The sequence below is a fragment of the Homo sapiens genome, chromosome 11, assembly GCF_000001405.40.
Source record: "Homo sapiens chromosome 11, GRCh38.p14 Primary Assembly".
NCBI lineage: Eukaryota > Metazoa > Chordata > Mammalia > Primates > Hominidae > Homo > Homo sapiens.
In genome coordinates this window covers 91,793,546-91,937,724 of record NC_000011.10, presented here as the reverse complement: position 1 = coordinate 91,937,724, position 144,179 = coordinate 91,793,546, and the positions used below count along the sequence as shown (strand labels likewise).

Sequence of the window (144,179 nt, the reverse complement as noted above, 5' to 3'; positions counted from 1 at the left end):
TGTGAAATGATGGCAAACTGTTTTTAACATATAAGAGAGGCAAAAGATTAGTGTCCTTATTACATGGCAAAGTATTTACAAATATTTGACGTGAAGAAAAATACTTTTAGAATAATGAGCAAAAGACATAAATAAGTCAAGTCACAAAATGCAAAAATGTTTAGGCTCACTAGTAATAAAAGCTGCAAATCAAGATATAGATGTTTACCTCCGAATCTGGAAATACTTTGAAATGATTTTTGGGAGGCTGTGTTAGGGGGAAATTAGAAATCACACACATAGCCAATGGGAAATAAAACTGGGAAAATTCTAGGAGATAATTTGGTAAGATGTATCAAAAGTCCTAAAAAGCTGCTTACCTTTTGACCCAAGAATTTTGCTTTTAGGAATCTATCCTGAAGGGTGTGTGTGTGTGTGTGTGTGAGTGTGTGTGTCTGCATCTGTGTTTATTTATTATGTATCTTTGTATCTATTATCTATCTATCTATCTATCTATCTATCTATCTATCTATCTATCTAATCTCCCTTTTTCCCACTAGAGTATAAGCTCCACAAGGTCAGTGACTCTATCCATTTGATTTACTATGTACTTACCTGAGCATAGAAAATTGCCTTTCCTGAAGAAGATGATCAATAAATGTTTACTGAATTATTATGGTTGTTATTTTTTAATATTTACAAAATATCTTGGAATCGTATAGCATATCTGGCAAAGAATGACTAGGATGTTGAAGGAATTTGAAATTACATCATGAAGAAGCAAGAGAAAAGAAGCACTGCTGGAGGAGTAGAAAGCAGAGGATCAGACAGTGGGCTTCAAACATTGGAAGGGTTATTACGTGGAAGAGAGGTTTGCTCATTCTGTATCACATTTAAGTGAAGAAGTAGATCAATGAATAGAATTTATAGAGGCAATGTGGGCCTCCACTTGATAAGGTACTTTCAAACAATTAGAGATGTCCAATATTGAATCCATTATCTTGAGAGGAAGTGATTTACTATCCCTAAAAATATTCAAGTATAAGTACTTACACAGAAAAGTAATATACCAGAATAAGACTTTTACTAGATAACTAGAAATTTCTTCTACTTAAAAGACTCACCTCCTTTTCCATTCTAACATCATCTTCTATTCCCTCTCTTTTTAAAACTAGTTATTTCTATTCACTCTTCAGATCTCAGCCTAAATATTACCTCTCTGAAACCTTGGCCCGAATACTCCAATAAATCTTCTTTGTTTAGATCTTTTACAGTCACCTCTCTTTTGGCCTGACTGTTCTGCACTAGATTATGAACTCCATGGAGACAGGAACTTGTCCCTTTTTTCTATCTTATTCACCTTTTTATATCTGGTGTGTCATGCCTGGCACATAATAAAATGAAATTAATCTTAATGAAGTATGTATACACGTTGAAATAATTTTATATTTCATTTGTTTGATAGCCAAGAGTCATTAAATTAGGGAGGCTTATCTACCTTTTCCCTTTTTTTCATTCAGTTTTCAATTCCTCATGGTTCTGTTCACCTTGCTGGTATACTGTCCTATTTATACACCTTAGAAGATATGAAGCAAGGACATATCACGCCTTCCTCCCTCCCTCGCTGCTCCTGCATACTCCAGTTGTCCGAGATGCATCTTCTTAGTCATCACATGCAGATTTAGCTCTAGCTATTGGTCTAGATATTTTATTAGGGAGATTATATAAAGCTTGGTAAATTTTTTGGAGGTTCAGCATGCTCAGCTTTGATGCAAGCCTTTCTCAGATGTTAAACTCAAGGTCTGGAAGGTGGATCTTTCATTTTTACCAAATTGGAATTTATTTATTTTTATTATTATAAATGTCAAATACAGTTATAAAAATTTTATTAAAACAGAAAAATATAAAGGATAAAGGAAAATAGAAAAATCATCCATAATATACCTGAAGATAAATTTTATTAACATTTAGTGTATATCTTTCTAGACTTTAAATAAAGCATTTTATGACAAAATGCTATCATAATATAGAAACTGTTTTATAATATACTTTTCCACTTGATATATTGAGAAGTCCCTTCCAAGTCAATAAATATGTATTTATGATATCACTTTATCATGTCTGAATGCAACTGATGTATTTGACCACTTTGATGCTCTATGAGTTATTAAGGTAATAAAGTTCCCTTCAACCTACGTGATAAGAAACAAAAAAAATTGATACAGCCCTGAGACAAGATAGCAAATATGTACTGCTGTCCCTGCTAGGTAAAGGCAAATTTTTTTCTAATTTAAAAAAATACTGATAGGAATAGGGGAAAAGCATTTGCTGGGTTATAAAAGTTGCATATCAAAAGCCAAGGACTGTGTGGATTTATTCGATAAAAATTCCACATTCCAAAGCATACCTGTAATTGGCATTGCCTCATGATTAAAGTATCCAGCGTTCCCTTAGTTGAATAGACCCAGGTACATGAATTGACTTACGTAGTTCTGGAAGTTGTGTTAAAGGCTGTAAATTCTCATGACTGATATTTGAATTAGGTTTTTGTCCACTAGACCTTTAAGTTGTATCTTAGTGGGCTGCATATCTATTTTCCTATTTTCTAGGAAACTTGTGATCAATTAACCATTGTCATGGATCTCTATGGGTCAAAACACTCTGATTTCCACTCTTTCATGTCTCATTGTGGTAATTGCACCTACCTATACTCTGAGAGTTAAGTGCCACAAACTAGCCCAATAGTCCAGCATCCCATTATTCCCCTTGAAGTCAAGGGCCAGCTAATATAGCGATCTCAACCAAACTATATAGGACAGCTGCATAGAGCTCTTCAAGAAAACTGCCATTCTCCCTCAGCCACCACTCCAATATCCTTTGTAATAGGAAAGAAGTATTTTCTGGTTCCTCCAGTGAAACATAGTTTGTGGATGAATGGACACACAATTGATTCATTTCATTGCTCCTCTTTCTTCAATACTTGGGTCTTTATTCTAAAATGTACCCAGGATTTTGTTTTAATTCAGTATGGCAAAATGACAGATATGGAAACAACTGCTTTGAAAAAAGAATTTTTATCCACAATTCCCAAAAGAAGGGAAATGCCATTCTATGCAAAACTATATGGGGAAAGTACTCAGGTCGTCCAGGAGGCAGAAGCAGAGAAGGGACAGAAGCAGGGGCCCAAGTCTTTATTGTGGATTTCATCAGGGGAAATGAGCAAGGTAGAGAAGGTACATTGAGTAAGTTTAGGATTAAGTGGTCTGAATAATTCAAGGGGCACTGAGAAATAGGGGTGGTCCCAGGTTGTCAGATACCTAGCCCTGGGGTGATTTACAGCAGGGGGAATATTGGCTGGGTGTGTGAGTTTGATAAATAAAATGATTGGGAGTATGGGCTCTAAATTGGGTGGTTTGCATATCAAAGGTGTGCTCATAGGCAAGTTATTTGCTATCTCTAGAAATGAACTAACCTTGGGAGGTGCAATTCCTCCTTGGGTCTGCAAGGCATTAAGATGTCAAAGCATCATAAAATATAGAAAATTAAAAAAAACACAATTAATATCATTTTTCTCTATGGCATGCTAGAAAAGTTCTGGAATTTTGATCTTATTAGCTGTAAGACCACTTAGTAGTTAATTAATGCCAATCTCATACATTTGAGCCAAATTAGGTGAATAAATTCATCTCAATGAATTTGGGCTAATCATGACCTTAATCTGTCTTCCATTTTTTGAACTTAGAACTCACTCTCACAACATAAATTCCAGGGTTATGGTGATACAGAATGGAATGGTTCTATAAATCTTTCTGTATATAGGTTATCTTGTCTCATATAAGGCTGTGCATTCCTCAGTTTGAACTCTATTAAATTTAACTCTAAAGTATGGACCTAGAGGTATTAACAGATGTTGTGTTGGGACTTTCAGAAAAATTGGGATCAGTGGTGAAGCATGTCCTAGCTTTAAGTCATTGAACAACTTTCAAGGAGGGAAAATCTGGTTCCTTCATGGTGGGATGGGCCTCTTTGGCCAATAAAATTGTTCAAGCAGATTTAGGATCTGTCTCAGGGTCTTATTTTTTCCCTGTCAGTGCATAAGAGATATGGTAGACTTCAGCTCTAAATTGAAATGTTATTCTGCTCTCCTTATGATCAAGCCCTGAGATAGCAGAATAGCTATTCTGTGACTACCTACAGGAGATGAAAGAATCCTGCTATGGTGCTATAAGGCTTTATGATTTTTCTCACTGTACTCTAGATTGCATAGCTTTCAATTTCTTGTTTTCTATGTTTATTCTTTTGGTTCTCTATGGCCATAAAAGGAAGTTACATAATGCCATAATCTCTATGACCACTATAGCAACTAAGGGCCATAATCCATTTGATGTCCCAAAGGTACTTTCATCTATGGCACCATTGGAGATAATTTGAGTTATATTGTTGCCGCAAATTTTGTGGATTACTCAAGTCCAAGTTGCCACCAACTGGAGATTATCTATGTGCTCCTCAATGATGTAGGCAATCCAATCTCCAAATATCATACTTTGCATCTGTTTCCTAAAATCCTGATGCCAATTACCATACCAGTTAGGATTCTAACAGGAAATAAGTGGCAGCCTAAAACTGAATAGTTTGAAGAGATTTTGATCAAGAAACTATTAACAAAGATGAGGCAGAATGTGGGGAAAGGCACTCACTTGTCCGATGGAGCCACCCTCCAGATTCCACCTTTTCCTTATCTGGTTGATTCTGGTTAGCAGGATATAAACTAATATTGTTTGCATTTCCAGCTGATATTTTTGTATATTTTTCATTTACTTTGTAGCTAAAGTTTGGTTGTATTTCATTGGTTATTTGAAATTGACTTGGACTTGTTGCTTGTAGCTTTAAGCCATTAAAAAGTTTAATTGGAGATTCAGGAATGGAATCCATTTAGTTCTCCAGATTTATTAGCCCGTGAGTCACACAGAGGAGAAACCGGATTGGTGGAGCACTCTCTTCCAGATTTTGAGTTACTTCATTGTGGTTTCAAAATAGAGAAGGCAAAGTTTAGGGCTTTTTGCTCCAGGTTTAAACTCTTGACATACAGAGCTCTGGATTCCTTCCAAAAGTTCTAACACTTTAAACAAGTTGTGTACTTTTGTTTTATCGTGGTGAGAAAGGATTTTCATGCATGTAACAACCTTCCCTTAGCTCTTCACCTATCAGTCTTTCTGACCAAGCGAGCATTTAAGCGCATAGAGGTTAACTTGAGAGTGGCCACAGGGCAAGGCTGGAGTAACTGGACCATGCAGAATTGTGCTGAAGAGCTGAGCTTTGTTTTTACCTTGTTAATTGCACTGGACAGAATCGTGAGTCTGCCTGAAGCGAGCTCTAAAACAGAACTGCTCACCACGCGTCTGGTCTAGTATCTGTCTGCCCCTCATTAGGCAGGATGTGAAAACCGGCAGCAGTGGCTGCAAACCCAAGCCTCCTGGAGGGCATCCAGTGCAGCTGGAGGAGGGCACAGCATTGCAGGGAGGATCTGCTGGGTTTCTCTCAAGATCCCAAGTGAGGGTTATGGCTTCACAAAACTCTGCCCATGATGGAGAACGCAGGAAGGTGGCAGAGGGGAGGTGGCCCTCCTTGGGGCCCAGAATAGTCACATGCACTCATCTGAGCTTCCGAGGTCCGAGGTTGGGCAGAATTACAAATTACAGAGTCCCTGATGGAGAAATAGGAAATCAGAATTCCAGTCCTAGCTCTGCCTTTAATTGCTATGTAAGTGAGGTCAAATCACTCAGACTTTTCTGGGAGTTGGTTTCCTTATCTGTAAAGTAAGAATAATTAGTCCTGCCCTATCTCTCTCAAAGAGATGATGAGTACTAAATGAGAACATTAATGAGTGTGAAAGCACTTTGAAAATAGTATGAAGCGCAAGAGAAAGACATTGTTATCACTGGTGCTAATAAAATCTACTGAATCACTAACACCACAATGCTTTCTATTTCAAACACCAACTCTTCACCCAGACTTCAAGTCCTTCTCTCAACTGCACTCTATCTTTGTGAGAAAGGATTATGTATACCTTACCTGGTCTTTGGTTCAGTTAAGCTATTCTGATGATTCTTCTTTCCACATCACATTTTCCTCATTCCTACTTTTCTGCACTCTTCATGTTTTCCATAGTTTATTTCTGGTTTTCCAAACAACTCTATTTTTCAGTTTTCTTCACAGCCCCCTTTATGTCTCTTAAAGCTAGTTCCCTCAAGTGGCTCCATTTAGTCCTCTTCTCACCCAAAACACTCCTTGGAAGGCTCCATCCACTGCCATGGCATCTATATGCTGGTAAGTTAAGTTCTTCCCATTTCACAGTTAATGGCAATGCCATCCTCCCAGTCACTCAAACAAAAAACCTGTAAGTTAGACAGGACATATTCATTTCCCCCTCTTTCATCCTTTCCTTCCTGCTCCACATTTCCTTAGCCATTAAGTCCTGTGGTGTTTATCTCCCACATCTGTATATCATTGCCATGACTTTACTTTGGGTCCAAATCTCTGATAACTTGGATTACTGTCACAGTTTTCAGATTAGATTCTCTGTTTCCAGTCTGTTTTCTTGCCAGTACATTTTCCACCCTTCTGCCAAGCTGATGTTTCTAAAACACAAATCTGATCATGCCATTTCTCTGCTTCAAATGCTTCAGTGGCTTTCATGCTTTTCAGAATTAAATTCAAAATTGGCACACTGGCACCCAAGCCTCATCAGGGTCTGCCCATCTTTCCCTCTCCTCACTGTACGTTGTCCCTTTTTAGTTCTTGAGCTCATTTAAGCATCATAGAAAACAGAAAAATGGGTAAGGAAAGATTTGCAAATAAATTACCATTTGCTCCTGGATCCCATCTCTGCCACACTTACAGAGCACCATGTTTGTGGTCCCTGTTCCGACCTCTCTCCACATAGACACTTGGCTGCAGACAGGTAGAGGTTTTTGGAGTTCCCCAGTGATAAGTGGATTTTCCTGCTTGTGCCTTCATAGTTTATGTCTGCTGGTAATTCCCTTCTTACCTTCCTGGCCCAGCTAAAGAGCACTTGTCTTTCAGAACCTAGTCCCAGACATTATCACCTCAGGAAGTCTTCTCTGATCCCATGTGTCATTTACCTATCCCTGCTTTACAGTTCCAGAATACCCTGAATAGTCTTTCATCCCACGTCCTTCTAATGGAATTTCATCCATAGTGTATTCACTTGCTAGATTATTTAAAGGTTCAGTTCTTGTCTTAACTGGCTATGTATTTCTAGCTCCCAGCATAGTATGTGGCATAGAATAAGTGCACAATAAAATGCTTGCTGAATAGAATTGAATTGATTTCATCTGGAATAATTTTTCTTTCTCTTTCACCAGTAGACACTTATAGGTCTCTTAAGGTTGATCACAAAGACAATCATTCTCTTTATGTAATCTTGCTTCATTATCCCACATCATTTAATGATCTTCTATTTGAATTTCTCTGTTGCTAGATGTGTGGCTTTTGGCCTTGTATATTTAGAGGTTGCTTTAAAATATATCATCCCTAAACATCACTATTCTTTAAGCATGTGATATAATGGAGTGTAAAGTGTCTTATGCAAGGCATCAGAAGACTTAGTTCTAGTTTATCTGTGCTGTGAAATATGTGACCTTGGACAAAGCGTTAATTTTTCTCTCCTTGGTTTAAGTTTCCTCATTCTTAAAATGAGCTATTTGGGCAATTTCTAAGACACCTGCCTGTTAAAAGACTATACACTACTAATTAGTCTTGAACTCTTTCATATGTCCTTGCAGTCATACCGGGTTTTTCTTTTTTAAACAGCTCTGTGTTTATCCAGCACAGGTGCTCCCCATCTCCTCTTTCATCTTAGCTTTTGAAAATCAGCAGCAGCGTACCTCTGCCATGGCCATATATATATAAAGGACTGAACCTTAGGTTACAGATATTAAAAGAGTTGTAGCCGAAACAGTTGTAGCTGAAGCAATTCCACATACCCACGAATATGGGGCCCTAAACTCCAAACACTGTCTCCTAAAGAATAAATTCAGTTTTTCCTTGACTAATTCAGATTGGATCTGTGGCTAAATCTGCAAGTCATTAAATAGTTAATCCACCTCCATCAGCTGTTTCTTTTCTGTTGGTCAATTTAGGTGGGCAATAGTCTAATTTTCGTAAGATTGGCAATCAGAATTACTTGATTACTTTTATATCTCCACCAACAGTGTACCCAGTATATTTGACACCCAGAGCAGATTAAATTTTAACTCTCCCCTTCTTTATGCAACAAACTTATTTTCTGTAATGATTATTATTTCCTTTAACACTTGTTGCAATACATTATGAATTCCCTGAAGTCAGAGACCATGTCTTACTTATTTTTGAAACTTTAGGGGCTGGTATTTCCCTTGATTTTTAGTAGGTATGAAAGAAATGCCCATGAGTTGAATAAACAAAGAAATGAATGGATTATTATCTCTAGCATGGCCAAGATTGCTTCCTTAGTGACTTTTAATATGTTACAGATCATACACAATTAATTAAGCAGAGGTTTGCATTTTCCTTGGTATGCTTAGAAAATGCCTACAAAATTCTATAAAGGACTTACACGGTTCTATCAGTGGAAAACCTATGGACTTGACAATAGATTCATGTATTCCAATGTCAAGTCTGATCTCTTCAATTCAACTCTTTCAAGACCATAGCTCCTGGCATTTCAAATGCTTCAGCCATAGGCCCAAAGTGGGTCAGATGCCTGAACTGCCATAGCTAATTTCCCTTACTATTGAAACTTTGTTCTGGATGTCAGAAATTATACAATTGTGTCTCTTACCCTCTAATTGCTACTTAATTTTTATTTTTCACACTCATTTTGAAAGCATTGAAGTGCAAATTAAATAGCAATTAGAGGGCAAAAATATACAACACTGAGATTCTGCAGTCTTCTGCACAATACCAGTTGCTATGTAGAAATTCTCAAAAAAATATGCGAAATCAAGCACCACCATTTAAAGAACTTTGGTGCTCTGCTACTCTGGGGATGATCCATTTTCAAATAACCTTTCTGTTAGGACTTCGTTTATTTGTGGCTATAAAGGCAAGCAAGTAAACAAGAATGCAAATTATGTTTTAATATGTTACTCCTTTGCCAGTTTTACAATTTCAGCCTGAAAAAATAGGCAATTCATATAAATGACTAAGAGCTCAATTTGCTTCCCAAACTATAGAGACTTATTTTCCAGCCTCAAAGTGTGACAACATATTCATTTGTTTGATTCAGTAATATTTTGAAGAATATCAGGCCTTAGGAGGCAGATGTGTATTGTCTTACAGCACACTTTGGATAGTCTTTCAAGTAGTCTAATCTTCAAGATGGGACCAGGCTAGTGTAAGAGAACATGGGATGGGGCTTTGGGAAGGCCATTCCCCCTCTTGATTAGTGTCCTGGCAGTTCAGAAGGTTGCATTTGTGCCAGAAGAAATTCCAGTGGTCTAGATTAGTTCTTTCTCTCTCTCTCTCTTTTTTTTTTTTTTTGCTTTTAACATTTGCTAGATTTCACTATTTGTATTTGCCTGACACTATTCTAGCCATCCTTGCATAAGTTATATAATTGACTTTAATTTTTTCAATAATTCTGTGAGATGGCTTTTGATTTCTCTTCCTTTACACATGAAGCAACTAAAGTTTTCAGGTAATTAGCAAGTATTTAAAACTTGGGTTTCTTATTTCATGTGCAGTATTCTTTTTATGATACAATAGCAAGGACAGTGGGAAGGAGATCATTGAGTTACTTTCTCCTTTCTAGTCTTTCCCACGCTACCCCCCACCCCCCCGCCATCTTTCTTCAAACACAAGTTTTAACTAAACTGACCATTTTTCAGTGTGAAACTTGTCAGGCATTCTCTCTTACCTCCTGACTTTTCAGAGCTATTCTTGAGGATCACTATTTCCTTTCTCTCTGCTTGACAAAACTCTGCCTTCTGGAGCCCTCATAAAGGATTTTACCACCTCTGGGCAGTCTGCGATTTCCCTTAGCACCTGGCACTTGTACAATTACAGCACTGTGTTCTAACGCCCTGCTTACTGTTTTCCCCTTAGCTATAAACCTTGTGAAGCAGGAAGGGGCCTAGCAGAAGCACCTATCATAGTACCCAGAGGATAGGAGGTACTCAATGTGTAACTGTTGGTTGACTGTTGCTGTGTCTCATTATAATTTCTCTGGTTCCTCTTTAAACCTTTAGTCTAGAATATAGAAAGAACACTAACAGTGATTGTCTCTGGACTGTGTGGCTAGGACGTAAGTGGGAGAGGAGCACACTTTTCTCTATACAGGCTTTGGTATAGATAATTTATCATATGCATGAATTAACATGTAATAAAATAAATATGTATTAAAAACACAAAGTCTGGCAATATGGTTTTGAAAGACTGTACTTTTCTCCATGTAGTCTTTCTCTAAACTTTATGTACTGGCAAACCAACAGCTCTCATCAGAATAACCAATCGACCACATAAGGCTGAGGTCCATGTAAGGCTAAGAGCAGGAGTCTGCCAGGAAGCTCCTAAGTAACCCTTCCTGGCTGTGAGCCACACTGCTGCTTCTGGATGTAGCATAGAAAGCCAAAACTAGGCAGAAACAATTTGGACATGCTGGCCTTATGAAATAATCATGCCAAATATTTTTGTTTTTGAGACAGAGTTTACATAGAAAACTTTAATTTTCCCAAATATACAATATACACCATAAATCATTTGGAGCTTGAAGAAAACAAGATATTTTGGCTGAAATGTAATAGGACATTCTCTTTTGATAAGAAAACAATATAAATGCCCTTGAGATGAATCAGGCCCAATAAATAATCAAAGGGATTTTTAAGGTAGAAAAAAAAGTTTTTCGAGGCTATAAATCTATCGGGAAATAGACTTCTAAAGAATAGATTGAACCAACTAGGAAGCAAACTCCATTAAGGGAAAAGTAAATTAAAAGCACTGAATGACTTCAAAGTGCCCTTGTTTCTAGGGAAAATATGGGGACTCCCAAGTGGAAAAGGAATGTATTGTATTTGATTATAAATATAACCTGTTTATGAAGGAACACAAATTAATTTTAATTCAATAAATAGCTATTAAGTGTCCACTCCGGGAAAAGAGCACTCTCTTAGGTACTGGAAGGGGTATAAGGACGTAAGGCTGAGTCCTTTCCTAGAGGAAATTTACAATCTAAATGGTGGATATGATAAGACAAGTATTCAAATAACCACAATAACCAGAAATTCAGAATTATCACCCACCCAAGGGGACACACAACATCCTATAAAAGTGAAAGAGGGGCCCGGGCACGGTGGCTCACGCCTGTTATCCCAGCACTTTGGGAGGCCGAGGTGGGCGGATCACGAGGTCGGGAGATCGAGACCATCCTGGCTAACATGGTGAAACGCCGTCTCTACTAAAAATACAAAAAATTAGCTGAGCGTGGTGGTGGGTGCCTGTAGTCACAGTTACTCGGGTGGCTGAGGCAGGAGAATGGCGTGAACCCGGGAGGCGGAGCTTGCAGTGAGCCAGGATCGCGCATCTGCCCTCCAGCCTGGAGGGCTGGAGCAAGACTCTATCTCAAAAAAAAAAAAAAAAAGTGAAAGAGGGGACCCTCACACATTAGAGAGTCCAGAAGAGACCACATTCATGGCAAGTGGGATTTGGGATTGGTAGTAGAGCAGGGGACATGCTAGCAAGAAGGAATAAGCAGGAGCACAGAGGTATGGGGAGGTATGGAGAGGGGAATAGCAGAGTCTATTCTGGCAGCAGCAGAGGCTACATGTAGGGAACTGGTGGGAATAAAGCCTGAAAACCTATATTTGAGGTCTATTTGGACGCCAATGGGTACCCGGGAGACACTGGAGGTCTTAAAGAAAGCAAAGCGCTCAGAAGAATGGAGCTAAAAGTAAAAGTAAAAGGCATTATTCCCATTCAATCAGATCTCAGCTTGAGAAACTAAATTGCGCTGTTTATCTAGAATTCAGTGTGTGTTCTCACCATATTTTGATTTCTGAAATTTATTTCCATGAGCTCCTAAAGATTTTCTTGGAAACAAACATGTTCTAAAGGAAAAAAAAAAAAAGAGTTGAGAAATTAATGGTAGTATGTGTAATGGATAAAACTCCGAAATCAGACGTGGAATTGAATCCTGACTTTCTTAGCTCTTACGCTATGCAACTTCTCTAAGTGATTGAGATAATGATCGGCATAATGTATAGTTAGTACTTAATAGAGAACCTGAAAAATCTCACATGTTAAATAAATTATGACTATTATTATTACTTTTAGGATTATCATTTTTATGCTTGGTTTAAGGACATTGGGCCAGGGTAAGGGTGAAAAAATACGGATCAATTGTATTTTCTGGTAATACGATCCCAAAGATAAATGCCTGAGACCAGAGAACGATGTGACAGAAGAGAAAATTCACAAGGTGTGGTGAGCACAACGGACCAACCACAACATTGTGGATCATGGGAGAGACTGACAGGGAACATGGCCATGAAGGCTATTGAAGCCCATTGGATATGGCACCCAGTGGTCAGAGCCACTGATTACAGACATCACATTTGGAACAAAGAAAATGACATGATACTTTAGCATCTTTGTCATGGACATAGGTAGGTCCTGCAGCAGGCATCATTGCAGTAAACATTTATCAAATGGTCATGCCTAAAAGGGGAGGAAAACGGTAGAAGGCAGCAGGCTGAAGGGAGAACGTAAAAGCACACGTACGTCAACTCTGAGGACTTTTGGAAACTTTAGGGAGGAATTTAAGGAAGCTGGGGTAGAAGGCAGTGTTCTACTATTTAGTCATTGTTTCTTGTCCCTTTTGTCCCTGCTCCTCCTGCCCTCACTCCCTGAACTGGTGTGATGTGGGACACCAATGCTTGCATTGAAATGATGATGACCAGAACTATGCATAGGAAGATGGTAGGGTGCAGGGAAAGGTCTAGGGAGGAGCTGGAACAGAGAGATTTGTCCAATAGTACAGGCTGTGCTCTCCACCCCACAGGGTGGGCAAGACAATTTATTATAAGAAAAAAAAATTAGAATGGCTGTATCTATTTAACGAAAACAAGAGAAAATAAACTCATCTAACATTTAAGGTTCTATTTGTCACTGGCTTCTGATTTTGTTTCTCCTATCGAAGGGTAAGAGTCCTAATTAAGGCTGATCACAGCAAATTTTAATCACTTTTAATTGGGCCTGGATAATATAATCTTGTAGTTCAATAGATGGGTCTTCAGTTTGTTAAACTTTATGACATTTAGGGTTTTGGGCAACTTGTTTTTGAGCTTCTAAGTAATGTCTTGCTATATTAATATTTGCTTTAATATTAACAGTATATGCTCTTGTTGCCCATGTAGTATTATCCCAATGTACCTCTTGATTCCCTGCCCCTCCCCCATTTTCCTGAGGTAGTTATAGAGTGGGTTTTTCATTTCAACCTGCAGGTGACTTTGAAGACATATTGCCATATGGTGCTAAAAACATTATAATACATCACCACTTGTTTGCCAGATGTTGTTCTACTCTGCTAGGCAGTGATTCAGATGCTCTGTGATGATTTTGCAAAATGAATCTTGCTAAATTGGAGAGTTTTAGTTGTCATATCCCATCTCATTATTATTGTCTGAGTATTTCAAACATACAAGAAAAACTAACAGTTGGAAATGAATCCACTAGATAATGCAAATAGCAGTGATTTCTCCCTCCTCAGTGGCTGCCATTCTTGCATGTGACGGCATCCCCATTTCGCCAAGTGAGAAATGGAGTCATGAGACACTGACTCCATGGGGGGGATTTGAACATAAATGGGTATTAATAAGAGTTCATTTCAGGCACTGGGATTTCAGTGTAGCTGTTTTCTACATTGTGAAAGCAGAGAGAGGCCCAACTTTTCTCTAGACTGAATAGCCAGCTACGTAAGTGGTGTGATTTGAGGACCAGGAAGGGCCCCAATTGTCTATGCAGCACTGCCTACATGTCTGCCATTACTAACTTAACATTTGAAGTAAGGAGGTTTTCTCCAAACTTTCTCTTTTCAAAAGTCATATATTAGAGGGGTGGAGCAGAGTTTGTACTGTGTAGAGGTTAAACTTAGTCATCCATGGTCTTCTTTATTCTAAATTTGTCATCAATCTGATCTGGTATCCTTAGTGCCTCCTAAGCACTTACTAAATATTCATTGAGTGAATAAATGAATGAATGAATGCATGCATGAACAAAAGAACATTGCTGCCCTCTCTGGAAGACAGCTGGTGAGGAATGCTCATCTTAGCATGTGTTGTAGTGGAGAGAAGCTGAGGATGGGAGGAGAGTAAAATGGTAAGTCAATTCATTACTGAAAGTCCCTTGGAGGGACAGGATGTGTTGGGTGGGAAGATGTTCCCCCTAGAGGTCATCTCCAGGGGGTGACTGGCTGTAGTTTTTGGGGATGGTGTGTGAACTCCCAGTGCTCTGCCCAGCACAGCTGCTTCCCTACTGGGATGCACCTTTCTCAGGTGCATTCTGTGCTTGTCATGATATACAGCCCTAGTTTTTTTTATCCTGTCCAGTGTCAAGTTCCAATCTGTCTAGTACCACTGTCAATGACAGAGCTGCCAGTCTGGCAGCCGACAGTCTCATCACTGGTTTTCAGTCTGATGTCTGCTGTCATGTGTTTTGGCATCTGGACCACAGACCTTCTCCTGGCAAGATACCAGACTCTTACAAAAATGCCTTTAACAGGGATAACCCTGTAACCTGGAATGCATTTGAAATCATTACAGCAGGACATGGATTCATAGTCAGACTTAGGTATTCACCACCACAAAGGAAAAAGTCAGACACTGATGGATTTATGATAGTACAGAATGAAAACTTAATTCAGATGGGACAAAAAGGCAGAGCTAAGAGAAAGACGATTCCTCTGGAGGTGATGGCTTTAGTGAATAGCAAGTGGATTTCAGGACAAAATTCACATTTTCACAGTGTGAATTCAGACTGTGGTGAGAAAATGCTGACATATTATAGAGGCTGGAAATAAAGGTTTGAAATTGGTGATGGGCTAAACAAGTAATTCAACTTCTTTAACTTCACCTTGGAAAGAAATGGGCAACATTTCGTATCAACAAGTATTTAATGCATACTTTCTATGATAGAAACTACCTTTACTGAATGTTAACTATGCACTAAGCATAATGCTAAATATATTTTAGGTGTCATTTCTCTTGATCCTTGTCATATTCCTATGAAGCAGGTATTATTATGCCCATTTTACAGCTAAGGAAACAGGATTAGGGATAATAAGTGGCATAGGTCACACAGCTAATCTGTGACAGATAGTAGACTTCAGAATTGACTTAAGTTCTAAAACTGGCTCTACTCTGTGTCCTGCGACCCCTGCCACTGTGCTCATCTACTTTGCTAGGTGCTGTGACACCTGCCCACATTCCTTTATAGGCCTGCATGCCCTGCACCTAGCTGCTGTGTTAGTCACCAGTGGCTTGCAGCTGCCCTGACCCCTTTTCCTGGCTGCCTTCCCTAAGAAGTTACTCATTCCTCTACCACCATTGTGGCTCATGACCTATTGATGCTTAAGCCTGGCAACTCTGTGGAATGGCTTATGCTTTTGAGAGCCTTACCCTTTTATATGGGGCCAAGAATGTACTTGACTGGGACCACTTCTTTATCTGATCTTTCCACTTTCCTATCTCTCTCTTCTTTTGTAAGTTTATCCTTAAGAACCCTCTGTGAATAAATAATGTCCATCTAAATCCTCATCTCAAACTTCGTTCCTAGACAACCTAACCTAAGATAGGGGTATTGCCAAGGAACAGCTTCCTTGTCTAAGAAGCATATAGTCTTAATGCAAGAAAGAACGTTCAAAATGCCCAGTGCTATTCAAAGAGAACAAACTGGGTCAATACTGAGTTCCCTCTCCCAGGAAATATGCAATATAGGCTGGGAACAAAGATCAAAGATATTGTATGGTGGCCAGGCATGGTGGCTCACGCCTGTAATCCCAGCACTTTGGGAGGCTAAGGAGGGCAGATCACGAGGTCAGGAGATCGAGACCATCCTGGCTAACACAGTGAAACCCTGCCTCTACTAAAAATACAAAACATTAGCCGGGCGCGGTGGCGGGTGTCTGTAGTCCCAGCTGCTCGGGAGGCTGAGGCAGGAGAATGGCGTGAACCTGGAAGGCGGAGCTTGCAGTAAGCCAAGATCGTGCCACTGCCCTCCAGCCTGGGGGACAGAGCAAGACTCTGTTTCAAAAAAAAAAAAAAAAAAAAAAAAGATATTTTATGGAAACTTCAGGCATAAACTAGAAGGTAGTACTAGATGAGCTCTCATCCCTAAGATTCAAAGATTCCAGGAACTGACACTTGTTAATAATCGTTTTTATATGCATATTGTGCCTTATATTTCCTAAAGAAATAATATTGCACGGTGGCTCATGCCTGTAATCCCAGCACTTTGGGAGGCCGAGGTGGGAGGATAATCTGAAGTCAGGAGTTCAAGACTGCCTAACCAACCTGGTGAAACCCCATCTGTACTAAAAATACAAAAGTTAGCCAGGTGTGGTGGCGGGCGCCTGTAATCCCAGCTGATTGGGAGGCTGAGGCATAAGAATCGCTTGAACCTGGGAGGCAGAGGTTGCAGTGAGCTGAGATCGTGCCACTGCACTCCAGCCTGGGGTAGATAGAGTGAGATTCTGTCCAGAAAAAAAAAAAAAAGAAAGAAAGAAAAAGAAAGAAAGAGAGAAGGAAAGAAAGAAAGAAAGAAAGGAAGAAAGAAAGAAAGAAGAGAAAAGAAACAATATTGCCTAGTTAAATATAGCAATACTATAGCTTGACTTCCTGATTCAAATCCTAGCTTTGTTATTTATGTCTAATACAACCTTGGACAAGTTTCTTTACCACTGTACACATCAGTTTTCTTATCTGGAAAATGGAGGCAATAATAGTACCTAACTCAAGGGCTCTTTATAAGGACAAAGTGAGTTTCTAACCTGTAAAATACTTAGAACAATACTTGGCATGCAACAAATGTTCAATAAATATTAACGATTATTTCATATCTCTCTGTATGTATGATACAACTCACCAATGCTTAATTATATTGAACAAAAAATGTTTTGCATTGCAAGCAGCGGTAATAGTGCAAGTAGCAATTTTTTCTCTTTTCTTCTTATTTTGTTGTAAACTCCTTGATTAGAAGGAACCCTGACTTTTTTAAAAATTGGGAAATAACTCACATATCATAAAATGTACCCTTTTAATATGGACACTTTCGTGTGTTCAGCAGGCTGTGCAAACATTATCACTGCCTAATTCCAGACCATTTTCACTACCACGAAAAACAATCCATGCCCATTAATAGTCACTCTTCATTTCCACTTCCCTCTACCTAGCAACTGCTATTCCTACTTTCTATCCCTATGGATTTGACTATCTTGGACAATGCATAGAAATGAAATTATACAATATTTGGCTTTTTGTGACTGGCTTCTTTCACTTAGTATAATATTGTCAAGTTTTATCCATATTGTAATATGTGTTACTGTTTCATTCCTTTTAATGGCTGGATATGTTTTCATATTTATCTGTTCATAAATTGATGAGCATTTATTTTTCCCATGTTTTGTCTATTATGAATAATGCTACTAAGAACATTCATGTAAACACTTCTGTGTGAATATATGTTTTCAGTTCTATTGAGTATATACCCAGGAATGGAATGGCTGAATCATATGATAACTCTATATTTAACTTTATAAGAAACGACCAAACTGTTTTCCAAAGTGGCCACACTATCTTTACATTACCACGAGCAACGTATGAGGGCTCTAATTTCTCTATGCTATGGTTTGAATGTTTGTGTCCCTCCAAAAATTATATCTTGAAACCTAATCACAAATGTGATGGTATTAGAAGGTGGGCAGGACCTTTGGGAGGTGATGAGGAGCAGACCCTTCATGAATGGAATTAGTACCCTTATATAAATGTAAGAGTCCCCAGAGATCTTTCTTGCTTTTTTATGAGGTCAGAGTGAGAAGCTGGCATCTATGAAAAAGCTGGCTCTCACCAGACACTGAATCTGCTGGTGCTTTGATCTTGGACTTCCTAGCCTCCAGAGCCATGAGAAATAAACTTCTGATGTTTATAAACTACCTGATCTATGGTGTTTTGTTACAGCAGGCCACAAAGAATAAAGCAAAAATTGGTACCGAGAGTGGGTTTGCTGTTATAATAAATACCTAAAAATGTGGTAGTGCTTTTGGAACTGGGTAATGGGTAGGGGCCAAAAAGTTTGGAGGTTCATGCTAGAAAAAGCCTATATTGATATTCATGGACCATTAATGGCCATTTTTGTGCGGACTCAGAAAAGGAGAGCTGTAGGGAAAATTTCAATCTTCTTAAAGAATATCTAAGTGGTTGTAAACAGATTGTAGAAATATAGATGGTAAATGCCATTCTGATGCCATATCAGCTGGAAATAAAGAACATGTTATTGGAAACTGGAGGAAAAGCAGTTCTTGTTATAAAAGTAGCAAAGAACTTGACTGAATTGTGTTCATGTCCTAGTATTTTCTGGAAAGTAGAACTTGTGAACAGGATATTTGGTGGAATAAATTTCTAACAAAGTGCTGAAGGTACAGTATGGCTTCTGTTGAATGCTTATAAGATGAGAAAATCTATTTAAACATACATTTTTTTCTGTCATACTTTAAGTTTTAGGGTACATGTGTACAATGTGCAGGTTAGTTACATATGTATACATGTGCCATGTTGGTGTGCTGCACCTAGAAACTCGTCATTAAACATTAGGTATATCTCCAAATGCTATCCCTTCCTCCTCCCCCCAACCCCACAACAGGCCCTGGTGTGTGATGTTCCCCTTCCTGTGTCCATGTGTTCTCATTGTTCAATTCCCACCTATGAGTGAGAACATGCGGTGTTTGTTGTTTTGTCCTTGCAATAGTTTGCTGAGAATGATGGTTTCCAGCTTCATCCATGTCCCTACAAAGAACATGAACTCATCATTTTTTATGGCTGCATAGTATTCCATGGTGTATATGTGCCACATTTTCTTAATCCAGTCTATCATTGATGGACATTTGGGTTGGTTCCAAGTCTTTGCTATTGTGAATAGTGCCACAGTAAACATACATGTGCGTGTGTCTTTATAGCAGCATGATTTATAATCCTTTGTATACATACCCAGTAATGGGATGGCTGGGTCAAATGATATTTCTAGTTCTAGATCCCTGAGGAATCGCCACACTGACTTCCATGATGGTTGAACTAGTTTACAGTCCCACCAACAGTGTAAAAGTGTTCCTATTTCTCCACATCCTCTCCAGCTCCTGTTGTTTCCTGACTTTTTAATGATTGCCATTCTAACTGGTGTGAGATGGTATCTCATTGTGGTTTTGATTTGCATTTCTCTGGCCAGTGATGATGAGCATTTTTTCATGTGTCTTTTGGCTGCATAAATGTCTTCTTTTGAGAAGTGTCTGTTCATATCCTTCGCCCGCTTGTTGATGGGGTTGTTTGTTTTTTTCTTGTAAATTTGTTTGAGTTCATTGTAGATTCTGGATATTAGCCCTTCGTCAGATGAGTAGATTGCAAAAATTTTCTCCCATTCTGTAGGTTGCCAGTTCACTCTGATGGTAGTTTCTTTTGCTGTGCAGAAGCTCTTTAGTTTAATTAGATCCCATTTGTCAATTTTGGCTTTTGTTGCCATGCTTTTGGTGTTTTAGACATGAAGTCCTTGCCCATGCCTATGTCCTGAATGGTATTGCCTAGGTTTCCTTCTAGGGTTTTTATGGTTTTAGGTCTAACATTTAAGTCTTTAATCCATCTTGAATTAATGTTTGTATAAGATGTAAGGAAGGGATCCAGTTTCAGCTTTCTACATATGGCTAGCCAGTTTTCCCAGCACCATTTATTAAATAGGCAATCGTTTCCTGATTTCTTGTTTTTGTCAGGTTTGTCAAAGATCAGATCGTTGTAGATATGCGGCATTATTTCTGAGGGCTCTGTTCTGTTCCATTGGTCTATATCTCTGCTTTGGTACCAGTACCATGCTGTTTTGGTTACTGTAGCCTTGTAGTATAGTTTGAAGTCAGGTAGCATGATGCCTCCAGCTTTGTTCTTTTGGCTTAGGATTGACATGGCAATGTGGGCTCTTTTTTGGTTCCATATGAACTTTAAAGTAGTTTTTTCCAATTCTGTGAAGAAAGTCATTGGTAGCTTGATGGGGATGGCATTGAATCTATAAATTACCTTGGGCTGTATGGCCATTTTCACGATATTGATTCTTCCTATCCATGAGCATGGAATTTTCTTGCATTTGTTTATACCCTCTTTTATTTCATTGAGCAGTGGTTTGTAGTTCTCCTTGAAGAGGTCCTTCACCTCCCTTGTAAGTTGGTTCCCTAGGTATTTTATTCTCTTTGGAGCAATTGTGAATGAGTGTTCACTCATGATTTGGCTCTCTGTTTGTCTGTTATTGGTGTATAAGAATGCTTGTGATTTTTGCACATTGATTTTGTATCCTGAGACTTTGCTGAAGTTGCCTATCAGCTTAAGGAGATTTTGGGCTGAGACAATGGGGTTTTCTAGATATACAATCATGCCATCTGCAAACAGGGACAATTTAACTTCCTCTTTTCCTAATTGAATATCCTTTATTTCCTTCTCCTGCCTGATTGCCCTGGCCAGAACTTCCAACACTATGTTGAGCAGGAGTGGTGAGAGAGGGTATCCCTGTCTTGTGCCAGTTTTCAAAGGGAATGCTTCCAGTTTTTGCCCATTCAGTATGATATTGGCTGTGGGTTTGTCATAGATAGCTCTTATTATTTTGAGATACATCCCCATCAATACCTAATTTATTGAGAGTTTTTAGCATGAAGTATTGTTGAATTTTGTCAAAGGCCTTTTCTGCATCTATTGAGATAATCATATGGTTTTTGCCATTGGTTCTGTTTATATGCTGGATTATGTTTATTGATTTTCATATGTTGAACCAGCCTTGCATCCCAGGGATGAAGCACACTTGATCATGGTGGATAAGCTTTTTGATGTGCTGCTGGATTTGGTTTGCCAGTATTTTATTGAGGATTTTTGCATCGATGTTCATCAAGGATATTGGTCTAAAATTCTCTTTCTTTTGTTGTGTCTCTGCCAGGCTTTGGTATCAGGATGATGCTGGCCTGATAAAATGAGTTAGGGAGGATTCCCTCTTTTTCTATTGATTGGAATAGTTTCAGAAGGAATGGTACCAGCTCCTCCTTGTACATCTGGTAGAATTCAGCTGTGAATCCATCTGGTCCTGGACTTTTTTTAGTTGGTAAGCTATTAATTATTGCCTCAATCTTTTAATCAAACAAGAAGCAGGATTTAAATATTTGGAAAATCTCAGTTTGCCCATCTTGTAAAAACTGAGAAACAGTGTTCTGGAAAGAACATCGATGGTGGGACCAAGAAACTCTTTGATAAGGAGATCAGTATGGACCAGCAAGGTGCTATTCACCAAGACAATGCAAGAGTGATCTCAAAAACATTTCAGAGATCATTTAGGCTATCCCTCTTATTACATGCCCAGAGTGCCAGAGCCTGAGGTGACAAACTGATTTCAAAGCTCTGCTCCCTGCAGTCTTGCACAGTGTTACTCCCCTGTCCCAGGTTCAGCTCCAGTGGGCCCAGGGGTGATGCAGGTCACAGTGGCTGCCCCTTTGGAAGTCTGAGGCAGTAAATATTGGCAACACCCTCAAGCTGATATCTCTGTTGGCTCTCAGAGTGCATGAGCTGTGGTAGTGTGGCTACTTCCATCTAGATTTTTTTTTTTTTTTTTTTTTTGAGACAAGGTCTCAGACTGTTGCCCAGGCTGGAGTGTAGCAGCTCAATCTCCGGTCACTGCAACCTCTGCCCCCCGGGTTCAACTGATTCTTGTGCCTCAGCCTCCGGAGTAGCTGGAAGTAGATGCGTTAACACCATGCCCAGCTAATTTTTGTATTTTTTAATGGAGGCGGAGTTCATCATGTTGGCCAGGCTGGTCTTGAACTCCTGACCTCAGGTGATCCGCCCACCTCGTCCTCCCAAAGTGCTGAAATTACAGGCATGAGCCACCATTCCTGGTCCTGCTTAGATTTTGAAGAATGGAGCCTCCTAGAACCTCAGACAGGTAACCCAGGAAGAGGGCCACCACAAGGGTAAGGCCTCTGCAGAGAGTTTCCACTAAGCCAATGCCTAGCAGAGCCTGGGGCAGAGCCACCCCAGAAACCCCAGACCAGTGGAGCCACTGACTTGCAATTTCAGCCCAGTATCGTTATTGACACCAGACTCCAATGCGTAAGAGACGTGGCTTACGGTGTACCCAGCAAAGCCATGATGATGGGGCCTCCTAAAGCCTTGGGAGCCCAATTTCTGTCCCACTATGTCTGGAAAGCAGGCTATCAAGTCAAAAAATGTTATTCTAGAGTGTGGAAATTTAATGTTGCTTGTCCTAATGGGTTTGGACTTACTTGGGACCTGTTACTCCTTTTTTCTTCCTTTTGGAATGGGAATGTCTATCCTATGCCTGTCTCACCAGTGTATTTTGGAAGCATGTAACTTGTTTGAGCTCACAGGCTCATGACTGGAGAGAACTGAGAAAAATTTACTTCAGAATGAGTCATGCCTTGTGTCTCACCATATGTGTTTTCGCTAACATTTAGATGAGACTCTGGACTTTAGACTTTTGAATTAATGCTGGAGCCAGTTAAGACTTTTAGGGCTACTGGGATGGGTTGAATGTATCTTGCATGCAAGAAGGACATGAATTTTGGAGGGGCAAGAGCAGAATGCTATGTTCTGAATGTTTACATCTCCCTAAAACTTATATGTTGACAGCAAATTATCCATGTGGCATTAGGAGGTGGGACTGCTGGAAGGTGATGAGGCAATGAGAGCAGAGTTGTCGTGAATGAGTGGGATTAGTGCCCTTATAAAAGAGTCCCCAGAGATCTAGCTTACCTCTTCCACCATATGACAACAGAGTGAAAAGGTACCATCTGTGAGAAAGTAAGTCCTCACCAGACACTGAATCTGCACGTGCCTTGATCTTGGACTTCCTAGCCTCCAAATTTGTAAGAAACAAATTTCTGATGTTTATAAATTATCCAGTCTATGGTCATTTGTCATAGCATCCCAAATGAATTAAGACACTCCAAATCCTTGCTAACAATTTTTATTGTCTGTCTTTTTTATTGTAGTCATCCTAGTGAATGCGAAGTGGTATCTCGCTGAAATTTTGACCAGCATTTCATTAATACCTAATAATATTAATAAATTTTTCATATGATTTTTGGCCATTTATTTATCTTGTATGGAGAAATATCTATTCAAATCCTTTGTCCGTTATAATGGGTTATTTGTCATTTTATTATTGAGTTATCAGAGTTAATTACATATTTGAATATTAGACCCTTATCAGATATATGGTTTGCAAACATTTTCTCCCACTCTTTCCATTGTCTTTTCATTTTTATGATAGAGTCATTTGAAAAACAAATGTTTTTAACTTCAATGAAGTCCACTTAATTTACCTTGTGCTTAGGTGTTATGTCTTATGCTTGTGCTTTAGGTGTTATATATAAGAAACCATTGCCAATCCAAGGTAATGAGGATTTATAGCTACGCTTTTTTCTAACTCTGTGTTATTTTTTTTTTTTGACTTAGGATCTCCAGTGAGAAGCACGGTGCCTAGAATTGAGTAGATTCTCAAAAAGTGTTGGTTGAATTAATGACTAGATGTATTCAATGCTTGGCTAGACTGTGTGGGCACAGATTGAAGTGTTTCATTATCTCTGCATTTCTACCTAGCATCTGACATTACATCTTCAGTGTAGGCAGTGCTTTGACATTTGATTGATACAATCAATAAGCCTTATGAAATTCTCATGACAAACTTAAGATTGAAGCAGGAAAGCTATTATTAGCTCCATTTGATAGATGATAAAACTGAGTACCAGGGATTAAATGAGTTGTCTGAGCAAGACCACACAACTTGTGGGAGAGCTCTAACTTCCTTTCAGGCCTTCCTCACTCAGCTTACATGCTGTGGTTTTTGTTTCTAGGTAAATCTGTCCCCAGTGGTTCCTGGCTGTTTTATCTTCAGTCACACTTTTATAACTATCTGTAGGACTTATAAATGTGTACCTAGTTCTGTGTGCACTGAGTTCACTGAAACTTAATAAATCTTCAAACAAATAATCCCCAAAGTAGTTTTAGTCCTTATTCTCATGCTCTCTTTGCCTTGGCAACATGTGCTTCATTCTTTTTTCGCAGTGGACAACCCTGCCTTAAGACCTACAAAACCTATTCTCTGAGTACCATCAGTATTCTATTTTCTGTGCTGTATAATTCACCATTCAATTTCTATATGTGATATTCTAGATTGTTCTTCAATTATGTGGAGTGCATAGTTCTTTTCTACTCAAATTAATTGTAAGATCCTTGAGCACAGGCAATATATCTTAGGTGTTTCTTACATCCTTCCACAGTAGGTGGAAAAATATTTTTATCCTTCTGAGGTTTCTGCTACTTTGTTTTATACGTCCATCCTGTTTATCTATGCATTAGCCGAACATCGTTCAGTTTATCTGCTACATTCTCCAGGAAGCCTTTCCTAAGCACTTCTTCTGAATGCACAGGACTCCTGGCTTGAATAGCTCAGGTGTCATTTATTCCACACTTCCCACTATCATGGGTATTTATGGTCATGCCTTATTTCTCCTACTATTCCTAGTAAATTCTAAGGTTCTTGAGAGAAGCCATTATTTATTATTCAATTTTATGCTTTTCTGTTCCCAAAACAAAATTGGTGACTTGCTCATACAAGAGCTCAAAACAAATATATGTTTCTTGAGGATCCTTCATATTGTAGAAAGTACACAGGGTTTAGATTCATAAGACCCAATGTGAAATTTCATCTCTGTCATTTACTGACTGCGTGATCCCTGGCAAGTCACTTCTTGTTAATGGGTCTACAATTCCTTATCTGTAGCAATCCCTAGCTCAAATAAGATTTGGAAGATTTAGATAATATAATGCATAGGAAAGCATAGTGCAAAATTTATTAATGATAATGGTAGTCATTTTTCTTGCCATTCTGAAACAACAGACAAGACTCGATTGCATCATCAATAAGTATATATTACGTTGGAGCATCTGGTCTCTAGAAGCCATCATCAGATGCTGAAAATCAGATAACAGAAAGAAACAAAACAAAATCCCCAAAACAACCTCACCAGGTTCCCAGGAATAGGTTCAGTGCTCAAACGTGTGATTTGTTGCTAGCCACTTTGCTTTTTCTTGAGAGTGCTTTCAGACTTAACCTGACCTGTGTCTTTGTATATAATTCAGATTGTGAGCCTCCTATTTGCTTAATTATTCCATTGTTGACCAGTATAGTGCAGCAACTGATAATAAGAACATGTCTATACGCAATACAGTTTCTACCTCACTGTTGGTGTTCAATGAATGTTGATATTAGATACTTAAAATAGAACAGCTTCTAGTGTAAGGAGAAAAAGCATTTAACAAAAGTCAGCTATTCTCTCTCCTTAACATACAGACACGATTATTAAAGAATCGCTACTAAAATGAGTTCATTGCATCAAATATTCTCAGTGAACAGAGAGCACACTTTAAAACCTCGGATGGCATATTTAGCAGGAATTGCAGTGATAATGTCTGGAGCCCATTTTCATTCAGTTCATCATCCACATTTAAGATAAAACTAACTGATAGGTTGCCAGAGCTCTCTGGGGTTCTGAAAGGGCAAGCTCATAACTGCTCTTCAATTGAGCACCTATATAAGAATGGAAAACCAGATTATTTTCATTATTATCATTTTTTTAAACCAGCAAATGAGAGAGTAGAATAGATTCAGGGTAAGTATCAGGCAGCCTCCACTCTGCCAGCCAGTGTATGCTCAGATGACTTTGTTATAGGGCTGTGCCTCCAGGAGGTTCTTTCTGTGGTCTTGTTGTGGGATCATTAGCTCCTTTTGTAGCTTCTTTGTACATTTCCATATCCAGAGTCTTTGCATAATAAGCAAGAGCCAGCTATCTAATAATCAGCAGTACATTGAAGATGCTTCCTTATAAGCACCAGGAAATTAAATGAATGCAATTACTTCTAGCATGGCAAAAAGTCTCAGATAATCTGTGGCAGACAAATTTGACAAAACATGATGAAATATTTATATGTCTCATGATATGTTAGGAATTAAGAAGCTGACTTCTTAGTGATTATTTTGAAAATTCTGCATCTTTCTCAGTCTATTCAGGCTGCTATAATGAAATACCATAGACTGAGTGGCTCATAAACAGCAACAATTTTCTTCTTAAAAGTTCTGGAGACTCAGAAATCCAAGATTAAGGTAGAGACAGATTTGATGCTTGGTGAGATCCCCTCTCCTCACAGATGGTTGACTTTTCACTGTAACCTCATCTGGTGGGAGAGGCAAGAGATCTCTCTGGGATCTCTTTTAGAAGAACACTAATCCCATTAACGGGTTTGACCTCTACCTCATGACCTCATCACCTCGCAAAGGCCTCACCTCCTAATACCATCACCTTGGGGGTTAGTATTTTCAACACATGAATTTTGGGGAGACATAGACATTCAGTTCATTGCTTTAACGCTACTTTAAAGTCCCAAAGTAGAATATTAAAGAACTACAAGAGGTGACTTAAAACTACTCAAGTAGTAGATGTTGACATTAATTCTTTCATTCACAAATTTTTCTAAATGACCTCCTAGTTACAGACATGATACTATCTTGTTCTTTATGAAAGTATTCACAGCCTATGGTTAATAAGCAAAAAAAAAAAAAAAAAAAAAAATGACCTCTACCCTCAAGAGATTTACAGTCTAGGAAAGAATATGAGTGAAAAAATATGAAAGAGAAAGAAGAACTAAGTGCTAAACTTTTGAGGCATGACTGAAAATGCAAACAAAATTTTTCTTAACCTTTTTGGATACAAAGATCTCACTGAGGTGCTAGTAAATTAAAAGGATAATTATATCCACTAGACAATTGTGCATGAACATTTACACATAAGAATTTGAATAGAATTTCAGGGAAATCCTTAAGTTTATTGATGGCACTAAGGTTAAGAGCCTATATAGTAGGTATTTAGATTTTTTTAAAAATTCAATATAAAACACTTTCTTCAAGGTAGGCTTCATGAATAACTTAGGATTTTAATGAAAGGAAGGCTAGAGAACACAAAATGTACACACACACACACACACACACACACACACACACATATATATGAAATTCTACAGGAGTATTACATTGCTAAAGCAAGAAGATTATTTAACAGGCTTGAGGGTTTGGAGACAGGAATTCTGGATGGTTCAACCTACTTGAACAAAAGTAGAGAGTTGAGGAATAAGCTTGGTGTAGCTTGGAATAGGAATTCATGCTGGAAAATATTAAGGTGCAAGGTTAGATGAATAGTGAAATATGAATTTGAGAGCCATTTTTGGCCTTTGAACAGAGACTCATTATAAAATTAAAAACCCCAAAAGTTGTAAGATGTATTTGAGCTGATTGATTCCAATCTCTTGGCATTACAATACCTCTGGCAAGCTGTCATTTAGCTCTGCATGAACACATTAGTGGGGGAGTCACAATATGATATGCCAGCTATCCCATTTTTGAATGGCTCTAATTGATAAAATTGTGTCTTCATATCAAAATTACTTTTTTTTTAAAAATCACACCTCCCCATGCCATATGGGTCATCATTATTTTGCTCTCTGGAAAGACAAAATAAAGCTAATCGTTCAAGTGCTAGAAAACAGCTAACATATCCCACTTAAATCTTCTCCTTAAAGGCTAAATATCTTCAGACTTCAATCTTTTGTGTTGAATGTGATATTTTAAGAAGGTTAGTTTGGCAAACATGGATGAGAGCAGGAAGAAAAAAATGCTAAATTTGGGGATACCCGTTGGAATGCTATTGCAACAATTATGGTTAGGGAGAAGTAGAAAGAAAATGAAGAATGAAATGAAATTTTACAGGAAGAATTGATAGTACAGGGTGACAAATAACTATAGGGGATGAAGAGATTTGAGTCAAAGATATTTTAAAGAGTTCTAGCTTGGGACCCTGGAAAAATTATTTTATTTATTTATTTATTTATTTTTTTGAGACGGAGTCTCGCTCTGTCGCCCAGGCTGGAGTGCAGTGGCGCTATCTCGGCCCACTGCAAACTCCATCTCCAGGGTTCATGCCATTCTCCTGGCTCAGCTCCCCGAGTAGCTGGGACTACAGTTGCCTGCCACCACACCCGGCTAATTTTTTTTGTATTTTTAGTAGAGACGGGATTTCACCGTGTTAGCCAGGATGGTCTCGATCTCCTGACCTCGTGACCCGCCCGCCTCGGCCTCCCAAAGTGCTGGGATTACAGGCGTGAGCCACAGCACCAGGCTGGAAAAATGATTTTATTATAGCCATCAATTTGTAGCATGGGAAAAAGTTCGGGTGTCTTTCTATTTAACTGCACTGGGAGGTGTTATGGTGTAGTGGTTACTAGTGTGAGCTGTAGCCACAGAATAAGTGGGGTGGTTTAAATTCTGAATTTATCACTTTTGTGACGTGGGAAAATCATTTGACATCCTCATATCTCAATTTTAAGATCTGGAAAATGTAAATATTATGATACATATAAAGATTTCAGCTTGTTGTCTGGCACAGAAGCAGCATTAAGTAACAATAATCTGTTAATACTCTGATGATTTAATTGAAGGTAGGTGAGGTCAGGAGGTAGAAGAGGTTTAATTGAAAGTAGGTGTTTTGAATTCAGAACAAACTATGTGGGAAGGGAGCCATCAGCTCATGATCAGCTCATCACAGAAACAGACAGCAGATGGAAATGAGGTTAGAGCACACAAAAGATCAGTGTCTCACCTAAGGCCAGAACAGATGCCTTGGAGGTCAGAGTGTGGAAAAGTAGGTAATGTACCTTTTTTTTTTTTCTCTTTTCAAGATACTTGGCAGAAACAGGGCAGGTTTGAAAAGGCACTTCTCCAGTCTAGGACAGTTAGCCTTACATCTTAAAAACTGGTCTTCCCAATACTGTTTTTCTCCACCTGACTCTTACTCAGGTTAATCCTTAAATGCGCAGATTACCTTTTTTTCTCCAGGGTGAGAAGGTTAAGAATCACCTAGTTAAGGACCAGGTGTGGTGGCTTATGCCTGTAATCCCAGCCCTTTGGGAGGCCGTGGTGAGTGGATCACCTGAGGTCAGGAGTTTCAGACCAGCCTGGCCAACATGGTGAAACCCCGTCTCTACTAAAAATACAAAAATTAGCTGGGCATGGTGGCAGATGCCTGTAATCCCAGCTATTGGGGAGCTGAGACAGGAGAATCACTTAAACCCAGGAGGCAGAGGTTGCAGTGAGCCGAGATCACTCCATTGCATACCAGCCTGAGCAACAAGAGCGAAACTCCGTCTCAAAAGACAAAAAAGAATATTACCTGGTTAAGGATGTCAAACTTCAGGAAATGGGCAAACATGCATACAGAGGTGTTTTATGAGCAGTTGGAACTCACCCAGAGGTGTACCTGGTGGTAAGTAAAGGTCCTTTTATAGGTGTTAGTGGATGCTTTGAGAATGGTTGCGCTTACTATATCTTAATGCATTCAGTTGTTGCATCCCTGTTATATCTCCCAGGGATGTGCCTGCTCTTTTGGTGTCTGCCTATCCTGAAAAAATCTCTTCCTATCCTTAGAAACTGTAAAATCATTTTCAAAAAAGTTGATAAAGTACATGCAATATATGACAAAGCAATACATGTGGTTTCAATCATGGACAAGTCAATTACTTTTCTGAGTTTGTTTCTTCATTTGTAAAATGAGAATAATAATAACACCTACTTTGTAGAATTACTGTAAGGATCACATGAAATAGGATTTATCCAGTTTCCTTGTGCAGCATCTGAAAATGCAGGTCAAAGTGAATGATCACTATCGTCAATTATCTATTGAAACCTATTCTGTAAAAAATATATATGAAGTATCCTATAGTAGAGAATCACTCTGTTGGGTTTAATTTACTCATTTTTTACAATGTATTTTTTACTTAATACGTCTAATTCTCACCTCAGAGTTTCCGGAAACCAGGTAAGTGTCACCAGAGTTTTTAACTGCCCTTCGCTCCAAATGCTTGGCCAGAAAAGTCATTCCATATGTTTATTCACCTAAAATGCTGAGTTTGCTGTATCCAATTTCCCTGTTTACTCTTGCCATGCTAACGTGGCTTAGCATATACAAATATCATTCTTTATCATTCCAGGTAGGTCTTGGGTTTAATTATGAATTAGGAGAAATGAGCTGAATGTTTGAGCACTTTGGAGCCTGGTGAGACAATTTGTTCAGAATGGTTCAAGGCACTTCATTTTTTTTTTTTTATTTTATTGAAAAAAAAAGTCTGTTTCCGCTCACTTGCAATACATGAAAGATGAAGTGTGGCTGAAGTCAATTGATGGGACACAGACCTCCCTCACTCCTCCACACGACAAATTGATTCATTAGGACCTGTGTCAACATCCCCCGAAAGGCACACATGCTCTCAGATGCTTAGAGGATAGAGAGGACATATGTGGCCTCCTGGGAGGAGAAGTCAGCATGGAGCACACTCCTCCAAGTCAGTTGAGGAGCAATGAAGGTTCGTGAGCTGATTAGCAGTCATTTCCTCACGTTTTCTTTCTGTGCACCTCAGAGGCTGTGCTTGTTAGGAGCATCTTTTCCCTACAGGGGGGTTATGGCACTGTGAAAAATTCGCACTTTGCAGATAATTAAAAGTAAATTGGTTTAAATGAATTTCTGGCCTCTTTCCTAAATAGGGGAACTGAGGCAAACTAAGGAGACAGAAAAAAAAGGAAATATTAAAAAACTGAATGTATGAATTAATTATTGGAATTCCCAATTTATAAAATAAGAGGTTAGGCATTTCAAATGGGGCAAATGGTACCTCTTATTAGAGCAAGTGAAAATTCAAATTTATTCATTCATTTATTCAATCTTTTATGCAACAAATATTTCTTGAGCCCTCATCTGTATTAGATACTGCACCAGCCACAGAGGATGAAATGATGAACAAGATATAGTCTTTGGAAGGCCTCAAAAGGCTCATAGTCTAATGTGGGTGACAGAATTGTAGACGAATGACATCAAAATAGGGTGAAGGGTGCTGTGACAGAAAGGAGCACTGAAAGCTTGGAATGCTGAAGAACAGAGGAGAGAAGTTAATTCACTCTGAGGAATAGTCCAGGGTGTCTTTCCCAAGGAAATGATACAGGAGCTAGGACTGGAAAGACAACGAGGAAATGGCCAGCTAAGAAGGGAGAGGAAGGCCTTTCAGATGCAGAGCACAGCCTGTGCAAGGGCTTAGGGATGTCACAACCACTAAAATGAGGGGAACTGCAGTGTGTCCAAATCAGACAGTGTGATGTGAGCATCTGTAAGAAATGGAGCTGGAGGAGACAACAGCTAGGTGGTTAGTTTGTACTTTTCCTTATAAAAGTCTTTGGGCAAAGATAGGTTTCTTTTCTGGTGCAAGTGGCTCTCAGAAACTTCCTTTAAACCGGCAAAACCAAGCACAAGGCATATAAAACTTACATGACTTTTGTAATAATTGAAAGTAAAGCTAGGTACTTTAAAATCCCAAAGTCCTCCTTTTTCTCTTAGTAATACATGTTTTTCTAGCTCAAGATCAATGCTTCATCTCATTCCCTTGAATAGTTACCTGCATACCAGGTACTCGATGATGGATGGGGGAAGATACAAAATCTTGGTGAGATGAAAAATGATCAAGTTCTCACTAAACGTGTAGAATGGCCTTGATTGGAAGCTGAAACTGATGCTTTTGTGCCTGCTTTTGGCCCTAACTTCTGAGACATGAGGTCACATTGTTCGCTCAGCACAAATAGAAATATAATGCTCAATGCTGAGGCACAGGCATAGCTTCTTCCTGGTTCATTGCAGTCCACGGCATTGCTACAAGCAGAGTGATTGTGAAAAGTGTCAGTTCCATGCTCATTGGAGATTAGCTCAAGGAAATACTGTAGATCAGATGATGAAATCCATAACTGACATATAAAGGTCACTGGCAGATGGAGATAAGTGAGATACTTCATTGTTTTGTTGGTAATTCCAGGAATATTCTGAGATAATGTTTTCCAGTTGGCTCTTTCTGTTAGGATGATTATTAACTTGAGAGTGGTGTGCTTTGGCTTGGTAGTTCAGGTAGGCCTAAAAAAGGCAAATATGATTTCCAACAAGGTGAAATTAGGGTATCCTCAGGCTGCAAACATTTCTACAATGTTTTTATTTACTTATTTTTACTTTTGCTTCATATATACTCAAATTTTACCATCTTTAATGTGTTTAGTGTAAAATGTCATGAGGCTTGCTACTTAAATTACATGGTTTATATATACAACTAAGCTTCATTATTTACAGATTCCGTATTTTCAAATTCACCTCTTCGCTAAAATTTATTTGTGACTGTAAGATCAATACCCATATTGCTTTCATAATCATTTGCAGCCGTGTTCAGAGTGGTGAAAAATTGGAGTCTTCTGATGTACACATTCCCAGCTGAGGTCAAATGAGGCCACACCCTGACTTCTTGTTTCAGCTCTCACACTGTAAACTAGTGTTCTTTTTGCAGTGTACGTGGTGCCACGTTTTTAGCATTCTTTTTTTGTATGTGTGCATTTTGTTGTTGATTTTGCTGCTTAAAATGGCCTCCAAGAGTAATGCTGCTGGTTCAGTCTAGTATTTCTAAGCACAAAAGGCTGTGTTGGGCCTTACAAAAAAAATACATACATTAGGTAAAGTTCATTTAGGCGTGAGTTATGGTGCTGTGTCTATGAGTTCAAGGTTAGTTAATTAACAATAATAATAAATAAAATGTCTTTAAATGGAAATACATATGAAACAAGGTTATATCTTGATTGGTTAATTAAAATATTTTGATGATAGGCTCTTAAGAAAAAAATCTTGTATTTTCCCTTGGATCAATGGCCTGATATTCTCCAGTTCACTGTTTGCAGTGATTTTATAGAACATAGCTACCTCAAGTAATGCAAACTGACTGTATATGCACCTACATGTACATATGTACACAAACACTCATATACAAACAGATAAAGCAAAAGCAAGTGAGCTCAAATGTAATCTTTGCAGTTGGTGAATCTAGGTACAAGATTTCTGACTGTTCACTGTACTATGCTTAGTTTTTTTTAGATAGAACACTTTTAAAATGTTGAGGAAAAATATGCAAGTTTGAGGATTTTATGATGTATGTAGGCTTTTTGTGATAATTAATTTCCCAGATTCAAAAAAGTACAGAAACTTACAGCTTGTGAGACCTTAGTGATCAGCTGTTTTAGCCCTTCTGTTTATTAGAAACCCAGGTTCTGGACTTATTGTTGCCTTTAAGTTCGCATATAATCTTGGGTAGGTCAACTGCCTCTCTAGGAGTTCTTCCTCAAAGAAATTAAGTTGCTGTAGGAATCTCTTCAAGCTCCACCTCTCTATCATTTTAAATGATCTTCAGACAGGTTAAAATATGAAAATAATTTAGATATTTAGTAGAGAGTTAGTCTTAGCCTCCAGTCCAATGCTAACTTTATGATGCTAAAGTATAAGAGTTTTTAAAAAGCACACAATTCCTAAAAAATGACAAATAAATAAAGTAATTCTTTTATACAAAAATCAGGACTATTTAAAAAGCAAACAAACTATACCTTCAAATTATATAGAAAGTTTCTAGTGACAAGATTACCTCCTTGGGCAGTTCCTATTTGTTTCTATTTCTATTTCAGTAAAAAATGACATAGAAAAATATTTATTTGGGAAAATTTGTCTTCTGCGTTCATAGCCTTTCCTTCAAGTGTCCTGTAGACACTATTTTGTCATAGAAAGAACACAGGGTTTAGAGTAAATCAAACTGAATTCTAATTTGTATTTCTCCAATGTTCTATTTGTGTGACCTTGGCTGAATTATGAATCTTCTCTGAGTTCCAGTTTCCTTATCTGTAAAAATGATGATGACAATATTTTCCCTGCAAGAAAAAAGATAATGAGATAATTTTGCAAAAATGTCTGGCAACAAGGGGTGTTCAAAAATGTTAGTTTTTTTTTTTCTGTCCATCATTTACTGTTATTTTCTATAAAGACTTACAATGTGCTTGTCAAGAACACACTCTTTGGAGCCACACTACCTGAGTTCAAATCCTTGCTCTGCCATTTACCAGCTGGGTGCTGAGAGCAAGTTATTTAACCTTTTTGTGCCTTAGTTTCTTGACTTGTAAAATTGGGATAATAAGACGAGTACCTAACTTATAGAGCTTCTGTATAGTGAATTATTAACAATTATAAGTTGCTTAGAACAGTGTTGAAAACCATTTTACTGTTTGTTATTATTTCTAAGAATTTCAAGAAATCTGTATATATTAATTAAGAAAGCAAAATTTTAGATTCATAGAGAGTCTTGAATTGTACAAGAGCTATGTATAAAGCTAACTCTAAACATTAGCCAGATTTTGTCCTTTTGGACAGCCTGTAGGAGGGAATAATCCTTAGTCACTAATTGCTTGATTAAATTTTACTATACTATAGCATAATGATTGTATTTTAAAACCTTCCCCTTGATTTCAAATCTTGGGATGCATCCCTAGTTCTTTCATATTATATCTTCTTCTAGTAAGTTGTTGAAATGCATACTTTTCATTAATAAAAATGGCTACTTTTTTTGAGCAATTCCTAGGTATCAAGTCTAAGAATTAACCCCACTAGTTAGGTGATAAGTTAGTCTGTTTTATGGACGCTGAGAAGAGACAAGATTCCTAAATCAGAGACAAAGAATATTTTATAACTCATAGTAGAGCAAGCATCATGAGCATCAACATGTGTGTCAGTTCTCCTTGGCCCCAAAATCTCACAGGGGTAATTGTGATAAGGACCCACATGGATGCTGTGCACATAACCAGATTTCACTGTAGCCAGGGAACACCAGAACTCAGGCACTCACCATTTTGTAGCAAACAGTAAATAAGTATGCTCTTAGTCCCAGAGGGAGACATTCCTTCATCTTTCAAGGTTGCTTGCTGCAGACACAACTCTGAGAATGGCCCTGACAAAGAGCCTTCAGGGCTTTGCATTGTTGGCACACCTAGCAACAAGTGCAAGGCTCAGGGCTCATGGCATATTGCCTCTTCCAACACTATCTTCCAGGAACAATGCCAAATACTTTAATAGGGGCATTTTTTAACTGATTTATCATGACGTAGCTTACATTGTATGTGCATTTTACTCCTTATAGCTTCTTAAGGTTTCATGGAGACATTAACAGGGTTATCTCTGGGCAGTATTACAAATTGGGTACCTTTTTGGTTTTGCACCCCATCTTCCCATGGACACCACTTTTCCTTAGGCAGTTCTCCACTTTCAAGCCTTAACCTGTAATGGCCCTAACTTGACTGCCCTTCTTCTTGGCCTGCTCCCCTGCCTCAGTCCAGCTACTTCCTTTTCCCTCTTTGCCTAGAAATAAGATTTCCCTGTTTTATGGTCATTCTCTTACAGCCCTTCTTTCTCATGAGTTAGTCACAGAGAGGCAAATCAACATTAAAACATGTTAAATCATAGAAGGGCGACTCACCAGAGAAAATAACATTTTATTTTAAGACAGAACATTTGAAGACATGCTGCTTTAACCAAGTAATAACCTGAATGGTGGAAATTTGGGATTTCAAAAATATACAATTCTATGTTTCCTCTGTGCACGATCAGCCTTGGTAAGGAATAAATGTAGTTTTGATTTTATATGAAGCATTGATTTTATGTTCTCTAAGAAGAAAAGATATTTTGAGTTATAGATTTAAATGCCATTTCCTTTTCACTCCCTATTGTCCAGGGGTTTGTGAGATGTAGTTTTTGATCTTAGTGAAAGCTAAGAGCGGTCGTGATTAACTCTTTATAAGCGTTCATAATATCAGGTGTTGCTCCCCTCGTAATAAGCAAATTATTACCAAAACCATACTTTTTAATTCCAGTGCTACCGAGAGAGTTGACTGCAACACATTTGAATGTAGAAAGTGGAGCTGTACATAGGCCACCGAGCAGCCGTTCCATGACCTAACGCTTCTATTGGCACCTGCATTTCGGGTCTGTAATGTTTTCCTAACTGTGTTTTCAAGACCCAAGTGATTTTAAATGAAACGACTGCATTCATAAAAATGGGAAACTGTAAACCAGCATAAATGTCAGTTTTTATGTTGATATTTACATTCATCCCATGGAGAGACTGAATTGTTTATTAATGTGATTTAATATTTGGGGGTCAAATATTTTGGTAACATTCACAGATCAATAAATTAGACACATTCCATCTTAAATGATCAGGAATAGCTTCGTTTCCCAATGTGAAGCCAACTTAAATTTTCCAGCAGGGAATGTTCCCTGCAGAATTCTTAATTGCACTGATGCTATAATAGTATTACATTTTAACTACAACTGTGTTAGATTTTCAAGCATCTCAGAGGTTATAAACTAGTCATTAAAATTCATTCCTGTTGGCAATTTGGTCTGCAGAGGCTTTACCCGGAAAAGCACAAGTCTAATATTTATGTGATTTCCATTTTAACACAACTATTCGAATTACTTGAAATACTGTAGCCTTTGTGCTCTGCTCCTTTTCTTATCCCCTCGCAGGAGTTCCCACTGTATTATCTGTTAACGGTGAGATTACCTACTTTAGAAAAGTGTTTTTTCTCCCCTGTAATTTCTCCTACAAAGGGCCCATGTGATGGAGGCATGTTGCTTAAGGTGATTGTGGGAATGCCATTTTTTATGCTATTCACATGAAGGAAATATGTGGAAGATATAAACTGTGTGAACCGCCTCAAAAATAGAGAGGTCTAGTACTATTTATTTCCACATCCTTACAAAATAATAGCCCAGGCAGTTATTAGGGAGCTGCCTTAAAGAGGTCAGCTTGCAGTTCTTAAGACATTCATTTGTCTCTTCTTTCTCGTCCTTTTTTTTGGTTTTCCTTCCTAGAGTGTTATTAGTACTCCAACCTTGTCTAATAGTCATCGCCTCATTCATTTCCCCTTAGAGTGGGTGGTACTTGACAGCATGTTCCTCCCTTTTCTTCCCAAGCACCTAACTCAGTGCCCTACAGTTAATAGACACACAAGGAAATGTAGGGAATGAATGTTCTTATAAATTTCTTTTATTTCATTTTAACTTGAGAGATTTGCTTTAGGCAGACCTTGACATACTTTAATTGCAGTCTATTTGATTATTTTGCACCCAAGTGAAAAAAAACTTACTGATTATTTATTTGGCAAAATTATTAAGTATCACCAGAAACTGAAAAGTGTGATGCAGTCTGTGTCCTTCAAAAATTCACAAATAATAGGGTGGGAAATAAGAATATTAAGAAAACTATGCTGTACTACCTAAAAGTTATAAATAAAAACCAATGAATCTAAAGGGTCATACCCAATTTATATGAAGTGAAACATATTCATGGAATATTTGATATATGGGTTTGAAAATGAGGTGGAAATTACTCAGGATGACTTGAGATAAAAAATTTTTGATCGGGGGGGTGACATACTGAGACATTAGGAAGATTAATTCAGTAGTGGTGTAAGGATAGATTTGAACAAGGGTGAATTAGAATGCAATATGACTAGAAGGCAGGAGAGGGGTTAGGAACCCATTGGATAGTTTAAGTGAAAGGTAGATGATGGTATCCTACACTTCATGTTACCACTGAGATGCTTGAAAGTGAACAAATTTGGGAGATGTTGTTGCAGCAGAATTAGCAGAACTTGGCAAGAAAGATGAGTTGAACATGACTCTAAGGTTTTGAGCCTGCATGATTCGGAAAAAAAGTTGGTGGTATGAGCAGAAATAGGAAAGGCAGCATGAGGAATGGCACAGGGAGGCAAGGGGGTAGGAAAGAGAGTGACATTGAATGTCTGTGTTTTTAGGTATTTGAGATGCTGGGAAACCTCTTGGGTCTAGTAAGGTAAAAAAACTGTCACGTAGGCAGATATGGCTAATAAAGAGGATGCCGTCAGTTTGATAGACAAGTAGTTCTGTTAGTTGCCAGCTCTATGACCTAGGGCAAGTTATTATCTGACCCCATCTGGTTTTAATTTTCCTTGTCAGTATAAGAGAGAACTGGCTTTAGTAAAATCTGGCTTAATAGATTGATGCACCCTTTGGCAGGTACGAAGTGGTTTGGAACCAGTTGCCAAAAGAATTTGTCCTAGATTTTCTACACGCTTTGGATCAACCCTGCTATCTCACTATGGTCTCTCTCAAAACTTAAAGAAGGTTTGCTGTTCCCGTGATCACCAAGATTGCCCAAGTTGATGTTCATAGATGCCCCCAGAACCTTTGCCTTCTGGACCATGTATACACATAGTGAAAAAGAGGCCTTTATAAGATATATGCTGTTAACTTCCCAAAAGCCTACTTCCACTAAAATAAAGGCACAATTGACTCCGTGTCTTTTTACTCCTTTTCCACCTTCTGAAAAAAAATGATAAAAAAAGACCTCATAATTTTAATGGAAAAAGATGAAAGAAATCCTGTATTAATTTCCTTGTTTTTATGGGAAATTCCTCATTGTAGGACTTGAGTCCACCTTTCCCTTTTTAAGCACCTACTTCATCCATCGACATTTGCCTGAACAGAGTGATGTTGCCAATGTTTAGTCAGTAGTGACCTCAAAATAGAGATAAAAAATGGTAAAAATGTTGCTCAGCTGATTCACCTGCATCTGATTAAAAAATTTGATGTTCTGTTTGGGATATTTTCTTGTATAATTGGAATGTAAAAGTTTGGTGTTTACAGCTGGGAATATTTCCCTGCTGGCTTTCAGTTCATTTTGTTTCTCATTAACCTTTATAAATATTCTAAACGGAAATACCCTTTTATTTAAGATGCAGTGCTTTCTTAGCTAAAGAATGAAAGAAAGCTTTAATATTGCTGTTATGTTCCTGTATCACCTCTCCTAGGAGAAACACAGGGAAAAGCAGTGTGGCATTCTTGGAAAAAGATTTTGGAGTTACAAAGACCTAGAATTCCACTTTGGCTCTGTGACCTGGTAGCTGCATGACCTAGAGCAAATTATTATTCAGTCTTTCTAGGTTTTACTTTCTTCATTGGTGTGATGGGGTTAATGCCTGTGTATTCCAACAGTTGTTAAGAGGATCCAGTGGTATAATGGTGGCATTTGTCTTTAAGCACAGGAGTTCTAGAGTTATACTCCATGGGACCAAATCCTGGTTATATTCTTGTGAAGATAATTTACTTGCCTAAGATCCTTTTCTCATCACGAAATGAAGATTATAATAGCACCTACCTTATAACCTTCTTGTGAAGATAAATAAGTGAAAACACACATTGACCAGCAAATATTAAATGTGCAGTAAATATTAGCGATATTGATTAGTATATACTAGGCACTCAATAAATAGAAACTTCTCTAATTTTCCTCCTTCATGTAGGCATCGTCAGGTTCTCTTCCATATTTTAAGCAAATAATCCTTCAGAGTGTCTCTTTCATATATTAAGCAAAGCAACTCTTAGGATATAGGAGAAAACAATTCTTACATCTTTGCTGCTCATCTACAAAACAGAGGATCATTTGCTGATTTTAGGTATTACCTTCTTTTGAATATAAGGCTTGGAAACTTGAAGACTGAAGGAAAGTGTCATTTCTTTAGAGCAGTTATAAATGTGTACAGTCTCCTAGTTATCGAAATTTCAAGCTACCCTGCCTACCCCAATTTATTCGTCCCAGCTTCCAACACATTTTGAAAAACCCTCTGGGTGCTATCTTTCTTTTTAGTTATCCCTAGCCTTATTTCTTTCTTCCTTATGAGAAAATTTCTCAGCCTCCTCAAGGCACTGGTTTCTCTTATGACAGCTTTGAAACTTGTAGTTTTATTTACATTTTATTTGGGTGAAAAAGCACTTTGGCTAGTAATGCAGCAGAATTTAAAGCCAAATAATTAGTAACCAGTTTTGCAGTTTACTCTCCCTAAACAAGAAATGATAATAATGTAGGAAATACAATGGTCTAGAATTTTCAAGAATTTAGGACATAAAAGAATAATCAGAGCCCCCAGCACAGCTTACAATGAGCAATTCCACATTTATCTGTTTGTTTACCCAATCTCTCACTATGCAGTCACTCAGTGCCTAATGTAGGCAGAATGTTTTAGCAGTAATATAAATACTAACAATAGTCATTAATATGGAATAAATTGTGTCCTCCTCCTTCAAATTCATATGTTGAAGCCCTAGATTTCAGTATCTCAGAATGCGATTATATGTGGAGATAGGGTCTTTAAGGAGGTCATGAAGTTGAAATGAGGCTGTAAGGAAGAGTCCTAGTCCTATCTGACTGGTGATCTTATAAGAAGAGGAAATTTGGACATAGAGAAACTAGAGATGCACATGCATAGAGGAAAGACCACATGAGGACACAGAGAGAAAGCAACATCTGCAAGTCAAAGAGAGAGGCCTCAGAAGAAACCAGCCCTCCCAATAGCTTGATTTTGGACATCCAGCCTTCAGAACTTTGAGAAAATAAATGTTCTGTTTTAAATGCCACCCTGTCTTTGATATTTCATTATGAGATACCCAGAACCTAATACAGTAATATTTTAAATTTGTATTACATTTATACTTCTGTAAAATTCATGTTGTCTTTAGTGGCCAAGGGTATTGACCTGGAGCCACACCTCCTGGGCTCTAATCTACCCTCTGTGTGACCTTAGGAAGTTTTCTAGCCTTTCTGTGCCTCAGTTTCTTCATCTGTAAAATGGAGTTGATTATAGTGTTATTTAACTAGGAGGCTTATTATCGGGATTAAATGAGCTAATGTTTATAAATCACTTTTTTTTTTTTTTTTTGAGATGGAGTCTTGCTCTGTCACCCAGGCTGGAGTGCAATGGTGCAATCTCGGCTCACTGCAAGTTCCGCCTCCTGGGTTCACGCCATTCTCCTGCCTCAGCCTCCCAAGTAGCTGGGATACAGGCGCCTGCCACAGCGCCCAGCTAATTTTTTGTATTTTTAGTAGAGACGGGGTTTCACCATGTTAGCCAGGATGGTCTCGATCTCCTGACCTCGTGATCCACCTGCCTCAGCCTCCCAAAGTGCTGGGATTACAGGTGTAAATAACTTTTAACAGTGCCTGGTACATAATAAGTACTAAAAAACAATTTCTTAAATTAATGAAAGTAAATACATTCTATAATCATTTTATTCTTCTTAAATTCTGTGAGCTGTGGGGAGAGAAAGGGATGTAATATTTACTGAGTCTATTATGTGGTAAAACAATGTGATGGCAATTCTACTCACATTTGCACTTGTGAGATTAAGTTTTCGGCCACATTTACGTACTGCAAGAAGTGGTGGCCTTGGGACACTCTCTCATCTTGAATCTAAATCTATAGTTCTTTGTTCTATTTGTCATTACTCTTCTCTACCAGGCACAGTGGTGAAGTCTAAATAAAATGAAAAGGATAGTAATCAAACTGGGCATGGTATCAACCAAAGTTCACCCAGAGAAACAGAACCAGCAAAACACACACATACACACACACCCTATACACATGTGTATGTATGTGTTTGTGTATTGCTGGTTCTGTTTCTCTGGGTGAACTTGGGTTGAAGTGTGTGTGTGTGTGTGTGTGTGTGTGTGTGTATTGCTGGTTCTGTTTCTCTGGGTGAACTTTGGTTTATATATGTGCATGTATGTAGGGTGTGTGTGTACATATTTACACACATTATCATCTATTTATGTGTCTATGTAGTATCTATTTATCTATCACATGCACCCATCTATGTAATGATACAGTGGCTTATGCAATTAGTTTTGGGGCAGACAATGAGTAGACAGAGACCCCATAGACACAAGCTGGAGCTTGTTATCCATAGGTGGAGTCTCTCTCTTAAAGACTAACTTGTCCTTTAAAAGGCTTCCAATAAATTGTCAGCTCTGCTGAGGATCATCCACTTAATTTAAAGGCTACTGATTAGAGACTTTAATTACATCACTAAAATACCTTCACAGTAGCATCTAGAGTTTGATTAAATAGCGGGATAAGGTACCTGCTTATTACAAACTGGCTGCTATTTCCTCTCCATCCTCCGTCTCCCAAAAGAAAAACAAATATCTTTCATAGCTTGCCTATCTTGAAACATGCCAGAAGGGGGATTCTGGGAGATGTAGGTTAGCTTGGTCAACCTGGCACACCATGAAGCCATTGCAGATATTAAAAGAAAATGAGGCTGTAATTTACTGTGCAAGCAACTGGGGCACATTTTAAATTGAGCTTCTTATTTAACTCTCATAATAACCCTTGAAATAATAGTACCATTTTATGAATGAAAAAACAGTGCCCCAAGTCACAAATCAAGATAGTATGAGAGCCAAAACTGGAATTCAGAGCTGACTCTGAAGTCTATCACATTTAAGAGTAATAGAAAATAACCCCAAACTACCTTTTAAATTATAAGTGAACTTTAGGAAAGAGGAGAAATCAATGTTGGTTGGGATATGATAGCCAACCTACATTTTGAGCAAGTAAGAAACATGAATTAGCAGATGAGAATCTACAATTTTTAGTGCCCTCACCAAATTCTGTGTATAAGCTCTTAAGATTTTCTTTTGGGGATAGTTGTGCATTTATAGGATATTAGGACATATCCTAATATGATATAAGAACATGTGTGTATGAGTGTGAGTGTGTGTGTGTGTGTATGTGTGTGTGTGTGTGTGTGTGTGTGTCTGATAACCTCCTCTAAGAATGGAATCTCTTTGTTTTATATTTTGGATAACTCCTTAGTGAACCAGACATTGCCTTTTCAGAGTTCTGTGATGGATTTTGTGATGCCTGAATTAATGTTATTTATGAAACAAAATTAAAATGCCCATATTTAAATATTTCTTAATGACTGGGCTGCCTATAAATTGGTAGGTAGAATCAGCACCATCATAATTATTACTATTTTGTATTTTAGTATATGTCAATAATTCTACTTAAAGCCTTTGCATACCACACTCTATTTAACCCCCTTAGTAACTTCTTGAAGTTTGTGGTACCCTCATTTCATGCATAAAGAAATAAAGGTTTAGAAAGAGTAAGCAACTTGCTCCAAGTTTATCACCTTGTGTATTGAAGAATCCAAGTGCAACCAAGGTCTCACTAACTCCAAAGCTCAAATATTCACTCACTGAGCAAACAACATCCCCTCCCCCCAGAATGTTTCAGTGATATTCAATTTATTAAAGTTATAAAACTGTCTTATCCCCTTTAAAAAACAGGGTACCAGGACTTTAAAAGATAATTTTAATGAAATTATTGTATTGATGTAAAATCAATATACTCAAGTAAACTATTACAAATGAGTGAATCTTAATCTTTTGAAATATTGTTTCAAACACCTGGATAAGTTATCTTTGTGAGTTTTTATTTTATTCCTTTTGATGAGAATAGTGAAGCCACAAAGCCAGCTTCATTAGACCTCTGACATACATTCTAGTCTCATTTTCTACTGATCTCTCATGATCAATTCTAATTCTGTAAGAATTTCTTTAAGTGCCCATTTGTTGACACACAATGGATTTTCAGAAAACAGTATTTTTATGAGTAAATATTCTACAGCTATATCATCATTTGACTGTAATTACAAATGTTAGTTACTTTGGAGACAATAATATGACTCTCATATACATTATCACAGAATGTAGGCTAGTATACAAACAGAGCCCATTTGGTAGAGTCCTGTTTTTAGTTCTGTAGTTAAAAAATAACATTGGTTAAAGTTAGTATAATCCTCTGCTTTTATAATGGCTGTTTAAAAATATATGAAAATTCTAACAGATATTGGTCTTCTTTGAGAAAATTAGGACTGTATAATGGGTTATGTGTGCTATGGAGTTTCAGCATATCACATCTCAGTGTAATGACTATAATCTATGACAAATTCAGTCCAAATTTCAAAATGGGGTTCTAGTTAACAATAGAAGTTTAAAGGTTACTGCAATTAATGAATGTGCTTGCAGTATGTTAAGTGTATTCATGTATGTTCAGACTTATGAGGCATTTAAATCATTTTAGACACACACTCAGAAACCACATCCATTGTATTTAATAGCTGAACACTAAATTTTTACCTGGGAAGTAGAATTTATATCAGAACTACTTGTTGTGTAGTTCACCACTAGTTCTTTGGATATTAACAGTTTGAACATATAGTTCCAAAACTCTAAATCCCTTAGAGAAAAGACACAATTTGGTTTCTAGATGAATAGGCCAACTTTAAGGAGTAATTAAAAAAAAAAGATAGAAAACTCAAGCTCACTAATCAATCAGAATGATCCTCAAGCTTAGTAACTTGTCCAGGTTTCTAGGCTTATATTTTCATGGAAATGTGAGTAGATTTTTTTTTCCTTTATCGGCCTATGTTTCCATCCACACGAAGTAATGTAAATCAAAGATCTCTTTCACAATGCAATTATTTTCCTCCTGTGGAAAAAGCATGGTACTAGAATAATGCTTTCCAAAGTAAGAAAGAATAAAAAAGGTAAATGTTCTCTCCATTAGTAACCTCATTAATGAAATGGATGCACATTTTGGTACATTTGGAAAGACACATGCACACACACAAATAACAACAACAACAACAACAACAAAAACCTCTTGCTAAAGGAATGAGACGACCACTGCACTTTGGCTCAGATATTACTTTTCTATGATGAGAACACAGCTAAAGTGTTTATTAACTCTTCCTAAAGCCTTTAATCATGGCAAACAAATTTTGACAAGAGACATACGGAGCAAGCACTTTGAATGAAATGGTGTTCTTGTGAGCAGAGAGACATTTAAGAATGACTTCGTTACTTCTGGGAGAGAGAGTAAAAGAGGAAAAAGGAGAGGGAGGAAGGAGGAGAGAAAAATAAAGGCTCACATCTTTATTTAAATTAGCATTTGCCTGTTGAAATAGAATTCTGACTTAGTCTTCACATAAGCATCATGAGATTATCTGGGAATCTGGTTTTAATTAATGGGCCTGGACACAGCTGAATTGAATGAAAGCAACCTTTTTTGTGAGCCATGTATTACCAAAGCTGTGCTGACCTGAAATGAGAGTGGTCAGAAAGGACCGGCCCAGCTAGAGATTTCTTGGGAAATCCAAGCTTCTAAAGCCCACCTTTCATTCTGATTATTCAAATGATAATATACAGACAGGGGAGGGAGGAAGCGGGTATCAAGGTGACCTTCATGCCTATAGCGAACTATCCAGTGAATGAACAAGATTCCCCATGAATCAGTCACATGATTTGTAAGGAGGAAGAATGAAATAAGGCAGATTAGAAAATGTGTCTCATTTTGGGATATCATCCTGAAATCTAGCTCCATCAAAATTCATTTGCCTCTCATCTTTAGCATCTTTGCTCAATATGCATACAAAGAAGGGAAGTAAAGCAACCAATAGAACTGGCTCCCTAAAAATCCATTTTCCACTTCCTCCTTCACTGCAATGTAAGCTCCACCTCAGTTTCAGTAGAACTAAAACATATTGAGGGTCTACTGTAGGCAAAGCACCATGCCACCTTCAGTGAAGTGTACAAAGATAATTGACACATCAGTCAGTACTATGGTTTAAATGTATCTCCCAGAGTTAATGTGGGAAACTTAATTCCCAATGCAACAGTGTTGACAGCTGGGACATGTAAGAGGTGATTAGGTCCTCTTAATGGATTAATGTCATATCTCAAGACTGGGTTAGTTATTATGGGAGTGGGTGTCTAATAAAAGGATATATTCAGCCCTCTTCCCTCCTGCTGTCTCTTGCTCTCTCTTACCCTTCTGTCTTCTGCCATGTGATGATGCAGCAAGAAGGCTCTCACTGGATGTTGGCCTCTTGATCACAGACTTCCATCCTCCAGAACTGCAAGAAATAAGGATTTGTTCTTTATAAATTACCTAGTCTTCAGTATTTTGTTATAGCAGCACAAAATAGATTTAGAAATTCAGGTTTTAGGAAAGTCATTCAGGATGAAATCAGAAGCCTGGGATTTAATTCCAGTCCTATTCCTAGCTCAATGATTTTGAATGAATTATTTGATTTCCCTGAGCCTCGAAGTCTTCATCTGTAAAATAGGGACACTAATAGTTGACACTGTCATCATCATTGTCATCTTTTCTTATAGGATACTAAGGATCCTGAAAGCAAATATATGTAAAAAGATTTATAAATTTAAAAGGACTGTTGTTGCTCACTGTTATTATTATTTTAAAACAACTTTGTCTCATAGAACGTGCCATTCTACAAGTTATTCCCCTATCAGTCTGCCTTTTCTGGAATTTCACAACCCTGTGGACAGATGGTAGTGACCTAGAAAAGAAAAACCTGAATATCTTTTTTGGAAGTCTCACTATCCTGCTAGATAATCAGCTCTCGCATCTGAATGACTACACACTGCTTATGACGATTGTCAGTTGGTGTTGCTTTGGGTTTAATAAGGGAAAGTATTGTGGTGAAAAGAACCCTCTTATGGGCAGCTGAATCTCAACTCCTGGGTTTAGTCTACTAAACAGTAGACTGAATGTACAGTCTTATAATTATGACTTCCTTAAATAAAAGCCCCATAGTGACTATGGAGAGTGAAGGTTATTCAGTAACCCACCACATAATACCAACCATATGAATTTAATGTTGGCTATGTTAAGTACTTATTACTTATTTTTTTCTCAGTAGTTAATAAGCTATAGAAAGCCAGCACAATCTTTTGAAATAATGCATACTCTAAAAACAGTTTTAATTTCCTTGCCTAGGAAACCCTTGTAGATTAATTACTGGACTGATAAGCATCTGTTCTGGCAGAGTTACTTTGGTGTTTTAACAAAAATAGGGCGTTATATGATTCAGCATAATGATTAAGAACCTGGATTTTGGGAGCAGACTGTCTTGGGTTCAAATCCAACCCAGCCACTTCATACATGTGTGACTACTCTTAGCCTCAATTTACTGTAATAGTATCATCATCAAGACTAGTTAAGAGGACAAAATGTGATAATGGGTAGAAAGGCATTGGCAAAGTTAATCATCAATAGTAAATTTTCTATTAGCTATCTACTACTGTATAACAAATTACCTCAAAATTTAGTGACTCAAAACAATAAACACTAATTATTGTACAGTTTCTGTAGGTCAAAAAGGAGCAGATATAGGTGGTTCTGGGTGGGTCTTTAATGAGGTTGCACTTAAGAAGTTGGCCAGGTTTGCAGGCATCTGAAGACTTGACTTGGGCTGGGAGATCCACTTCCAAGATGGTGTATTCACATAGCTATTGGCATGAGGCCTTAGTTCCCTGCTGGCTGTTGGCAGGAGGCCTCAGGTTCTTGCCACATGCACCTGTCCATAGAGTTGCTTGAGTGTCCTCACAACATGGCAGCTGCTTTCTGCCAGGGTAAGTTATAAAAACAAAAGCAAGATGTTAGTCACAAGATCTTTTATGACCAAGTCTTTGAAGTCACCCTCTACCATTTCCATGATATGCTATTGCCTACATATTAGCCATATTCAATGTGGAGGAGAGTGGCTACAGAAAGAGCATAAATATTATGAGGCAGGAATCATTGGAGATCATCTTGGAAACAGCTACCACAGGTGGTTAAGGTGAGAATCTATTTGTATATTGCATTCAGAAAGTCCCAAAGGTAAACTCTTAACCTCAAAGCACTGAAAGGAAGTAAAGCGCTGGTGTGTGTGATATGATGAAGAGGGATCCCAAAAAAAGATGGCAGACAAAAATAAAACCTTTCTCATGAGCACTGATAAAGTCAAATCTTTTCAATTCTTCTATTCTGGATTTAGCATTTAATCAAAAATCCCTATTTCTCTTTGTATAGCTAAGGTCATGATCTAAGTAATCAGGTTTTTCTGACCTGAAAAGAAACATTTCTTAAAATACCCAAAAGAAAAGATAATATGTTCTAGAAACCCTTACAGCTGTTAAAAAAGGGGGGGTTTATTACTTTTAAATACTTTTCTTGTCAGTTGAATATGTTTAATCATACTCTGTTGGAGATGAATCATACATGGTAAGGTCTAAGTTTATTTTCCAATTCTGTTGTACCCAGAGGTGTCTTGAAGTGTTTTTCTTATCAACTCTGCTTTTATTTTTCTCTCTTCTAATGTTGTCACAATTCTTTATACTATTTTATTCTGAGTGGTGATGGATGTGAAAGAGCTTAGTAAAGCAGGTCTCCTGTGACAAGAATGGGAAATGAAATGTACTGTAAATGGTGGTTTTCTGCTGTTAATGAAAATATTTACTAAAGGCCTATACATTGAGTATTCTATGGGTCAGGAGTAGTCATAAACCTGGAGGAGCACTTCAATGCAGGCATCATGTCACTCTGCCATCTTCTAGCTATGAGATCTTGAAACTGTGAGAGGTCCTAGGGTAAAATAATAAATAAAGAAATACACACACACAAACACACAGAGAGACATTTATATAAGGAGATTAAAATTCAGTAAGAAAGATAGGCATATCTATAAATAACTCTAAATTAGCATGCATATCACAGTTATATGGGCAAAATATCAGCTTACCTAAAATGCAATGGTTGTGTGTGATAGTAAGCAATCAGTTCCAAAACGAGACTGTTGGGATTTAAAACTAATCCATAAAAATGCATTTAAAGTAATCCATAAAAATGAGTTGGTTCAGGCAGACAGAAAAGGGAGGAAGGCACTCCAGTTGGGGCACAGCTAGAGAAAGGTGTGGAAGAGGTTATGGAGTGACAGATGCTCTTCAAATCCTGTTGCTTGTATTTTCTTCCCAGTTTCTAAAGGAAACCCAGGAATGAGTTTGTGCACCTCCTCTGTGCTTCCATCGCACTCCTAGCAATATAGGATAGAATTCAAGAGCTGAGACTCAGAAGTTAGATCTCTCCATGCCTCAGTTTTCTTACCTATAAAATGGGAGATTTTTGTAAGCTTAGCTGAATGAATATATTTAAAGCCCATTACAACAGTGCCAGAACGTATGCTCTGAAAGTGTTAGCTATTAAGTAATCATCACAATATACTATAATTGTGGGCTTGCTTATCTATATCCTCTGTTAAATTACAATCTGATTTATTTTGAATAATGTCTCAAAAACAATAATCACATCAGTAAAAACGTTGTAGGAGAGTGAATCTCAAGGTTCACTGCATGAAGGTCCATCATCACCCAAGAAGGAGAAGTACTTCCTGTCTTGGAAGTGGGCTGCAGTGATCAAGAGAGGAAGACAGGCTGACATGCTCTGAAAGCAAGGTCTGATGTTGGCCCGTGAGTTGCCGGGTCCACATGTCAAAAGCATCAGGTGTGATCAGGCAAGAAAGACTGTACTGGTTTAATCTCCTTAGGCCCCTGGCAAGAGAAAAGAGAGATTGGGCATAGGGTGTGGGAGAAAGCCTGGGAAATAAGGTTGCCGAGAAGGCAGGAAGAATACTGTAAACTTTGATTCACCTCACCGTTTCCCATCCAGCCACTTAATATGGCAGCAACAGATGTGTGTTGCCTTAAGGTACCACACTTTATAAGCCATTGAGGTGTTTGAGAATTATTGTTAGAATAATAGCTCTATGTATTCTAGATTCTCGGATGTCTGGGTCGAAGTAGCTCCTGAGAACTGTAGAGTATGTGAATATTATACCTTCTGGGAAAGGTTTAGTTATTTAGCACCAATCTCATCATTAGGTCCAGGGTCATCACAAAGCTGCATTTATATTTTGCCCTTTTATACCCAGCACTAACATTTAAATGAGGTCACTGTAGTCATTTGAGCACTATTAGTTTGGGTTTAAACATGGTCCTTCATTCTTACATTTCAATATGTGATCAGGAAGCTAAAGGGGAATATTCTTCACATTGTATCTGAAAGTGCTTATATCAAGCCCTTGTTTCTAGCTCTCTCTCCCTTTCACTCGCCTTATTGTTAAGATATTATTGTCTTAGCCATGGAATTTTTGTTTTTGACATTATTTGTAATGGTAAATTTAGGAAATACAGAAATAGAAAAAAAGAAACTTTAAAATTTTATCACAATTCAAAACTCAGAGATAACAAACACCAATTACCTTATTTCTAGTATTTTTTTTCTGCTATTACAGATGATGTTGCTAAGAACATTTTTGAATTTTCTCTGGTACACATGTGAAGGAAGTTCCCTAGAGTAGAGCAAAAAGTTGTTTGGAGCAGTATTGCTAGATCTCAGGATATTCACAACTTTACCTTTGGTAGATAATGTTGAATTCCACTGTGGCTGAAATTATTTGTACTCCACCAGCAATGTAAGGGTTCTATAGCTCTTAATTCTCATCTACACTTGACTTTTCAGGCTTATTAGATTGGTGAATAAGTAATTATGGTTTTGCCATTAAAGTGATTAAAAGTAATGGCAAAAACTACAATTACTTATGCATGAACTTAATACATATTAAATATTATTTGCTTTTAGAATTAGGAGTCAGTTTTTTCATGTTCATTTAATTTTTGTATGTCTTACTTGGTGATTTGACATTCACAGTCTTTGTGCATTTTGGGCAATTTTTTTTAAGTTGTAGTTGCTCTAAGTTAAGTGCTAGTGATTCAGCTTCCAAGTATTAATACACTTATGTAATCCTCTTCTACATTGTTTTCATGTTTTCCTGTGTGAATGGTAGAATATAACTGAAGTGATGGTATATGACCTTCAAGCCTAGGTCATAAAACACAATTTTGTGCTTTGTGGACTCTCTTAGATCACTCTCTTTATGGAAAGTTAGCTGCCACGTTGTGAGGACACTCTAGGAGCCCTAAGGAGGGCTTCCTGTCAATATCATGTGAATGAGCCCTCTTGGATGTGAATCCTACAGCCTGAGTCAAGGCTTAAAATGACTGCAGCCACAGCCAATATCTTGACTGTAACCTCATGAGATGCCCCTGTCAGGGCCACCCAACTAAGCTGCTCCTGAATTGCTGAACCACAAAAACATAAAGATAACAAATGCTTGTTGCTTAATTTTGAATGCTGCTAAGTTTTGAAATAATTTATGTACCAATAGAAAACTGATAGAATATTGATTTATAAAATCTTCTCATACACAAATATGAAAGTATAAAATACTGTTATTAATCATACATGTAAAAATTTTCTCATTTGTACTGCTTTCTTATACAAAATATATTTTGTCTTTCTAACTAAACATTTTCTAGAATTCTACTAGAGCTGATTTTGATATATTAAACCATTTTTTTTCTGTCTGTTTTTCTAATTGTTTTGATCAAAGCTTATAATTATAAAATTGTATTAATTTTTTATTGTTGCTAATTGCATATGATCATGTTGTTTGAAAACTGCATTCAGATTATTCAACTTATAATTAGGGTGTTTAACTTTTTTTTATCTATTTTGAGCAAATGTGTTTTATTTTATTTTACTTTTATATTTTTATTTTTTTTTGAGACTGAGTCTCGCTCTGTCACCCAGGATGTAGTGCAGTAGTGCGATCTCGGCTCACTGCAAGCTCCGCCTCCCGGGTTCACGCCATTCTCCTGCCTCAGCCTCCCAAGTAGCTGGGACTATAGGTGCCCGCCCCCACGCCCGGCTAATTTTTTGTATTTTTAGTAGAGACGGGGTTTCACCATGTTAGCCAGGATGGTCTTGATCTCCTGACCTCGTGACCCGCCCGCCTCGGCCTCCCAAAGTGCTGGGATTACAGGCGTGAGCCACCGCGTCCAGGCGTTTTATTTTATTTTTACATTTTTGTTTATTCTGTTTTTTGTGTGCTTTCTTGTTGATTCATTTCTTTTACTGAAGTGTGTTTTTGGACTGTGGATTCTACACATCCTTATTAAAACTATACTTTGAAGATGTGTTCGTAAAATAATATTTAAGCTAATCTATTTGTCAAGATTAAGAAAACGCAAAGACAAATTAACTAATTTTTAAAATGGTGGGCTACAATACAATAGTAGGTCATAAAACCAACTTAGAACAGTGTGTCTCAAGCCCTTTTTAGCTGTGGTGCACATTAAAAACTCATTTTACCTAACAATCAAGTATGTGTGTGTATATATATATACACACATATATGTGTGTGTGTGTGTGTGTGTGTGTGTATGAATACAAAATAAGATGTTTGATAAAAAAGATGTTTGTGCTGGATAGTAATACAAAATTAAAAAGGGTTTTTTATTATGAGTTATAGTCAGAATAATTTGAAGAATGTTGATTCTTTTCTCTAGAAAAATTGACAAAGTTAACATGTTCTGTTTTTGTCAATATTCCCCTGCCAACATCCTAATTTTTATTACTAGTAATAGGTGATTTTAGGTAGAATGAGTATTACTAACATATTATTTATATTAGATGCATATTTCAGTGTTGTCATCTGTATTATTTTTTGTGACAATATTAATATCAAATGTATATTCTTGTTTTATTTAATTGCTTTAAATGCTTACCACCAGTTCTTTGTAACCATAATAACCCTGTTATTGAATTTTTAAATTAGATTTTTCATCAGGTTGGGTATAGAATTTCTCTGAGTAATTTCTTGAGGAAGGTTTTATTATTTTAATATAATTAAGCCTAGGAACTGGAGAAGTATGAATTGAGCAACTGCTAAAATTCCTGAATATATACATACATATATGTATATATTTGTGTGTGTGTGTGTGTGTGTGTGTGTGTATTTGTAATCAATCTAAGATGTAAAAGTTTTGGGTCTTTCTAGCATGCATTTCAAAACTTAATAGACTGAAATGCTTTTTAAAATAACTCTCAGTTAACAAATATTTTAGAAATACCAATTATTTGCCAGAAATTATTGTAGGCTCTGGGAATGCAAAAAGAATATGACATCTGACTATAAATGGTTAACCAAAATATATGGGATGGAATTCATGTGCAGACCTTAATACAATAATAATGAAGAGGATTATATTAGTTAAATCTTTTCAAGCACTTAATGTATGCACCTCATGCTATTCTGAGTTCTCTAGGAGTATTAAAATCATTAAGGGGTTAAAGAAACTAAAATTCAGGTGCTAATATTATCCCCATTTTACATTGATGAAATGGAGGCACAGACAGTTAAGTAATTTACTCAAGTAGACAGTAGAAGAACTAGGACTTGATACCAGGTGGTTTACTTCCAGGCCTATATGTTAATTGATATTGAATATAATATAATAAGGTTGAGTTTTACAATTATTTTAGAATTTATTTCTACACATTTTTAATTAATAAAAAATTTTAGCAGGTGTCTTTTAATTCTAAATAGTGGATTGAGCTAACAGAGATGCCACCTACTACAAATATTTATAAATGCTGATTAAAACATGACCAAAAAGCAAAGCATGTAAGCTTAAAATGAAAAACAAGGATAAATTTTCACAAATTGGAAACACAGAGAAAATTTAAAACCAAACAAGTGCTAAAGTTGGAAGTGTGGTGACTCTGTGGGAGTGTTGCACAGAACATAACTGAAGCCCTGGAAAGGCTACCATTTTATGAAAACAAATGAGGGGAAAATCTCTTCCCATCAGTCAAAGTAAAGCTGTAGAGAGTGTGAGTTTTTGGCTCTGAACAAGAAAAAGACAGTAGTTGCCCATGAGAAACTGGTGTGGTGCAGGAATGACAGGAGGTGACATTAAGGTAAATCTGGTACTGAGCAAGAGAGTACCTAAGGGCTCCTTGCAGAAGCAAACACAAAATCCATGGTAGGCATGCTCCCAGGACAGGGAACACAGGGACTACACAGTGAAACACCCCACAGTGAAAATAGGCTCACAATAAATATTGCTAATCAAATACTACACCACAAACTGGAGGATTAGCAATCGAAGAATTTCAGATAATAAAACAATAGAAAGGGCTCTAAAAACTTATGTTTAAAATAATTCTGAAGATACAAAAAATATAAATCATAATAAAACTTACTATTTAAAAATCTCAGGGTAAAAAATGACAAAACTTTATGAAATAAAAATAAATATACACATTTTATTATCTATAAAATATTAATTGAGTACCTGTGATGTGTGCAGCATTTTTTAAGTGTACTGGGAAATATAACCGGGGGAAAGGTTTGATATTGAAGCAAACCCCTGAGAAGAGGGCAAGTGAGTGGTGCAGAGATCTTGGGAAAGAAAGAGATTTGTAGGCCAAAGGGAAGTATATGGGAGCAGAGTAGTTGGTGTGTTCATGGAACAACAAGTAAGTCTGTGGGCTCTGAGTGGACTGAGGGGCAGAGCAGTGGAATAAAAAGTCATAGAAGTAGCTGAGAGTGACAGTGGGGCATGGAGGTGTTTTAGGGCCTCTGAGACTGAATGGACCTTCAGTTTTACTTGAAGTGAAATGGGAAGCTATTGGAGGGTTTTGAGTAGGCATTACACGAGCTGAAAAGTATCTTTACCAGGATTATCGTGGCCACTGCTTGGAGAATAAACTGTAGGAAGAAAAATGTCAAAATAAATCAATGAGGAGCCTACTACAAATTCTTAGGAACTAAATGATGATGGTTTGAACCAGGGTGTAGCAGTGGAAGTAGAGAGAAATAACCAGGCTCTGTGTATATTTTTAAGGTATAGCCAGCATTTGCCCGTAGATTTGATGTAGGTGTTAGAGAAAGAGAGGGCAGGATGATTAAGCGTATGTAAATCTAATAAGAATCCTTGAAGAGGAGACTAGAAAACGTGGGGGAAGAAACAATATTCAGAACAATTTTAGCTAAGAGCTTTCCAGTATAAATAACAGAAATATCAGTCCTTAGGTTAAAGAAGCATACAAAGTCCTGAAGGGATATAAAAAACCAGGTAGTGACACTATAGAACATGAAAACAAAGAGATTACCATTTCAGCAATCAAAGAAGAAAGGCAATTAAATAACAAAGGATTGACAATTAAGCTGAGAACAGATTTCCAGGAGCAAAATAGATGCCTGACAATCATGGAATATTATCTTCATAGAGATTGAGTAACTGTCAATCTGGATTCAGTGCATGACCAAAGAAATAGAGTGAAATAAAGATATTTCTCAGACACAACTGATTGAGAAAATAATCCACTCAGTGAACTTCACTGAAACAAACTGCTGAAGAATATACTTCAGGAAAAAGGTCTAGAATATCAGAAGCCAGAACTTACTCAAAAATATGAGGTTAAAACTAAATAAGCTCTAACTGAAATAACACCAATAGCAAATAATGTGGGATAATTAAAAACAAGATATCATCTCGAGAAAATGCTTTAAGAAGCATAAACTAATCATTAAGTAGAAGAAAGGCAAAAAATGAAAATAAGAGAAAATATTCACATAAATATAAACATAATTAATGTAAATAGAAAACAAACATAATGAAGAGGATCAATAAGCCAAAGCTTGATTCTTGAAAGGATGAATAAATTTGATAAAATCTTGGCAAGAATTATCAATAAAGAGAGAAAAGGCCCAAATAACCAATATCGGGAATTAGCCATTTCTATAGACATAAGATCATGAGAGCTTATAATAAGTTGTGCCAAAATTTTTGAATGTGTAGATAAAATGGGTGAATTACTAGGAAAACTTAACCCTATTAAATTGATGAAAGAAGAAACACATAATTTGAATAGTCTAATAAGGATTAAAGAACTTGAATTCATAGTTAAAATATGTTCCACAAAACATTCCAGGTACAATGTAATTTTTCTGGTGAAATTTACCATACATTTAGGGAGGAAATAACATCAATCTTACACCAACTTTTTCAGAGAATAGAAAAGACTGGAATCTTACAGCTGCTGAAATATTAAAGGTAATAACTTGATCCTGGTTTTATCACATGTGAATTCTACAAGTTTCTACAAATATAAATGCTAAAATTCTACAATTGTCTATGATGTTGGCTTTAATGGATTGTAGAGTTATGAGAAAGTTTTTGTAAATTATAAATAATAAAAACAAATTCTAATCAGCCTTACCAGAGGAAAGCCTCTATCTTAGCAGTGAGAAATCTTATTAATATTTCAAAATCACTGTCACTTTAACAGGTGATCTAAGAGCATGCAGTTGAAAAAAAAGATAAAAGTACTATAGAGATGTGTGATAAAGCACTTAAGAAAAACTTTTGATATGTGATATGGTTTCGTTCTGTGTCCCCACCCAAATCTCACCTTCAATTGTAATAATTCCCACATGTCAAGGGCAGGACCAGGTGGAAATAATTGAGTCATGGGCGGCAGTTTCCCCCATGCTATTCTTGTGATACTGAGTAAGTTCTCAAGATATCTAATGGTTTTATAAGGGGCATCCCCCTTCGCTCGGCTCTCATTCTCTCTCCTGCCACCCTGTGAAGAGGTGCCTTCTGCCATGATTGTAAGTTTCCTGAGGCCTCCCCAGCTATGCAGAACTGTGAGTCAATTAAACCTTTTTTCTTTATAAATTACCCAGTCTCAGGTATTTCTTCATAGCAGCCTTAGAAAGAACCAAAACAGCATGTTTTCTAGATTTTTGTCATGTATTTGATATCAATTTTTCAAAATTGGTACCTTTTCGAGATTTATTTTCCCATTTGAAATACACATTTACTTTGCACCTAATATTGGATTTGTTATTTTTCATTCTCTTTCTTAAAGAGAATATGCTTCAGATGACACAAACCTGGATCCACTTCTGTTCATGGCATTTTTGACAGTTATTCAAGGATGTATGTAAAATATGAAGCATTTAGCCAGGCACTTTGAAAGCAATAAATAAATACTAATGTTCTTGTTGTTATAACATCCTTGGAAAGTGATTTCTCCAAACATTACAATCTGTGGAGTGGATTTTTATGTCATACTTACATGTTAGAAAAAAAAATGGCCCCTATTAAGAGATTGAATGGGCTACTTGTTCAACTGAGAGCTCCGGTGATCCAGCAGCACAGAAATTGCTTGGCTACTTGGAAGTAACAATATAGAAAGGTTTTTAGTTCAGATAGGAGGTTGAACTAACTTATCTTTCATGTCACTTTCAACACTATAATGTCATTGTGATGTGCTTATGACTGCACCTTCTTTTCTTGGTCCGAAGAAATCATTTCTGATAACAGGATTCTGAGCCTGAGGCCAGGATTTTGGAAATGATAAGAGAAGTCAGGTCTCGACCTCTGCGTGCAGGCCTGGAAGGACAGCTTTGGGATGGGCTTGAACTGTGTCATGAGAAGATTGAAATGCCTGATTCAAGATTTGTTTAAAATTCTGCGAAGTGCACATATCAATTCTAACTCTATCAGAACGGATTCAATCACTCCTTAAATAACACTCTGTGGCAGTATTTAATTTTTCCAGCTACATATATATCTAACAAATTATGGAGGCATTTTGCATATATTCATAAGTCACAAGCCCGTGAGACGTGCACAAGTCACCCTGAACCTGAGCCTCTCGTTTCCATGCAACTGTTCTTTTTCCTCCCCTAGGTACCTGACACCAAGATAAATGCTTTTTACAGGATAATGAATTTCTGTCATTCCACAGGCAGTTAGTTTGATCAGAAATTAAAGTTAAATATAGGTTCAAAGGGGAAAAAAAGGCAATATTTAACTTTGGAAGGATACATTTGCCTTTTAGCAATCTGGAAAATGGCAAAGGATTACTGCATCATTTCCTTTTGCAGAAAACAATTGCTCCTCAAAAGAAGGTTGGACATTGCTTTGTTTTTATAGGTTTGGGTCATTTATTTCCTTTCTTTGGCTTTTTCTGTGTTTCTTTGATTAACATACATTTGGTAAATCTCCTATCTGAATACAGAGCTGCGATGAAACGTGCATGTGTGTTTGATATTGTTTATACTGGAAAACTATGAGAGGCAAATATATAAGGGAGAAAAAAATGGAAATATCTCACTGTAGAAGTGAGACTCCTGGCAACCCAAAGGATATTTTCCATATACTCTAGTGGAAATAGGGCCTTTTATTCCCAGCATGTATTTCCCACATCATAAAAGTAAAAATTCCTTCTTTGTCAGGCTCACTTTATGGCTGGTCCTCTGACTGTGTCCACACAAATCTAGAACAGCTCATAGATTCATAGAGTCACTGAAAAGATCTGTCAAATTGCATAAAACATTCTGACTGGCAATTTGACAGAAACCTGATAGGATAACTTTGCATAGTGGGAAGCATTGTGGTTTGTCTTTATCATCCTCAGTTTCTTATATTTGTCATTTTTTAAGATAATATTCTCCCATTTGCCAAATTTACTAAGGCATTTTGGTGTCCTAATCACAGTGCTAGGCATGAGGAAAGATCTAAAGATGTAAAGGATTTAATTTCTTTTCTCAAGGTGTTCACCTCAGTGAGACAGAGGCACAAACAACTATTAAATACAATGTGAGGAAGGCAGGTGGGGCCAGGGTGCTAGGGGAGCATACTTCAAACTAGCTGAGACACATTGGACAGCATGGAAGGAAATCACATCGTGGATATATCTCTGGATCCAGAAAGTGTGAAAAATACAACTTAATTTTTTTCTATAACTTGAAAATTTCTTATTTCCGTTAGGGGCTGATGAAAAACTAATTGCAGTCAATCTGTGGATCACACTCTAACATTTTCCCCGAATCTCATTACATTTCAGGAAGTTTATTTATTATTTATTTATTTATTTATTTATTTATTTATTTATTTATTTATTTTTGAGACGGAGTCTCGCTCTGCTGCCCAAGCCAGAGTGCAGTGGCGCGATCTCAGCTCACTGCAAGCTCCGCCTCCCAGGTTCACACCGTTTTCCTGCCGCAGCCTCCCGAGTAGCTGGGACCACAGGCGCCCACCACCACGCCCGGCTAATTTTGTGTATTTTTTAGTAGAGACGGGGTTTCACCGTGTTAGCCAGGATGGTCTCTATCTCCTGACCTCGTGATCCGCCCACCTCAGCCTCCCAAAGTGCTGGGATTACAGGCATGAGCCACCGCGCCTGGCCAGGAAGTTTATTTTTTAACAACATATTAGGATGGAACCCATTGGGTCCTCTTTGTCAGTAATCATGCTAGCATCCTCTGAGACCCCTATTGTCCCATCCGTTGCTTTGTCAGTGTACACAGGAGTCCCTGGAGGCATCACTTGTTTCCATATTAGCTTTGCCGTATTCCAGTCATTCTTGGGGGCATGCATGTCATTCTCCTATACCTTAAGGGCCTGTGAGGTTCTCTAAGGCCCTTTCTATCTGTACGCATCTATGTATGATGGAGTGATTTCTCCTCTGGAGTTCTGCCTCATTCCTGAGGATGCACCCAGGAGGAGGGCCCAATGCCCCTCCATAGCACATGCTGCCTCCCAGAGTTCATTCTGGGCTTGTCCCTGTGACACACATAAAAACACCTCTGTGGCTGTCCTTTAGTCTCTGCCTTCCCTTTCAATGGCATACCCTTGAGGGTGAAAGCTAGGGCAGACCAAGTTGTTTTTATGATATTTTTGTCAGTTTGTTGTCTAAGCTGTATACCCTTTGTATTTTCCCAAGTGCCTGAACCTCTAATGCACAAAAATCAAGGGAGAGACTCTCTCTCCGTGTGAGACGTCACATTCATTTTCTAAATCCTTGAACACAGAAAGCCTGACTGCTGGAATGGGGAGAAACGCCAAATGGAAAGAAAAAAAAAAAGAAAATCTGGAAAAATATTTAATTATTGCTTTATGTTAGTATCTTACCTCAACATTTGTTTTGAGTAGAGTATAGTTTTAGACACACCAAGTTGGAAATCATTTCAAGAGATTAACTGTGAAAGCCTCCCACCACATGTAGGGATCATCTATCCACATGGACAAAGAGCTATCTAGGGAGTTCAAGGTGTTTTCTTGGCTGGTAAGTTTTAATGTTGGGATTCAGGCTTTCCTGTTCTTGAAGGTTTAGTGCAATACTGCACATTGCTGCCTGATTGAACTTTAAATAAATCTCTTCATATAATTCCTCTGCTCAAAAATGTTCCTTTGTCCTCATTTATTATGCCTTCTCAGGACCTCAGTATCTTACTTGGATGAGTACAAAAAGTTTGGAATTGATTCTCTGGTTTCTACTCTTTTCTTGTCTAGCCCATTGTAAACTCTGCTACTAGATTAAGCTGTCTACTTTTGTCCTGGCATTCAAGGCTTCCCATGGAGCCCACCATGGTTTAGTCCCTGTGCTGTGAAGGATGAACTAAGTGATCTGGGGTGTTGAAACCCCATTCATTCTAAAGAGAGAACTGACTCTTGATACCTCCTTGGAGATAACCAGTAAGACTTTGGAATATTTTGCCTGATGAGAGTGTCTTTATATACCTAAAGCCTTGAGATATGCCAGATAGTCTATGCTAACAATGTGATTTGTGGTGGCTGCCGTGGACCATGCTGTATCAGTTGCACACCTGGAGGGGCTGGAGACTAAGTAACTAAGTAGTCAGCCATGCAGATGCTCCATGCCTACCAGACTGACTCCCAATAAAAACCATGGACATGTAGGCTTGGGTGGGCTTCTCTGGCTGGCCATACTCTATACCTGTTGTCCCTCATTATTGCTGAGAAAATTAAGTGCTGTTGGTAGGAGTCCATTGGGAGTATACAACTGGAAGCTTGAATGTAGTCTCTACTGGACTGTGCCCCATGCACTTTTTACCTTTGTTGATTTTATTAGGTAACACTTTGTAATAAACTGAAATCATGAGTATGTCAACGAAAAGAGTCAAACTCTGTAAAATATTTGAAGAGATTTATTCTGAGCCAAATATGAGCAACCATGGCCGATGACACAGCCCTCAGGAGGTCCTGAGAACATGTGCCCAAGGTGGTTGGGATGCAGCTTGGTTTTAGGGAAGCATGAGACATCAATATATTGAGAAATATATTGTTTTGGACCAGAAAGGTGAGACAATTCTAAGCAGAGGAGCTTCCAGGCTGTAGGTAAATTTAAACGTTTTCTGGTTTACAATTTATTGAGTTTGTCTAAAGGCCTGGAATTAAGAGAAGGGAAATGTTCAAGTTAAGATAAAAGATTGTGGAAACCAAGGTTCTTTTGAAGTCTCATAATGGCTGCCCTTAGAGACATTAGATGACAGATGTTTCCTATTCAGACTTTAAAAGGTACTAGACTTTTAGTTAATCTCTTCAGGATTGGGAAGGCCTGAAAGAAAAAGATCTAGCTATTTAAATAGAGATTCTTTACAGATGCACATTTGCTCCCACAAAGGATGGCTTTGCAGGACCATTTCAAACTATGACAAAGAAACATGTTTTGGGGTAAAATATTTTGATTTTCTTCTTTGTCATGTTATGTTATGCCAGAGTCAGATTGGAAAATAAGTCATAATATAAAGATTTCAATAAAACCCATCTGATGAGAATTTATGGTTTGTAGGGCGTGACTCCCCAGACCCCTGAGATAGGAATTTGGGCAACATAAAAAAGTCAGAGCTTAGCAAATTTCTGAGTTACGTGAGTCCTTTTTGAAAACAAGAAAACCTGAGGGTGATTGGGTATGGCATGACTTTCACATCTTGCTCAATATACCAAACTTTTCATTCATATATAATGGTTTCCTTTTAGGCATGCTTGTTCTGGGCTTTCCTATGCCCAAGTATTTGTTTATCCTGTCTTTTCTCCATAGAAAGAAACAGTTGAATGAATGAAGGCAAAAGAATCACAAAATGGCTTATTTCAAATCCTCAGCTGCTCTACATACTTCGACTTTTGAAATATTATTTGTAATATTTTTGTAGAGATGGGAATCTCGCTACGTTCCCCAGGTTGCTCTCAAACTCCTGGTCTCAAGCAATCCTCCTGCTTCGGCCTCCCAAAATGTTGGGAATGTAGGTGTGAGCCACTGTGCCTGGCCTGAATTATTATTAAGATATACTCTCTTATGGACTTAATGTTCAGAGATCAGTTTAAATATTAATATAAGGTGTCCTGGCCATGCTCCCAAACCTCCAGCAACTTCTCTACAACTCTTTGAATCTAAAATATTTTCCTGATTTTATTTTTGTACAATTTATCACCTGAATCAGTTGTTTGTAACTTCCAGTTGTTTTGCCTTTCAGATTGGCAAACAGCATACTTCTGACCCCATGAGGAAGTTTTTCATCCTTATTTCAGATCCACACACATAACAACTGTTTCTAAATGCTAGAAGGTTGAGACAATTTGAAGAAGAGGGCTAAAGTCTCAGACCTAGCAACCTGTATGTCTATACAAATCTGAGGCCTGCATTTGTTATTCCTCTGGGCAACAAAATACACGCATACATCTCTGTATAGATACTTTCTGGTGAAGAGAATCTTAAGTATTCCCTATACAACTATGAATAATGGAGACTGAAAATGTTTATGCTTTATTAAAATGTATTTTCATAGGAAAGATGTATAATCTTCTCTTACAGGAAATCCCAATTGTTACAAACAAGATATAATAACAACAGATCAAATGCGAACGAGTAAATAATTTACATTTCTAAGTAGCAGAGCCTGGAAATATTCAGGTTTACATTAGAAATCCTTCAAGATCTCACATACGGAAACTGCATAAATTACCAGTGGCTTTGTAGAAGCGGATGCATGATGCCATGACAGCATTAAAGACAAAAGAGGAGTAAGTTGGCCTCTACTGCTGAGGTCTGGGTAGAACAGGAGTATTCTCCTGTGGGCACCTGCACTTTAGTTAATGTTGCAAGCAGCTTTCCATTGTTGTAGGCCAGCTTTTGTCTATACAGAGTAATCAGGGATCAGGTGAAAACTGGAAGCCATCAGGTGAAAATGCTTCTGGTTATAAATGACAATGCAGGCCGGGCGCAGTGGCTCACGCCTGTAATCCCAGCACTTTGGGAGGCTGAAGCGGCCAGATCACGAGGTCAGGAGATCGAGACCATCCTGGCTAACACGGTAAAACCCCATCTCTACTACAAAAAATACAAAAAAACTAGCCAGGCATGGAGGGCGCCTGTGGTCCCAGCTACTTGGGAGGCTGAGGCAGAATGGTGTGAACCTGGGAGGCAGAGCTTGCAGTGAGCCGAGATCGTGCCACTGCACTCCAGCCTGGGTGACAGAGCAAGACTCCATCTCAAAAAAAAAAAAAGGGCAATGTAAATCTCAGAGGCCTAACCTTGGAATTTAGAATAAGAAGTTTCTTAATATTCTCTCCCATGGAGTGCTATTTCTATGATATCAACTCTCCTTGCTAACTTACATTACCTGGAAAGAAGAGTTTTTCTTTTTTTTTTCTTTACAAAAATCCCATTTCTTTCCTCAACACTTGCCTAAAAGTTTGAAACCTGTGTGGTAGTTTTGGCTCCAGGAGTCAAGAGGTCTATTTTGGAGACTGAGTGCTGCCATCCAGATGGTAGATGGTACATCACGAGCTGGATGTGGCCTTAGGCAAGTAATTAAAATATTGAACCTCAGTGTCCTCATCAATAAAAGGGGGATAATAACTGCCCTGCCTGCTTCACAGAGATATTGTGAAAATCAGCTAGATGCATGAATATGAAATGCTCTGACCCTAAGCTACATAGAAACATAAGGTTTATCTTTTCTATTCTTTTATTCTTTTAAAAACCTCACCAAATATCTTCATCACCCGGTAAAAACAGCAGTGTATTCTTGAGCTACAATATGAAGATGCTTTTAATAAATTTGAGCCAGCTCTGCCCGTCTGCTGACCTACTATGCTTGTGCTGTTTGCAGACAGGAACTGTGCTTTCTTGGCAAAACCAGAGGTGTCCAGCCAAGACTGGCCTGCCTGAGGAAGGCAGAGAAGATCTCTCAGAGGAATTCCAGTTCACAGGATTCAAATAGCATTTAGCCTAGAGCCCTGAAAGTGGTTCCTCTTAGAGAGCATTTTGCTTTCATGGGCTTGACTCAACTATTGTGTTTTTCTATTTTTATATTCTTCTTCCAAATAACATTAATTTTGACAGACCAAAGCTGGAAAGAAATAACAGCTATGAGACCAAAGAGAAGACAATTTTTTTCTGATTGGAGGTAAAGTATATGTATGAGGTAATACAAAAAGGAAAAGACTTAGGACTTTCCTCAAGAAGTTAATGGTCTAGTTTTGAAAGAAATGTGCACCTAAACAAGAGGTGAAGTTAGGGGAAGAGGTAGGCAGAAGAAACACAAAGCAGGCTGTTGTATGGTGCTGGGGGAGAGACACTGGAAAGGCTTATGGACAAAGAAGACTGAACAAAGGAATACTGAAGATTATTCCAGAATGTCTAATATAAATGCAAAAGTCCAGAATTCCTCTATTCCTCTAGGGGGAAATTTCTACTCTATAGAAAACTTGGTGAAGTAAAGGCAATGGTTAAAAAAAAAAAAAAAAAAAGAAGAGAGAGAGACCTGAGTTTCTCTCTTGAATTGTGGAGAGGAAGCAAACAGACAAGGGCTTTCTAAAAACAGACTCCCTGGACGGGCACAGATAGAGACAGTGAGGGATGCGGGGCGGTCTCATTCCTGGGACCACTGCTAACAGTAAGCTTTGTTGTCTTGTTTTTATAAAGAACTGTTTCTGCTTTCTTATACAAATACCTCTTTTGATCACCTTGAGCTACACATGACTTTATCACTGAGAGCATCATGCGTGTATGAAGGTAAAGTGCATGTGTGTGTGCGTGCATATACATGTGCATGCTTAGGGTGGCACAGGAAGAGGTGGTTATTAAAAAATTCCATTTGCAAAACAATGTGCTATTCAGTATCAACAAATACCAAGCATAAATTGTGCACTAGATGTAGCAATAGGGTCTAGGGTACAGTAATGTTCAATTCAGATATGATCTGTATCTCCATTGAGTTTATAATCTAGATTATAGGAGGGGTAAATTCTAGGAGATATGGCTTTTTGGGGGCTATTTTATTCTTTTCATAGCATATTGGAAATTGTCTGGTGGCTAAGCTAAAATTACATTTTCATAAAAAATAATCCCCTTTCTTTGCAATGAGATAGAGCATTAAGAATTTAGGTGAAGTCATAAACGTGATCAGCACAGCAAGCTGCACCAAGGCGCATAGTGATTGAGGCCACAGGGAAAGCTTAAAATGCCATTGATTTATTGTGCACACAGGCATCCCAAGCCTCTGAAATGATAAGAAAGCAAAGTGGAGGCAGGCTGTAAGATGATGAGGCAAATCACATTCCATGGGAAACCAGGAGCTCCTCAGAGACTGTGATCTGAACTTCAACAGCTGCTTAGCGTTAGGGAGTTTGGTGAAATGTGGATTTGGATAAGGATGGGAATACAGGGGAGAGGGATAAGGGCCCAGAGAGACTCGTGAAAACTTTCTCCCACCAGCGGTTGCATGGAAGTCTGACATAGTAGATTTTCCAGCTCTGTGGTCAGGTGAGGTGGGTGTCTCTTGGTCAAATTGTCCCTTTATAGCATGGAGGTATGTGTTATCTAGGCTGGAGGGGAGCAGGTGCTTGGCTGATTTTATGTGTAATCACAGAGATGGAGAGAGAAAACTAAAACAAAATTCAGGTACCAGGGGGCCTTCCATTTAATACTCCCAGAGGGATTCAGGCACCATGGGCCCAGGGCCATGACAGTTAGAGCTGTGAGTTTTATAACTTCCTGTGTTAGTCATCTTGTGTTGTCCCCTTTACATTTCCTTCTAGTCATTGGCAATAAAACTCTTATAATGAAGAAGTGTATTTTTCTTCAGAGTCAACAGGATATTAAATCACCTCCGCAGCCATGGTTTTTTCCTCCTCCCTGTTGTGGGGGGAGAAAGAAATGAGAGAGTAGTGACTACTTTGAGAAGATGGGAAATTGGGTTGTATTCTCAGGTTTTTTGCATAGAAGAATTTGAACTGGGCACTGTCTCTGAGCTAAGCCTGTGTGAAAACCCTGAAGCTAGTCTTGCACTTGATTCCAAATGACATTTTCTTTTTTCTGTAATACTTTTGCATGCTTGTATACTTTTCATTTTCCATTTGCCTGTCCCTCCCAACTCACCCAGCTTCCTCCTCTGCTTTTCTCTGTCCTGTCCTATACGCTGAGTGGGCTGACACCTCAGACGATCATACCTCCTTTGCTGCCTGGATTCCAGTGAGGCTTAGCTTATGGAAGGCAGTCGTAAAAAATTGGAGGGTGGGACAAGGAAGAAGTATTCACTCCCCACTTCTTTTCTATGCTGGACACATTCTGTGGCAGAGCATGTCCCTCTGGGAATACGTCTCCTGCCGGGCAGCCCTTCTCCAAGATTCCCATGTTCACTGGGCTTTGTTAGTACTATTTCCTTGCCTTGCCTTGCCTTTCTAAGCCTAAGGTAGTGGTGGCTTTTGATTCTTGATAGTTTCTATGTTCTCCACCATTTTTGCTGACTTGTCTAATGTTGCTCATGCCTCTGTAGATAATCCATTCCTTGAAGTCTGAGTAGGATTCTGTTCCCTACAAAATACAGCTCAAAAGAGCTACTTAAAGGCAGGCTCTGTATATAATTATTGTTTTTAAACTTTTTGTTTCTAGGCTTAGTCAAGTGCCAGACACTGAAAAAACTAACAGATTCAACTTCCTCCACATCTAATCCATGAGGAAATCTGACTGGTTTTACTCTAATGCATAACTTAAACTCGTCACATTCTTTCCATCTTCAGTGCTATAACCCTAGTCCAAGTGGCATTAATTGTCATCGGGATTCTGCAATAGCCAATTGCCTCCAATGGGTCCCTTTGTTTCTCCTCCAATACCATGTAGTTGAGTCTCTACACAGAAGCCAGTCAAAACGATCTTTTATAAATTTGAAGTCAGATCATGTCATTCTCCGCCCAAATGTTTCCAATGGCTTCCCACTGCATTAAAATTAGATTAAAAGCTATTGCCCTGGGCAACAAAGCTCAACATAATCTGTCCCTGTCTACCTCCTAGAGCTCATCTACCTCTGCCCTGTCTTGTCCGCAAAGCACTTATTACTCTGCCTTCTTGAAAATGACAAACTTATTCCATCTTAAAGTGACATCTATGCATTGTATTATTTCTTCTCTGTGCTCTCACATGGCTGGTTCCTTCTGGTCATTCAGTTCTCAGCTCTGACTTTCTGAAAGCATCTCTTTCTGGACGCTCTAATGCAGCACTTTGTTCTTCCCCAAGTCATTCTTTAGTACATCATTTCATTTTATTTTCTCATGGAACTCATCTCCATCTGAAATTATGGCCCTTATTTACTTACTTTTTTGCTTAGAGTCTGACTCTCTAATGAGAAGGGAAGATCTATGAGAGCAGGACATATATAGGAAAATATCTTGCCAGTCTTATTTCCTACCATTGTCTCTGCAATGTATAGGAATGCCTAGCCCATAAGTGCTACACACACACACATACACACACACATGCATACACATAGACACACACAGACACACACACACAGACACACACAGAGCAAGAGAGAGAAAGAGAGTGGGGAGAGAGAGAGAGATGAAAGATTTACTGATCAGCATTCTTCTCAATGCTTTACATAGATTATTTATTTTAATCCCCAGTACAACTCCATTCATCAAGAACTATTATTATCCTTGTTTTACAAATGAAGAAACTAAGCACAGGGAAGTTAAATAACTTGCCAAAGGATATACCCAATTAGGAAGTAGCAGAGCCAAAATTTGAAATCTGGCCATCTGGCTCTTAGCTGCTCTTAACTGCTAAACTATACAGAGTCCTAACATTTGTTCAATATATTAATGAACACTTCCTGTCAGCTTCTTCCGTTTCACACTTGGACTTTAGAAAAAACGAAGCTATCCAATTTTTAAATGTGGGAGCCTGCCTGACCCCATGCTGAGGGATTTTCTCCCCTTGAAAAAGGATACTATGAAGCCAGGACAGCCAGTGAGGCACAAATCTCTTTCTTGAATGCAAGCCCTTTGGGGAAAGTTTCCAAAGATCCCCAGAAGTGCTGAGCCTGTGGTCTGCCAGAAATGTGGCCCGGAACTTCACGGCAGGAATATTTTTTTCTCAGTTTTCCCTCATTAACTAATTCAGAAAACATTTAATAAGCAGTTTTGTTGCACCAGACACCTGAGACACAGAGATGAATAAGACAAGTGCTCAGCTCTTAATGAGTTTACAGGCTGGTGGAACATCAACTCTATTTTTGGACACACATTCTACTTGTTCATCTATTTTTATTTTGAATCAATTAAAGATGAGAAATTAGAACAGTTTTCTGAACTGACCAACTCTGTGCCTGGAATGGAGCTGCAACTTTGTCCACTGCTGAAGCTGGCCTCAGGTTCAGACTCATGCCAAGAAGCCCAGTGTTCACAGACTCGTCTACAAGTGTGGTGCTGTTTCTTTTACAGCTCCTTTTTGATGACTGTGCCATAGTGGCTGCGCATTTGGAAGTACTTGCCGACTTTTTGAAACTACCCTTTCCTGTCTCAGCCTTAATCCCATTTTGACAGGTAACACTCCAGCACAGGCTTTTCTGCATTAGAGCAATGTTGCTCCCATGCTGACCTTCATCTTCACTCTCCCTTGGCACTGGAGGAAATTACCTACACCCATTTATCTCCTTTTCTTGTAATTCAATCACTCCTATTCATTATTTCTATAGCTGTCTTCCAATTGCTCCCAATTTGTCTATTTCATGCTATTACCCAAGCACCTGAAAACCAACATGGTCTACCACATGGCAGCTCCATATAGGGATCACCTTGCAACCATGTGCAGTAACGCATCTTAAAATACAGCCAAGAAATGCACCCTGTTTTTTATTCAGTTTCACTGCACCATAAGCTTATGTTGAAGTGTCTAATATCACCTTCCTGTTCTTTTTATTCTTTTTTTTTCTTGCTGGTCTTGTTGCTTTCCAGTTTTCTCCCTGGAAATTTAAATAGCTGTGTTTCAGGTTCCTTTCCTCCAGATGTATTAATTTTCAGGTCTCCTTGCTAAAGCTCATTTGGTCATTTCCTGACTATATTTCTAAGCACTGAAGCCACTTTACATAACGTGCCTGTCCTTAGTGATTTTGCTATGACTTTTATTTCAGCTTGATCTGCAAATTTAATTAGTGAGTTCCATGTCTTTCCATTTTAAAGAGTACATAAGATAATGTCAGTTCTCTACAACAGCAGGTGGATAATAGAAACAAACAAGCAGGGAGATTTTACCTTGAACTGCTCTCTGCAAAGTAAGGAGTGAGAGAAATCAAAGAAGATGTTGAAGACATGACACAACAGCTGGGAATGTGACCTTACTGTAGCAGATGCCCCCAAAATTTGCTGGGCTGTTATGCACAGATGGTGTGGCAGTACCTGCCAGTACAGTTTCAGAAGCAAAAAAGCAAAAGAAGATTGAGGCAGAGAAGTGCGATCTCAGTTTAGAAAAGGGCCTAGGGAGACACAGCCTCAAATATGAATGGCTTTTGCAATTTAATCTCTAGGAATAAAGTCAACATCTGTCTTAGGTCAGATTTCCGGGAAACAGACTCAGATGGAATTTTACTGGGGAGTTCTCCCAGAAACAACACCTGTGAAGGAATGAAGGCAGCAGGGCTGGGCAGAAGGAGGAATTGGACTGTTAAATAGTATAAACAGGACCTCAGCTGATCTCACGGACTGTCTTAAGCTGAGATGCCTCTTCAGCAGGATCATACTTTGAGGCAAGGGACTAAGCCTTTATATCCCCACATGGGCCAGTCATTGGACTTGAGCTGCCTGTGGAAAGGGAGCATGAATTTGAATGAGGCTGCTCTTGAGGAAGGCACATTTCTGGAAAAGAACTTGGCTGAGATTCATTGCAGCCAACTCTCTCAGCAGTTGGGAGAATGATTTTCTCAATCCTGGAGGGCATCTGGGTGGCATGCCACATCACCCACTACAACATCTTAGAAAGACCATGCAAACTCACAGCGACATCTCACAGTATGCATTCCCTATTCAGCATTCAGCAAAAGGCTTCTCTCTTATGTCTTCTGTGACTCAGCTGTCATTTGGCCTTCTTGACTGCTCCTTCTCAGTCACCCATTGTTCTCCTTTTTTTTTTTTTATTTGCCTTTTAAATAGGGGCACATTCATTTGTTCCTTCAACAAGTAATTATTAAGTGCCCATTTTGTTCCAGGTCTTCGGTAATATACTATTTTTGACTCTTTTTAATTCCTTTTTTTCTGTGAAGTCTTATCCACTTAAATTTTGCCTTGATTCTCTCCTTTAGTAATTTCCAATTCTTTAAGTACAGCTTTAGCCTCATTTCTAAAAGAGCAATCCAATTTCTAACTCTTGACTTGTGTGCCTCCCATTGAATGTGTCCAGTAGTGGAGGCAGTCAGTATCTTCCCCTGATCCAAGCCTATCTCATTTAATGAAACATCACATAGCCAGTTTCACAAGAAGGAAATACCTGGAGTGGTCTCAAATCTTGTTGTTGAACATACAATTCATCAGCATTGACATCATCTGGGAGCTTCTTAGAAATACAGAATCTTATGCCTCACCAGACCTACTGAATTGGAATATCCATTTTAACCAGAACAATGATTTATATGCATATCAACATAGGAGAAGCACAGACCTAAAACTTTCTTCTCCTCCAAACTCCATACCCAATAGGTAGGTAATTCTGCTTTGTCTTTTAGTCCCTCTCTCAGGAATATTAAAATAACTTCCTAAGAAATCTTACTGACTGCAGTCTTTCTCTTATAGTTGATCCTTCAGACCTATGTATACCTATCATTCTAAAACACATCACGTCCTCTTGCATAAACTTTGAATTGCTTCCAAAGGCTAAAGGATAAAGTCCAAGTCCCGCCATGAAGTTCATACCCTACCTTTCTGTTTTCCCCTTCTACATACTCACACTCTAGCTTTACTCCTTTACTCTTAATACACATTTACACCGTTACACCTTTACCACCATCATGTCATCTTTCATGCTCTTCTTTTGTAGCATTCTATTGCCTCTTACTTTGCCTATGCAAATCTTACTTAGCTTTTAAGATCAAGCCTAAATGCCTTGTCTTCCTTCAAGCTTCCTGCCTGAGCGAATACCAAAACACATTGGTCATCTCTATTTTGCAACATTTTCATTCTACTTTGTGTGAAGCCTGTCTTTTATACCTAGAAAAAGACTTAACACATCATAATAGGGTACACACACATACACAGTCATATCTCACTTAATGATGGGGATATATTCTGAGAAATGTGTCATTAGGCAATTTCATTCTTGTCCAAACATCACAGAGTATACATACACAAACCTAGACAACATTGCCTACTATACACCTAGGCTATATGATATAGCCTATTGCTCCTAGACTACAAATCTTTATAGCATGTTACCTTACTGAATACTGTAGGCAACTGTAACACAGTGGTATTTGTATTTCTAAACATTTCTAAACATAGAAAAAGTACAGCAAAAATATAGTGTTGCACTTTTATGGAACCACCATTGTACATGCAGTCTGTCATTGACTATTGTCATACAACACATGATTACATATGTGTGTGTGACTATACATACGTATGTGTGTGTGTATCTCAAAGGTCTGCTAACCATAGTGTCTAGACTTTGTGGAACAATCCTAATTTCAGTAAGTTTTCAAATTTTCCCATGAACATATGTTTTATATTTGATTATCAGCTTAAAAATATGGTCCTCATTTTCATCATCTCTACTCTGCATCACTTCTGACATCGGCTTTGGGGGTGCTGCATCGTTCAATGTTCAATGAATGGTGGATTATGCTGAGATCTCCAGGGCAGGATCATCTGAGGTTTCCCCGTTGTTTTCCCCAAGCCTGGTTGCTTGACTTCACATCTACACATCCTGCCCTCCTCCCTTCACTTTCCCTGTCTTCCCTTGTTTCCTACTGCCGGAGTGGAAGGAGAGAGATCTATTTCCCTTTGCTAACTCTGTCTGAAGTGGCGGAGTTGATCAATGAGTTGCTGTGCCTGTCCAGGAAAGCCAGTTTGATTGTCCTCCTGTGGCTGGGCTGACAGCATTCAGCCTTTTATGAACTGAATAGTGAAGCACTCTTTGTAGCTCAGTTTCATCTGTTTATGGTAGAGTCCAGCTGTATTTTTTATGTCTGCTGTTGTTATATTGTTGCAATTGGTATTAATCTCCTGCTAGTTTATTTGCTGTAGATTTATAATGGCTTTACATCATAAAAATGAAAAAAGAGAGAGATCAAACTTTAGTTACTGAGGAGGTCCAAATGAAAGGGTGAAGATACTGTGGGCTAATTAAAACCTACATAGCTTCATAAGTCTATCTGTACTCCTGGAAAAGGGAGATCTACCTGGATGATGATTTCCATGCCTAATGAAGATGAAATAAGTTTTTTTTTAGTTTGTTTTTTGTTTTTTTTTTTTTTTTTTTTTGCTGTAGTAACAGAAAGGCTCATTCCTGGGGTATGAAGCCTGCTAAAGCAATCCCTACTCCACGAGTAAGAGACAGAGCAACATGGAGTGAGGTGCCCTCAATATCAATTTGATTTTCAGTACTAGTGGTTAAAAGGGTACTTTCAAAAAATTTTTCATGAAGATCTACAATTCCAGCTTAGGACTGTGGCCACATTCTTAAAACTCCATATTCTATAATTTTCATAGCAAAGTGTGTACATCAGATTCCTCCAAGCTTGACAGACACTGTAATTTTCTTGGCACACATGTTTTGCCTAAAAATGAATGCATTTGTCAAAGCAGAAAGATACCAGTGATAGCTGACATGAAATTAATTAGATAGATAATCCCCCTTTGATAGGTGAGCTATTAAAAAAATTAAATTTTAAAATATATTCAGACTTCAATCTCATTAACATACTTTATTAAAATGCTTTAAAATTCTTTTCCGAAAAATTGAAGTAGATAAATAAACTTTAGTTCAGGAGGTAACCTTCTAGAGTGTACCTCTATATCTGACTTTCTCCTGATGAGATTGCCCAGGTATTAAGACCATCATTTATGGAAAAGTTACTTACAGGAAGAATGAGACATAGGATTGAGATCATTAAGTAAGACATGGGTTAAAATGCTTGCAGAGAACAACTAATTCTTTAAGCTTCAGATTTGTCTCTTCTGTGGGGAAGCCGTTATGATTGGTTCCACTTTCTTTTGCTGTCCCCAAACAGAGCTAATTATTCTCCTCATTACGCTGCTGTTCCTTTTTGACTTCTCTTTCATGGTGCCTATCATGTGGTAGAACACATACCTTTCATGTGTTTGTCATTCCTGTGAGACTGTGGGTTCCACATGGTAGCTGAATTGTTTTATCACCACAATCATCATCTCCTCTTTATCATCACTTTACCAAAGCTAAAGTTTATTGAGTACTTACTATAAACCAACCATTATTCTAAGCAATTATATGAAATCTATGGGGTAGTTACTTTAAAAGTCTTCATTTTAAGGTGAGGAAACTGAGGCTCAGAGACCTTCAGTGAGTATCATTCACTTCCATAACCTCATTGCCTAGCACTCTGTTGAAACAGAGTAGGCACTCAGTAATATTTGTTGAATAAATGTCTCCTTAGATAATCTCTGTAGTCTGTTACTTATATATAAAATTAGCTACACAGTTGAATATGAAGACTGACTTGAAAATATTCTCTCCTGCTTGTTTAATTCAAACTTAGTTTAATCATAAATTTCATGTTTATCTTGGTTGATTTTGATTCTTATGGACAAAGATGGAAATGATCTAGAGTTCCCTGGGAGATGCACATGTAAAATGGTGAAGACTTTAGGGGCACTATTAAGGTGACTCTGGACTATGAGCTCTGAAATATACATATACTATCTGCCCAATTTCCCCCAACCACTTTCAAATTCATGTCTGTGTTCTGTCTCAATTGTCTGATTCATTTATTCATTCAACAAACCTTTTTTGAGCTTAGACACTGTTCTAGGCCTTAAGATACAATACTGAATATAACAGAAAGAATAGGTGCTCTCAAACTGCTTATCATCTAGTGGAGATACGTAGCTAGGACAGGATAGAAATTGATAAATACCACCACAGAATTTAACAAGGAAACACAAAAATTATAGCTAACTTTGTCTTATGAGATGTCAGGAAAGTCTTCCTTCTGTATTAAGACATGAAAAATAAAATAGGAGGCAAAGAAATTGTAGGAAGAGTATTTCAGGGACTAGGAATGTGCAAAGATCTTAAGGAATGGCTATCAGAACATACATGGCTATCAGAACATGTTTGAGAAATTGCAAATAGTTCAGTATGATTTGAACATAAATGTGTGGTTACAGACAAAGATGCAGAGAGAAACAGGTCAAATCATGAAGGCTCTTGTATGTCACACCTGTCCATTTCAACCAAGGAAAGGCAAGGGAAAGTTATCAACGAGGTATAAGGATGAGAGTAAATGTAACATTTTAATTTTGAATATGCTCCTATAAGCAATAGATAGAATTTTCATCCTACAAGTACTTACTATGTCTCAAAACACGGTAGTATGCAATACTTGGTGGATCAGAGGGGTCAAATTGGAGGCAAGAAGATCAGTTGGCAAGAAGAATGTTATAATATATATTGAAGAAGTAGAAATAAAAGACATTTATTTGTAGTCTATTTTCTTGATATTCCTTCCTAATGAGGACAATCATGAAGCAAGAGTTTATTGTTCAGTACAGTTACTTAGACTTACTACTTAGCTTATAAGTACTTCACCATGTCCTTATCTGACAGACCTCTACTAACTAGACTGGAAAATGGTTCAGTGGAAAGGGTAAATGCTTTGGAAGGAAACAGTTTTGAGTTCAAATTATAGCTCTGCTACTTTTTAACTGAGTGGATGTGAGCATCTGTCTCATGTAGGCTCTTTTTTTTTATATGTTTATACATACCTAGTAGGTATATATTTATGGAGTATATTAGATATTTTGATACAAGAATACAATGCATAATAATAACATCAGAGTAAATGGGGTATCCATCACCTCAAGCATTTATCATTTCTTTGTGTTACAAACATTCCATTATACTCTTTTAGTTATTTTAAAATATATAATAAATTACTGTTGACTGTAGCCACCCTATTATACTATCAAATACTAGATCTTATTCATTCTATCTAACTATATTTTCATACCAATTAACCCTCCCAACTTCTCCCCAGCCCTGCACTACCCCTCCCAGCCTCTGGTAACCATCCTTCTACTCTTTGTCTCCATGAGCTCAATTGTTTTAATTTTTAGTCCTCACAAATTACTCCGAATATGCAGTTTCTTTTTCTGTGCCTGGCTTATTTCAGTTAACATAATAACCTCCAGTTCTATCTATGTTGTTGCAAATGACAAGCTCTCATTCTTTTTTATGGCCAAATAGTACTCCATTGTGTATATGTACCTCATTTTCTTTAACCATTTGTCTGTCGATGGACACTTAGGTTGCCTCCAAATCTTGGCCATTGCGAACAGTGCTGAAATAAACATGAGAGTGCAGATATCTCGTCAATATCCTTATTTTCTTTCTTTTCGTCATATACCTAGCAGTGGGGTTGCTGGATTATATGGTGATTCTATTTTTGTTTTTTGGGGAACCTCCAACCTGTTCTCCGTAGTGGTTGTACTAATTTACATTCCTACCAACAGTGTACCAGGATTCTCTTTTCTCCTCATTCTCTCCAGCATTTGTTATTGCCTGTCTTTTGAGTAAAAGCCGTTTCAACTGGGGTGAGATGGCATCTCATTTCATGCAGGTTCTTAAGCAGGCAATTCTATTCCCTTATTTCCCTTGTAGAAACCTGACCTTTACATGACTTCCATTTCTGTCTTTGTTGTAAAATGACACCATTTTAGGTTAATGCTATCAAAAGGGAGTCAAAATTAGAAAACAGAGAAGGGGAAAGAATGAATTATATCCTAGAAACTTAGAGTAATATGTATTATTTGAAGGGTAATCTCATTAGTCAAAATTCTTGCCTCATAAAATACCAAAAGCCTGTATCTGAAGATTATTTTTTCTGCTATGTGGTAGGTCATCATAAGATAATTTTAGTTGGATCAACTTTTATGCAACTATGTGTTAGTACTAGGTGTGCTGAGCACTTCTCATGTGTAATCCCAGTCAATACTCACCATACATACATGGGGTAATTATTATGCATTTATTTTGCAGATGAGAAAGCTGAGGTTCAATGAGATAAAGGTACATGTCCCCCCAGAGCACCAAGAGGGCTGAACCCCACCTTTAAGGTCATCAAGCTCTAAGGCCCATGTTTCCTCCAGGACACATGGTGATCTTTTCCATGGAAAAAACATTCAAGTCACAGAAAGAAAACACTGGAGAAATAATGTCCCTTTCTGCCCTCAAAAAATGTGTAATATGGTTTAAAGCACATATAGCAATGATGACTAACAAGTCTCTAGCTGCCACTCCATGTTCACCTGACATAGACTGACCATGTTGATGAGGATGCCAGTATAACATTTTCTCACCCCACCTTATTCCCAGGTACTGATCACCATGGCCCTGCCATCATTCCCCGCAGGCTCTTTGGAAAACCATGGAGGTATGAGTGTGCCAAATGAAGTGTCATGTACAGGCTGTCTCAGCTGAGGAGGATTAGTGAGAATTAGTGGCACTGTTGGAATCAGGCTAAGGACATGGCTCTGAACAAGTTAACTACTCAGCCAGGGCAGGGTTCTGCACACTGAGCCAGACGGCTGCACTCAGCCGCGACTCAGGATCAACTTTCTGGCTACTGAAATGAATAATCAAGTCTCCAGGCAATTCTCACAGAGCCTCTTATTGGAGGCTTGGCCTGCCTGGTTTGGTTGACCAAGCAGTATAATTAGCCAGGAATGTTCAGAAATAAACATTACTGAAGGAGACATAAAACTGTTACCCATGGCTGCACCTATCCTCAAAATGGCAGAGACTGCTCCTGGAATGACTAAGTAGACCAAAAAAAAAAAAATTGTTTTAAAGCTTCAATTTATTTCAGTAGAGTTGGCCCCACTGGTTAATTTTTAAGTAAACGTTGACTCTTCCCAACCTCTGCTTTACATTAGAAGGGATTTTCCCTGAATACTTCTGGCTCTTCTCCACCCTATGCACACAGCAACCTGAGGAGAGGGGAGGGGGCAGTGCCTCAGATGATTAATAAATTTGTGAAGAATAAAGCTCAGCTCAGCAACTTCTGTTGGGAACAGGTGCCCACAGGGAGCAGGGTCTCTTCTTTGTTCACTCATTCTGCAAATCTTAGCTGCATGGGCCTGGGACTTGGCAGGCAGAGGAATAAGTCTTATCTATTCAAAGGTTTATTGTTAAGAAGCCTGTTTAGTTGTCATATGAGGCTGCATCCTCTGCCTTAGCTGTTAGTGGTCATAAAAGGATATTTTGATCGCCATCTTTTATTCTTTTCTCAATTTATTCAGAACTCAGGTGAGAAAGAGGGTCATCAATTATTCTGGCTGGTTCAGAGACCCCTACACCCCCATGAAAGTAAAGTGCAGTAAATCAGATTATTAAGTCCATGTGGAAGAGGAAAGTGGAGGGGCCAGAATAGACTCTCTGGAAAGGGGCTGAGCTTCAGCAGGCCAGTTTATCTCAGACATGTGGGAAAGCCCCTGCTTACATTGGTTACACGACCAGAAAAAGAGATTACCAAAGAAATTGGTAGAATTGTCTCCACACAGGTGCCCTTAAAAATCTTATATGTGGGGGGAATTATGTAGATAGTCATCACAACCATTAATAAAATCTGCTGAGTGTGCTTAGTCACTCAGAAAGCCTGTATGCCTTCTTGGTGATAGGTCTGGCAGCAGGACAAATCCCCTCAGGCCAATGGAGCACTTATTACTTTGCAGACTACATTAGTAGTTCTGGTAAAGAAGGGACTCAGAAGCCTAGTGTTACAGACCCTCACATTGATTCCAAATAAGATGTTAAAAGGATCTTAGACAATAATCTGTTACTAATTTTATTTCATTTTCTTCTCCTCCACCTCATTTCTCAACACCCTTACTCAACTAGTTGAGATCTCTGCTTTAACTCAATAATGTATTTCCTTCCAACAGATTGTAGTAAGTAGATCCTGGACTATAAAGATTTTGGAGACCTAAGTAGAGGTGAAAACAGAAGAAAGCAAGGCTGTGGTCATCACTCATGAGGCTTATTAGGTTGTGGGAAAGGGGAGAATGGTAGATGTAAAGGGAAAAGTTTTGGATCCCCAAGATTAGTGACAGGAATCACTTTACAGGCTTTGTGGTCCAGTTGGAGAAACAGAGGGATACAGTTAAGTGTTAGAGTTAAGAGCTTGGTATCACCCAGAATGTGGCTCTGAGAATTCTTCCTGATCTTTTCTGTTGTTCCCATGTGTTTTATTGTGCCACATGCTTCCAGTTTTACACTGGGACTATTGAAGGTGCCATTGATAAAAAAGAAGTTACTTTCTACACTCACTGTGTTATCCATTGTCTGTCCATTGAGGGCCTGCTGGGTGTCAGACATAGTCCTCAGCTAAGGGGAGAGGAAGGGAAAATGGAAAGTGCAGCTTCTTGGTGGCCAACATGGAGGACACAATGTCCTGCCTATTGGTGTGGTACCTTATTAATATTCATTACTCCAGGCTTAACATTCTATGAGTCAATAGATTAAGTAAAATTTTTTAAAACTTGAATTCTCAATATGATGGGAGGATATGTAAGAATAATGGATGTTATTTTATTGTCCAGAGTAATAAAATTTGCCCTAAACCTTCAGTAAGCAAATGGCTCTCTGAGAGAGGTGGTGGGAGCAGGCAGTGGTTTCAAGGAGAAGAGATTTGCTGGAATTCACTAATGAAGACATGAAAATGTCAAAACTCAATCGAAGCCTTAAAACATATCCAAGGGCACAGATTTGGAAAAGCACCTTCTTCAAGAAAATGCCATAGTATATGTATTGCATAGAACTGATCATTATTAGAATATGAAAAATGGCTCCCAGTTATAAATTCAAGGGTGACTGCTCATAATAACCACAGAGGACCCTGTATGTGCTGCCAATTGGCTAAATCTTTCTGTAGAAATTTTATGAAGAATTAGCATAAAGGAGGAATAGGTGCCCTCTCTGTTGCTCTTAGAACTAAAAAGTCAGAGTTATTGTTAATGAAGGTCATCTAGCTAAGCTACCCATTTGAAAAGCAGATTTCCAAAAGACATTCAAATGGTAAAGTATCCAGAATGCCACCAGTCCACATGACTTACAGAGGTGCATTAGGGCACCCCCTTTGGGGAGATGGATAATTCAATGAGTGGGTAATTCTCCTGTAAGGCCAGAAAGTGGTATCTGTTTCACTGGGTGGTATGACATGTTGGTATGCCACAGAGCAAGGCTCGATGAGTGGCAGGGTTGGGCTAAGTAAAATTCAGCCCCATCTGTCCCTGTGGGTGGGTACTTTGGTACAGTGACCATTCAGCACAGAGACATGTAGAAGCACTGGAGGCCAAACAAGACACTGGTTTATGTATCTAAATTCCAGGCAGCGAATCAGATTCATGCAGGAAGTGACTGCAACTGTGGAACCCTGTTAAGGTTTGATGGGACAATGACCAGCAGTAATTACTGGGCCCTAATTCCTTAGAATATCAACCTCAATAATTTCTTTCTTTCTTCTGGTCGCTGAAGATCTCCAACGTTCCTGGCAGTAACTTTTCCTGGCCTGGCCAATCTCAGTTAGCCTCCTTGAAGTTTCAGAGGAGCATAGCAAGGAGGGCAGAGAGAAAGAAGCTCCTGGGGGCCTCTGTATGAATTCAGAAAAGATTAAACCATTCTTAGCTAACTTACTTCTCTGTTCAAGCTCTGGGCATTCTTGTCAATAAAAAAGTTTATGCAATTAATTTTTAAGGCCCCTTCCAACTCTAAAGTCTGAGCTAAGCAAAGACACATTTTCTTTGATTACTTAGTTACATGACAACTTTCAGATAAAATATAAGCTGCCCAGAGAAACATTGGCACATTTGTTAACAGTATTTTGTTAAACTGAGAAACATGACAAAAATATTTTTTTGTTGTCATATTTCTTACAGTAAACTCTCATTTATTCTATAAATACAATTTCTATTTTTGCTTTAATTTATAGGAATCCAAGCTAAAAAAAAACGCATATATTATTGAATTTCCAGTCAATCCTCAGAAGAGCCCACAGTTAACATAGCATGTATAAACATTTCTGTAGATTTTGGGGAGGTGATGTTCATGCTTGCCAAAAGTTGAGTGAGTGGCAAGGACTTAATCTATGAGTCATGTTAGAATGATCTGAAGTAATAAGTACTAGTTATAGGATTGCAAAATCATTCTTTCAAAGTAGTTATTTAAGAAAAATAAAGAGCTCTTGCTATATCAGAATTCAGCAAAACATACATTTTAGAATTTCAGATAAACCATAAGTGGTTGAAGTGAGTTAGGGCCCATTTGGGGGTGAAGGGCTTCCCAGAAGACAAGTTTCTGATACCAATAATATGAAAAATATATTTTTCTCACATCTTAGAAAGTGCAGTTCACTATGCTCCAGTTAAAGTCCAAAAGGCTTAAAAAATCTTGCCCAATGAGCACACTTTCAGAGTAATACACTGAATTTCTGAGTTCCAATTGGTATTTGTCTAAACAAAGTTGTGGGGTGATAAAGATATTCCAGAAGTATACTACAAATATTTCATACAGTTTAAGGGCATTAGCATATATTTTTCAGAAAAGTCAGAAAATCTAGATGAATTTACATCAAATATAATAAATTATTTACTTGAGATTCTTATTCCCTAGGCCTAATTTTGAATAAATGACTACAGTATGCCTAGTGGGGCCTGGAAAATGTCTCTCTAAGCAACCATGTTGAATTAATTATACTCTTCCAGCCATAAAAAATTAAACAAAAAGAGAAACTAAAGCAAGAGTATTAAAAAGAGAATACATTTAGCTCAAAAATACTTAAACGATGTTTGTAGTTTCAAGCAGCATTTCTTGGAAAACTGAAACTAAGAATATAACTTAATGTGAGGGTAACATAATGCTAGTTATATGTGCAGATAAACCAGATCATCAAATATTAAGAATCTCCAGTCTTCACAGATTTGAAAGTTGAGGATTTAGCTCTGGGCACCATAGACTGGCACTCTGTTCAGAAGCACTTCCCTCCTTTGTCTGCTTTCTCATCCCATCTTCAGCTGCTTTTCTGTCCAAGTGTCTCTCCCATTTCCACAGTCCCTGTAGGTGCTTACTGCTCATGGTTCTCCTGCTCATGGTTCTTGGTTCCCACGGTTCTTCTCTGATGATTGTATGCAAGGAGTCTAGAAGGAAAAAGAAAAAAGATCTGATTTGAATTTCCAAAATCTTCTTATGTCAGATGGCCCTAAGGGAGCTGTAGGTTACCAAAAGCCTGTGTTTATCTTATTTGGTGTCTTGTAATGTTCTCTGATTTAAAGAAAAAGTAAAAGGGCCTCAGGGAAGACTTCCCTGATCACCCCATCTCGAATAGAATTCCATTCCCCGTGCAGTCAGGGTCCTAAGCCCCAAAATTCAGAAAGAGAATTGAAAGTGCTGAGACCCAGTCCCCCATCCACTGACCTTTCAGGGTGGAAGTGGTTCAGGAAAACCAGCAAGCCGCCTCTTCTCCCCAGTCTCCTGCCCAGGACTGTCCCATTGACAGAGCTCAAACTGGAAAAAGGGTGTGGAAAATAATTGAGAGTGATCTGGATGGGACAGAGAAGATCTCTTCATACCTGCTCTGCTCTCTGCCTCTTTACCATGTTTTATTTTCCTTAGAAACTCTGACATTATTCAGTGCTAAATTTTGTTTATTTGTTGATTATTTTCATGGCGGGAAGAAAGGTTTATGAAAACAGAGACTTACTTTGGATTCTCTCTAGTTATAGAAAGCTACTTGGCACATAGAATATACTCATTAAGTATTAGTGAAGAGAAGGGAAGAAGGAAGAAAAAAAAGACAAGGCAAGGCAGGAAGAAAATATGAAAATTTTATATATGTAGACTATCAGGAAGAGCTATATTTTCCTCTGTGGTATGTGAGATGATTTTAAGTGATATCTGGGTAACTTCATTTTATTTACTTATTTTGTATGTATTTTAATGGTGATTAGGTGACATTCTTACAATGGAACTTGATTAATTATTTAATATAAAAATTCAGCTGGGTATGGTGGCTCACACCTGTAATCCTAGCACTTTGGGAGGCCAAGGCAGGAGGATTGCTTGAGGCCAAGAGTTGGAGAGCAGCCTGGGCAGCAAAGTGAGACCACCTCTCTACCAAAAAAAAGAAAAAAAAAAAAAAGTAGCTGAATGTGGTGGTGCACACTTTTAGTAATAGCTACTCAAGAGACTGAGGCAGGAGGATGGCTTGAGCCCTGGTATTCAAGACTGTAGCAATCCATGACCGCACACTGCACTCCAGCCTGGGTGACAGAATGAGACCCTATTTCTTAAAAGAAAGATTAATTTCCAGGAAAATATTAGTGACATATTAATAAGGGTAAGACAATGCTGGACAATACATGAAGTTTGAGAAAATGGAAAGGAAAATGTTCTCCATAACTTTTATGTTTTTATAAACAACAGTAACACACATGACCCTTTTTACTGCTCTAGTGTTTACTGCTGTCCAAATAGTTTCACTCCCACCATGCAATCACATAACAATACTAATTACCAGGGAGTTTAAGAGGCATTTCCCAGGGTCTTGGATCAAGTCGGTGACAGATTTAGGAACATAGCTCAGATGTTCTGTTGGGAGAATGGTTCTCTCATGTCTTGTTGAGCATGAGGCTCTCCAAGCAGATGAGTAGTGACTCTGTCCTGGCCCATTTCTATAGGCTGGAGTGGTCAACACACAAACTCCACAGTTAGGTGGCCCTAGCTCGGTCACAGGTCCACCAGTCACAGTGGCAACCCTGGGTAAGTTACTGTTCCTCTCTGTGCCTTGATTTCTTCATCTGTAATATGATATAATAATAATCCCTTTCCCATTCGGTCATTGCAAGGACTAAATGAAATAACATAAGCACCTAGAAAAGTATCTGGAACATAGTATATATGTTGGTTTTGTAGGGTGGGGATATTTCTAATCAGCCAGAATCACAGCCTGCTTCTTTCTGTTCTTGAATTATCCCAGCCATATGTGCAGAGCAAGACTCCAACAGCACATCCTGTATCAGTTTGGGGTGCCCAGCATTGATTTATAGGTACTGGATTACTTGTTAAGAGACAAATGCATTATAATAATTAAATTCTGAGTGAGTGGACATTTCATAGATGTGTGTGGGAAGACAAGAGGGTCTATGAAAATGATGCAAAATGTGCATGCTATGACTACCAGCTTTGGGATAATGCAAAAAAAAAGTCTGTATAGATGTGAGGTAAGTAACTACATTAATACTAATGGGGCCTGCATTTTTACTTTTTCCACTGAAGACATGCACTTGAATTTATTAGCAATAAGGAATACTCCCCCATCTGCGATGCACCTGGTGTATGCTGAGCTTGCTTGTGCCTCGTGTTGTATTACATGCAGTTAAGTCATTTGTATAAATTCGTATTTTTTTCTTCTCCACCTTCAGTCAACCTTTAGATCAAGATACTGAATAAAGTCAATTAGCAAGCACAAAGTTGCCCAGGTTTGGAATTTGCTCTGTGACTGGAATGGAGTAAATGGATGGAATTCTTATACAGTTTTTAGCTAGTTCTTTTAGACTGAGAAAGGAAGTAGGGATTTTTAGTTGACATATAGGCCCCTCTGCATAACTCCATGTCACAAAGGTGGCCTCAGACTTTATCTTAATTCAAGGGGATGCTGGATTCAGAATGAATGATGGCATCACTTCTGTTACAAAGGAAAAAAAGTCATAAGCCAAAAAGCAAGCAAACAAACAGGAGGTCACAATGTCAATCAGGTTGTCCTGAAAGAAGATGATCTTAAGTCTCTTGGTGAGAAAATGCTCAGTATGATATCTCTTGAAATTATTAGACAGCAGCACAGTGCTGTCTTCACAAAAAGGCGGTATCAGAGTTGTTGAGGGTGTGGACACAAGGTGTATAATTCCTTTTGGAAAGAATTCAGAGAAAAAAAGGGCCCTCATGGCGCCTTAAGATTATAAATAATGTCTTTATTTTATTGATGATATCTTGGCCCTTGTAAAAGATTCTGCTCTTTTTTTTTTAAATTTAGACACTTGTGGTAGAAAGGTGAAATACACAAAATTTAATCAGCTGATTATCTTACACATTTTTATAGCAACGCTTTTCAAACCTAAATGGTGAAAAGCATCTTCATTTATCAGAATTATTTTTGAACTCAGCTACTGCAGGGCTTTTTAAAAATGACCCTAATAAGACTTGAGCTTTCAGACATTCCCAGGTGTGGAGATGGGGCAGGTTAGCAAAATACCAACCCAGAGGACCAGCCTAGACTTTGGGCTGGATCGTGTTAGGGGAGTCAGAGATTTTGAGCAATTATGACCTAGAACATGCTTAAAATCAGCACCAGAGTTGCCAAACCAAATACAGTGGAGGACTGATTGGCTGGACATCAGGAGTTGGAGAGATTCAGGACTAAGAAGAAAATAAGTAGTTAAGAACTTGATGATGAATAGAGTTTGAGTTCTCTCATCCTCTTAATGGAAATACTGATAGTCCATATTTCACAGGGCTGTTGTGAAAATTAATTGGGATAATAAATACAAAGCTTTTAGCAAAGTTCTTGTAACTTGATAATAGCAGCTCTGCTTTTGTTTTTATCATTATGACATTAGTAATGATAATTATTATTATGATTAAGGAATTGCAGAGGAGGAAAACATCTTAAAGTGATGAAATATCCCAAGAAGTCTTTTGTAACTTATTTAACAATCGTGCATATATCTAACCTTGAATGTCTGAGGGAGACTTGGGCAAGTGGCAGAAGGGTTTTTAAATATGTTATTTTCTATAGTAGCACAGGTGAATTGGGAGTAAAGAAGCAGATATGATGACAGATGAAGAAATTTCAATGAGTCAGAGCAATGCAGCCCTGAGAGCTCTTCCAATTTTATACTAGGGAAGGCTGGCATTTCTTACCTTATTTTAGTCACGTGCAATGTTTTCTGAAGGTCTCATTAAAAATGATGCTACTTGGCATATTCCCCTTACCAAATGTAACCCGAGTTAAGCCTCAGATCTGGTCTTTTGTTTTGTTTTGTCCATGAACAACAGACAGTGACTATTATTCTAAACAGGGCATCCACAGAATGACTTAAATAAGCATATCATTGTCAAAAAGCAGAGCCTCTGGAAGCTGAGGGCCCCAAGTTGAATAAAATCTTGATAATAATGTTTGTAGAGATATTCACTGAGGAGGCCTACTGTTATAGCCTGAATTATGTCCCCCAAAATTCCTATGTGGGGTCCAAATTCCTGCTACTGCAGAATATATTTGGAGATAAGATCTGTAAAGAGGTAGTGAGGCTAAAATAAGGCTAATAACATGGGGCCTGGAGTCCTTCCAAAAGGAGAAAGAGATAGCCCAGGCACACACAGAGAGACCATGCGAGGACATAGGGAGATGGTGGCCCCCTGCAAGGAGAGAGGCCTCGGGAGAAAACAAAGCCACTGACACCTTGATCTTGGACTTCTAGTCTCCAGAGTTGTAAGAAAATAATTTTCTGTTGTTTAAGCCACCCAGTCTGTGTTGTTTTCCCATGGAAGCCCCATCAAACTAACCTACCCACTTTTCTCTAGAAACGTCAGCCTGATCTTTTGCTTTCTGTGCAACAAAAAGTTCAAGAAATATGAAGAGAGGGATTCAGACTCTGTTTCTCTTTATTCAGGCTTTACAGTAACAAGCATGACAAAGCAATTGTGTTGTCCATGGCTGGGACATGTTAAGTGTTTGAGTGGTTCTCATGGCTAGACTCAGGCTGTAGTCACTGAAATGGATGAGGCCACAATGTAATTTCAACCCTTAGAAGTATGCTGAAGGAAAATGATAAGCTTGTTTGGAAAGATCATTGGTTTTCCTGTCACCCATGAAGAAATACACGTACACACAAGTGTATGTATGTATAAGTGTGTATACATTCACATGCATAGATGATTATATGTAGATCCTTAAAACAAAACCAAAACCAAAAAATAAAAACCCTTACACAGGCCTCATTTACTGCAACATCCAGAAATCATAAAGAATTGTTATGCACCAGAAACAAGAGGAAGTATGAGAAAACCCCTACGAATACCTGCAACCACTCTCTTCAGATCTTTTCTCTCTCTCTTCACTGAGCTAGTGCTGTTATACATTGGGGCCACTACTGGCAGATCTCCTAGAGGCCTCAGATTCTTCTTAGAACGGCAATTATATTCTTCTAAAGCCTCGGGAGTGATTTGAAGCCACCACAGCCACAAAGACTTTCTTAAATCCTAACATTAAGAAAAAAATAAGTTAGTGAGGCTAGGAATTACAATAGTGCTTCTGTCTTCCTGGAAAATCCACCTAGTGGCTTGCAAAGCCTGCATTTATCTCTCTTCCAGTCACCAGTGTGGTCATGACTGGGTCTCTGTGCTCCAGACTGGCAGAGAGCTGCTGGCCATGCAATACTATCTATAGGGAGAGAAATTGAACACTAAGTCAAGCGGGGCTCTCAATCCACAGAGTCTGGCTGGAAGTGCAGCTGGACCCAGAAAAGAGCATGGCACTTCATCATATGTTTCATTGCTATTAATGTGGTGAAAAACATAGTCAGCTCCTCTCTTAAATCACAAAAATCACAGGCAGCAACAGTTAATAGGGAATCCACATGTCAGCTCATCCGGACTAGGGGAAGCCAGAAACAGCTCCACTTCTAAATTAGGTGAGAGTGAGGTTGGTCTGAATGGCATATAAGCACTCCTTTCTTCTAATTCGACCCCTGCCTGCCTGCCCTGCTTCTCTCATTAACATGAGCTTGCAATTAAGACTTGGCGCACCGAAGACCCAAGTGATCCTTCAGGCCTGAGATGTGCCTGTGGCTTTTCCTTCCTTTGTGGAATGCTGCTGCCCATTTGAAAAATACAGAAATAGAGCTGTCCATTTAAGCACACGAAATCATAAAATGATGAGAACATAGACACTAACTGTTCCTGTATCCCAATAGCAAACCACCAGAGGGACGTATTCCTGTCAGAGAAGCTCTTTCTGAAAGTGTCCACCTTTTAAAATATTTTACACTCTTGTAAAATGCGTTAAATTTCATTAAGTCTAAATGAAGTTTATTTTCCTTGTATGTGTTTTCATCTATATTTTAATGCAATGTGAATTGTTATTGATGGACACATCTCAGTCCTGTTTGAGTGTGAGCAAACAATGCAGCTTATTGAGCAGACTTTGTCGACAGTTTCCATTCACACGCTGAAGGCATCTGAACAAGAAAGCCATCCGGCAGATATTTATGAACATAAGGCTCGCAGCTGAGATGCCCATGCACAGCAGATCTATGGAGGGAGAAATTAAATCAAAAGCGATAAATAAGTGTCTGGTGTGGCTGAAATAAATGCACAAATGTAAAAAGAACATAAAAAGGTAGAGAAAGAACAGGGAAGGGGCAAATAAGACAGATTCTGAATTATGGCAGATATGTTGGCATTCATGTTTTATCAAGATCTTTGCTTCCATGGAGTTCAAGCTGAATGTTTGATCAGTTATTTATTTAACAAATTAGCTGCACCTACTAATTGCCCTGCACTCAGGATATAATAATATAGTCTCTGAAGATTTCACTGTCGATCTGGGAAGTGAGACTTTGACTTGACTTTTTCTCAAAACTCTGTAGAGATGTGAAGAAAAGTTCTCTGGGAAAAAATGAACCCCGTTGAGCTTGGGGATTGCATTCAGGTGGTGGAAATATTGGAGAAAGGCTTCTCTAGTGGTATGGCAAGATTTTAAGGAAAGAAGGGTTTAAAAAAGGATGGATTTATGTAGGACAGGGTGGGGAGGTGGATCTGTGGGGCAGAAAAATGGTATCAGGAGGCCAGAATGGCACATGTAATGGCAGGGAGACCACAAAAAGTCTTGGGATGGTGTAAAAGCCCAGATGACAGAGCACAGATAACATACACTGAAAGTGGGACATGAAGCCCAAGAGGGGAACTGGGCTGGTTGATGCCAAGGCACTTGTGCTACATCCTATAGCCATGGGGAGCTCACTGAAGGTTTTAGTAGACATAATAAGCATTGTTTCCCTGGAAGATTATTCTGGTGTGGAGGATGGACTGAGGCAGACGCGGGGTACTGAAAGGAAGATTTTACAATTAGTTTCAACCAGCTTAACACCATTTCCCTTTCCTTCCTCAAGGGATGAGTCCACAAGGTCTGCAGCTACACTCTAACCCCTTAGGGAATCATGTCAGGTTTCTGCTTTCTGCTTTGATCCTGCCTGCTGTCTCTGGCTCCTGCTTCATTGCTTTTACCTGTGTTGTTTCTCTCTGTCCTAAGGGCACTAGCACCACAAATAGGAAAGAAAGATTTGAAAGCCATTTTTAAAACAGCCAACAAATGTATTTATTAGCTTGATCCACTCAGCCCACACACTGACCAACATTTGAAGATATTTTGGTAACCTGTCTTTATTTTTAAAAATTTCTTCTCATCCAAACCCAAGCTCCTGGAATTTTCATTTGGGTCTGATGTTATGGACACTTCTCTCATCTGGGAGTGTTCAGATAGCTAGCTCCAGTCCAATTGATTCAACAATACAAGTTTTCATTCCTTATCCAGCCAGCTTTCTCCCTTAGGGTTCGTGTAATGATCACGTTAATGTGCCCTTCATCTAAAGTGGTCTTTAAAGTATAAAAGGAACAAATACTATTGCTCAAAGCTACAATGAATACCTGCTTAGGTACTATTCCAAATATGTTGCATGGATTAATTTATTTAATCCCATAGTATGGATACTTCTCATATGTTATCTCTTTTAATTTTTATAAAACAGTGATAGACTGGATTAAGAAAACGTGGCATATGTATACCATGGAATACAATGCAGCCATAAAAAAGGATGAGTTCATGTCCTTTGCAGGGACATGGATGAAGCTGGAAACCATTATTCTGAGCTGGAAACCATTATTCTGAGCAAACTATCACAAGGACAGAAAACCAAACACCTATGAGCATGCTCTCACTCATAGGTGGGAATTGAACAATGAGAACACTTGGACACAGGGCAGGGAGCATCACACAGGGGGGCCTGTCATGGGGTGGAGGGATGGGGGAGGGATAGCATTAAGAGAAATACCTAATGTAAATGACGAGTTAATGGGTGCAGCAAACCAACATGGCACATGTATACATACGTAACAAACCTGCATGTTGTGCACATGTACCCTAGAACTTAAAGTATAATAATAATAAGAAGAACACAGCCTATAATAAGTGTTATTGTTGCCATTTTATAGATTCAGAAAATGAAGTCCTTTGCAATTCCAATTAGGTGAGAAAGATCTGTTAGGCTGGGCACCTTTTCTATGCTCCTCAAAGCACTCTATTGGGGCAATACATGTCTCTTAGAATCGTAGATACAACAATTCTAGATTTTCAGAATGAAAGGAATTTTATAGGTAATTTTTTTCATCTACATGGGCAAAGCTGAAATATATGTTCTGGGCCTAGGATGCATTGATACATTTAGCCATTCCTTTATTCGCTCACCATAGTTAAATATGCTCTGCCTGTATTGTCATCCTTCTAGTCTCAGTTTCAATAGTTTTAGTGATAGAGAATTCACTACTTCCTGAAGCAGCCTGTTCTGTTGTATATTTAGGTTGTGATATATGTTATGTTGTGCAAAAATCTATTTTCCTCCAACTTGCAGTCACTGGTCATAATTTTAGCTCATGAGACCATCTCGGACAAGTTTCATCCTTCTTCCACATGACTTTCATTATTTGAAGTACATTTTTTTGGTAAATATCTACCCCCCTCTCCCAAATCTTCTCTTTCTTGTGTATTTATTCTTAGTACTTTATGTGGCCCAGTCTCAGCATCTCAATGAGGTGTCCTCAGGTTGTTCATATCTAGACATACTCAACTTCATCTTCACGAGTCTTTAAATGGAATGCTCAACATTGTATACAGGTCTCCAAGACTGATCTGCTCTGAGAAGGACAGAAAGGAGTTATCCACTACTTCTCCCTTGCCATTTATCAAGACTCCTAAAATTTGCAATTATGTGATTGTGTTAGTGTCTGAATCTTTGGCAAGACAGCAAGAGGGGCAAAGACCATAAGAGTGAAAAGATCATGAAGTAGTTTTGTTTTCAGTAGTATCCCTGGCAGAGTGCCCAGCAGGGGTATGTGTGCAATAAATGTTTATTGAATGAATGCATGACAAACTGACTGAATGAGTACCCTGTTATTAAAATATTAAATGTGAGCATACTGGTTTTTCTAAATAGCATGAAACTAGAAGTAACTTTGGAAACTAGCCCAATTAGTTCAATCTGTAGAAGAGAAAACAAAGACAGGAGAAGTCAATGATTTGCTTAAAGTCACACAGCAGAGCTAAGGCTAGATCTCAGGCTCACTAATACCCATTTCAGAGCTGGTAACTGAAAAGGTAATTCCAAGTGTCGGTATGGAGGTGGTGGTTGTGGCCCTAAGACAGCCATATCATAACCTCTTAAAGCTAGATGTCCTGGACTCTTCTGGGGCCCTGGGCAAAATACAAGAAGTAGCTTTGTAGCCACGCTTCACTTCTAGGTCAGGAGCTAACCCAGTTGGACAGGGCTCCATTCAAGGCAGCTTTGGACTCTGCATAAACTCACTGTTGTGTACTCAGGGCTTTTCCAGGACCCACATAAAGATCAAATATTGATTCAGCATCTCTCCTCTAAGATGTCCTAAGCTGCACTGGGAAAGGACTGACAAATAAGAAACAGCCAAGGATATACCCAGAGAATTATTCCAGGGAAATGAAATGAAGTGTTGGCAGTACAATAAAATAAATTCTGTTTTTGTTCTGCTCAAGCTCACTGAGAGGAAGAAAGTAATCTGAGGCCACTACCATTCTTAGAAAACAAAGCAAAAATGGATGTCAGTTGCTGCTTTCTCCTGTATGTGTTGTTCATAGACGTGTCTGGCCTGATCACAGGAGAATTATGGCTCTCATACCATAAACAGCATTGATCCATATCCTCCCTCTGAGACTATGAGGGAGATTCTGCAACATTATTTTATGGCTTGAAACAACGTATAATATAAGCCCCTAATCAGATGGTAATGGACAGACCTGCTCTGTCACTCTGTGCTATAGCCATGCCAATAACAACACCAATAATGCTTACCACTGTTAAACTCTGTGGCTATGAGTTATTTTATTCATGCCTCACAATAGGTGTTATCCCCATTTTATAGGTGAGGGAATAGAGATTGCCAATTTTGAAACTGGATCTGCCTAATGCTAACCCCAGTGTTCTGGCATAACCCTGTGCTTAGTGCTTGCATAATGAGTTAGGAAAATTAATGTTGATTTAGGTGTGGTTGCCCTTCTGATTCTGGAAAAAAACATTGTAGCCTTTTTGCCTCAAATGTTCTCACAATCCACTCTTCACTTTACCCTGATTCTACTCACCCTCTGGAATTCATGCAGGATTCCATTCCTCTTCCAAGAAGTTCTCTCTGACCTCTCCCACCCATCTGAGTTTGCATAGCCCCTCCTTCATATCTCTAATATTATATTAGTTGTATTAATTATGTTGGCTTAAAATCCTTTTTTCTCCCTCTACTAGACTAGGAGCCCCTTGAGGTCAAAGCCACTAGTGTCTTGTATAAGTAGGTGCTTCATATGGGTATAATATGTTAAATGAAAGGCTATGGAACATGTGATAATTAATAGCACCAAATTTTCTAATCAAAAGGTGTGGGAAGATTGAATTCCTTTAGGGATGAAGGTTTTGTTTGCATTAGTATCCACGGCACAGCATCTGGCATGAGTAAGCATGCAGTAAATGTGAATGTAAGGAACTCAGAAAAATTTTTTATTTTGGTAGGCCAAAATAAAAAATAAAATCAAAATTTAGAGAGGATAAGGTGTATTCAAGGTAGCATGCCATAGCAGAAAAGATTTTGGGTGCTGGAGTGAGAGAGACATGGGTCCAAATCAGTTTTGTCACTGCCTGGCCCTTGATCTAGCAAGTTAACTGTTGTCTCTGAAACTCAGTTTCTTCATCTGAAAACTGGCAACAACAATATTGCTGACTTTATAGGATACTTGTGAGAATTATTTATAATACTCTGTGTCTTGGCATGATGCTGAGCATAAGGTTAGGACTAGCAAATGGAGGCTGTTATTATATAACTGCATAATCTTCTCTTGTCATCAGGTATGTGAAGGCATTGCAATGTACCTTTCTTGAAAAATGCTTCACCATTGAAATACATCCAGAAAATTGTCAATCTGATAGTTAGGTGGAGGTGACTCGGCATCTACAATTCCAAATCAATAGTCTATAAAATGTGGAACTCAGTTTTTTCAGGCACTTGTAAAAATCATCCTTCACATGCACAATCAATCAATCACTTGAACATAAAGCATTTTATAATTTATATTTCATGGTAATTTTTATACTATTTTCTTTCCCTACTGTGAGCTACTTAAAGCAGAAATTGTCTCTAATTTACCTTTTCTTGGACTTTATATGCAGAACAATTCCTGCCATATTGTAGCTACTTTTTATTTTTAGCCCTATCTCAATTGTTCTTAAAAGTGTGTTTTTAGTATAATTATGTTTAATGTATAGCTCTCATAAGAGACTGTGAGAATCAAAGAGAGTTAAGACAGGAAAGAGACCTACCTGGCTATTGGCACTTATTTAATTTTATTACCTTCAGATATTGGGACCTCTGCAGACATAGCATTTTTTGGAACCATGGGACACTGGAGACAAACATACAACTATTCCTTCCATACCTATCACCATTCACACCGTGGGTAAAACTGTTCTAGCGTATGGGTCACATATGTGACTATAGGAAGCCCCACGTGCTGTGCCTTCACTCACCGTTATATCTCAATGTCGACCACAGTGTCTGGTACACAGCTAATGTTCAGTTAATTATTGGGCCTGAATGCCTTCTCTCACCAATATGGTGAAATGAAGACTCATGGGAAAGAATCCCAAAGAGCCTTTATTTTCCAGCTACAGGTAGATGGGTCACTTATCTTCTTCACTGGTGGCTCTCAGAGTTCAGCATGCATAAGGATCATCTGGAAAAGTGGTTAAGGTGTGACTGGAGATTGTAAGGACAGAGGAGACCCACCTGTAGGTGCAGAGAGAAATTCTTGTTTGGCAAGACAGCATGCATGCTATTTTATGGTAACTCAGAGAATACTGCAGAGCCTAGACATGTGTCCAATAGGCTTGTGGGTCACCTGGGGAGGCAACCTCAGGAATCCAGGCATGGGTAAGAACATCAGAGCAGCCTACTAACATGGTTTGGGCCCTAATCATTGGCTTGGGTGCAAAGAAAGGACTTGGGTCTCTGAGAGAGCCATTGACTAGAGCAAAGCAGGACTCCTGCCCTGGAGGCACTGGGTTGCCAAGAAAGGTAATGAAAAACCAGAATTAGCATTTGAGGTAGAGATACATGAGCTGCTGCTTTTTCTTAATGACACAGACACAACTCAAGCATCTCTCCACTGGAGCTTATTTCTGCATCTTGCATTGTACTCATCAGGCTGCATTGCAGTGTTCTGTTTACATTTCTGTCTCGCTCACTAAATTGTGAGCAATATGAGGGCATGGACCATGTATTATCATTATGATTTGTTGTTGTCTTCATGTCTCTAGTACTTAGTTCAGAGCCTGGCACATGATATCTGTTCATTAAATGTTTACTAAATGATGGCATGAGTGAATGGATGGGTGGATTTGTGAATTATTTCTTTTCCTCTCCCTTGCCCAAGTTGGGAGGAAGGTGTTTAAATGCCTGTGGCATGAAAGCAAGGCAGTCCCAGGGGGAGGAGCAGGTCTAAACCTGCATGTGGGAATTAAGTGGTCCCAGCTGTGGGAAAAGGCAAGCCAAAGAGGCTGGGAATAGCAGAGGAAAAGCTTTGACTTTAGTCATTGATACCTAGGTGTGACTGAATCTATCATTTTACTCTTTTTATTATCAGGACACTTTATCAGAATGGTGAGGAGGGTGAAAAGGAGGGAGAAAAAAATTGCATTTATAGTATATTTTATGGAGTTACTTTATGCATATTTTCAAATGTAATCCTCATGAGATTGTTATAAAGTAGGTTTATTATTACTCCTTTAGAGATGCAGAAATAGAATAATTTGCTCAAAGTCAAAGAGCCACTCCAGAGCAGTCTAGAGCCTGAGGAACTTGCTAGTAAGTGCTTACCTTAATTTGGGACCCTGGGGATAAAGGGAGAAAATTATGAATGCATTGGATGCCTGGGAAGAGGGGTCTGGACTCATATTTTACTTCAGTACCCTTGACAAATATAAGAGGACCACCAAGACATGGAAAATCTTTTAGGACAGTTTTCATCAATACCCACAGTGTTTCTCACAGATAATTCTAGTTATTTTCCATGGTTTCTGTGGTTTTATTATATTGATTATTCTAATTATAAGCCATAGGCAAAATAGTATTCATCCAGTTAATTATCAGCATTTTGATTTGGCATCAGGGAGATGAGACTAGTAAAAATACTTTCACATTTCAGCTTTGTTGAGTGACGAGAACTGTGTTAATATTTTCCATGTATTTTCTTAATTTCTCCTCACATGACTTCTAGTAAGTAGACATTATTATCATCTCCAATTGGCAGATGAAGAAAAGAAGGCTTACAAGGTTAATTAACTTAATTCTGTCACTTTCAATTCTGACCTTGGATGATTCTCTCTGATTTCAGCACCCATATTCTTTTCATTGTAGCATCCATGTACCAGGCGTTTGTGTTCCATCTGAGGAGGCAGAGTGTTAATATAGAATTAAATGTGATGACTCATATAAATGCTTTAATAAAATGTACAAAGCTCTGTGGGCCTAATCTATTTTTAGTCAGCAAAGGCAGCAGTGTGGAGGTGATCATCAAATTGGTCCTTAAATGAGAGGTGGTTTTTAAAGAAACTTTTTGGTCTTGTGTATTAAGCCAACTTTACATTTTAAATGAATAAACAAACAGTTGAGATGAAGGAATGTGCTCAGTGAATGCACCTTCCCTTAGCTCCAGTGCTCATCACTTCCCAGGCTTCTTTGGGACTTGCCTTCTTTGCTTTCAACTCTCTACTACTGACTGCTACGCCTGGGTTCATTTTCATGTTAAACTGCTGGTCCATCTGTTCCCAATGAAAAGTACAAATATTCTCATGCAAATCTTGAATATAGACCTGTCACACAGTGAAGGCAAAGCTGTCAAACATCTTCTCTTTTGATGGCCAGAGTACATTTTAGAACTATGTTCAGGTCAGGGCCATGCTATAATCAAGAATATTTCAGGAAATTTCTTGCTGGTACTAGAGGAGATCATGCATAGACCTAAGCAATAAAAGGGCAATCATTATGCATATGGGAGAAACATTCAGCATCTAGAGTAGAATATTCTAATTGACTCTTCAGACAACATCATCTTGATAAGTTTTATTTCCTCTTCCTTTTTATTATATGCTTTTTCTAGTCTCCTTCCAATTTACTAAAATATGTTTTCAAAAACTTATTTTGGGTTGCTTTTATTTTTATTTTTTGTCTAATTATTGTTCCAAGCAGGGTTGCAATTGTCTGTATCCTGGGCTCCTTGAAAGCAGTCTGTTGTGTTAGTGTCAGAGTTTTAGAGCCCTAGAGTCTGATTTGAATTACAGTTTCACGGCTTACCACTGTGCAAACTCTTTAATACTAGTTTCCCCATCTATAAAGTGAGGGATTATAGCACTAATTTAATTAAACTGGTGTGACATCAAATGAAATCATACTTGCAGAGGGCTGAGTTTCATTCCTTGATCTCCAGAAAATATTAACTTTTGTGATGTTTTCCAGCAAGTTCTTGGCACATAGAAGATGCTTGAATGTGTTTGCTAAAAGGTGGAATAAGACACAAATCATGGAGCAAAAGAGTGACTTATTTAAGGACCCACAGTTACTAGTAAGTTTGAACTATAGCTCATTTCTTCCAAGCCAAGGACAGTTCTTTTCCTAGCAGGCAAATCTGTTGTTCTTTTCTTTTTTAAAAAATGTAATTTTCCCACATTTTAATATTTGATAAGCAGTTTATGATCTTTTATTTCCTTCTATTTCTATTTACTTGTGTTCCTAAATACTTCTTATTTCCAAAATAATGGTTTCATAAAAAGCCATAAAATAGAGTATAATAATATTACCCACCACTGAACACATAGTGAAAAACAGTAATCCAAAAACAAAGTCAGAGAGGAAGGGGAATTGTATCTAAAGCTATGGGATGAGCCTAGAGATAGAGATGGAACTCTGGTCTTGACACTGGGTATCCTAGCAGGCAGGCATCTGCACATGTGCGCTGGGGGAAATCCAAGCTATTTCTGTGTTTTAGCTTTTATTGCCTTCTTTCTGATATTCATAGTAAGATACTCTAGCTTTAAGCTCCCTGTGGTCTATGTGGAGCTCCTAGAATTCTAGTAAGGCTTCCCTCCCTGGTATTTCCAAATCCCCTGCTCAAGTTTTAATGCCTAAAAGATCAAATACTAGGCAGTGTTGAGACAGTCCTTCAACAGTGAGGAGGTTTTGGTTAGCAGATGGATGTGAATCTGCATATTTAGTTTTATTCAGAGGAGCTTATGGAGTGAAAATGAAGCTGGAGCATAGCACCATAAGCCTGTGTACCTTCCAGCTGTTCACGCAAAATGTCAAGTTCGAGAGTAGCCTGAGCCTGGTGTTGGAGCCAGACACATCCTTTCGGTAGACTGCAGATGGCCTGTGGTGTAGCCTGTCACATCAGTCACTGCTTGCACATTACAAAATGATGGTCCAACCAAGGACAACTTTATTGCCATACTTTATAACTACACTTTGCCCTCCAGACTTCAACATGATCATCGATAATTAGAAGCTAGCAGGGCGGCATGACAAATTCTGTAATTTGGTTATGTGTCCTGCCAACTGCAAAGTGGATTTCCCCAACTATAAGCCAAAGCCTAGCATGTTCACTGTCATTGCCCAAGAAAGAGTCTCCAGCTACTGTGAGGAAGAACATGCTTTCCCTACTTTACATGACATGATGAGAAAATGCTATACAAGAGACTTATACCCTGCTCTGCAGGAGGTGTGAAGAAATGATTCAGAATCAAAATATTCCCTCCTAATGTTAGAAAGCTGTTCTGACAGAATCTTCACAGGGCCACTGTTTGAAATATTTTGGTGAAACATATTTGCCTCTGTATGCTTCTGAAACAAAACTACTTTTAAAGGCTGAAAAACATCAATCATGTATACATCCTTCTATCCTGTGATCCATCCATGCAAGAAAGATTTACTTTAGTCTATTATTTGCTGAAGAGTTTAGTAGACATCAATAGGCAAACAAAGTTAAAACATCATGGTCCCTAAAGTCAAATAACTTAAAGTAGAAAAATATACAATCTTCAGTTTGGAAGAATAAGTGAAGGTCCTTTGGTCTAGCTATCTTTATAAGAAGCAGTCTGATAGGAAAAATTAGATTTGCAGAAAAATAACTGTCTTAAGAATTTAAAGCATAGTAATGTGTTAAGAGATATAAAAATAGTGTTATGGAGTCTCAAGTTGTGGAAAGACTACTTTGAGCTGGATACTGTCAGGGAAGGCTTCATGCTGAAAGGGACATTTATTTGGTTCTTAAGAAGTGGCCCAGAGGGCTAAATGGTGGTCCCAAAAGATATGTCCATGTGCTAATCCCCAGAACCTATGCATATTACCTTATATATTTAAAGAGTAAATATTACCTTACCTGCCAAAAGATTCTGAGAGAAGAAAAGGTTTTGGGAGAAGGAGTTTATCCTGTATTATCAGGGTAGGCCCTCTTAAATCCAATGACAACGATCCTTATAAAAATAAGACAGAAAAAGATTTTATAGATAGATAGGAAGAGGCATTGTGACCACAGAGGCAGAGATTGGAGAGGTGGGGACATTAGCCAAGGAATGTGGTCAGTCATTAGAACCTGGAGGAGGGCCGGGCATGGTGGCTCACGCTTGTAATCCTGACACTTTGGGAGACTGAGGTGGGCAGATCACCTGAGATCAGGAGTTCAAGACTGGCTTGGCTAACTTGGTGAAACCCCATTTCTACTAAAAATACAAAAAATTAGCTCGACATGGTGGTGGGCACCTGTAATTCCAGCTACTCAAGAGGCTGAGGCAGGAGAATTTCTTGAACCCGGGAGGCGGAGGTTGCAGTGAGCCGAGATCGCTTCATTCCACTCAGATGGGGTGTAGCCCTGCCAATAACTTGGATGTCATAATTCTGGCCTCCAGAGCTATGATAAAATAAATTTCTGTTGTTTTAAGCCACCTAGTTTGTGGTAATTCATTACAGCATTCATGGGAAACTAATACTGATGGGTAGAGTTTTAATACATGCAGTGAAAGAGGAAGGGCAACTAGATGGAGAGAACAATGTGAATAAATGCATGGCGACAGAGCATGTTTAGGATCCAAGAAGTGGTCTGATGTGATTGGACCAATACTAAATGGGTATTTGTTTGGAGTGCAAATAACAAAAATCCTATATTAGTCAACATTTACTGAGCATTGTCTATGTGCCATGCCTTGTGCCGGTTGCTCTTCATGTAGTTTCTCATTTAATCCTCACATCTATCCCATTAGGCAAGTATTTCCTTATCTCAATTTTACAGATAAAGAAACTGTGGCACAGAGAGGTTGAGTAACATGCCCAAGGTTGCAGAGCTAGGAAGTGCTCCAGCTGGGATTCTGACCCTGTCTGTCTGCCTGTGCTCCAAGGCTCTAGGCATCTGTGCTACTTATTTATGAAAGGATATTCTTCCCCTGCTCCCACAGCACATCTGTCGGGCGCTTGTCACAATATAGTATCATTTTATTCCATTTACTTTTTCCTTTACCTGATTATAAGGTCAATGAGAGAAGAGGTTACGTATTTCTCAATTGTTGGTGTTTTTCCAGGCCTAGTACCTGGTGAATTATTGGTATATATTTGCTGAACTGATGGGAATTGTAAAGCTCTATACCAGGACGTGGACCAGAAAAAAATTGCTGTGTAGCTCTTGATTTGAATGTCAAAAATTATTAAGTCCCTCTTCTACCACACCTGTATATCATGAGGATTTTTCCCTCTTATAATGAGGTTATTAGATATGGGTGTGTGTGGTGGGGGTAGGCTGGGTGTGGGGATAGATGCAACCCTAGTCTCCATCAGATAGAGTTGCTCCAGACCAGGCCATGTGAAACCAATGAACATGGCTGGCAGAGTTAAAATTCCATCTCCTGCTGTGTAAATCTCCATAAATTAAGAACCCATTGCAATCATGCTCAAAGATGCTTCTGAGACATTTGGAGGAAACCCAAAACACCATAGGCAGCATAGATGTTTTAGCTCCTGAAGGCTGATCTGTAATAGGATTAAAAATAGAACAGTCTTTTTGCTTCAAAGCCAGGGTTTCCAAGGAGTAGATGTCCAGTTCTTACTACTCCTAGTTAAAACAGAATTACAGTTGTCACCTCCATATGGAATGCAGCTTTTGCTCTGGATGTTAGAGGGTGAAGCCTGTACTGGTAAATACTGGTCTCTGAAAGGGGCTGGGGTCAAAGGAGTGGCAGGGGAGGGCAGGCTCTGCAGAGAGTGTGCCAGCTGTTCCTGATGGCAGAGTCATGTCTGACCACAGAGAGAGCCAGCATGGTAAGAGAGCTGCAAACCACACAATAGGAGAGAAAGTATGGAGAAGTTTGAAGTGAAGCATCTGTGAGAAAAGAAAAAGACAAGAAAGAGCACAAGGTGGAAAGGGACTTAGCATAAGGATTTGCATGGAGGGCTCCAAATTCCTAAAAGAAATGTTTGCATTACAGACTCACCAACCCACTATAATATGTGTACATATGCATACACATGTTTGCATAGTAGAACATAAAGCACGAAAGAGAGTAAAGACAAGAAATTAATCAATTAAGTCAACGGGTCTGACACTGGCTTATCTACTTTCATACCCAGAACCTCCAATGTTTTCCTCTTTTTGAAAGAATTTCAAAATATCTGTCTTTCAAATGTCTGCATTCTCTTATCTACATTTTGTTATTCTTCACTACATCTTGTTTGTGTGTTCTTTCCTACCATTTTTTACTACAGCCTCTCCCTGTGCAGAAATTGTATGCTTCACTGAATGAAGCTCTTTCATGTTCCCAGAAAACAATCCCTATTTTCCTATCTCTGCATCTTCACTCAGAGTCTCCTAAATGTGGATATGAATATGGTATGATGCAAGTGGATATGACATATATCCACCTTAATATCCACCTTAAGGAGACTGTGTGAGCGAAGCTGCAAAAGTAAGATCCTCCCAGAACTGTCCTCCCATCTCCAGTCTTTAAGGCCTAACATAAACTAACATCATTGACTTATTTGTAAAATTTATTTGACCAATGTTTGTTGAAAATGTTTTTTTTTTATGCTACAGAAGACATATACCTTCTATTCAAGTTATTTTTCTATTTGTTGTATTTGCCCTACTGGACCAACAGTGGCAGTTTTAGCTTTGTAAGTCCAGAGTGCTTTGTACACATGCCAGTCCCTGCAGATTTTTAAAGTAAATGATTCCATGGCTAGAGCCTATTTGTGTAGGAATGCTTTGCCAGTTGAAACTAAACTCACAAAGTTTGTGATTAGTTGAAATTTTTACCAGTTTACTTTAACTGGTAAAATTTGCTAAGATTTATGTGCAATATGAGGTTATTACCCAGAAAATCCTTTCTATTTCAAGGTCCTATTGCTAGTTCTCTAGTAAAGCTTCATCTCTCACCTGGCTTACTGCGACCGCTTGCTAGTGGCTTGTTGTCTTTGGTCTGATTACCTTGAATCCATTCTGCAGCCTACCGTCACTGATACTTCTAAAACACAGATCTGATGGTGCCTTCCCCTGCTTAAAGCACACTGAAATCTGCCTTTTGCTCTTTGGATAGTGTACAAAACCTTCACTCAGATGACCCTGCCGGGTATGCTCACTGCTCAACTCTTTAGCCCCTTCATTTTTTCACTAGTCTTCACCTACTTCTGTTCCTTCTGTCTGTTCCCCACCCGAGCACCATGCACCACATTCCTCTGGGTAACTCTTATTTACCCATTAGGTCTCTGAAGCTAGCCTTATCTGACTGTTCCCCTATGCTCTGCCAAGCTCTACGTTTTTGTTGATACAGCATTCTGTAGATTCTCTATTGTAGCATGTATCACACCATTTTTAATTGCCTGCTTATTTTTTACCTAAAACTCATTAAATTTTAGGATTCACAAGGACAATAATTATGTCTGTCTTTTTCACCATTAATGCAAGGGTCTGAGATTGAGATGAAACTGATTGGAGACTTGCTGAATTGAGTATATTGAAGTCTAAGTTTAAGAAAACTAACAGGAAGCTTATTCTATTTTTTAAAAGTCTTGAATAAGAATGACACTTTCTCATTTAATGTCACTAACCTGGCCACCTAAAGAAAATGGAGTGACCCTTCTGGAGTATATTGTATCTTCACCTAATTAACTAAGAGAAAGAGGGAATGCCCTGCCAAAAGGAATGGCTCACCTATTTCCTGGAACTACTCCTAGACCTTAACTGGTTTGCAAAAGCTGGAAGTTATGACCCTTGATAAAATAATAACGTATATTTTTTGAGTGTCTTTGATGTAACAGCCACTTTTAATATACATTTTTCTTATCCTCAGAACTACCGTACAAAGCAGTATTATCATTATTCCTTTATATGAGAAAGCTGAGCTCAGAGGTAAGTAACTCGCCCAAGGACTCCGGTGCTACTAAGCATAGAGTCAGAATTCAAACAGAGATGCTTCTGCTCTTTTGATTTCATCACATTATCTCTCTAAGGGCTTCCTCATACATGCAAACTGAGAATGGGGTAGAGACTGGGAAAATCTGGCTAAGCAAACTCTGAAATTTCTCCTAGTAACAGAATGTTGGAAAAATAAGTCTATTTATTTATATTTTACTTGCTTAAAAATAAATCAGCAATTTCCATTTGTGAGCCTACTGTTTGGGCAAGGATAAGGAATGCATAATTTTTTGAAAAGTTTTAAAGGCAGATGGAAGTCTTCTACTTCAAAATCTGTATTCACCAACACCTACTTAGCAACCAGCTCTGAAACCCGATGAAGGCCCCATTAGGACTGCAGGCAATGCCGCTGCAAACAGCTGCTCATTATGAACCACAGTGCCAAAGCATCATTAAGCGTCCATGATGTATTAAAATAAATCCTTGTCTCTCTGACCCATGATATATTTGGTCATCCAAGAAGACAGCTCCTGAGATACATCTCAACAAGCTGCATGAAAAACCAGAGTTTCAAAATCAAGCTGTTACCAAATGGGAAATTTCCCATTATTCCAAGATATATTATGCTAAATGACCAATCATTTTTATTGATTTTCACTGCTAGTAGTCAGGAAGTCCAGAGTGTATAATCCTCACTGATCTTGTGGTCCTTGGAAATGACAACTAAAGCCAGTAGCTGGCTTAGTGGAAGAGTGAGATGAAGACAGCAAAGCCTCTTCTGTTGCATTATTCATACAACTAAGCCCATCCACTAATGGCCATGAGGAACTCCTATTAACTCTTGGTGCTTAGGAACAAAAGTTGAGGATCAAAGTCTTAGCAAAAGTACAAGTATGAGGTTGTGTGAAAATGTCAGTAATTTTTAGATATTTTATTCCCATAGTTTGAGGCTTTAAATTCTGAGTTTGAAAAAGATAGGCTGATGCCCATGGCAATTTGTTTTCTCCTGCTCTACAGGAATATATACATTTCACCTTAAAATATCTGTGTTTTGGGTAAATGAGTGACTAAACTACTCAGCCAATTTAGGGAAACTTTGAAAAACTTATGAATCAATTCTTTCAACTTTCAATAAAGCATTCATATGGTTCATATATTTCTAAATTGTGGAAAACAATATAATTAAAGCTTCTTTCCCATTCTGTCACTGATCTTCCAAATTTCCCCACTGTTACGGAGAGAGCCACTGTTTTTAGTTTCTTATGTATTCTTGAATTGCTTAATGCATATACAGCACATAAAAGATCTTTTCGGACTCTTACTCATAAAATGTAGCATACTACACATGGTGTTCTGTATCTAGATCTTTTTCTTTTTAACTTAAGTTCTTGGAAATCATTCTATGCCTGAACTAGTAGGGCTAAACCTACAGTGGCCTCGCAGGCTGTGAAGATTAAGAGGATAATAGGTATTATGGATAATAGTATGGAGAGCTTCCTCCTTCTTTTTCATAGCTGTATAATATTTCATTATAGGGATATACTGTAATTAATTGAACCAGTGCCAATTGATGGATAATGTGACTCATTCCAATTTCTTACATTGTGAATTATGCTGCAAACTTGTACATGTATGTGTGGAATATATGTTGAATATATTTGCACAAGTAAAATTGCTAGGTCAAAAAGCACATTTATTTGTAGTTCTGATAGATATTATCAAATTGCCCTTCATAGGCATTTTCCCAAGAATGTTCTCACAAGCGGTGTGTGAGGGTTCTTATTTTCATCAGCATCTTCAGAAGTATTTTATGAAAACGTTTCCATATTCTTGACATTTTGATAGGTGAAAATTAGATCTCAATGTAATTTTTGTCTGTTTTTTATTATGAGTGAGGAGTAGCATTTTATTACTTAAAGGTCATTTGTATTTCCTTTTCTGTAAACTAAGTTTTCATATAGTTTGCTGTTTTGTATAAGCTGTTAGTCTTTTTTTCTTACAAGTTTTTAAGAGCTCCGTATATATCAGCAGTGTTAGCTGTTTGTAATGTCATGAAAGTTACCCACATTTTGTCCAGCCTGCCTGCCTCTTTCTTTTTTCCTTCCTCCTTCCCACCTTCCTTTTCTCCCCTTCCTCCGTCCCTCCTCCTCTCCCTTCTTCCAAACCCCAGGTCTTGAAGATTTTCTCTTGTGTTTTTTTCTAAAAGTTGCATGGTTTTCTTTTACAGGTAGAATAATTATTTATTTTTAGCCTTTATAAAATGTGTGAGGTTTAGGTCAAGTTCAAGGTCCATTTTTTACATATATCCAATTATTCCAATACTATTTATTGAAAAGATTATCCTTTCTCAACTGAATACTTTTGCCCCTCTGTTAAGGTTCAAACAGCCACATTTGTATGGGTATATTTCTGGACACTATATTTTCTTCCATTATTCTGTGTCTCTTTGCTAATGCTAAAGCTTTATTGACTGTTTTGATTTGATTGCTATAACTTTATAGTAAGTCTTAAAATTTAGTAGTATTATTTCTCCAATTTTGTGTTCCTTTTTCAGAATAGCTATTCTATTTCTTCACTGCTCCTTATAAACGTAGCTCCCCTGTACCATGTGTTACAGCTGTATTAATCTAATATTTGTCTTCAGGTAATTTCTTATTTTCTTATGCCTCTAGACCTTTTCTCTTGCCTACTTAGATTGCCCTTTCCTGCCATTTGCTATCAAAGTCCCATCTATGTTTCAAGATACAGATGAAATCTTATGAAGTCTTTCACCCTATGTGTGCTCCAAATATACAGCATTAGATGACATGAATCATGATGTGGTGCAGAATGGATAAGAGGACCTGAGAACCCACTGTTCTCCTGGACTTTCTCCCTGGCCTTTGGAAGCTGAATGGAGCTTTGTCTTTGCTAAACTCCAGCCAGTTTCCTCTCACAAATCCATTACTATTAAGATGAATGGATAGATGGGAATGACTCCACTGGTGTGTTTCAATTTCTGAGGGCAACAAATATTCAGAATTGACAATGGAGGTGAAAAGTGGCATTTTAGAACAATATATTATTTTAAAGTGTGTGTGCTGTCCAGGCAAAAGACAGTTTACCCCTGGAAGATCTGGCATGTTCACAGTCCCATTCAGACTTTTTGAATTACCCCATGGTGAAGGTCAACATCAGACTTTTGTTCTTTTTACCAAGAATGAGGAAGAGACAGATGGGGTTCGATTTGCTTCTCTCACCAATCAAAAAGACCAAGAGAGGGAATTAGCATATCCTCAGTGTTCACTTATTAATAACTTTTGTTATTAAGGTCTTTCATGTACTACAATTATTACATAATTATCATTGCATTCTGGTCTTACAACCAACCTTCATAACCAAGTTAAGTGTTGCTATCTGCATTTTCTAAGTGAGGAAACTAAATTTAGAAGACTTGACTAAGATTAGCCAGTTAGTAAGAATGGGGCTTCTGTGCACATAGGGCCACTAACAAGTACATGTTCATATGTGCTCGCACCCCCGTACCTACACACAAACACCACAGATCAAATAAGAAGCGTAAGTGGAAAGCATACAATCTATGGAACGTGTAAGAGGGATACTATGTGGTGACATCATTGGACTCTGAGCATACACTGTGAGTTGTGAAGAGTTCTTTCATGTTTATGTAATATCTTTAAGTTATTTAATGACTAAACTACTATTTGAGTTAATTTTGCTCAGTTTATTTGTAAACCACTTTTGCTTCTTTCATCAATTGTCATGCCATGTCCTTAAAGGCCATTTGGAACCAACATGGAAATTGTAGGTCCGTCCAGTAGAGAAGCTGGTGGAGAAGAATGTGAGCAGCACAGAAGCAAAGTAGAGGGAAGGAAGCCAGAAAGGACTAGGGCTCCTGATCACAGCCAGCTAAGAAATTGTTGTACCCAATTATTAATCAGGAGGTGATTTAATTTGTTTTGTATATAGTTAACGTTTACAACATGTTTTGATACACATATTCATAGTGTGATTACTAGAGACAAGCAAGTTAATATACCCAATATCTCATATATTTACTCTTTTGTGGTAAGAGTACCTACAATCTACTCTCTTGACAAATTGTCAGCATACAATGCTATATTAGGAATTATAGTTCTCATGCTGTATACTAAGTCTCTGGATTTAATCATCCTATAAAACTGCAGCTTTGTACCCTTTGACTTACATCTTCCCATAACTTTCCCTCCACCCCTGCTCCTGGTCATCACCATTTTCCTCTCTTTTTAAAAAAGTTTCACATATTAGTGAGATCCATGCATTATTTGCCTTTTCACATCTGGATTATTTCACTTAGTATAATGCCCTCTAGGTTCATCTATGTTGTTGTAAATGACAGGATCTCTTTCTTTCTTATGGCTGAGTAATATTCTATTCTGTACATATGTATATAGTATTAAAAACAGCATGGTATTGGCACAAAAACAGATACACAGACCACTGGAACAGAATACAGAGCACAGAAGTAAACCCAAGCATATATCGCTAATTAATTTTTAGCAAGAGCACCAAAGGGGGCACGTGCACACACGCACACACAGTTTCATCCATTCAACCATTGATGGACACTTTTCCTTTGGGTGTATACACAGAAGTAAGTAAGTACTCTTTGGATATTTATACAGAAGAGGGATATTGCTGGGTCTTATGGTAGTTCTATTTTTAATTTCTTTGGGAACCTCCTTACTGTTTCTCACAGTGGTTGCATCAGTCTTTATTTCCACCAATAGTGTACAGTGGTTCCCTTCCTCTGCACCTTCACCAACACTTGTTACTTCTTGTCTTTTTGCTAAAAGCCATTCTAACAGATATGAGATATCTCATAGTTTTGATTTGAATTTCCCTGATGATTAGTGATGTTTAACATATTTTCATATACGTGTTGTCCATTTTTATGTCTTCTTTGGAGAAATTTCTATTCAGGTCCTTTGCCCATTTTTTAAGTGGGTTATTCTTTCTTTCTTTTTGCTATTCAATTGTGTGAGTTTCTTATATATTTTGAATGTTAACCCCTGGTCAGATAATATGATTTGCAAATAATTTCTCCCAATCTGTAGTCTGCCTTTGCATTTTGTTGAGGGCTTCCTTTGCTGCAAATAAGCTTTTTGGTTTGATGTAGTCTCATTAGTTTATTTTTGCTTTTGTTGGCTGTGCTTTGGGTGTCCTATCCAAAAAATAATTGCCAAGATCAATGTTCAGGAGCCTTTCCCCTATGTTTTCTCTTAAGAGTTTTATAGTTTTGAGTCTTATATTCAGGTCTTTAATTTATTTTGAATTTATTTTGTGTGTGTGTATGGTGTAGGATAAAGATCTAATTTTATTCCTTTGCATGTGGATAGCCAGTTTTCCAAATACCATTTATTGAAGAGATTATCCTTTTATCATGGAGTCTTCTTAGTGCCCTTACCAAAAATTAGTTGCCCATCTATGCTTGGGTTTATTTCTTGGCTGTCTATTCTGTTTTGTTGGTTGGTGTGTATGTGTTTTTATGCCAGAACCATACTATTTTGATTACCATAGCTTTACAGTATATTTTGAGATCAGGTGGTGTGAGGCCACAAGCTTTGTTCTTTTTGCTCAAGATTGCTTTGGCTATTCAGAGTCTTTTGTGGTTCCACATGAATTTTAGAATTGTTTTTCTCTCTGTGAAAAATGTCATTGAATTGTGATAGACATTGCATTCAACCAATAGATTTCTTTCGGTAGTATGGACACTTTGATGATATTAATCCTTCCAATCCATGACCATAGGATATCTTTCCATTTTTCAGTTTCTTGTTTAATTTTTCATGCATGCTTTATAGTGTTCAGTGTATAGGTCTTTCACCTCTTTGGTTAAATTTATTTCTATGACTTTTTTTGATGCTATTGTAAATGGGAATATTTTCTTAATTTCCTTTTTGGATAATTCATTGTTAATGTATAAAATACGTTCAAAATCTCCTTAAGCTGATAGACAACTTCAGCAAAGTCTCAGGATACAAAATCAATGTGCAAAAATCACAAGCATTCCTATACACCAATAATAGATAATCAGAGACCGAAATCATGAATGAACTCCCATTCGCAACTGCAACAAAAAGAACAAAATACCTAGCAATACAACTTACAAGGGATGTGAAGCACCTCTTCAAGGAGAGCTACAAACCACAGCTCAAGGAATAAGAGAGGACAAAAACAAATGGAAAAACATTCGATGCTCAAGAAGAATCAATATCGTGAAAATGGCCATACTGCCAAAAGTAATTTGTAGATTCAGTGTGATCCCCATCAAGCTACCATTGACTTCCTCACAGAATTAGAAAAAAAACTACCTTTAAATTTCATACAGAATCAAAAAAGAGCCTGTATACCCAAGACAATCCTAAGCTAAAAGAACAAAGCTGGAGACATCATGTTACCTGACTTCAAACTATACTACAAGGTTTTCCATGACGAAACTGGACCACATAAAGTTTCAATTTATGTTCCTATCATACTCTTACTCATTCCTCAAGTCTAAGCCAAGTTGAATTCTCTGGGAAGCTTTTTCTGACCTCTGAGTCTAGATTAGTCTTATAGCACTCTATAATTCCTATCATAGCATTTACCAAGTTATATTGTAAATGCTCTTGTAATTGCCTGCTTCCTCCAATGTGCTGTAATACCGATAAAGGCTAGGCCTGTGTCTGTTTTGTTCATCTTTGAATTCCGACACTTAGCATCTGTCACGACACACAGTAGACACTCTAAATATTCAGAAAAGGATTAAAAAAATGAAAATAAAATGAATATATTTTGATTAGGTCATATAGTAATCACTTAGTACAGGCAGTGTTTCTTTCTGGCTGTTGTGTAGATATTCATTTGGTAAATATTTATTAAGTTCTTACTATGTGCAAGAGCTGCCCTGGGCTTTGGGATCCAGCAGAGAAGGAAACTGACCACATCCTTGCCTGGAACACTGTGGTATTTGGCCTGGAAACCATGTACTCTAAATAGTGTATGAGAAAGAGTTAAAAGTTAATTTAATTTCTGTTTTTTAATGAACTATTTATAATATTGTAGAATATTACATATTACATTTTTCAAATTATTTTTAACACTCCATATGCCCCCAACATCCAAGAGAAGCTCCAGGAATGTCTTGATGTCAAAATTTCTTTAAGATACTATAAGTTAGCTTCTTAACCATGATGGGGCTTTCTCCCAAGCTTTTATGGGAGTAAAGAAGGAGAGTCTGCAAGAGCATGGGTATGTGTGAATTGAGTCAAGCTACATAAATAATTTGGAGAGAGCTTGGAAGTGGTGAGGGCAATAGGAATTGTGAGGCTTCTTAAAGAACTGAGAACGTAACATGAAAAAATTCATTCATTATCATAGCTTAGTCATGGCTTTCTTACTTCATAGAATGTACAACATCTTAGTCTTACACTGCTATCCATCAGGTTTATAACTCCTGCAGTCAGTAGCTGCATCCCATTCATTTATCTGTCTACCATGTTTTAGACCTGGCAAGTGCTCTAGTGTCTGGACTCATAGAAGAAAGTACAAAGCAGACGATTCAAAACAAGAGATAATCAGAGGATTATTGATTTTTTTGCCTTTTGTGTTTTTGCCTTCCTTTTAATATTTTTCTCAAAGTACTATTTGAATAAGTTTTATTCCCATAAATAGAGCTTGATGTAGTAAAAAATTGAACTCATGTTTCTGGACTCCATCCTGTGTAACAGTGAATTTGTATACCTTTGCTCACTTACTCTTCACATCAGTCTTCTGTAGTAAATAGTGTGCATGAGACCCATTTTGTACATAAAAATAACTCAGCCTCAGGGAGGAAGAGTGAGTGACTTGCCCAAGAATTCACAGTTAGGAAGACTCAGGCAGAACCTAAAGTCACACTAAGATGTCCTGTTTCAAAGTTTGTGGCATGCCTCATGCTGCGGCACCTACAAATGCACACTGAAACTCCACTTTGACATTTACCAGTGGTATGCAAATCACTTTGCCCCTTTGAATCTATTTTCTCTATTTAATGAGGATAATTTTATCTGTTTGATTAGTAATTGATATTAATCATTGAAAGGTTTATAAACATTATCACAATCTTCATTATAACCTTGAAACAGACATTGACAACCTCATTTGACAGATGAGAAAACCTTATTTCCAAGATGTTAAGCAGCTGGCTGCAAGTCACATAGACGGTAATGCCAGAGCTGAGATTTAAACTCAGACATGTCTGATTTGAGCTTGTTCTTGTTTCATTTCACCAGGGGGCCAGATTGTAAATATTTTTGGCTTTGCAGACCATGAGCCTGTTTTGCAATTCTGCCATTATAATGTCAATGCAGCCTAGACAATATGCAAATAAATGAGCTTGGTTGTGTTGCAATAAAACTTATTTATGGACACTGAAATTTGAATTTCATAGAATTGTCTCATCACAAAATATTAACCTTCTTTTGATATTTCAACCTTCATAATGTAAAAGCCGTCCTTCAGCTTCAGCCAGGTGTTCAAAGTTAATATCATCAGTGAAAATTACGTTAATAGCATATCAGTAACCCTGATATGTGTGATGGGAATGGCACTTTACATTTATGGTCTTCCTTCCCAAAACCTATAAACTCTATGAGAAAAACATGGATGTAAAGTAAGTAAAGGGCACCCTGTAAAATATCTGACCAGTATATCTCAATATTGCCAAGGTTGTTAAAAACAAAGAAGGTCTGAGAAACTATCACAGCCAAGAGATCCTAGAGGAAGTATGATGACCAAATGCAGTGTGGTATCTTGGATGGGGTTCTGGAACAAAAAAAGTACATTAGGTAAAAAAGAAATGTAATAAAGTATGGACATTAGTTAATAATGTATCAATATTGGTTCATCAGTTGTAACATTTGCATCAAAGTAACGTAAGATGTTAACAATGAGGAAATTAGAAGGTGGGACAAAGGGAACCTCTAGTATTCTTGCAACTTTTCTGCAAATATAAAATTTTGGAAATAGGAAGTTTATTAAATGTTAAGAAATATTGTAAGTATGCTCCCTAAAACAAAACACAAACAAAAACTTTACTCAGAGGTCACTCAGATTTGGCCTGGAAACCATAGCTAGCTGTCCCCTGCACTATGCTACTCTGTCTCTCGTACCTTATTGAGCTGTTCAAAGGAGATCATGTACATAAAAGTACTTTGTAAGACGCAAGCTGTTACACACAATTATGGCTTTATTCGTGGGCTTATTTATGTTTATTTATCTAACAAACATACACTGAGTGACTACTATGCACCAGGCACTTTGCTAAAATTTGATCAGTAAAGGTAAGAACACAACCCCTGCCTTTGAGGAGCAGGAAATTTAGAGGAGGATTTAGGCATTTATGTTACTTGCCACAATGACACCAGATAAAATTAGTCCATATATATGCATACCAGCTACAAAATATTTGTAAAGGAAAAGGTGATGAATTCTTTCATCACAAGTAGAAAATAGCATTTCAGAGAAGGAAGTAATGTTTGGACTCAGTCTTAAATGGTAAATATGAGCTAAGTGGGAGTATAAAGGTTGAGGCAGAATGGTGGGGGATGAAGGCGTCAGGGAACAATCCAGGCAGAGGGAAGAACCTGAATAAAGGGCTGGAAATATGAGAGAACACGGCATGTTTTGAAATCTGCATGAGGTTTATTATGCCTGGGGCATTGTGGTATTATGGTGCTTACAGAGCACTCACTCTATACCAAACACAATGCCTTTATTTTCTGGGAGGCTCCTAAAGTGCAACTCTGTTATAAGCTGAATTATGTCCCCCACAAAATTCATATGAAGTCCTAACTCCCAATTCCTCAGAATGTGATAGTATTTGGAGAAGGGATCTTTAAAGAGGTTATTAAATTACAATTATGTCATTAGAGAAGGCATTAATTCAATATTACTGCTGCCCTTCTAAGAAGAGGAAATTTGGACACTGACAGATAACAGAAGAAACCAACCCTGCCAATACCCTGATCTCAGACTTCTAGCCTCCAGATTAGTGAGAAAATAATTTTCTGTTGTTTAAGCCACCCAATCTGGGGTACTTTGTTATGGGCAGCCCCAGAAGAGGAATCCATTGCCTGGTCTGTAGAGAGGTTTTATTGGAAGGTGATGAATTTAGCTTGGAATCAACTAAGTCTTGCATCTTCTGGGACACCCCAGACATTTCATCACTGATTTTGGAAGATAGAAGTGAGTTGGAAAAATGCATTTGCAAATCATCAGTATTTGGGTGGTAGTAGACACCGTGAGAATGGATGATATTATTCAAAAAGAGACATAGCGTAAGAGAAAGAAGGCCAAGGGTAGTATCTGGGACATGCCACATATCTGAATAAATGTGCGTGTTTGCTCACAGACGTGTTTGTACATCCTAGCTGCAGTTAGTCACCAGAGAGAGCTCATTTAGAGAGATACAAATTTGGGAGAGAAAATCATTTGGAAAAGAAAAATGCCCTGTAATTACTCTCAGAATGAACAATTTTCTTATTTGAGGCAATTTATCCCTATGATCCATCTGAAAAACACTTAACTTTAAAAACTGGATAGAAATAGTTTGAGCTATTTCTTTAAAGGAACTATAACTGGCAAAATAAAGCTCTTGTTGAAGTATAAGGTGAACTGAAAATTTAAGCTCCTGAAATCTGAGGTCTTTATGGGCTGAAAGTGCCATGCTTTGAATATCTCAGAATGCTGTATTTTCACTGGTAAGCTAAGAAATAGGAATATCTATGAAAAGCCAGTTTGAAGAAAGAATAGAAAGGCTTTAGTGAGCAAGAATAAAATTTCAGTGACACTTGAAATAATAAAATATCACAGGTCATTTTCAAGTTTAAAGTTAGCTCACTGTGTGTGTGTGTGTATGTGTGTGTGTGTGTGTGTGTGTGTGTGTGTGTGTGTGTGTGTGTGTATACAGGTTTAATGCCAGATTTCAGTACCTCTTCCTTTTAGAACAAAAGTGATTTTATTTAATATGTAAAGGTTAATTTTGCATTTTACCTAATTTTTACTGAGCTTACATATGCATATACATAGTAGTGATCTCTTAAAAATAACAATATCTTTAAAAAAAAACTAGTATGTTAAAAAGCTCAGAGGTCAGAATGGCCTTGTTTAAGCTTTATGTAAGGCCTCAAATGGTAGAAACAGATTCAGCTAATCTCTTGCTTCATCCCTCAGTCCTGCTGCTTCTGGATTAGCTCACTATTTCTGGAAGGGTTTCTTTCATGGAGTGAAGATAACTACAGGTGGTCCCAGCTTTCCATTCGGGCAAGGTTCTCATTGGATCTCAGTGATTCTAATTGAATTGTGTGTCCTTTAAAGAACCAGTCGCAGCGGCTAGAGGTTATATAATGTGCTGATTTTTCTAACCTAGTTTATGTGTTCCACTTGGATTTGGTTTGGGACCCATATTTTCTATAAATTAAAGAAGAGTATACCTGTAAACAGCTGATATAAGATAGAGTGTATGAATGCTGAATGGTTTAAAACACACACACACAGATGTAGGTATACATATATAAAAATATAAGAAAATATAATGCAAGCTAAAAGAATCTTCAAGGTATTCCTATTGCCATTTTATTTATGTATGTGTGAGAGGAACAAAGAGAAGGGGGAAAGCAAATAGTTGAGGGCACTGATGATCTAATATTGTAATTAGACTACTTCAGGAAGATGATCTTCTACAGCATGTTATAGGAATAAAGAACTATCCAGGGTTATTTTGTAGAATAACAATCTAAAAAACTAGACAGATAATTAGTATTAAATCTTATTTGTATTTATACAGAAAAATTAAGTAATCAGAAGTTTTAATGGAGACAGGGATTGGGAATAGGGATAGCATATTTTTCAGAAGTGTGTGTGTGTCTGTCTGTCTGTTTGCTGTGGCTTAACCTGAGGCTACTGAGTGATAACATATTTAACACCCACAGAACTGCTTTATGAGGGTAATGGGTAGTATGATGTAAGCTTTTTACGTATTATCAGGATATTGAGGAAATGACTGCAATGTCCCCATGTGGAACAACTCCTACTGTAAATGTTCTGGCATAATAGAAAATAGAAAAATTGCACTCAATTTTTATTTTCTCCTAGATCTCTCTCTCTCCCTCCTATGTTTTCCCATCCTTCATTGTGCTGAAACTGCCTTTGCAAAAATCATAACTGAGAAAACTATGATAGTGAAACAGATCTGACCTCAATGACTCCATCTTGCTTCCAAACCTCCCTCCAAGCTGTCCTTATTTCTTCCTGGGTGTAGGCCAAACTAACTGGAAGGACCCTGGTTTATAGTTTAACTTTGAAACAAAGATGATAACACCCCTTTCCCCAAACAAACCCCCTTTTTGCCTGGGGACTAGATTGCCTTTGTAGGACTAACAAATTAGCCATAAGATTAGAAAATATGGTTTAGGTATCATGCAGCTAGAGGCTACAACATTCAAAACCTCCTCAATTGCTCATAGATATATCATCACTACTGTAAAATCTAAGATTGCGGCTTGAGATATTTTTTCAGACCCTGCATTCGGTGGATTATTTGGTGTCATCCGGGTAGATAAACTGGCTCATCTGATCTTGTGGCCCCCACCCAGTAAATGACTCAGTGCAAGAGGGCAGCTTCTACTCCCTATGATTTCATCTCTGACCCGACCAATCAACACTCCCCACTCCCCGGGCCCTACCTGCCAAATCATCCTTAAAAAAACCCAGTCTCCGAATTTTCGGGGAGATCCATCTGAGTAATAACTCTGTCTCCAATGTGGTGTGGCCGGCCTTTCTTTGCTGTGGTCTTTGTGCAGCTTGCAGGAAGAACCTGTCAGGCAGTTACAGTAATTTGCCTCATCTGCCTCATCTCCCCACTGGCAGTAAGCCTCTTTCCTCTGCCCCTGGATTCTCTATTTCTTTGCTAACTAACCCTTAACTATGTGCCACAATACGTTGATAGCTTGAAGGAGCATTAGAGCTGCATTAAACCAATTTCTTCATTTAACATCTGATGAGTTTTGTGAGAGGCAGAGAGTGTGTGACCTGCCAAAGGCCACATAACCATTTAGTATGTGACCCAGAGCAAGAATCCAGGCTTCTTTTTCTCTAAGCCCCTCTCATACAAATGTTCTCTCATTCCACCACTATTAACTGCCCTGCAACCCACAAACATGTACACTCTCTGGGCTCAAACTTTCTTTGCTTCTTCCATAATTATCTCTATCTTGCCTTCCAGCAGTGGTTTTCCCAATGTGGGCAATTCTACCTAACTTTACTCTCTTCCTACCTCTCAGCTTGGGGTTGGTGTAAAAGTAGTGTAGTGTAACAATAATAAAATAACATACTGAGTGGTCACAAGGTGTCCTCCATTAGGCATTTTATATCCATAACCTCCTTTAATTTTCACATAGCTCTATAAAGTAGATATTATTATTTTCCTTATTTTATAAATGAGGTTTAGGGAAGTTATCTGTCTAAAGTCACATTGTTAGTAATTAATGGAAATATGATTGAATGCAGTCCGATTCCAAAGTTAGAACTTTTATCTGCAATAGCCTGCCATACTGATGTTTTGACATCTTGAACCATAGCATCATGCGGCTGACAGTTTGTCCAGTCTTACGGTTAAGAAAGTCTAAATGGCAAATGAATGTTTGCCTTGACATAAGGACTGAAATCAGTCATTCTCTGCTTTCGTCTCATTTTTGCAATTCTAATCTTATTTGGAGTACTCAGCTTGGAATGTTAATTTCAACCTCAGCACTGAAATTGGCCAAGAAAAGAAGGCAACCAAATGGAGGTGAGAAGTAGAATGATTGTACCAAGAAAACAAAAATTTGAACCTGACTTTCCTAGCATTTCTGACACAGCTGATTCTCTTTGTGCCACATCACCCTATTGCTTGTGTTTTCTGTTTTCTTACTACTCCAAGATCTTGATAATATAATAAAATAAAATCCACTTGTCCAACATAAAATATAGCTTATGTTGGCGGAAAAAAATTCTGGGTCATCATAAAACCTCACCAAATCTCTGTAACAGATATTGCAGGCGGCTGGCAGGCAGGACAGAAAGACCCTGAAGTGCAACTAAGTTTAGGTCAATAGGAAGTATTTGTCGTTTGAACTCACGATTTACAATAAAGAGGAAATATGCTGGCTATAAGCAGCAGAAGCATGTAATAACCCAGTCCCAATACATTCAAAGTTGTTTTTATTGAACTCCAGCCATCTATAATTTGCTCTCCAGGGCATTCTCAGAAAGTGATTTTATGATATATATATTTCAAAAAGCTGACTGTTTTCAATAGTTTAGATTTAATTTTTTTCTCAGTCTATTAGATGCGTTAAGTCATGGTATTTTAAGATATAATAGAGAAATGCTTTCAGTAGGTAAATTAAAAATAGAATAATAACTGAAACAGTGTGACTAAAAGTAGAGAAGGAATAGTATGATATTAGAGTGGAGGAGTTAACAGACAAAAGATATCCGAAAATTCAATAGAGCAGGCGTCATGAAAGCTACACAGAGGAATAAAGAAAGGTGACAGCATTGCAACAAAACTTTCTAGATAAAATTATGGTTATTCAGCGCAAGGCAGTTCTTTCTGGAGAAGCTGACAAAAGGCAGCTCAGGAAGAACAAAATAGAAATGAAATGGCTTCACCCACATTCCTTCTCCCACTTTGCTCTTGGGTGGAGACCATTTTCTTAGGACGCACTGCTGTAGCAGTTTTGTACAGTTGGGTGGAGCAGGGTGCTCTACTTCCCAGGCTTCAAGAAGAGGCAGTGCACTATTGTGGTGATGAGAACTTTCTCTAAGCTCTCCCACTTACTAGTTGTGTGACCTTGGCGAAGTTATCCAAATCCTTGAAGCTCAGTGTCTTCATTCATAAAAATAAGGGTAATACTAACACTCATCTCCAGATCCATACATAGAGAGAGCCAATCCAATACTTACCCTAGGGTACAAAAATGTAAATAATGATATACAAAAGATTATCACTTTAAAGTTAGATTTACATGCTCATAGCACATTTACCCATTCACAGGACAATTGAGTCTACCACCTAGTCAGCAAGAATAATTTCTAAGAGTAAGGTGCCACTGGAGGGCACACAGTATTATTAATACATGTCTGTGGACTGTATCATCTGTTATAAAATTGACTTCATAGCATATTTCATATATGTTGTTTGCTCAGAACACCTACATAGCTAGTTTCAGTTTTGCCTACTTTGTGATAATTAAATGAAATGAGAATTCCTTTTTCAGAGCAACAGAATATAATTCGAAAAATTTTAGTTACATTTTAAAAAGTGTTTGCTTCAATCCATGAAATTGATTTTAAACTTCACTGATGGTTCATGACCCATTGTTCAAAAGCCCTGATACTGGTAATAATATCCAATTACTCAAGGAAAACCCAGCCTCTGTGCACACAGCAGTTTCTGTAGTTGCTTTCCTGGTATAAAAAACCTTTGATAATTCTGGACAGAACACGGTGATCCAAGTGGAGGATTTAGTTCATGTGGCTATTCTGCATGTGCTTTCTGCTCATAAAAGGACACTGGCCTTTCAAGTGGGCTGGCTTTGGTGACCTCCTGTGGGACTGACCTCTCAGGAAGGGGAATGGCTAGCTACTTTACAAAGGATAAGCAGGAAAATGGAAGTGGTTTGGACACTGCTTTCTTTTTCCTTTCTCTGGAATTCTGGCCTAGATGAGGGAGTAGGGGTTGGAGGGTGGGTGGAGAGAAATGAGGGAGAATGTCTGGAGCCATTGAAAGGTAAATTAAGAGAGCTCCAAGGCCCAGTTACTCCAATTATTTGTAGTTAAAACATTGTTATGAGCAATTAATGAGCAGCCATATGGCACATTTCTAAAAGTCTAAGCAATAACTAGATATTATTCAGCAAGACTGCTCTCTTCACTTCCAGGTGGTTGTAAACAATACAATCTGATTTGGATGGCATTAGAAAGTGAAACAACAAAACACAAAGCAACCACTTTCCCCACAACACACAAACACAGACACACACACACACACACACACACACACACACACAACCTCTCCTCAACAATGACATGGGTTATTTCACTTATTATATAGACTTATGAGACTGATAATTCAAGATACAACTATTATTTCCATTAAGATTCCTTGATACAAGCCACATATGCTTATTCTGGCTAATTTGAGCAACAAAAGGGTCATCAGAGGGCTATGAAGGTAGTTGATGACTAAAGAAAAGGCTTAAAATAACAGTTGTCAGAACAGTTTCCGGAGTAGCTCTGAGGGATCCCTCTGGATGAAAAACTCCAATTCTTTTTTAGTGTGTGTTTTGTTAAAATTAATGTATTTGTATCTGGATTGAATAACAATGGTAAACATAATAATTCAATTAAACGTATTTAATGAGTGACAATTTATTTTGCCAGGAAGTGTTCTAGGGGCTTGAGATACATCAGTGAATAAAATGAACAAAGTTCTTTGCCCTTATGGGCTTACATTCAGTGTTTTTATAATGCATCCTAAAGTGTAGTCCTAAGCAATGTCAATTAAGGTGGTAAAATTTTTCAATAACATTTTTTTGATAAACTTACTTACCTAAAATTTAAGATTATCTACAAATATTTGATACAGAGGTATGTATTTTTTTCATTTTTAGAATGTGAGAAAGGCTACTAAAGTATCATAATTATTGAAAAATATACAATAAACATATAATCGTACCTATATTTGGCTAGATGTTACACAAAATAACTCAATAAACTGTGATTTTAACAAAAACCATATTTATAATTTAAGGTTGAGATGTTGCATAATGAATTCAGTTTACTTAAAACTGCTCTCTATACTGAACATAACACTTTTTGAAAAACATTGTTAAACCAAAGGAACGCCTCAGAGTAAATACTTAGGGTAAGAATAGCCAGAGTATACTTCAATGTCCAAAAATCCCAATAACCTGGACACAGGATCTTTTGCAAGTACTTCGTAGAAACTCATCTTCATTAAAATCAAAACAAGAGATATAACAAGATAACAGAAGTTAACATAAGGCAGCTTGTGAATTCACAGTAAGTAGTTCCAGTATGACAAAAATGGTATTACATATTGGATTTAATTTAAATAAAATAATACTCTTTCTTCCAGTGAATCATCAAAGTCATTAATTTGCAGAACAATTATATTTTGAAAAGTTAATTTTGTGTCTTCCTCTCCCCCACTTGCCCCTGTGAAGAGCTGAATATAGGAAAATAAGATAGTGTCCTACATTTGGAAGCCTCTTCTCTTTCCTTTCTTTGCTCTCTGCCTTTTTTTTTTTTAAAAAGGATTCTCTATTTATTTCTTCATCATGCATCACACATGGCTGTGCACAGGCAATGGCGGCACACCACTGTTACTGTTAATGCTACAGCACCCACTCCTGCTGTTTAGCTGCCAGAAGAGCTCTTTAACGAACCCAAGAAAGCCAGAGTCCATGCTGTTTTTAGCTAGTCCAAAGGCATTGTTTAATATAACCTTGGGATTTCGTTGCCTTCAACTGAAGCTTTTTCTTAGTCAAAGGCAAATAATGATGAATGTTACAATTAAACATTGAAGCATATCACAGTGGACTTTTCGATAAACCCAGGTTTTTTTTGTCTTAATTACATAGAATGATAAGGAAATACCTCTTTAGAAGTAGAAGCATACTTCCTAGCCACCTTGATTTTTGTGAGTATATTATCTTCGCTGCCTAATAAGAAACTTTGGGCAAGTGGAATACAGGCTGTGAATTACTGGAAAGCCTGCAAAACCCTGGGCCACCATTGACTCCATCCATCTCATGCACCATGGAAGGCAACCCATGAGTTCAGAACAGACATTTGTGTCTACAAAGGGAAAGAGGAGTATATTTTATGTTGTAATTTTTCTACTGCTTCCAAACCATGTCCTTAGACTGTAAATTTCCCCTCAGAAAGTAGCAGTTTTTCCTTCATGTTTGCTGCAGTAGGAATAGACCCCCAAATAATAAGCACAACTCCCTCCCACTCTTGTCTAAGTAATACTTCAACATTGACCATTTTACTCATGAAAGGTGATTTGAGACAAGGTCACAAAAGTCTCAAAGGGCGTGAATCAGGATTTTTAGCTGGAGGAAACCTGACTCACCAGCTGCCATTGACCAAGTCACTTCTTCACTATGATTCTATGGAAGGTTTTCCCCTGTGCTCCCAAGAGAACACTTTGTTTGGCACTTTGCAGCTATACTGGGGGAATTGATTTGTGTGGAGTTTTTTGAGTTAAGAATTTTGAACCGTAATGTGCTTCCTAAAGCTAGGAAAGTAAAATGGATGGGGCAAGCCTGGTAGCAATAGCATGGAATCAATCATCAGAAGGCCTGAATCTGACCGTAGACTTACATGCTGAGAAAAAATCTTGCAAATTACTCGGAGATTAATTTTCTTGTACATAACAGTCCTAGAAAATTCCAGCACTTAGAGTTTTTTGAAGCAACAGTGCATTGTGATTTAGAACATGGTGCTTGTATTAGAATTGCATTCTCTGTAAATTATTACCTGCGTAACTAGTTACCTAACCTCTTTAAACTTCATTTTCTTCTAAGGTAAAATGATACTTACCATTAGGAGTTTTTGAATTAATAAGTGAGATAATCAAATAAAATTTTAAGATAATGTTCTACACATTGCCATTGTTGTTGTTGCTATTTTCATTATAATTATTATGTGAAAATTAAATGAAATAATGGCTGAAAAAAATGTCTTGTAAAGGGTAAAGTTTTATCTGCACTAAAATTATTGCATAACAATTTAATATTAATAAAGCAATTTAATCCATCGTCATTTCAGCCTCATAGCAACTCACTAGAACTGTAAAATTTTAATTTCTAATGAATGGGCTTCCACACACATTGCTTGATATATTTTACTTACCGTCTCTGCGGAGCTTATTACTAGTAAGATCACCTTTTATAAATGTTTGGTTTGTGCCTAGGGAAATCTTATTATTTTCAAAATAATACCCAAACAGAATTTTACCAAGGCATAAGCACTCAATCATTATTTTGTTTAATAAAAAATAAGTTACCGGCTGGGCACGGTGGCTCACGCCTGTAATCCCAGCCCTTTGGGAGGCCGAGACGGTGGATCATTTGAGGTTAGGAGTTCGAGAGCAGTCTTGCCAACCTGGTGAAACCCCGTCTCTACTAAAAATACAAAAATTAGCCGGGCATGGTAGCACATGCCTGTAGTCCCAGCTACTCGGGAGTCTGAGGTGGGAGAATTGTTTCAATCTGGGAGGCGGAGGTTGTAGTGAGCCGAGATTGCGCCATTGCGCTCCAGTCTGGGCGACGGAGCGAGACTCCGTCTCAAAAACAAACAAACAAAAAGTTACCATTCATAAATTTAGTCATCCAAATCAAATACTATGACACTTTATTATGTGGAAATTTGGGATCATAGAAGTGAAGCTTCTGTATAACTGAAGTTTTACTATTTTAACCATGATTTTCAATTGTTTTTGAAATAACTCTTTCTACACTTTATAATTTCTTGCTTTCTTAAAATATGGATTATAATGTGACACTTTCTCAGTAACTCCAAAGAGCACGATGGCTACTGGCAATTGCATTAAGTTCTATTCTGGTAGGTTTTGTTTTTCTCTTTTTCATTGTCCAGCCATCAACTACCCCTCCCAGGGTTCATGTGGCCATCTGTCTCCGAATTTACTGTTTCTAATCTACTGAGCTATGAGAATTCAGGTGACTCAGAGATTTATTCTTGTGTATAAATGAAGAGACTATTTTCTTGTTCCACAAAATACTAAACTTTTAGTGCAAGGGAATTGAGCAGTTATTATAGGAGTTAGGGGCTTTTTTTTTCTTTATTTCTGAGTTCTCAACTGCTCTGATAATAATTAAAATTTCCAGAAAAAATTATTTCTTGGAACATAAAGAACCAAAATACAAAGGATTTGGGGATACAGGCATACTTTGTTAATATGGTTTGGCTGTGTCCCCACACAAATCTCATCTCAAATTGTAATCCCACCAGGTTGAGGGCAGTTTTCCCCATGCTGTTCTTGTGATAGTGAGGGGGTTTATTAGGGAGAATTCACTCACATGATCACAAGGTGAAATCCCATGATAGGCCCTCTTCAAGCTGAGGAGCAAAGAAGCCACTAGTGCCACAGCTCGAGTCTCAAAGCCTCATAAGTAGGGAAGCTGGCCTTGCGTGGTGGCTCACAGCTGTAATCTCAGCACTTTGGGAGGCCGAGGTGGGCGGATCACCTGAGGTCAGGAGTTCAAGACCAGCCTGACCAATATGGAGAAACCCCCTCTCTACTAAAAAATAAAAAATTAGCCGAGCATGGTGGTGCATGCCTGTAATCCCAGCTACTTGGGAAGCTGAGGCAGGAGAATCACTTGAACCTGGGAGGCAGAGGTTGCAGTGAACTGAGATCTGCCATTGCATTCCAACCTGGACAACAAGAGTGAAACTCCATCTCAGAAAAAAAAGTAGGGAAGCTGACAGTGCAGCCTTCAGGGGCCTGAGAGCCCCGGGCAAACCACCAGTATATGTCCAAGAGTCCAAAGGCTGAAGAACCTAGAGCCTGATGTTCAAAGGCAGGAAGCATCTAGCATGGGAGAAAGATGAAAACCAGAAGACTTAGCAAGCCAGCTTATCCCACCTTCGTCCTCCTGCTTCTTCTACCTACACTTGCAGCAGATTGGATGGTGCCCACCCACACTGAGGGTGGGTCTTCCTCTCCCAGTCCACTGACACAAGTGTTTACTTCCTCTGGCAATGCCCTCACAGACATACCCAGAAACAATACTTTCCATCCCTTAATCCAGTCAAGTTGACATTTAATATTAACCATCACGGAAGATAATTGTAAATTTCCTGATGACCTATACTTGATAATATTTTCCAAATTTTCTAATATAATAATAAAAACTAACATTGTTGAATGGTTAATGTATACCATTTTAAAACTTTACATGGTTTGTTTATTTTATTTAACGAACACTGATATAGTTCCTATTTACATACCAGATTCTCCACTAAGCCATATACAAATATTAACTTATTAAATTACATAAATTTCTACCTGTAAGTAATCACTTCTTAAAAGTCTCATTATTCTTGATCTATAGGTGGGGAAACTGAGCCTCTGAGAAGTCCTATAATGTGCTCAAGGTCTCAGAGCTATTGAATGGAACAGTCAGTATCAAAGACAGGATCCTATGTTTCTAAGAATATGATCTTATACCATAAACACTCCAACAGACAGTTAACCTTGAAAATAGAAACATTCACTCTGAGAATCGGAATCCAGTATTATTAAATCTAATGGTTCAGGATAAAAGTGAGATAATTCTCAAATTGGCAAAAAAAAAAATGGATGGAGAGGAACCTTCCATTTAAAATAAAGGAGAAGCAGTTTTGGGAGTTATTGTTAGGAATGTAAAACATCCACTTTCCCCCTCTGATTTGTCTCCATCCAATTCCTAATCTAGACTATAGGACATGATGTATCAGTTTTCTCCATATTTCATTACTTACATGGATCAAGAGCACGGGCTCTGAATTCAGGTTACTTGGTTCAAATACAGATTCTGCTGTCTGAATGTGGGAAATTTAAGTTTTCCTGAGAAGTTTCCTCATTTGTGAATTGGTGCTAGAATAGTACCTACCTCATAAGGTTATTTTGAAAGTTAAATAAAAGTTCTTAGCAGACAGTATAGCATATATTAATTGATCAGTAAATGCTCATTTTTAATGTCATCATTTTGAAAATGTGTTCCATAGAAAGCTGATACAACAAGCAGCTCACTGAATAAAAGACTGCCTCTATTAATGAATTTGGGAAGTGTTACTTTTTCTTTAGTTTCTTCGTAGAGAGTCACAATGTAAATTGTCATAATAAATGTGCTTTAAAAATAACTGATATGAAAAGTGTTTAACTTTATTTAGCTCAGTATCTCTCAAACTTGTTTGTCCACAGAACCTATGTATGTATGGTGTGTCTGCACATGTGTATGTAAGCTATTCAATCCAAAAACTGTTCTGTTTTTCACAGAACACATTGCTGGGAAATTGTGTCCCTCACTAAAATATCTGAAATTGGAGTGATGAGAAATTGCAGAGTGGTGACTAATGTGATAATTCCAAATCTGGATCATATCAGTAAGCTTCAAATATCAGCATGTCTGTTAATGGGACTAAGGCACTTGCAACTTAGATTTCCTGAAGATTAACTTCATGTGTTTCTAGGAGAAACTCTTGGTTTGGCCTTCTGAATCTTAATCATTACTGCCATCATCACCATCATCATATCATCATCATCACTGCTTGCATATATTTAGTGGTTGAATATATGCCAAGCACAGTGCTAAGTGTTTTATTTGCATTAGTCCTAATGGCTGCCCCGTGAGGTAGGCATTCAACTTTAATTTTTATATAGTGGGACATGGGCTTAAAGAGGTTATGTGCCCAAGATAACAGGGTTAAATATAGAATACTGTCTTCTGTATCTAACGGTCCTGAAAAGTGGCTTGACATATTACTGGTGAGAATAATTGCTAGTAAAAAAGTTATAACAGTAGCTCACCTGGGGGTGTGCTATGATCTGTGACTGGGCATTTCAGAAGCATGCCCTCTTAGGAGGTGAGTTTCCTCAAAAGCTCTGCCATCTCTGTGTGTGTCAGACAAATGCCCCCTCAAAGGCCCAGACTATAGGAAACCTAAAAGTAGCAAAGCAGCAGGAGGGAGTGTGGCCCATTTAGTGTTGGGAATGAGTTTGCTTCATCACAGAACAGTCTCTTTCTTTTTAATTTTGGAATAGTGAAGCTGAACTTCATCATGCTGCTCACATTAAGGTCTGTTACAGGTTTTCATGGTGCAGTGAAAGAGCCAGGCTTATACCTGGAGACCATCACTTAGTACCTGTAGATGATAGGAACAGAAATATGTGGGACACGGGTCTGCAAACTATGCCTGTACAGCATATCTGGCTTGTCCCCTATTTTTTGCATGCTTGTAAGCTGGGAATGGTTTTAAGATTTTAAAATGGTTACACTATATCTATGCAATATCCTCAATTGTGTTTCTTGGTTCATACAGCTGAAAATATTTACTGCCTGGCCTTTAAAAAAACATTTGCTGATCCCTGATTCAGTATATTAATTTCATGGACTGTCCAATGTTCACAGCTCAAATCAACAAACAAAAAATCAAAATAAAGATCAAGCACCAACTTAGCTTAACCATTACCATTAAGGGAGAGGTTAACATTTTCTGCAGAAAATATTACCCATAGACGGAATCCCAGAGAATGGTCAATTAGTTTTTTATTGCAGATTTAATTTGTATTTTAATAAATGCAGTATGTAATGTAAATATTTCGAAACCTGGTAGCCATGATGGTTACACCTCTTCTGGCCCTTCCTTCCCCATAGTTGATAGAAGCTGGGGCGAACACTTGACAAGTTATGTCAATCAGACTCTTTTTCCTGATGGATCAGGGAATAGGATTACAGTTAGCATCTGAATGTGGGTTGATTTTAGGCACAGTTAAATAGTCTTGCTGTGTGAGTCAGCCATTTTAAGCATGTCCACAGAGATCAGAGAAAGTTGTTCTGCAAAGGAATAAGAATATGAGTAGAGAACAGAAGAGAATCAAGCAGAGAAACTACTACCTGATTACAGACAGCTGTCTAGTTTTTGGTTTCAGGAATCTCTAGAGCTGCTTTCCAACATGGTAGTCACCTGTGGCTACTAAGTCCCTGCAATGTGGCTAGTCCAAATTAAGTTGTCTGTACGTGTAAAATATACATTAGATTTCAGAAACTTGGTGCAAAAAATAGTTTTAAAATTTCATCAATATTTTATATTTATTCCATGTTGAAATGACAATATTTTGGATATATTGGGTTAAAATCAATTTAACTTTATTCCCTTTTACTTTTTTAAAATGGCTACTAGGAAATCTAACCTTATTAATGTGTTTCCTATTAGACTTCTATTAGACACTGGTGCTCTAGAGATTCAGCTACTTTGATTCTAAGAAATACTGATACCTATATATCACACTCCTCTACTCTACCTTATTTTTCTTTTGCTGAACCTAAATCCAGTTGGTTTTAGTTAACGCAAAAAAAGACTCTTGATAAAACAATGAGCCCTTTCCACATGCCTAACTTATAATATCTCATGCAATGGAAAAATTTTACTCAATATGACAATTTGCCAGAGCTAAAGACCTTACCCTTCAGACTTCTGGTTCTAAAATGGCAGTGTAGAAGCAAGTTGGCTTCATCCCCACCCCCGAAGAGAATGAAAAACAAATATACAGTGCCCGAGATTATCACCAGCAATATCCCAGAAGTCAAATATGGGAATGAGATAGTTTCTAGGGCCACAGAGAAGTGAAGCAACTCTGAGCAGATGGTAAGATAATTGTAATTTCATATTTGTGGTGGCCCTTCTTCCAGTATGTCTGGCACAAAATGCACAGGACTCTTCCCTCTGACTCATGGTTTCTACACCGGAAAAAGTGAGATTGAGGTGGACAAGCAGCTTCCTACTGTCTAGAATTCCCTGTCAGGGGACCAGTCCCTGCTTCAACCCAAAGGAAGCATTGAGAGCGACTAAAGGGTGAAATATCCTTGAGCATAGCCACAGACAAAGTGGGAGGTGGATGTATCACCCAGAGCCCTGGAACTTCTGCCCTGTAACTAGGCCATAGCCAAATCAGAGTGGCTCTTCGGCAGCACCATACTATAAGAGATTTTATCCACAGTTACTATGGACAGAAACCACTGGCCAGCCTTCCCACACTATCAAGATTTTCCCTTTGGGACCTCTCCCATTTAGGATGGGCAGCACTCTGTTTACTAAAACTGAGGCCAATGTGGGTTTAAGATGCCAGGGCCATCTAGTACTCAAAAGGAGGCAGCAACCTAGCAGATAAAAAGAGAAAAGAATAGGTAAATTACAAAGAATTCCTAGGCAATGATATTCAATAAAAAGTAAAACAAGCCAGTTAGAGAAAACTAGAACAAATAACTAATCCTTTAATACAAAGAAACAGATATGGATCCCCAAAAATCAACAACAAACAGGGAACCATGACGTTCTCAAATGAACAACGCAGGGAACCAGTAACTAGCTCAAATGAGACAGCAATATGTGGACTCTCTGACCAAGAGTTAAAATTAACAGTTTTAGAAAATTCAGTGATCTTCAAAATTACAAAAAAAAATTCAGAAATTTATCAGAAAAACTTAACAAAGATATTACAATAATTTAAAAAATCAAACAAATATTGGAACTGAGAAATGCACTTGCTGAACTTTAAAATTTGTTAGAGGACATCAACAGCAGGATGAATCAAGCAGAGGAAATAATCTGTGAGCTTGAAGATAGGCTACTTGAACATAAACATTCAGAAAAGAAAAAAGAGTAAAAAGTAATGAAGGTTGCATGCAAGATAGAGAATTACTTCAAAGACCAAATCTAAGAATCTTGGTGTTCAAGAGGGAGTTAAGCAGGAGCAAGTGGTAGAAAGCTTATTCAAAGAAATAATAACATAAAACATTCTAAAATTTGAGAAAGAGACAAATATCCAGGTACCAGAATGTCAGAGAACACCAAACAGATTCAAAACAAATAGGACAACCCCAAGACATATAACAAGCAAATTCTCAAAGGACAAGGACAAAGAGAGGATTCTAAAAGCAGCAGCACCAAAACAAAAGAAGCAAATAACATATAAAGGAGCTCCAATGATCAGGCAACAGCCTTCTCAACAGAAAATACAGAGGCTGGGAGGGAGTGAAACAACATTTCAAAGTGCTCAAAGAAAAAACCTGGCATCTAAGAATAGTGTATCCAATAAGGTGAGAGAAAGATTTTTCCAGACAAAACCTGAGAGAGTTCACTACCACCATACTTGCCTTATAAGAAATGTCAAAGGGAGTTCTTAAATCTAAAAGAAAAATTACTAACGTGCCAAAATAAAACATTTGAAAGTACAAAACCTACACTAGTAAAATTAAGTACATGAGCAGATACAAAAAGATATAGTACCATAATTGTGATGTGCAATCCACTCATAACTCTAGTATGAAGCCCAAAAGACAAATGTATCAAAGTAATAAAACTTACAGCAACCTGTTAAGAAATAGGTAATATAGAAATATATACATGAAGACAAAATAAAGTCAAAATGTTTGTTTGCTTGGGGGTGATGGAGTTAAATTATAGAAGTATTTTTTTAATGTTTACTTTGTGTCTATTCTTTTCTTTATGATCTAAGTTGTCACCTTTTAAAAATAACTTATTATATCCATAAGATGTGTTTTGTAAACCTCATGATAACCACAGTGAAAAAAAACCTATAATAGATTACTTAAAAATAAAAAGTGCCGAATTCTAGTGTGCTACCAGAGAAAATTGCTTAACCACAAAGGAAGGCAGTGTCAAAGGAAAGAAGAAAGAAAAGATTACAAACAACCAGAAAACAAACAACAAAATGGCAGTAGTAAATCTCTACTCATCAGTAACAAGGAATGTAAATGGACTGAATTCTCCAATTAAAAAGTCTATAGGAAACCAACTTTACCTATAAGGACACATAGAGACTGAAAGTGAAAGAGTTAAAAAAGATATTCCATGCAACTGGAAACCAAAAATGAGCAGGAGTAGCTCTACTTATATCAGATAAAATAGACTACAAATCGAACACTGTAAGAAGGGACAAGGTTACTATACAATGAAAAATAGGTCAATTCAGCAAAAGGATGTAACAATTATAAATATCTATGCACCCAACATCAATGCCCTCAAGTACATAAAGCAAACTTTAATAGATCTAAAGAGAGAGATAGACTGAAATACAATAATGGTAGGGGACTTTAACTCCTCATGTGCGGTAATGGACAGATCATCCAGACAGAAAACCAACAAAGAAATATTGTTGTTAATTACTTAGTAGACCAAATAGTCCTAACTGACATTTATAGAATGTTGCCTCCAACTGCTGCAGAATACACACTCTTTTCATCAGCAATTGGAACATTCTCCAGAACAGACCACATCTTAGGCCACAGAACAAGTCTCAAGAAATTTGAAAGAGTAGAAATCATATAAAGTATCTTTTCTGACCCCAATGGAATAAAATTAGAAATCAATAACAAGAGGAACCTCAAAAAATACACAAACATGGGAAACGTAAACAACATGCTCCTAAATGACCAAGTGGTCAATGAAGAAATTATAAAGGAAATCAATCAATTTCTTGAAACAAATAAAAATGGCAAAACAACATATCAAATCTAAGGGCCCAGCAAAAGCACTATTAAGAGGGATGTTTATAGAAATAAACAGCTATATCAAAAAAGTAGAAAGACTTCAAATAAACAACTTAAGGTTGTACCTCTTGGAGGAAAAAAAAATTAGTAGAAGGAAGGAAATAATGAAGAACAAAGCAGAAACAAATGAAATTGAGACTAGAAAAACAATACGGAAGATGAACAAAACAAAAATTTGGCTTTTTGAAAAAAGAAACAAAATCAGCAAACCTTTAGCTAGACTAACAAAAAAAAAAAAAAAAGAAGAACCAAATAAGTAAAATTAGAAATGAAAATAGAAATGAAACAACTGAGATCACAGAAATACAAAGAATCATTAGACATCATCATTAACATAAACAAATGCCAACAAATTTGAAAATCTAGAATAAATAGATAAATTCCTGGACACATACAGCCTACCAAGATGGAACCTTGAGAAATAGAAAATCTTAGCAAACCAATAATAAGTAATAAAATTGAAGCCATAATAAAAAGTCTCCCACCAAAGTAAAGCCTAGGACCTGATGGTTTCACTACTGAATTCTACCAAACATTTAAAGAAAAGCTAGTATTAGTCCTAATTAAACTCTTGAGAAAAACTGAAGAGGAAGGAATACTTCCAAACTTATTCTACAAGTCAGGCATTACTGTAGTTCCAAAACCAGACAAGAGCAGAACAGCAACAATAACAAACTACAAGTAAATATCACTGATGAACACAGATGCAAAAATCTCCAATAAAATGCTAGCAAACTGAATTCAACAACACATTAAAGAAATTATTCACCGTGATTGATTGAGATTCATCCCCGGGATGCAAAAATGATTCAACATATGTAAATCAATAAATGTGATACATTACATTAACAGAACCAAGAACAAAAGACATATAATTTCAATAGATGCTGAAAGAACATTTGATGATAAAATTCAACAGCCTTTTGTGATAACATTCTTTTATCAAACTGGGTGTGAAAGGAACTGACTTCAACATAATAAAGACCATATATGACAAACTCATAGCTAACGTTGTACTAACTGGGGAAAAATTTAATACCTTTCTCCTAAGATCTGGAACAAAACAAGGAAAGCCAATTTTGCTACTTTTGTTCCACATAATACTGGAAGTCCTGGCCTAAGTAATTAGTAAAGAGAAATAAACAAAGAAAATGCGGCTGGGCACGGTGACTCACGCCTGTAATCCCAGCACTTTGGGAGGCCGACGTGGGTGGATCACTTGAGGTCAGAAGTTTGAGACCAGCCTAACCAACATGGTGAAACCCTGCCTCTATTACAAGTACAAAATTAGCCAGGTGTGGTGGTGTATGCCTATAATCCCAGCTACTTGGGAGGCTGAGGTAGGAGAATCACTTGAACCTTTGAGGCGGAGGTTGCGGTGAGCTGAGATCACATTATTGCACTCCAGCCTGGGCAACAAGAGCAAAACTGCATCTCAAAAAAAAAAAAAAAAAAGAAAAAGAAAAATGCAAATTGGAAAGAAAGAAGTCAAATTAAGCTTGTTGACAGACAACATGACCTTATACTTTGAAAACCTAAAGATTCCATCAAATAGAACCAACAAACAAATTCAGTAAATGTCCAGGATTAAAAATCAGCGTACAAAAATTAGTAGCATTTATATATACACAACAATCTGAAAATGAAATCAAGAAAGCAATCCCAGTTACAATATCTACAAAGAACATAAAATACTTAGCAATCAATCTGACCCAAGAAATTAAAGATTTATACAAGGAAAACTATAAGACACTGATGAAAGAAATTGAAGAGGATACTAAAAGCTGGAAAGATATTTCATGTTCATGAATTGAAAGAATCAATATTGTTAAAATGACAATTCTACCTAAAGCAATTTATAGAGTCAATGCAATACTTATCAAAATACCAATAATGTTCTTCATAGAAATAAAGAAAAATTCTAAAATTTATATGGAACCACAAAAGACCTCAAATAGCTAAAGTAATCTAGAGTAAAAAGAACAAAGCAAAAGGCATCACACTATCTGACTTCAAAGCATACTGTAAAGCTGTAGAAACTTAAATCAGCATAATACTGGGATAAAAACAGACACATAGGGAACCCAGATATAAATCTGTGTATTTAGAGCCAACTCATTTTTGACAGTTTCCAGGAACATACAGTGGGAAAAGGACAGTGTCTTCAATAAATGGTACTGAGGAAACTAGATAACCATATGCAGAAGAATGAAACTAGACTCCTATTTTTCATCATATACAAAAATCAAATCACAATATGTTAACAACTTTAATCTAATACCTGAGATTTTGAAACTACTAGAAGAAAACTTTAGGGGACACTCTAGGACATTGGTCTAGGCAAATTTTGTGTGTGTGTGTGGGTAAGACCTCAAAAGCACAGGCAACTGAAGCAAAAATGACAAATGGGATTACAACATGCCAAAAAGCTTCTACACAGAGAAGAAAACAATCAACAAAGTGAAGAGGCAACACACAGACTGGGAGAAAATATTTGCAAACTATCTATCTGACTAGGGACTAATAACCAGCATATATAAGGAATTCAAACAGCACAATAGCAAAAAAAAAAAAAAGAATCTGATTTTAAAATGGAGAAAATATAGAAAATATCTGAGTAGATACGTGAGTAGGTATTTCTTAAAAGAATACATACACATGGCCAACTGGTCTATGAAACATCACTATCAGGAAAATGCAAATTAAAACCACAGTGAAATACCTCACCCCAGATAAAATGGCTTTTATCAACAAAACAGGCATAACAGATGCTGGTGAGGATGTGGAGAAAGGGGAACTCTCCTACACTGTTGGTGGGAATGTAACTTAGTATAGCCACTATGGAAAAGTGTATGGAGCTTCTCCAAAAAAGTGAAAACATAACTACCATATGATCCAGCAATTCTGCTGCTGGTTATATATCCAAAAGAAAGGAAATCAATATACAGAAAAGATATGTGCACTCTCATGTTTATTGCAGCACTGAATTTACAATAGCCAAAATATGGACTCAGTCTAAGTAGAACTAGGGGTCATTACGTTAAGTGAAATAAGCCAAACACAGACAGATGAATATCACATGGTTTCAATCATTTGTGGGAGCTGAAAAAGGTGGATCTCATGAAGATAGTGATTAGAATGATGGTAATCGGAGGCCAGGAAGGGTAGAGAAGGGAGGATGAAGAGAAGTTGATTAATGAGTACAATATACAGTTTGATAGAAGAAATTAAGACCTAGTGTTTGATAGATAGTAGGCTGACTACAGTTTAGGATAATCTATTGTATATTTCAGAATAGCTGGCAAATGTTTCTAGCATAAAGAAAAGACACATATTTAAGGTGATGGATATCCCAATTACACTGATTTAATCTTTATTAATTATGTGAATGTATTACATTATCACATGCGACCCCAAATATGTACATCTATTATGTATCAATAAAAAATAAAAACATTAAAAAGAACATACATATTATTCCTTAATACAGCATTAGATAATATTAAAAGCTACCATTTATTGGGCATTTACATTGTATCACTAAGGCTGTTACCCGATTTGCCCAAGGTGACATTGCTAATAAGTGAGGGTGTTGGTTTGATATAAATCCTCTGCTCTTGAACTTTAGATTCTCTCAGTCATGAATTGATGGCATTTGTGCCAGAGATAGGGTTGTGATATGATTTGTGTTGACTTGGTTTGCATATATAAAGCAAATAGTGGGCATCAAGGGTCATGAAAGTCCCTAGGGAAACTAAGGAAAATGAAAGACTGGCTGGAAAAAAAAAAAAAAAAAGAAACCACTCTTTCCCTCTCCCCTGCTGTGTGATCAGGTAACATGTCAGAAACATAGGTAGAATATCAAGTCCCTCCTGTTTCTGCTGTGTCACTCCTGGGAAAACTAGACTTTCTGCAATCTCTGCAGGATGTATTGGAGTAATCTAGCTCATCAGGAGGCCCAGACAGATTGCAATACTTTGGGAATGTGCACTAAGTCAGAGGGGGAGCGGGGAGCTTCTGTGAGCTGCAGGAGACAGATTCCTTTTGGTTAAAGAATGGCCTCACAATCTTCTGCTTCCTGGCTGCAGCCTCTGCTGCTGCATTCACATTAGCATGAGCTCCCCAGAGATTATCTCTTCTCAGAGCTTGGAACAGAACCCTGTTCTCCAGGAAAAGTTAATTCACATCATATGGGGGAACAAATTACTCCCAGATAGTAGATTATTTTCTTTGTCTTTTCATAAGGTCAGACTCAATAATAAAAATCTTAATGATGATGATGATAATGACACTATAGAAATGCAAAGTCTTTGGATTGTTATTCTTGCACAAAACCATTTAAGAATCCTAATTTTACTGCATACTTATATTGGCCAGGCAGTTGTTTAGTTTTCCTTCATCATATTCTTTTGTCACTGATGTATTGAGTTTCCAGATGCTTATTGTACTCTGTGACTAATTATCTATTGGAACAATTATATTAACTACCCTATCACTTGAAAAATAGTTTTAAAAGTTTAAAAAGTAAAAGAAGAGTGATAAGATTATACTGAGTGGCATTTCCAAATTTTTTGGAAACACATATTGAAATTGTTAGAGAATAAAATGAATGTATTATACACAAAAAAGAAACAAATGTAGTGAATTCACCTAACTCGGTATTGTATAAAAAGTTCTATAAAAGACACAAACAACTCTTATGTCAACTTTTTAAGTCCAATTTATAATAATGACATTAAAATGAGGGGAGAAGAAAACTACCTGAAACCAGGGTAAAATTTGTAGAAAATGTCTCTAGAGCCTTCCACAAATGTGTTATATCTGCCTTGCACACACATTAGCAGAATACAATCAAAGAAAATCCTCAGCAACCCTAAGGAATGCCCTTTTATTCTCTGGTGCAGACTTGTCCTTCCAGAAACCATCCACCACTTTCTTTCGATTGTTCATAGTCCACTTTCTCTGGAGAAACACAAGACAGGTTTCTGGTTCATAATGGCTCATACCTTTCCCCTCCAATTTTGCAGCCAGAACCCGTGTATATTTCACACCCTAAGTGGGATCAGCCTTCTGAATTCCAAATGAACTTTTCATGGGTCCAAAGTGCAGTTTGCAAATATTCTCTTCTTCCATATATCTGCATTCTTTCTAAGGCAGGTGTGAGGTAGGTGAGTTTAATCACTTTGCAGTGCATAAGGGATTAAAGGTTTATAGGTTTTTCTTGGGCTGCAGTTCCACAGTCCCCTCTTTTCTTCTCCTTCTCTTCTCCCTCCCCCATTGCCTCTGATTCTCCCACCCCCCACCCACTCCAGGGCCTTTGGGGTAACTCTGTTGCTTTCTGATATGATTTTCTTCTGGCAAATGAGTTAAAGTGTTAGAGACTGGCTCTATATTTCCTCTCTTAAAAGTAAAATCAAACTGCAAAATCAGCCCACAGGAAGAAGTAATTTCAAAAGCCATGGCTCACGTTCCACAAGCCTCTTGAGCTCTCTCATCTCCCCCCTCAACAATGCACCCCTAGGGCCCATCGAAGTCAGGCTTTCCAAAAGGCCCCAGTGAAAGTGGCAAGCAGCTCCTGAGTTGTTTTCCTGTCAGAAACAAGGGGTTCTCGTCACTTGTCATGGCTGCGTAGCCACTTTCAGAGTCTATTTGGAAGCTTTTGGCCTCTACTGCCAAGAAAGCGCTGAACTGTTGGTGTGGCTGGACAGTGAAATGGTGACTTGGTGAGAGGAAAAGTCCGGGAATTTAATTGTACTCATCTCTCTTCTCTTTACAAAAAAGAGGAGAAGATTTTCTAGTTTTAAGTTTCAATCCATATCAATAAAGTTGAGAACTGTGGGTAATACAAAGAAAATCGTTTCTTTGTGTGTTTTTTTGTTTGTTTTTGTTTTTGTTTTGTCTCCCTCAGTGTATGCTGGGTGTGGCTAGAGCCTTGGAGACTCCATTGCCTCTCCTGTCCTTCATGTCTCTGCTGACTTGTAACAAGGAGTATCATTTTCAGACTGAGATACAAGGAGTATGTTTCATACTGTGTTACAAGGAGTATGATTTTCAGACTGATTCAGAAAACTCAAAAAGCAAGGTTTTGAGCTACACTCTTTGTAACAACATGTTACAAGGGGCATGATAGATAAGTGTCCTGTGATTGAGAGATTCCCAGATTGTTAAAACAATCTCCTGTGAGCTTTAGGTATATTAGATTAAAGGAGTAATACCTGGAAGTTCTGAAATAGGAGAAAGAAAATAGAACAAGCTATGCATTGCAGTGTGCGCATGTATGTGTTTGTATAAGACAGCAGATACCATACATTGTGATTCTAAGATGCTTTTTTTCCCCAATTTTAAAACTTCAGATATTGGGATATATCATACAGTCACTGTGCTCTGAAAGAACGGTGTCAGAATAATCAGCAGTGTTTTTTTTTTCCTTTCATAGGGTCACACAAAATATTGGGTGAGTCTTTTAATTGATCAGAGTAGAAAGTCACGGGAGAGGGTGAGAATAATGGAGAGGGTGGCACAGCTAGGGCTTAGAGAGAAGACGACCTATAAAGGAGAAATTCTTGTTAACCTGAGGCTTCTGGCACTTTGCTACTTGGTTGCTAAATCTGATCTACCCTCACACTATGGCAGATAAGGTTACTGTCACACACACAATTTTCTCTCCCCTTTAGTGATAATGTAAGGTTGTTCCAGGGAAGTGACAACCAAAGAGGAGACCATCTTTCCCAGGGTTGTCCTCCGTGGCCTCCTTGCATTCAGAGATAACCATGTGATTGATTCTTTTTTTTTCTTTTTTTGTCTTAGAGTGTAAACATAAGTGATGAGTATCTAGAAAAGAGTTTTTAAGTAATATTTCTTTTCCACACTCTTCTGTCTCCTTTTATCTGTTGGATGCAAACAATAATAATGAAACCTTGGGGGATCAGAGAGCCAAGGGATGTGAACCTCCTAGCTGTCCATAACACCAAGTCAAAACGAGCTGCCCACCAATAACATGAGTGATAAATAAACTTCTATTGTATTTAAGACATTATATATTTTTTGAATCCATTTGTTACAGTTGATATTACCCTTACTCATCTATTCACATTACTGTAAGATATCAAATGCAAGGCAGGAAATTAAAAGTTGGATGTTCTAGAATTTGAGGAGGGGGCTTAATTTTTTAAAAAATATCCAGCCAAAAGAAAGGAAAAAGGAATATTTAGGAGGTCCAAATATATCTAAAAGCACTTCAAAAGCAGTTCTAAAGTAGAAAGGATGAGAATTTATTTGAGTCCACGTGGCTTATATATGAATCATCAGTGAAAGTTAGAGAGGATAGTTTCAGCTTAATTTAATAAATGCATTCTAATTAATTACTATATTCTAAGTGGCCTTGCCAAATAGCACTCCCTGGCACTAATTTTGAATGAACATCTAAGGACATTCATGCTTTAGACAGAGTGAAGAAAAGATGATGTCTGAGGCAGCATTCCTCTCTGAGTGTTTATTATGTATGTGTAAGTAGCATTTTGATGTGGTGGAGTGTTAAATGTTACGCAGTCTTGATGACAAAGACTAAAATCTTCTATGTGGAAATATTCTGCTAGACAAGTAAAGGGAATGAATAGCTTCATATTTTCTTGACTAAGTGGGTAAATTTCAAAGTCAGGAAAATGCCATAGGATTCTTCAGGTGTTGCTTCACCAGCCAGAAACCTCTGTGGCTGGTGGTGCCTCGGCGGCTGGTGGTGCCTCTGCTTGAGTCTTGCTCGCACCCACTGGGCTCGTTTTACCCACTTGGCCCAGCAGGCTGTGCTTGGCTCGTGCTACTGGCCGAGATCCCATGCCTGCCAAGGGTGAGCCAGGCACAGAGTGGTGAGGGGCGTGTGAGTGAGTGAGCACAGGTCTGGCCTCTGTGCACAGCCAGGCACGCTGGCTGCTGTGGTGGGGCAGGCAGCTCCAGGTGCTGGCACAGGCACTGGCCCCAATCAAGGCTGTGACTGGACCAGATGTATTTCAAGCAGCCTCCACTGCAGGCACCAGCATCTGGATGAGGGAAACACAGTGATGCCTGAAAGTTTGGAGATGCCAGGAACTGCAGAGCCCCAAAGAGGATGTTACAAGTTACAACATGTTACAACCCTGGCTCAGGGATCCTCTAGATCTGGGTTCCCAGCAGGGCCACAGCTCTTCTCTCCTTCTTGTTCTTCTTGTTGTCTGCAGCCTGGCCAGCCGGGGAGAGGGGGTGGGGTGGGGCGGGCAGGGACCATGTATGGAGGGGCATGTTTCAACCCATCTGTGTTGCAGCTCTTTCAGTCTCACCATCCCACTCTGGCCCATGGCTCCTGGGCTGGCCTGGCCCTGCTGCTGCTTTTTGTCATATGGGGCAGCCATCTGTTACTGGCAAAGGGTGGGAGGTCTATATTATTAAGCTCTGGCTTCGGGAATCCCAAGGTGTGGGCCCCCAGAAGGCTCACTGACACAGTTTAGCTCTGTGTCCTCACCCAAATCTCACCTTGTAGCTCTCATAATTCCCACTTGTTGTGTGAGGGACCTGGTGGGAGATGATTGAATTATGGGGGTGGGTCTTTCTTGTACTATTCTCGTGATAGTGAATGGGTCTTATGAGATCTTAATGGTTTTAAAAACAGGAGTTGCCCTGCACAAGCTCTCTCTTTGCCTGCTGCCATCCATGTAAGATATGACTGGCTCCTCCTTGGCTTCCTCCATGATTGTGAGCCCCCCCACAAGCCATGTGAAACTCTAAGTCCAATAAACCTCTTTCTTTTGTAAATTGCTCAGTCTTGGGTATGTCTTTATCAGCAGAATGAAAATGGACTAATACAGTAAATACTCTTCACTTCTGCAGTCCACCTACATCTCAGCAAGTCAGCCAGGAACATGTTACAACTCCTTTTGCTCCTGCCATTTGGTGGTTCTTAAGTTCTTGTCCCATATCCCAGAAAAATGAGGTTAAGCAGACAACTGGAGGGTGAGCAAGGCAGAGAAGAGCTTTATTGAGTGACCAAACTTCTCCCCAGTGGAGAGAAGACCTGAAGTGGGTACCTCCTATCCACAGGCAGGTAGTCCCAACCATTGTCTGAGTCTGGCTGAGTTGAGAGTTTTTATGGGCTCAGAATGGAGGAAGTGTGTGCTGATTGGTCACATAAGCAGGAGAAAGTGTGTGCTGATCAGTCTATGAGTGGGCCCAGAGAAAGCACCAATCGATTGGCTGAAAAGCATCAAGAAAGTTATCACTCCAGGTTGCGGACTTCACCTGGAAAGGGCAGCCCAGCCCCCAGGCTTCAGGCTGTCCCTGGCTGGAAGGCTGGGTTTTACTGGGGACCTGCACTTTCCCACCTAGGAACCTCTCTGCCTCCCACCACCATCAACATGCTGTCCACAGTGCACAGGCTGTGCTGAGGGGTGCCTGCAGGCCCAGAGCCACCCTCAGGCCTTCCCACCCCTGGCCACATCCTCACTCTTGTGCTAGTTGGTGCTCAAAGTTTTAGCCTTAGAAGCAGTTTCCAGAGGGGGCAGAGGCAGTGGGGAGGCTGGCATATCAGTGCTGCCCCAACCACATGCACACCCGGTCAGGTCACGACAGTGCCCAGGCTCAGTTATCAGGACGTGTCCACAACTTCGCTCCACTGTGAGGCAGGGGCTGGAAGAGGCCAGGGATTGGAAGCAAGCATTTCCAAGCCTATGGGGACAGGGTACTGTCCAGGCCCCTGAGAGTACAGGGAGGCCTGGGTCTGGAGCCACAGCTGGGTGGCTGCAGTCACCCCTGGGAGCACAGGCTTCTGCCACTCCCAACTTGGTAGGGTGCAGGCCCCCTGCCGGGATCACCTATTTCTGGGCCCCGTTGGCTCTATAGAGTGCGCAGCCCTGGCTGCACCTACCCCGCTGCTTATGGTGTCCTCGCAGTGGCCACTCCAGACAGACCACCATGGCCATTAAAAAGATAATGAAAAGTTATTGTGAGTAGGAAATCATTTAGTCAATAAACATTTGATAAGCACTTAGGATCTAGATGACACCATTTTATGCAAGTACAGGGCATGGCTCCCGTTCTCAAGGTCATTATGATCTATTGGGGAAGACAGGGTTTGTTCACTTTTGAATATTTATTATTATCCATTGTAAGATCACCAGGGCAAGTGGAACATACCAAGGAGACAGCATACTAGAAGGAAATAAGCCCCTATTTGTAGTCAGAAGAACAAAATTCAAGGTTTGTTTCTGCCTCTGACTGGTTATGAGGTCTTTAGTAACTTATTAATATTTTGATACTCAATTAATTTTATTTTTATCATAAACATAATGCATATTTATATTTCAAAATTTGGAAACATTCACAGCTTTATAACATTTAGTGAACATTAACCATTACTTCCAAACTCAGAGAGTGACTTAATAATTTTTGATGGTCTCTTCCAAAAAGTATTAGGCATCTATAAAAATAGACTATTTTTTTATCTACAGATTTGAAGTTACAAGTATTCTTACCCCAAAGATAAAGTTTATATGGCAGACACATGTGAAGGTAAGGGTGATTATAAATAGAGATCACAGACAGGATTCCTAAGCAGATAATCCTGAACCTTCAAGCAGTGCCAAGGGAAATACACTTGGTGGAGAGAAGAGGAGGCAGTGCCTTGACTCTTTATATTTAAAAAAATAAAAAGATGAAAGGATGAATAAACCTTTCAAAGCTTTCTAAAAATTCAGAAAGAGAAGGAGGAGGAAAATCCCAACCCAAAATTTTGTGTCTTTTTGTACCTCATACCATTTAACTCTCACAATAGTTCTGTAAGGGTGATTACTGTGTTATTGTCCCATTTTACAGATAAAAATATGAAGAAATAGAGCTCATATAACTTGTATGTCCTGGAGGCTGAATTTGAAACTACATTGTATGAATCCCAAACCTCTGTTTTTCCCTCCAATATGACTCATAGAAATACCCTAGAAGAGAGGGAAGTGTTTTCTGCTAACTGCCAAAATAGATTAATCATTAATAAAAGAAAAGGGTGTAAGGAAATTAATGAACAATTTCTTTCTGTTACAAGCCTCTCTTTTACAAGCATTTGCTTAGCAAATTGTGTATTTTGGCATTGGGTTGAAATGCTTAATCACCTTTCCATTCTCTCCTCCCACTTAAATAAGAGTTAAGGGGAAGGCAGGAAAAAAGTTTAGTCAGGCAAAGGAAGCAACTGGTACCTTCTTAACATTAAAGGAGCTATTTCCTTCTGTACTTGGAAGAGGAAAATGTAGCTAGTGGGGCTGTCTAGGACCTCTGTGTCTGAGGGAATCACTTATTTTCTCCTCACTGGGAAATGTATGTAGGGAGACAGATAATTCCTTCTCATAAATTGATTGTAACTAAGGTTGTCAGAGCTGGCAAATAAAAATTCAACAACATGGATGAATCTGGAAGACGTTATGCTAAATGTGATTATGCCTCATGTAAGTGAGATATTTGGTCTTCTGTGACTGGCTTAATAGCTACAGTGAGCTATAATTGTACCATTGCAATCATGGTGAAATATCTAAAATAGTTCAACCAGGCCAGGTGTGGTGGCTCATGCCTATAATCCCAGTGCTTTGGGAGGCTGAGCCAGGAGAACCACTTGAGGCCAGGGGTTTAGCATCAGCCTGAGCAACATAGTAAGATCCTATCTCTACAAAAAAAAAAAAAAAAAAAAAATTGGCATGATGGGTTATGCCTGTAGCCCCAGCTACTTGAAAGGTTGAGGCAGGAGGATCACTTGAGCCCAGGAATTTGAGGCTGCAGTGAGCCATGATTGCACCACTGTATGCCAGCCTGGGTGACAAAGTGAGACCTTGTCTCACTCTCAAAAAATAAAAAAAAATAAATAAAATAGTCCAATTCACAGAAACAGAGTATAATGATGGTTGCCAGAGCCTGGGAGAGATGGGGATGGGGAGTTGTTCAATAGGTTTGAAGCTTCAGTTTTTTAAGATGAACAAGTTCTAGAGATCTACTCTACAATATAGTGCCCTTAGTTGACAATTCAGTATTGTACATGTAAAAATTTAATAGCATCTCATGGTAAGTGTTTTTACCACAAAATTCAAAATAACAAAAAAAGGGGAAAGAAGAAACTTTTAGTGGTGATGGATATATGTATTACCTTGATTTTGGTGATGGTTTCACAGATGTATGTGTATCTCCAAACTCATCAAATTGCACAAGTTGAATGTGTCCAGTTATTTGGCATATCAATTATACCTCAATACAGCTGTTTAAAAAAGAATATGGAGGGTCTAATTATATTTGAATTTCAGATAAACAATGAATTTTTTTAGTATAACCCAAATTTTTAGTATATGTGCCAAATTATACTAAATGATTATTTATTGTTTATCTGAAAATCAGTTTAACGTGAAGCCCTATATTTTATCTGGCAACCCTAATTGTAATTGATAGTCATTCATCATGGCTAGCTACTGCTAAAAGTCAAAGGAAAAAACAAAGAGTGAAAAACCTCAAAACCTAAATGCTGCCCAGGCCTCACATTTATCTCTGCTGGAATGTGAACTGGAAGCATGACCTAAAACTCTATCCACAGGCTCATCTCAATTTCTGGCTAGTAGATTTTCTGGGCTGTTCAGCCCAAGCATCCTAATTTAAAGTGCTTTCTGTGGTTATAGTTGGAGGAAATAATTGTGCTTATAATTCAGTGTAAATAATAAAATCAGTCCCTTAACTGTGCTCTCTGAAATAAATTTGCAGTTTCTATCTCTGTATATTTTATGTTTATTCATAATTTATTACTACCGTATTGATAATGTAGGAGTTAGCAGATTAGATGACAGAATAGTTGTACTTATCTCTGAGATGATGAAAACAAAACATCTTGTTAATCAATCATCCTGCTAGACACTTAGCCAGATTCTCTCCTAAGAGAATCTCTCCAGATCCATGTCATTACTGAAAGAGAAAGTAAAAACAAACAAACCAAAAAAGGGCTTGTTATACATGGACTCACTCCCAATTTGTGGTTCTCTGAAGGTCACAGCCATTTGCTAGTGAATGAAGTTTCAGGACTTACTCCTTCAACCTGCTTCTGCTCACTGTTATATTACTGAAGTACTGAGCAGTGAGTAAATGTATTAACCAGATATTTGCAGAGTCAGTTTCATTCTTTTTATTCAATTACCCATCATCTTAAAGAGGATGGGTTTTGCAAAAGTTTAGGTATATCTGGAATGCCATCTGGGAAAATAAGTAGTCTTGAGGCTGCAGAATTCGTAGGCTTCCACACTGAAAACTTAGTCTACGAAAGGTTTCAGAAATTCTTTCACAATTATAGTTTCTAATTAGCTCACATTATTTATATTACTTGGTCCCCAACCAAATGGCCACACCTGGAGGAAGGTTCAAACGGGCCAAATTTTATTTAATTGAGTTTAAATAAGATAAACAATATCGAACTAACGACTTAATCGCTCTTTACAGTTTACAAATGATTTCATTTTGAGATTATCGTATTTAATCTTTTGTGTTATCTCCAACCCTCCTCTCTGCTATTGTTACATATAAAAAAGTGTGAGATTCCCCTGGGCTAAGGTCACACAATGAACACGTTGCTCCAGGCACCACACTTAAATAACTTTATGTAACAACCACAACAACAAATACTGTAATGATGCAAATAATAGTAAAATGATCCAATAACAATTAACAAGCAGTTACTGAGGCAGGAGAATAGGGTCCAGAGACAAGGAACCTAAGGCTGATTCACGCTGAATTCCTAGAACTGAATCAAAAGGAAAACCCCACCTCTCCACACCCAAGTAACAAAACGATCAGTTACCTTTGCATTGGGCTGCAGATGAAAAATGGGAGGTACCTCTGATTGGTCCCCTCCTGCAACCAATCAGGCTGGTCAAGGGCCAATTCTTCTTGTGTAACTTTGTAACTTCACTTCAGCCTCTGATTGGTTGTCTCCCACAACCATTATGACGTGGTGGGCCACTCCTTCCTTTATGTAGGGTGTAATCAAATACCCAGTGGGAAACCTCTAAAGGATATTTAAGCCCCAGAAAATTCTGTAACTAGCTCTCTTGAGCCACTTGCACAATCCCACTCCTAGTCTGTGGAGTGTACTTTTGTTTCAATAATTCTATGCTTTTATTACTTCATTCCTTCATTTTTTTTGTGCATTTTGTTCAATTCTTTGTTCAAAACACCAAGAACCTGGACAACTCGTAGTCAAGAACCTCCACTGGTAACATTACTATATGCTTGGCCCTGTTCTAAGGACTGGAGTGTGTATGGTTATTCACAGAAGCAGAAACAGGCTCAGAGACGTGAAAAAATTTTCTCGCATTTTCAGAGCTGGAAAGAAGTGGAACCTGGATTTAAACACAGGCAACTCTAGAGCCTCAAGTTCCACTATGATCCTTATTAGAACATTAAAACGTCCAACACAAAGAAATGATACATGTTTGAGGTGATTGATATGTTAATTACTCTGATTTGATCATTATACAATGTATACACATACTGAAATATCACACTGTAGTCCATAAATGTGTATAATTATTATGTGTCAACTAAAAATAATAATAAAAGAGAAAAAAAGAAATGTACCGTCAGGTTTCCAGATCCTATCTCAGAGTCCTATCTGAGAATGCCAGACCACCTTCTAACTGAAACCAGTACCCTTCACTATCCTAAAGCCCATCATT

At 38.1% G+C, this 144,179-nt stretch overlaps 1 long non-coding RNA gene across 8 annotated transcripts, besides 2 other annotated features; it reads right to left on the bottom strand.

Moving 5' to 3' along the window:
* Positions 50,955–51,155: a silencer, noted in NCBI's record as "peak1391 fragment used in MPRA reporter construct". NCBI's record gives its function as "represses an SCP1 promoter by STARR-seq MPRAs in K562 erythroleukemia cells {active_cell/tissue: K562}" and the evidence as "EXISTENCE:reporter gene assay evidence [ECO:0000049][PMID:32103011]".
* On the bottom strand, positions 65,239–143,403 carry LINC02756 (long intergenic non-protein coding RNA 2756). 8 transcript variants are annotated; one of them, NR_187309.1, is made up of 14 exons: positions 143,303–143,403; positions 142,313–142,416; positions 141,617–141,724; positions 108,949–109,049; positions 98,021–98,114; positions 96,039–96,140; positions 94,957–95,033; positions 93,117–93,322; positions 86,325–86,505; positions 81,667–81,756; positions 81,321–81,389; positions 75,466–75,538; positions 74,552–74,706; positions 65,239–65,871 (listed from the first exon to the last, which is right to left on the bottom strand). It is a non-coding gene; the product is annotated as a long intergenic non-protein coding RNA 2756 (long non-coding RNA). The 8 variants fall into 8 exon arrangements; NR_187311.1 differs by lacking the exons at positions 74,552–74,706; positions 108,949–109,049 and having other exon boundaries at positions 142,264–142,416; NR_187308.1 differs by lacking the exons at positions 86,325–86,505; positions 108,949–109,049 and having other exon boundaries at positions 93,117–93,375.
* Positions 138,573–139,072: an enhancer, noted in NCBI's record as "H3K27ac hESC enhancer chr11:91531819-91532318 (GRCh37/hg19 assembly coordinates)". NCBI's record gives its function as "activates a minimal SCP1, AML or CMV promoter by ChIP-STARR-seq in primed H9 embryonic stem cells {active_cell/tissue: H9 hESC(primed)}" and the evidence as "EXISTENCE:reporter gene assay evidence [ECO:0000049][PMID:30033119]".
* Positions 143,404–144,179: the final 776 nt, after the last annotated feature.